This window comes from Carcharodon carcharias, chromosome 22 (assembly GCF_017639515.1).
Source record: "Carcharodon carcharias isolate sCarCar2 chromosome 22, sCarCar2.pri, whole genome shotgun sequence".
NCBI lineage: Eukaryota > Metazoa > Chordata > Chondrichthyes > Lamniformes > Lamnidae > Carcharodon > Carcharodon carcharias.
Genome location: NC_054488.1, coordinates 64,797,330 through 64,941,508, shown reverse-complemented (window position 1 = coordinate 64,941,508; position 144,179 = coordinate 64,797,330). Strand labels below are relative to the sequence as shown.

General features: G+C 45.9%; 1 protein-coding gene across 3 annotated transcripts; it reads left to right on the top strand.

The window, feature by feature from the left end:
- The first annotated feature begins 86,167 nt into the window (after positions 1–86,167).
- LOC121293552 (transmembrane protein 100-like) lies at positions 86,168–125,904 on the top strand. 3 transcript variants are annotated; one of them, XR_005946556.1, is made up of 3 exons: positions 86,168–86,782; positions 87,345–88,211; positions 125,053–125,904. XR_005946556.1 is itself a non-coding variant. In XM_041216578.1 (2 exons), the coding sequence occupies exons 1-2, from the start codon at positions 86,660–86,662 to the stop codon at positions 87,837–87,839; spliced, it is 618 nt and encodes a 205-aa protein (XP_041072512.1). In that variant the 5' UTR covers positions 86,168–86,659; the 3' UTR covers positions 87,840–89,163. The 3 variants fall into 3 exon arrangements, 1 of the variants encoding a protein (XP_041072512.1); XR_005946555.1 differs by lacking the exon at positions 125,053–125,904 and adding an exon at positions 90,850–90,882; XM_041216578.1 differs by lacking the exon at positions 125,053–125,904 and having other exon boundaries at positions 87,345–89,163.
- Positions 125,905–144,179: the final 18,275 nt, after the last annotated feature.

The window sequence follows — 144,179 nt, the reverse complement described above, 5'->3', positions numbered from 1 at the left end:
TACAGTTGGTGTGTGATGGGTTTACAGTGGGTGCGTGATGGGTTTACATTGGGGGTGGTGGGTATACAGTGGGTGTGATGGGTTTATAGTGGGTGTGTGATGGGTTTACAGTGGGTGTGATGGGTTTACAGTAGGTGTGATGGGTTTACAGTGGGCTTGTGATGGGTTTACAGTGGGTGTGATGGGTTTACAGTGTGTGTGATGGGTTTACAGTGGGCGTGTGATGGTTTACAGTGGGCATGTGATGGGTTTACAGTGGGTGTGATGGGTTTACAGTGGGTGTGTGATGGGTTTACAGTTGTTGTGTGATGGGTTTACAGTGGGTGTGATTGGTTTAAAGGGGGTGTGTAATGGGTTTACAGAGGGTGTGTGATGGGTTTACAGTGTGTGTGTGATGGGTTTACTGGGAGTGTGATGGGTATACAGTGAGTGTGATAGGTATACAGTGGGTGTGATGGGTTTATAGTGGGTGCGTGATGGGTTTACATGGGTGTGATGGGTTTACAGTGGGTGTGATGGGTTTACAGTGGGTGTCTGATTGGTTTACAGGGGGTGTGATGGGTTTACAGTGGGTGTGATGGGTTTACTGTGGGTGTGTGATGGGTTAACTGTGGGTGTGTGATGGGTTTATACTGGGTGTGTGATGGGTTTACAGTGAGTGTGATGGGTTAACAGTAGGTGTGATGGGTTTACAGTGGGCGTGTGATGGGTTTACAGTGTGTGTGATGCGTTTACAGTGGGTGTGTGATGGTTTTACAGTGGGTGTGTGATGGGTTTACAGTGGGTGTGATGGGTATACTGTCGGTGTGATGGGCTTACACTGTGTGTGATGGGTTTACAGTGGGTGTGATGGGTTTACACTGGGTGTGATGGTGTTACAGTGGGTGTGTGATGGGCTTACAATGGGTGTGTGATGGGTTTCCAGTGGGTATGATGGGCATACAGTGGGTGTGTGATGGGTTTACAGTGGGTGCGTGATGGGTTTACATTGGGGGTGGTGGGTATACAGTGGGTGTGTTGGGTTTATACTGGGTGTGTGATGGGTTTACAGTGGCTGTGTGATGGGTTTACAGTGGGTGTGTGATGGGTTTATATTGGGTGTGTGATGGGTTTACAGTGGGTGTGATGGGTTTACAGTGGGTGTGATGGGTTTATAGTGGGTGTGTGATGGGTTTACAGTGGGTGTGATGGGTTTACAGTAGGTGTGATGGGTTTACAGTGGGCGTGTGATGGGTTTACAGTGGGTGTGATGGGTTTACAGTGTGTGTGATGGGTTTACAGTGGGCGTGTGATGGTTTACAGTGGGCGTGTGATGGGTTTACAGTGGGTGTGATGGGTTTACAGTGGGTGTGTGATGGGTTTACAGTTGTTGTGTGATGGGTTTACAGTGGGTGTGATTGGTTTAAAGGGGGTGTGTAATGGGTTTACAGTGGGTGTGTGATGGGTTTACAGTGTGTGTGTGATGGGTTTACTGGGAGTGTGATGGGTATACAGTGAGTGTGATAGGTATACAGTGGGTGTGATGGGTTTATAGTGGGTGCGTGATGGGTTTACATGGGTGTGATGGGTTTACAGTGGGTGTGATGGGTTTACAGTGGATGTGTGATTGGTTTACAGGGGGTGTGATGGGTTTACAGTGGGTGTGATGGGTTTACAGTGGGTGTGTGATGGGTTTACAGTGGGTGTGTGATGTGTTTATACTGGGTGTGTGATGTGTTTACAGTGAGTGTGATGGGTTTACAGTGGGCGAGCTATGGGTTTGAAGTGGGTGTGATGGGTTTACAGTGTGTGTGATGGGTTTACAGTGGGTGTGATGTGTTTACAGTGGGCGTGTGATGGGTTTAGACTGTGTGTTATGGGTTTACAGTGTGTGTGATGGGTTCACAGTGGGCGTGTGATGGGTTTACAGTGGGGGTGTGATGGGTTTACAGTGGATTTGTGATGGGTTTACAGTGGGTGTGTGAGGCGTTTACATTGGGTGTCATGGGTTTACAGTGGGTGTGTGATGGGTTTACTGTGGGTGTGTGATGGGTTTACAGTTTGTGTGTGATGGGTTTACAGTGGGTGTGTGATGGGTTTACAGTGGGTGTGTGATGTTTTTAAAAGAGGTGTGCCATAGGTTTACAGGGGGTGTGATTGGTTTAAAGGGTGTGTGTGATGGGTTTACAGTGGGTGTGTGATGTGTTTACTGGGAGTGTGATGGGTATACAGTGAGTGTGATAGGTATACAGTGGGTGTGATGGCTTTACAGTGGGTGTGATGGTTTTACAGTGGGTGTGATGAGCTTACAGGGGATGTGATGGGTATTCAATGGGGGTGATGGTTTACAATGTGTGTGATGGGTATACAGTGGGTGTGATGGGTTTACAGTGGGTGTGATGGGTTTACAGTGGGTGTGTGATGGGTTTACAGTGGGTGTGTGATGGGTTACAGGGGGTGTGATGGGTTTACAGTGGATGTGATGGGTTTGCAGATGGGGTGTGATGGGTTTACAGTGGATGTGATGGGTTTAAAGAGGGTGTGATGGGTTTACAGTGGGGATGTGATGGGCTTACACTGGTTGTGTGATGGGTTTACAGTGGGTGTGTGATGGGTTTACAGTGGGTGTGATGGATTTACAGTGGGTATGTGATGGGTATGCAGTGGGTTTGATGGGTTTACAGTGGGTGTGATGGATTTACAGTGGGTATGTGATGGGTATACAGTGCGTGTGATGTGTTTACACTGGGTGTGTTAAAGGTTTACACTGGGTGTCATGTGTTTACAGTGGGTGTGTGATGGGTTTACAGTGGGTTTGATGGGTTTACAGTGGGTGTGATGGGTTTACAGTGTGTGTGTGATGGGCTTACAGTGGGTGTGATGGGTTTACAGTGGGTGTGTGATGGTTTTACCGTGGGTGTGTGATGGGTTGACAGTGGGTGTGATGGGTTTACACTGTGTGTTATGGGTTTACAGTGGGTGTGATGGGTTTACAGTGGGTGTGTGATGGGTTTACAATGGGTGTGTGATGGGTTTACAGTGGGTGTGATGGGTATACAGTGGGTGTGTGATGGGTTTACAGTGGGTGCGTGATGGGTTTAGATTGGGTGTGGTAGGTATACAGTGGGTGTGAAGGGTTTATACTGGGTGTGTGATGGGTTTACAGTGGGTGTGATGGGTTTACAGTGCCTGTGTGATGGGTTTACATTGGGTGTGTGATGAGTTTATACTGGGTGTATGATGGGTTTACAGTGGGTGTGATGGGTTTACAGTTGGTGTGATGGGTTTACAGTGAGTGTGTGATGGGTTTATTGTGGGTGTGTGATGGGTTTACAGTGGGTGTGATGGGTTTACAGTGCCTGTGTGATGGGTTTGCATTGGGTGTGTGATGAGTTTATAGTGGGTGTGTGATGGGTTTACAGTGGGTGTGATGGGTATACAGTGGGTGTGTGATGGGTTTACAGTGGGTGCGTGATGGGTTTAGATTGGGTGTGGTAGGTATACAGTGGGTGTGAAGGGTTTATACTGGGTGTGTGATGGGTTTACAGTGGGTGTGATGGGTTTACAGTGCCTGTGTGATGGGTTTACATTGGGTGTGTGATGAGTTTATAGTGGGTGTATGATGGGTTTACAGTGGGTGTGATGGGTTTACAGTTGGTGTGATGGGTTTACAGTGAGTGTGTGATGGGTTTATTGTGGGTGTGTGATGGGTTTACAGTGGGTGTGATGGGTTTACAGTGCCTGTGTGATGGGTTTGCATTGGGTGTGTGATGAGTTTATAGTGGGTGTGTGATGGGTTTACAGTGGGTGTGATGGGTTTACAGTTGGTGTGATGGCTTTACAGTGAGTGTGTGATGGGTTTATAGTGGGTGTGTGATGGGTTTACAGTGGGTATGATGGGTTTACAGTAGGTGTGATGAGTTTACCGTGGGTGTGATGGGTTTACAATCTGTGTGATGCGTTTACAATGGGCATCTGATGGGTTTACAGTGGGTGTGATGGGTTTACAGTGGGTGTTTGATGGGTTTACAGTGGGTGTGATTGGTTCAAAGGGGGTGTGTGATGGGTTTACAGTGGGTGTGTGATGAGTTTATAGTGGGTGTGTGATGGGTTTACAGTGGGTGTGATGGGTTTACAGTTGGTGTGATGGCTTTACAGTGAGTGTGTGATGGGTTTATAGTGGGTGTGTGATGGGTTTACAGTGGGTATGATGGGTTTACAGTAGGTGTGATGAGTTTACCGTGGGTGTGATGGGTTGACAATCTGTGTGATGCGTTTACAATGGGCATCTGATGGGTTTACAGTGGGTGTGATGGGTTTACAGTGGGTGTTTGATGGGTTTACAGTGGGTGTGATTGGTTCAAAGGGGGTGTGTGATGGGTTTACAGTGGGTGTGTGATGGGTTTACTGGGAGTGTGATGGGTATACAGTGAGTGTGATAGGTATACAGTGGGTGTGATGGGTTTATAATGGGCGAGTGATGGGTTTAAACTGGTTGTGATGGGTTTACAGTGTGTGTGATGGGTTTACAGTGGGTGTGATGGGTTTACAGTGGATGTGTGATGGGTTTACAGTGGGTGTGTGATGGGTTTAGAGTTTGTGTGTGATGGGTTTACAGTGGGTATGTGATAGGTTTACAGTGGGTGTGTGATGGGTTTAAAAGGGGTGTGCCATGGGTTTACAGGGGGTGTGCCTCGTTTAAAGGGGGTGTGTGATGGATTTACAGTGGGTGTATGATGGGTTTACTGGGATTGTGATGGGTATACAGTGAGTGTGATAGGTATACAGTGGGTGTGATGGCTTTACAGTGGGTGTGATGGTTTTACAGTGGCTGTGATGGGCTTACAGGGGATGTGATGTGTATTGAGTGGGGGTGATGGTTTACAATGGGTGTGATGGGTATACAGTGGGTGTGATGGGTTTACAGTGGGTGAGTGATGGTTGTATAGTGGGTGTGATGGGTTTACAATAGGTGTGTGATGGGTTTACAGTGGGTGTGTGCTGGGTTTCCAGTGGGTGTGTGATGGTTTTACAGTGGGTGTGATGGGCTCACAGTGGGTGTGTGAGGAGTTTACAGTGGGTGTGTGATGAGTTTATAGTGGGTGTGTGATGGGTTTACAGTGGGTGTGATGGGTTTACAGTGTGTGTGTGATGGGTTTACAGTGGGTGTGATGGGTTTACCGTGGGTGTGATGTGTTTACAGTGGGCGTGTGATGGGTTTACAGTGGTTGTGATGGGTTTACTGTGTGTGTGATGGTTTCACAGTGGGCGTGTGGTGGGTTTACAGTGGGTGTGTGATGGGTTTACTGGGAGTGTGATGGGTATACAGTGAGTGTGATAGGTATACAGTGGGTGTGATGGCTTTACAGTGGGTGTGATGGTTTTACAGTGGGTGTGATGGGCTTACAGGGGATGTGATGGGTATTCAGTGGGGGTGATGGTTTACAATGGGTGTGATGGGTATACAGTGGGTGTGATGGGTTTATACCGGGTGTGTGATGGGTTTACAGTGGGTGTGATGGGTTTACAGTGGGTGTGATGGGTATACAGTGTGTGTGATGGGTTTACAGTGGGTGTGATGTGTTTACAGTGGGCGTGTGATGGGTTTACAGTGGTTGTGATGGGTTTACTGTGTGTGTGATGGGTTCACAGTGGGCGTGTGGTGGGTTTACAGTGGGTGTGATGGGTTTACATTGGGTGTGATGGGTTTACAGTGGGGGTGTGATGGGTTTACAGTGGGTGTGTGAGGGGTTTACAGTGGGTGTCATGGCTTTACAGTGGGTGTGTGATGGGTTTACTGTGGGTGTGTGATGGGTTTACAGTGGGTGTGTGATGGGTTTACAGTGGGTGTGTGATGGGTTTAAAAGGGGTGTGCCATAGGTTTACAGGGGGTGTGATTGGTTTAAAGGGTGTGAATGATGGGTTTACAGTGGGTGTGTGATGGGTTTACCTGGAGTGTGATGGGTATACAGTGAGTGTGATAGGTATACAGTGGGTGCGATGGCTTTACAGTGGGTGTGATGGTTTTACAGTGGGTGTGATGGGCTTACAGGGGATGTGATGGATATTCAGTGGGGGTGATGGTTTACAATGGGTGTGATGGGTATACAGTGGGTGTGATGGGTTTATAGTGGGTGTGTGATGGGTTTACAGTGGGTGTGATGGGTTTACAGTGGGTGTGATGGTTTACAGTGGGTGTGATTGATTTACAGTAGGTGTGATGTGTTTACAGTTGGTGTGTGATAGGTTTACAGTGGGTGTGTGATGGGTTTAAAGTGGGTGTGTGATGGGTTTACAGTGGGTGTGTGATGGGTTTACAGTGGGTGTGATGGGTATACAGTGGGTGTGATGGGTTTATAGTGGGCGTGTGATGGGTTTACAGTGGGTGTGATGGGTTTACAGTGGGTGTGTAATGGGTTTACAGCGGGTGTGTGATGTGTTCACAGGGGGTGTGATGGGTTTACAGTGGGTGTGTGTTGGGTTTACAGTGGGTGCGTGATGGATTTACATTGGGTGTGATGGGTATACAGTGGGTGTGATGGGTTTACAGTGGGTGTGTGATGGGTTTACAGTGGGTGTGAGATGGGTTTATTGTGGGTGCGTGATGGGTTTACAGTGGGTGTGATGGGATTAGATTGGGTGTGATGGGTTTACAGTGGGTGTGTGATGGGTTTATAGTGGGTGTGTGATGTGTTTACAGTGGGTGTGATGGGTTTACAGTGGATGTGTGATGGGTTTATAGTGGGTGTGTGATGGGTTTACAGTGGGTGTGATGGGTTTACAGTTGGTGTGATGGCTTTACAGTGAGTGTGTGATGGGTTTATAGTGGGTGTGTGATGGGTTTACAGTGGGTATGATGGGTTTACAGTAGGTGTGATGAGTTTACCGTGGGTGTGATGGGTTTACAATCTGTGTGATGCGTTTACAATGGGCATCTGATGGGTTTACAGTGGGTGTGATGGGTTTACAGTGGGTGTTTGATGGGTTTACAGTGGGTGTGATTGGTTCAAAGGGGGTGTGTGATGGGTTTACAGTGGGTGTGTGATGGGTTTACTGGGAGTGTGATGGGTATACAGTGAGTGTGATAGGTATACAGTGGGTGTGATGGGTTTATAATGGGCGAGTGATGGGTTTAAACTGGTTGTGATGGGTTTACAGTGTGTGTGATGGGTTTACAGTGGGTGTGATGGGTTTACAGTGGATGTGTGATGGGTTTACAGTGGGTGTGTGATGGGTTTAGAGTTTGTGTGTGATGGGTTTACAGTGGGTATGTGATAGGTTTACAGTGGGTGTGTGATGGGTTTAAAAGGGGTGTGCCATGGGTTTACAGGGGGTGTGCCTCGTTTAAAGGGGGTGTGTGATGGATTTACAGTGGGTGTATGATGGGTTTACTGGGATTGTGATGGGTATACAGTGAGTGTGATAGGTATACAGTGGGTGTGATGGCTTTACAGTGGGTGTGATGGTTTTACAGTGGCTGTGATGGGCTTACAGGGGATGCGATGTGTATTGAGTGGGGGTGATGGTTTACAATGGGTGTGATGGGTATACAGTGGGTGTGATGGGTTTACAGTGGGTGTGTGATGGTTGTATAGTGGGTGTGATGGGTTTACAATAGGTGTGTGATGGGTTTACAGTGGGTGTGTGCTGGGTTTCCAGTGGGTGTGTGATGGTTTTACAGTGGGTGTGATGGGCTCACAGTGGGTGTGTGAGGAGTTTACGGTGGGTGTGTGATGAGTTTATAGTGGGTTTGTGATGGGTTTACAGTGGGTGTGATGGGTTTACAGTGTGTGTGTGATGGGTTTACAGTGGGTGTGATGGGTTTACAGTGGGTGTGCTGTGTTTACAGTGGGCGTGTGATGGGTTTACAGTGGTTGTGATGGGTTTACTGTGTGTGTGATGGTTTCACAGTGGGCGTGTGGTGGGTTTACAGTGGGTGTGTGATGGGTTTACTGGGAGTGTGATGGGTATACAGTGAGTGTGATAGGTATACAGTGGGTGTGATGGGTTTACAGTGGGTGTGATGGGTATACAGTGTGTGTGATGGGTTTACAGTGGGTGTGATGTGTTTACAGTGGGCGTGTGATGGGTTTACAGTGGTTGTGATGGGTTTACTGTGTGTGTGATGGGTTCACAGTGGGCGTGTGGTGGGTTTACAGTGGGTGTGATGGGTTTACATTGGGTGTGATGGGTTTACAGTGGGGGTGTGATGGGTTTAAAGTGGGTGTGTGAGGGGTTTACAGTGGGTGTCATGGCTTTACAGTGGGTGTGTGATGGGTTTACTGTGGGTGTGTGATGGGTTTACAGTGGGTGTGTGATGGGTTTACAGTGGGTGTGTGATGGGTTTAAAAGGGGTGTGCCATAGGTTTACAGGGGGTGTGATTGGTTTAAAGGGTGTGTATGATGGGTTTACAGTGGGTGTGTGATGGGTTTACCTGGAGTGTGATGGGTATACAGTGAGTGTGATAGGTATACTGTGGGTGCGATGGCTTTACAGTGGGTGTGATGGTTTTACAGTGGGTGTGATGGGCTTACAGGGGATGTGATGGATATTCAGTTGGGGTGATGGTTTACAATGGGTGTGATGGGTATACAGTGGGTGTGATGGGTTTATAGTGGGTGTGTGATGGGTTTACAGTGGGTGTGATGGGTTTACAGTGGGTGTGATGGTTTACAGTGGGTGTGATTGATTTACAGTAGGTGTGATGTGTTTACAGTTGGTGTGTGATGGGTTTACAGTGGGTGTGTGATGGGTTTAAAGTGGGTGTGTGATGGGTTTACAGTGGGTGTGTGATGGGTTTACAGTGGGTGTGATGGGTATACAGTGGGTGTGATGGGTTTATAGTGGGCGTGTGATGGGTTTACAGTGGGTGTGATGGGTTTACAGTGGGTGTGTGATGGGTTTACAGCGGGTGTGTGATGTGTTCACAGGGGGTGTGATGGGTTTACAGTGGGTGTGTGTTGGGTTTACAGTGGGTGCGTGATGGGTTTACATTGGGTGTGATGGGTATACAGTGGGTGTGATGGGTTTACAGTGGGTGTGTGATGGGTTTACAGTGGGTGTGAGATGGGTTTATTGTGGGTGCGTGATGGGTTTACAGTGGGTGTGATGGGATTAGATTGGGTGTGATGGGTTTACAGTGGGTGTGTGATGGGTTTATAGTGGGTGTGTGATGTGTTTACAGTGGGTGTGATGGGTTTACAGTGGATGTGTGATGGGTTTATAGTGGTTGTGTGATGGGTTTACAGTGGGTGTGATGGGTTTACAGTAGGTGTGATGGGTTTACAGTGGGCGTGTGATGGGTTTACAGTGGGTGTGATGGATTTACAGTGGGCATGTGATGGGTTTACAGTGGGCATGTGATGGGATTACAGTGGGTGTGATGGATTTACAGTGTGTGTGATGCGTTTACAGTGGGCGTGTGATGGGTTTACAGTGGGTGTGATCGGTTTACAGTGGCTGTGATGGGTTTACAGTGGGTGTGTGATGTGTTTACAGTGGGTGTGTGATGGGTTTACATTTGGTGCGATGGGTTTACAGTGGGTGTGATGGGTTTACAGTGGGTGTGTGATGGTTTTACAGTGGGTGTGTGATGGGTTTACAGTCGGTGTGATGGGTATACAGTCGATGTGATGGGCTTACACTGTGTGTGATGGGTTTACAGTGGGTGTGATGGGTTTACAGTAGGTGTGATGGTGTTACAGTGGGTGTGTGATGGGCTTACAACGGGTGTGTGATGGGTTTCCAGTGGGTATGATGGGTATACAGTGGGTGTGTGATGGGTTTACAGTGGGTGCGTGATGGGTTTACATTGGGGGTGGTGGGTATACAGTGGGTGTGATGGGTTTATCTGGGTGTGTGATGGGTTTACAGTGGCTGTGTGATGGGTTTTCAGTGGGTGTGTGATGGGTTTATATTGGGTGTGTGATGGGTTTACAGTGGGTGTGATGGGTTTACAGTGGGTGTGATGGGTTTATAGTGGGTGTGTGATGGGTTTACAGTGGGTGTGATGGGTTTACAGTAGGTGTGATGGGTTTACAGTGGGCGTGTGATGGGTTTACAGTGGGTGTGATGGGTTTACAGTGTGTGTGATGGGACTACAGTGGGCGAGTGATGGGTTTACAGTGGGCGTGTGATGGGTTTACAGTGGGTGTGATGGGTTTACAGTCTGTGTGATGGGTTTACAGTGGGTGTGTGATGGGTTTACAGTGGGTGTGATGGGTTTACAGTGGGTGTGTGATGGGTTTACAGTGGGTGTGTGATGGGTTTACAGTGGGTGTGATTGGTTTAAAGGGGGTGTGTGATGGGTTTACAGTGGGTGTGATGGGTTTACATTGGGTGTGATGGGTTTACAGTGGGGGTGTGATGGGTTTAAAGTGGGTGTGTGAGGGGTTTACAGTGGGTGTCATGGCTTTACAGTGGGTGTGTGATGGGTTTACTGTGGGTGTGTGATGGGTTTACAGTGGGTGTGTGATGGGTTTACAGTGGGTGTGTGATGGGTTTAAAAGGGGTGTGCCATAGGTTTACAGGGGGTGTGAGTGGTTTAAAGGGTGTGTATGATGGGTTTACAGTGGGTGTGTGATGGGTTTACCTGGAGTGTGATGGGTATACAGTGAGTGTGATAGGTATACAGTGGGTGCGATGGCTTTACAGTGGGTGTGATGGTTTTACAGTGGGTGTGATGGGCTTACAGGGGATGTGATGGATATTCAGTTGGGGTGATGGTTTACAATGGGTGTGATGGGTATACAGTGGGTGTGATGGGTTTATAGTGGGTGTGTGATGGGTTTACAGTGGGTGTGATGGGTTTACAGTGGGTGTGATGGTTTACAGTGGGTGTGATTGATTTACAGTAGGTGTGATGTGTTTACAGTTGGTGTGTGATGGGTTTACAGTGGGTGTGTGATGGGTTTAAAGTGGGTGTGTGATGGGTTTACAGTGGGTGTGTGATGGGTTTACAGTGGGTGTGATGGGTATACAGTGGGTGTGATGGGTTTATAGTGGGCGTGTGATGGGTTTACAGTGGGTGTGATGGGTTTACAGTGGGTGTGTGATGGGTTTACAGCGGGTGTGTGATGTGTTCACAGGGGGTGTGATGGGTTTACAGTGGGTGTGTGTTGGGTTTACAGTGGGTGCGTGATGGGTTTACATTGGGTGTGATGGGTATACAGTGGGTGTGATGGGTTTACAGTGGGTGTGTGATGGGTTTACAGTGGGTGTGAGATGGGTTTATTGTGGGTGCGTGATGGGTTTACAGTGGGTGTGATGGGATTAGATTGGGTGTGATGGGTTTACAGTGGGTGTGTGATGGGTTTATAGTGGGTGTGTGATGTGTTTACAGTGGGTGTGATGGGTTTACAGTGGATGTGTGATGGGTTTATAGTGGTTGTGTGATGGGTTTACAGTGGGTGTGATGGGTTTACAGTAGGTGTGATGGGTTTACAGTGGGCGTGTGATGGGTTTACAGTGGGTGTGATGGATTTACAGTGGGCATGTGATGGGTTTACAGTGGGCATGTGATGGGATTGCAGTGGGTGTGATGGATTTACAGTGTGTGTGATGCGTTTACAGTGGGCGTGTGATGGGTTTACAGTGGGTGTGATCGGTTTACAGTGGCTGTGATGGGTTTACAGTGGGTGTGTGATGTGTTTACAGTGGGTGTGTGATGGGTTTACATTTGGTGCGATGGGTTTACAGTGGGTGTGATGGGTTTACAGTGGGTGTGTGATGGTTTTACAGTGGGTGTGTGATGGGTTTACAGTCGGTGTGATGGGTATACAGTCGATGTGATGGGCTTACACTGTGTGTGATGGGTTTACAGTGGGTGTGATGGGTTTACAGTGGGTGTGATGGTGTTACAGTGGGTGTGTGATGGGCTTACAACGGGTGTGTGATGGGTTTCCAGTGGGTATGATGGGTATACAGTGGGTGTGTGATGGGTTTACAGTGGGTGCGTGATGGGTTTACATTGGGGGTGGTGGGTATACAGTGGGTGTGATGGGTTTATCTGGGTGTGTGATGGGTTTACAGTGGCTGTGTGATGGGTTTTCAGTGGGTGTGTGATGGGTTTATATTGGGTGTGTGATGGGTTTACAGTGGGTGTGATGGGTTTACAGTGGGTGTGATGGGTTTATAGTGGGTGTGTGATGGGTTTACAGTGGGTGTGATGGGTTTACAGTAGGTGTGATGGGTTTACAGTGGGCGTGTGATGGGTTTACAGTGGGTGTGATGGGTTTACAGTGTGTGTGATGGGACTACAGTGGGCGAGTGATGGGTTTACAGTGGGCGTGTGATGGGTTTACAGTGGGTGTGATGGGTTTACAGTCTGTGTGATGGGTTTACAGTGGGTGTGTGATGGGTTTACAGTGGGTGTGATGGGTTTACAGTGGGTGTGTGATGGGTTTACAGTGGGTGTGTGATGGGTTTACAGTGGGTGTGATTGGTTTAAAGGGGGTGTGTGATGGGTTTACAGTGGGTGTGTGATGGGTTTACTGGGTGTGTGATGGGTATACAGTGAGTGTGATAGTTATACAGTGGGTGTGATGGGTTTATAGTGGGTGTGTGATGGGTTTACCGTCGGTGTGATGGGTTTACAATCTGTGTGATGCATTTACAGTGGGCGTCTGATGGGTTTACAGTGGGTGTGATGGGTTTACAATGGGTGTGTGATGGGTTTACAGTGGGTGTGTGATGGGTTTACAGTGGGTGTGATTGGTTTAAAGGGGGTGTGTGATGGGCTTACAGTGGGTGTGTGATGGGTTTACTGGGAGTGTGATGGGTATACAGTGAGTGTGATAGGTATACAGTGGGTGTGATGGGTTTATAGTGGGCGAGTGATGGGTTTAAACTGGTTGTGATGCGTTTACAGTGTGTGTGATGGGTTTACAGTGGGTGTGATGGGTTTACAGTGGGCGTGTGATGGGTTTACTGTGGGTGTGATGGGTTTACAGTGTGTGTGATGGTTTCACAGTGAGCGTGTGATGGGTTTACAGTGGGTGTGATGGGTTTACATTGGTTGTGATGGGTTTACAGTGGGGGTGTGAGGGGTTTACAGTGGGTGTCATGGGTTTACAGTGGATGTGTGATGGGTTTACAGTGGGTGTGTGATGGGTTTAGAGTTTGTGTGTGATGGGTTTACAGTGGGTGTGTGATGGGTTTACAGTGGGTGTGTGATGGGTTTAAAAGGGGTGTGCCATGGGTTTACAGGGGGTGTAATTCGTTTAAAGGGGGTGTGTGATGGGTTTACAGTGGGTGTGTGATGGGTTTACAGGGGCTGTGATGGGTTTACAGTGGGTGTGTGATGGGTTTACAATGGGTGCGTGATGGGTTTACATTGGGTGTGATGGGTATACAGTGGGTGTGATGGGTTTATACTGAGTGTGTGATGGGCTTACAGTGGGTGTGATGAGTTTATAGTGGGTGTGTGATGGGTTTACAGTGGGTGTGATGGGTTTATAGTGGGTGTGATGGTTTTACAGTGGGTGGTGATGGGTTAATACTGGGTGTGTGATGGGTTTAAAGTGGGTGTGTGATGGGTTTACAGTGGGTGTGTGATGGGTTTACAGTGGGTGTGATGGGTATACAGTGTGTGTGATGGGTTTACAGTGGGTGTGATGTATTTACAGTGGGCGTGTGATGGGTTTACAGTGGTTGTGATGGGTTTACTGTGTGTGTGATGGGTTCACAGTGGGCGTGTGGTGGGTTTACAGTGGGTGTGATGGGTTTACATTGTGTGTAATGGGTTTACAGTGGGGTTGTGATGGGTTTACAGTGGGTGTGTGATGGGTTTACAGTGGGTGTGTGAGGGGTTTACAGTGGGTGTCATGGGTTTACAGTGGGTGTGTGATGGGTTTACTGTGGGTGTGTGATGGGTTTACAGTTTGTGTGTGATGGGTTTACAGTGGGTGTGTGATGGGTTTACAGTGGGTGTGTGATGGGTTTAAAAGGGGTGTGCCATAGGTTTATAGGGGGTGTGATTGGTTTAAATGGTGTGTGTGATGGGTTTACAGTGGGTGTGTGATGGGTTTACCTGGAGTGTGATGGGTATACAGTGAGTGTGATAGGTAAACAGTGGGTGGGTTTGCTTTACAGTGGGTGTGATGGTTTTACAGTGGGTGTGATGGGCTTACAGGGGATGTGATGGATATTCAGTGGGGGTGATGGTTTACAATGGGTGTGATGGGTATACAGTGGGTGTGATGTGTTTATAGTGGGTGTGTGATGGGTTTACAGTGGGTGTGATGGGTTTACAGTGGGTGTGATGGGTTTACAGTGGGTGTGATTGATTTATAGTAGGTGTGATGTGTTTACAGTTGGTGTGTGATGGGTTTACAGTGGGTGTGTGATGGGTTTAAAGTGGGTGTGTGATGGGTTTACAGTGGGTGTGTGATGGGCTTATAGTGGGTGTGATGGGTATACAGTGGGTGTGATGGGTTTATAGTGGGTGTGTGATGGGTTTGCAGTGGGTGTGATGGGTTTACAGTGGGTGTGTGATGGCTTTACAGTGGGTGTGTGATGGGTTTACAGGGGGTGTGATGGGCTTACAGTGGGTGTGTGTTGGGTTTACAGTGGGTGCGTGATGGGTTTACATTGGGTGTGATGGGTATACAGTGGGTGTGATGGGTTTATACTGAGTGTGTGATGGGTTTACAGTGGGTGTGATGGGTTTACAGTGGGTATGTGATGGGTTTACAGTGGGGTCTGATGGGTTTACAGTGGTTGTGTGAGGGATTTACAGTGGGTGTCATGGGTTTACTGTGGATGTGTGATGGGTTTACAGTGGGTGTGTGATGGGTTTAAAAGGGGAGTGCCATGGGTTTACAGGGGGTGTATTTCGTTTAAAGGGGGTGTGTGATGGGTATACAGTGAGTGTGATAGGTATACAGTGGGTGTGATGGCTTTACAGTGGCTGTGACGGTTTTACAGTGGCTGTGATGGGTTTACACGGGATGTGATGGGTATTGAATGGGGGTGATGGTTTACAATGGGTGTGATGGGTATACAGTGGGTGTGATGGGTTTACAGTGGGTGTGTGATGGTTGTATAGTGGGTGTGATGGGTTTACAATAGGTGTGTGATGGGTTTACAGTGGGTGTGTGATGGGTTTACAGTGGGTGTGTGATGGTTTTACAGTGGGTGTGATGGGCTTACAGTGGGTGTGTGATGAGTTTATAGTGGGTGTGTGATGGGTTTACAGTGGGTGTGATGGATTTACAGTGTGTGTGTGATGGGTTTACAGTGGGTGTGATGGGTTTACAGTGGGTGTGTGATGGGTTTACTGGGAGTGTGATGGGTATACAGTGAGTGTGATATGTATACAGTGGGTGTGATGGGTTTACAGTGGGTGTGATGGGTATACAGTGTGTGTGATGGGTTTACAGTGGGTGTGATGTGTTTACAGTGGGCGTGTGATGGGTTTACAGTGGTTGTGATGGGTTTACTGTGTGTGTCATGGTTTCACAGTGGGCGTGTGGTGGGTTTACAGTGGGTGTGTGATGGGTTTACTGGGAGTGTGATGGGTATACAGTGAGTATGATAGGTATACAGTGGGTGTGATGGGTTTACAGTGGGTGTGATGGGTATACATTGTGTGTGATGTGTTAACAGTGGGTGTGATGTGTTTACAGTGGGTTTGTGATGGGTTTACAGTGGTTGTGATGGGTTTGCAGTGTGTGTGATGGGTTCACAGTGGGCGTGTGGTGGGTTTACAGTGGGTGTGATGGGTTTACATTGGGTGTGATGGGTTTACAGTGGGGATGTGATGAGTTTACAGTGGGTGTGTGATGGGTTTACAATGGGTGTGTGAGGGGTTTACAGTGGGTGTCATGGGTTTACAGTGGGTGTGTGATGGGTTTACTGTGGGTGTGTGATGGGTTTTCCTGGAGTGTGATGGGTATACAGTGAGTGTGATAGGTATACAGGGGGTGGGATGGCTTTACAGTGGGTGTGATGGTTTTACAGTGGGTGTGATGGGCTTACAGGGGATGTGATAGATATTCAGTGGGGGTGATGGTTTACAATGGGTGTGATGGGTATACAGTGGGTGTGATGGGTTTATAGTGGGTGTGTGATGGGTTTACAGTGGGTGTGTGATGGGTTTACAGTGGATGTGATGGGTTTACAGTGGGTGTGTGATGGGTTTACAGTGGGTGTGTGATGGGTTTACAGTGGGTGTGATGGGTATACAGTCGGTGTGATGGGCTTACACTGTGTGTGATAGGTGTACAGTGGGTGTGATGGTGTTACAGTGGCTGTGTGATGGTCTTACAATGGGTGTGTGATGGGTTTCCAGTGGGTATGATGGGTATATAGTGGGTGTGTGATGGGTTTACAGTGGGTGCGTGATGGGTTTACATTGGGGGTGGTGGGTATACAGTGGGTGTGATGGGTTTATACTGGGTGTGTGATGGGTTTACAGTGGCTGTGTGATGGGTTTACAGTGGGTGTTTGATGGGTTTATATTGGGTGTGTGATGGGTTTACAGTGGGTGTGATGGGTTTACAGTGGGGGTGTGATGGGTTTATAGTGGGTGTGTGATGGGTTTACATTGGGTGTGATGGTTTTACAGTCTGTGTGATGGGTTTACAGTGGGTGTGTGATGGGTTTACAGTGGGTGTGATGTGTTTACAGTGGGTGTGTGATGGGTTTACAGTGGGTGTGTGATGGGTTTACAGTGGGTGTGATTGGTTTAAAGGGGGTGTGTGATGGGTTTACAGTGGGTGTGTGATGGGTTTACTGGGTGTGTGATGGGTATACAGTGAGTGTGATAGGTATACAGTGGGTGTGATGGCTTTATAGTGGGTGTGTGATGGGTTTACAGGGGGTGTGATTGGTTTAAAGGGTGTGTATGATGGGTTTACAGTGGGTGTGTGATGGGTTTTCCTGGGGTGTGATGGGTATACACTGAGTGTGATAGGTATACAGTGGGTGGAATGGCTTTACAGTGGGTGTGATGGTTTTACAGTGGGTGTGATGGGCTTACAGGGGATGTGATGGATATTCAGTTGGGGTGATGGTTTACAATGGGTGTGATGGGTATACAGTGGGTGTGATGGGTTTATAGTGGGTGTGTGATGGGTTTACAGTGGGTGTGATGGGTTTACAGTGGGTGTAATGGGTTTACGGTGGGTGTGATTGATTTACAGTAGGTGTGATGTGTTTACAGTTGGTGTGTGATGGGTTTACAGTGGGTGTGTGATGGGTTTAAAGTGGGTGTGTGATGGGTTTACAGTGGGTGTGATGGGTATGCAGTGGGTGTGATGGGTTTATAGTGGGTGTGTGATGGGTTTACAGTGGGTGTGATGGGTTTACAGTGGGTGTGTGATGGGTTTACAGTGGGTGTGTGATGGGTTTACAGGGCGTGTGATGGGTTTACAGTGGGTGTGTGTTGGGTTTACAGTGGGTGCGTGATGGGTTTACATTGGGTGTGATGGGTATACAGTGGGTGTGATGGGTTTATACTGAGTGTGTGATGGGTTTACAGTGGGTGTGATGGGTTTACAGTGGGTGTGTGATGGGTTTACAGTGGGTGTGTGATGGGTCTATTGTGGGTGTGTGATGGGTTTACAGTGAGTGTGATGGGATTACAGTGGGTGTGATGGGTTTACAGTGGGTGTGTGATGGGTTTATAGTGGGTGTGTGATGGGTTTACAGTGGGTGTGATGTGTTTACAGTGGGTGTGTGATGGGTTTATATTGGGTGTGTGATGGGTTTACAGTGGGTGTGATGGGTTTACAGTAGGTGCGATGGGTGTACAGTGGGCGTGTAATGGGTTTACAGTGAGTGTGATGGATTTACAGTGGGCATGTGATGGGTTTACAGTGGACGTGTGATGGGTTTACAGTGGGTGTGATGGATTTACCGTGTGTGTGATGCGTTTACAGTGGGCGTGTGATGGGTTTACAGTGGGTGTGATCGTTTTACAGTGGCTGTGATGGGTTTACAGTTGGTGTGTGATGTGTTTACAGTGGGTGTGTGATGGGTTTACAGTGGGTGTGATGGGTTTACAGTGGGTGTGATGGGTTTACAGTGGGTGTGTGATGGTTTTACAGTGGGTGTGTGATGGGTTTACAGTGGGTGTGATGGGTATACAGTCGGTGTGATGGGCTTACACTGTGTGTGATGGGTTTACAGTGGGTGTGATGGTGTTACAGTGGCTGTGTGATGGGCTTACAATGGGTGTGTGATGGGTTTCCAGTGGGTATGATGGGTATACAGTGGGTGTGTGATGGGTTTACAGTGGGTGCGTGATGGGTTTACATTGGGGGTGGTGGGTATACAGTGGGTGTGATGGGTTTATACTGGGTGTGTGATGGGTTTACAGTGGCTGTGTGATGCGTTTACAGTGGGTGTGTGATGGGTTTATATTGGGTGTGTGATGGGTTTACAGTGGGTGTGATGGGTTTACAGTGGGGGTGTGATGGGTTTATAGTGGGTGTGTGATGGGTTTACATTGGGTGTGATGGTTTTACAGTAGGTGTGATGGGTTTACAGTGGGCGTGTGATGGGTTTACAGTGGGTGTGATGGGTTTACAGTGTGTGTGGTGGGTTTACATTGGGCGTGTGATGGGTTTACAGTGGGCGTGTGATGGGTTTACAGTGGGTGTGTGATGGGTTTACAGTGGGTGTGATGTGTTTACAGTGGGTGTGTGATGGGTTTACAGTGGGTGTGTGATGGGTTTACAGTGGGTGTGATTGGTTTAAAGGGGGTGTGTGATGGGTTTGCAGTGGGTGTGTGATAGGTTTACTGGGAGTGTGATGGGTATACAGTGAGTGTGATAGGTATACAGTGGGTGTGATGGGTTTATAGTGGGTGTGTGATGGGTTTACAGTGGTTGTGATGGGTTTACAGTGGGTGTGATGGGTTTACAGTGGGTGTGTGATGGGTTTACAGTGGGTGTGATGGGTTTACAGTGGGTGTGTGATGGGTTTACAGTGGGTGTGTGATGGGTTTACAGTGGGTGTGTGATGGGTTTACAGTGGGTGTGATGGGTTTACAGTGGGTGTGATGGGTTTACAGTGGGTGTGTGATGGGTTTATACTGGGTGTGTGATGGGTTTACATGAGTGTGATGGGTTTACAGTGGGCGAGCTATGGGTTTGAAGTGGGTGTGATGGGTTTACAGTGTGTGTGATGGGTTTACAGTGGGTGTGATGTGTTTACAGTGGGCGTGCGATGGGTTACAGTGGTTGCGATGGGTTTACAGTGTGTGTGATGGGTTCACAGTGGGCGTGTGGTGGGTTTACAGTGGGCGTGTGATGGGTTTACAGTGGGTGTGTGAGGGGTTTACAGTGGTTGTCATGGGTTTACAGTGGGTGTGTGATGGGTTTACTGTGGGTGTGTGATGGGTTTATAGTGGGTGTGTGATGGTTTTACAGTGGGTGTGTGATGTTTTTAAAAGGGGTGTGCCATAGGTTTACAGGGGCTGTGATTGGTTTAAACGGTGTGTGTGATGTGTTTACAGTGGGTGTGTGATCTGTTTACTGGGAGTGTGATGGGTACACAGTGTGTGTGATAGGTATACAGTGTGTGTGATGGCTTTACAGTGGGTGTGATGGTTTTACAGTGGGTGTGATGGGCTTACAGGGGATGTGATGGGTATTCAGTGGGCGTGATGTTTTACAATGGGTGTGATGGGTATACAGTGGGTGTGATGGGTTTATAGTGGGTGTGTGATGGGTTTACGGTCCGTGTGATGGTTTTACAGTGGGTGTGATGGGTTTACAGTGAGTGTGTGATGGGTTTACAGTGGGTGTGTGATGGGTTACAGGGAGTGTGATGGGTTTACAGTGGATGTGATGCGTTTACAGATGGGGTGTGATCGGTTTACAGTGGATGTGATGGGTTTAAAGAGGGTGTGATGGGTTTACAGTGGGGGTTTGATGGGTTTACACTGGGTGTGTGATGGGTTTACAGTGGGTGTGTGATGGGTTTACAGTGGGTGTGATGGATTTACAGTGGGTATGTGATGGGTATACAGTGCGTGTGATGGGTTTACAGTGGGTGTGATGGGCTTACAGTGGGTGTGTGAGGAGTTTACAGTCGGTGTGTGACTAGTACTCAGTCGGTCTGTGACGGGTATACAGTGGGTGTGCGGGTATACAGTGGTTGCGATGGGTATACAGTGGGTGTGATGGGTTTACAGTCGGAGTAATGGGTTTACAGTGGGTCTGATAGGTTGACAGTCTGTGTGATGGGTTTACAGTTGGTGTGATGGGTTTACAGTGGGTGTGATGGGTTTACAGTGTGTGTGGTGGGTTTACATTGGGCGTGTGATGGGTTTACACTGGGCGTGTGATGGGTTTACAGTGGGTGTGTGATGGGTTTACAGTGGGTGTGATGTGTTTACAGTGGGTGTGTGATGGGTTTACAGTGGGTGTGTGATGGGTTTACAGTGGGTGTGATTGGTTTAAAGGGTGTGTGTGATGGGTTTACAGTGGGTGTGTGATGGGTTTACTGGGTGTGTGATGGGTATACAGTGAGTGTGATAGGTATACAGTGGGTGTGATGGGTTTATAGTGGGTGTGTGATGGGTTTACAGTGGGTGTGATGGGTTTACAGTGGGTGTGATGGGTTGACAGTGGGTGTGTGATGGGTTTACAGTGGGTGTGATGGGTTTACAGTGGGTGTGTGATGGGTTTACAGTCGGTGTGTGATGGGTTTATAGTGGGTGTGTGATGGGTTTACAGTGGGTGTGATGGGTTTACAGTGGGTGTGATGGGTTTACAGTGGGTGTGTGATGGGTTTATACTGGGTGTGTGATGGGTTTACATGAGTGTGATGGGTTTACAGTGGGCGAGCTATGGGTTTGAAGTGGGTGTGATGGGTTTACAGTGTGTGTGATGGGTTTACAGTGGGTGTGATGTGTTTACAGTGGGCGTGCGATGGGTTACAGTGGTTGCGATGGGTTTACAGTGTGTGTGATGGGTTCACAGTGGGCGTGTGGTGGGTTTACAGTGGGCGTGTGATGGGTTTACAGTGGGTGTGTGAGGGGTTTACAGTGGTTGTCATGGGTTTACAGTGGGTGTGTGATGGGTTTACTGTGGGTGTGTGATGGGTTTACAGTGGGTGTGTGATGGTTTTACAGTGGGTGTGTGATGTTTTTAAAAGGGGTGTGCCATAGGTTTACAGGGGCTGTGATTGGTTTAAACGGTGTGTGTGATGTGTTTACAGTGGGTGTGTGATCTGTTTACTGGGAGTGTGATGGGTACACAGTGAGTGTGATAGGTATACAGTGTGTGTGATGGCTTTACAGTGGGTGTGATGGTTTTACAGTGGGTGTGATGGGCTTACAGGGGATGTGATGGGTATTCAGTGGGCGTGATGGTTTACAATGGGTGTGATGGGTATACAGTGGGTGTGATGGGTTTATAGTGGGTGTGTGATGGGTTTACGGTCCGTGTGATGGGTTTACAGTGGGTGTGATGGGTTTACAGTGAGTGTGTGATGGGTTTACAGTGGGTGTGTGATGGGTTACAGGGAGTGTGATGGGTTTACAGTGGATGTGATGCGTTTACAGATGGGGTGTGATCGGTTTACAGTGGATGTGATGGGTTTAAAGAGCGTGTGATGGGTTTACAGTGGGGGTTTGATGGGTTTACACTGGGTGTGTGATGGGTTTACAGTGGGTGTGTGATGGGTTTACAGTGGGTGTGATGGATTTACAGTGGGTATGTGATGGGTATACAGTGCGTGTGATGGGTTTACAGTGGGTGTGATGGGCTTACAGTGGGTGTGTGAGGAGTTTACAGTCGGTGTGTGACTAGTACTCAGTCGGTCTGTGACGGTTATACAGTGGGTGTGCGGGTATACAGTGGTTGCGATGGGTATACAGTGGGTGTGATGGGTTTACAGTCGGAGTAATGGGTTTACAGTGGGTCTGATAGGTTGACAGTCTGTGTGATGGGTTTACAGTTGGTGTGATGGGTTTACAGTGGTTGTGATGGGTTTACAGCGGGTGTGTGAAGGGTTTACAGTGGGTGTCATTTGTTTACAGTGGGGGTGTGATGGGTTTACTGTGGTGTTGTGATGGGTTTACAGGGCGTGTAATGGATTTACAGTGGGTGTGTGATGGGTTTACAGAGGGTGTGATGGATTTACAGTGGGTGTGATGGGTATACAATGGGGATGTGATGGGCTTACAGTGGGTGTGATGGTTTCACAGTGGGTGTGATGGGTTTACATTGGGTCTGATGTGTTTACAGTGGGTCTGATGTGTTTGCAGTGGGTGTGATGGGTTTACATTGGGTGTGTGATGTGTATACAGTGGGTGTGATGGATATACAGTTGGTGTGATGGCTTTACACTGGGTCTGATGGCTTTACAGTAGGTGTGATGGGTTTGCAGTGGTTGTGATGGGTTTACAGTGGGTGTGATTTGTTTGCAGTGGGTGTAATGGATTTACGGTGGGTATGTGATGGGTTTACTGTGGGTGTGATGGATTTACAGAGGGTATGTGATGGGTATACAGTGGGTGCGATGGGTTTACAGTGGGTGTGTGATGGGTGTACAGTGGGTGTGATGGGTTTACATTGAGTGTGTGATGGGTTTACAAGGGGTGTGAGATGGGTTTACAGAGGGTGTGATGGATTTACAATGGGTGTGATGGGTATACAGTGCGGGTGTGATGGGTTTACAGTGGGTGTGATGGTTTTACGGTGGGTGTGATGGATATGCAGTGTGTGTGTTGGGTTTACACTGGGTCTGATGGCTTTACAGTGGGTGTGCTGGGTTTGCAGTGGGTGTGATGGGTTTACATTGGGTGTAAGATGGGTATACAGTGGGTGTATGTTTTTGCAGTGGGTGTGATGGGGTTATACTGGGTGTGTGATGGGTATACAGTGAGTGTGATGGGTTTACAGTGGGTGTGATGGGTTTGCAGTGGGTGTGATGGATTTACAGTGGGTGTGTGATGGGTGTACAGTGGGTGTGATGGGTTTACATTGAGTGTGTGATGGGTTTACAAGGGGTGTGTGATGGGTTTACAGTGGGTGTGATGGGTAAACAGTGGGTGTGATGGGTTTATAGTGGGTGTAATGGGTTTACAGTGGATCCGATGGGTTCACAGTGTCTTTGTGATGGGTTTACAGTGGGTGTGTGATGGGTTTACAGGAGGTGTGATTGGTTTAAAGGGGGTGTGAGATGGGTTTACAGTGGGTGTGTGATGGGTTTACGGGGGTGTGATTGGTTTAAAGTGGGTGTTTGAAGTGTTTACAGTGGGTGTGTGATGGGTTTACTGGGAGTGTGATGGGTATACAGTGGGTGTGTTGGGTATACAGTGGGTGTGATGGCATTACAGTAGGTGTGATGGGTTTACAGGGGGTGTGATGGGTTTACCGTGAGTGTGATGGGTTTAAAAGGGGTGTGTGATGGGTTTACAGGGGTTGTGTGATGGGTTTACTGGGAGTGTGATGGGTATACAGTGAGTGTGATAGGTATACAGTGGGTGTGATGGCTTTGCAGTGGGTGTGATGGTTTTACAGTGGGTGTGATGGGCTTACAGGTGATGTGATGGGTTTACAGTGGGTGTGTTGTGTTTACAGTGGGTGTGATGGGTAATCAGTCGTTGTGATGGTTTACAGTGGGTGTGATGGGTATACAGTGGGTGTGCAATGGCTGTATAGTGGGTGTGATGGGTTTACAAGGGATGTCTGATGGGTTCACAGTGGATGTGATGGGTTTACACTGGGTCTGATGAGTTTACAGTGGGTCTGATGTGTTTGCAGTGGGTGTGATGGGTTTACATTGGGTGTGTGATGTGTATACAGTGGGTGTGATGGATATACAGTGGGTGTGATGGCTTTACACTGGGTCTGATGGCTTTACAGTAGGTGTGATGGGTTTGCAGTGGTTGTGATGGGTTTACAGTGGGTGTGATGGGTTTGCAGTGGGTGTGATGGATTTACAGTGGGTATGTGATGGGTATACAGTGGGTGCGATGGGTTTACAGTGGGTGTGTAATGGGTGTACAGTGGGTGTGATGGGTTTACATTGAGTGTGTGATGGGTTTACAGTGGGTGTGTTGGATTTATAGTGGGTGTAATGGTTTTACAGTGGATGTGATGGGTTTGCAATATCTTTGTGATGGGTTTACAGTGGGTGTGTGATGGGTTTACAGGGTGTGTGATGGGTTTACTGGGGATGTGATGGATTTACTGTGAGTGTGATGGGTTTACAGGGGGTGTGTTTGGTTTTAAGGGGGTGTGTGATGGGTTTACACTGGGTCTGATGAGTTTACAGTGGGTCTGATATGTTTGCAGTGGCTGTGATGGGTTTACATTGGGTGTGTGATGTGTATACAGTGGGTGTGATGGATATACAGTGGGTGTGATGGCGTTACACTGGGTCTGATGGCTTTACAGTTGGTGTGAAGGGTTTGCCGTGGTTGTGATGGGTTTACAGTGGGTGTGATGGGTTTGCAGTGGGTGTGATGGATTTACAGTGGGTATGTGATGGGTTTACATTGAGTGTGTGATGGGTTTACAAGGGGTGTGTGATGGGTTTACAGAGGGTGTGATGGGTATACAGTGCGGGTGTGATGGGTTTACAGTGGGTGTGATAGTTTTACAGTGGGTGTGATGGATATACAGTGCGTGTGTTGGGTTTACACTGGGTCTGATGGCTTTACAGTGGGTGTGCTGGGTTTGCAGTGGGTGTGATGGGTTTACATTGGGTGTAAGATGGGTATGCAGTGGTTGTATGGTTTTGCAGTGAGTGTGATGGGTTTACAGTGGGTATTTGATGGTTTTACAGTGGGTGTGATGGGTTTACAGTGGGTGTGTGATGGGTTTACAGTGGGTGTGATGGGCTTACAGTGGGTGTGTGACTAGTACACAGTCGGTGTGTGACGGGTATACAGTGGGTGTGTGGGTATGCAGTGGTTGAGATGGGTATACAATGGGTGTGCTGGGTTTACAGTGGGTGTCATGGGTTTATAGTGGGTGTGTGAACAGTTTACAGTGGGTGTCATGTCTTTGCAGTGGGGGTCTGATGGGTTTACTGGGGATAAGATGGGTTTACTGTGAGTGATGGGTTTACAAGGGGTGTGTGATGGGTTTACAGGGGGTGTGATTGGTTTTAAGGGGGTGTGTGATGGGTTTACACTGGGTCTGATGAGTTTACAGTGGGTCTGATGTGTTTGCAGTGGCTGTGATGGGTTTACATTGGGTGTGTGATGTGTATACAGTGGGTGTGATGGATATACAGTGGGTGTGATGGCTTTACACTGGGTCTGATGGCTTTACAGTAGGTGTGAAGGGTTTGCAGTGGTTGTGATGGGTTTACAGTGGGTGTGATGGGTTTGCAGTGGGTGTGATGGATTTACAGTGGGTATGTGATGGGTTTACATTGAGTGTGTGATGGGTTTACAAGGGGTGTGTGATGGGTTTACAGAGGGTGTGATGGGTATACAGTGCGGGTGTGATGGGTTTAGAGTGGGTGTGATGGTTTTACAGTAGGTGTGATGGATATACAGTGCGTGTGTTGGGTTTACACTGGGTCTGATGGCTTTACAGTGGGTGTGCTGGGTTTGCAGTGGGTGTGATGGGTTTACATTGGGTGTAAGATGGGTATACAGTGGTTGTATGGTTTTGCAGTGAGTGTGATGGGTTTACAGTGGGTATTTGATGGTTTTACAGTGGGTGTGATGGGTTTACAGTGGGTGTGTGATGGGTTTACAGTGGGTGTGATGGGCTTACAGTGGGTGTGTGACTAGTACACAGTCGGTGTGTGACGGGTATACAGTGGGTGTGCGGGTATGCAGTGGTTGAGATGGGTATACAGTGGGTGTGCTGGGTTTACAGTGGGTGTCATGGGTTTATAGTGGGTGTGTGAACAGTTTACAGTGGGTGTCATGTCTTTGCAGTGGGGGTCTGATGGGTTTACTGGGAATAAGATGGGTTTACTGTGAGTGATGGGTTTACCAGGGGTGTGTGATGGGTTTACAGGGGGTGTGATTGGTTTAAAGAGGGGGTGTGATGGGTTTACAATGGGTGTGTGATCGCTTTACGGTGGGTGTGATGGTTTTACAATGGGTGTGATGGGCTTAGAGGGGATGTGATGTTTTTACAGTGGGTGTGATGGGTATACAGTGTGTATGATGGGTTTACAGTGGGTGTGTGATGGATGTATAGTGGGTGTGATGGATTTACAAGGGATGTGTGATGGGTTTACAGTGGGTGTGATGGGTTTACATTGGCAGTGATGGGTTTACAGTGGTTGTGTGATGGGCCTACAGTGGGTGTGTGATGGGTTTACAGTGGGTGTGTGATGGGTTTACAGTGGGTGTGTGATGGTTTTACAGTGGGTGTGATGGGTTTACAGTGGGTGTGTGATGGGTTTACATTGGGTGTGATGGGCTTACAGTGGATGTGTGAGGAGTTTACAGTGAGTGTGTGACTAGTACACAGTCGTTTTGTGACATGTATACAGTGGGTGTGCGGGTATGCAGTGGTTGTGATGGGTATACAGTAGGTGTGATGGGTTTACAGTCGGAGTAATGGGTTTACATTGGGTCTGATAGGTTTACAGTCGGTGTGATGGGTTTATAGTGGGTGTGATGGGTTTAAACTGGGTCTGATGGCTTTACAGTGGATGTGATGGATTTGCAGTGGGTGTGATGGGTTTACATTGGGTGTGTGATGGGTATACAGTGGGTGTATGGTTTTGCAGTGGCTGTGATGGGTTTACACTGGGTGTGTGATGGGTATACAGTGGGTCTGATGTGTTTCCAGTGGGTGTGATGGTTTTACAGTGGGTGTGATGGGCTTACAGGGGATGTGATGGGTTCACAAGGGGTGTGTGATGGGTTTACAGTGGGTGTGATGGGTTTACAGTGGGTGTGATGGGCCTACAGTGGGTGTGTGATGGATTTACAGTGGGCATGTGATGGTTTTACAGTGGGTGTGATGGTTTTACAGTGGGTGTGTGATGGGTTTACAGTGGGTGTGATGGGCCTACAGTGGGTGTGTGATGGGTTTACAGTGGGCGTGTGATGGTTTTACAGTGGGTGTGATGGTTTTACAGTGGGTGTGTGATGGGTTTACCTTGGGTGTGATGGGCTTACAGTGGGTCTGTGAGGAGTTTACAGTGGGGGTGTGACTAGTACTCAGTCGGTCTGTGACGGGTATACAGTGGGTGTGCGGGTATACAGTGGTTGCGATGGGTATACAGTGGGTGTGATGGGTTTACAGTCGGAGTAATGGGTTTACAGTGGGTCTGATAGGTTTACAGTCGGTGTGATGGGTTTACAGTTGGTGTGATGGGTTTGCAGTGGGTATGATGAGTTTACAGTTGGTGTGATGGGTTTACAGTGGGTGTGACGGGTTTACAGCGGGTGTGTGAAGGGTTTACAGTGGGTGTCATTTGTTTACAGTGGGTGTGTGATGGGTTTACTGTGGGGTTGTGATGGGTTTACAGGGCGTGTAATGGGTTTACAGTGAGTGTGTGATGGGTTTACAGATGGTGTGATGGATTTACAGTGGGTGTGATGGGTTTACACTGGGTCTGATGGGTTTACAGTGGGTCTGATGTTTTTGCAGTGGGTGTGATGGATTTACATTGGTTGTGTGATGTGTATACAGTGGGTGTGATGGATATACAGTGGGTGTGATGGCTTTACACTGGGTCTGATGGCTTTACAGTAGGTGTGATGGGTTTACAGGGGGTGTGATAGGTTTGCAGTGGGTGTGATGGATTTACAGTGGGTATGTGATGGGTTTACTGTGGGTGTGATGGATTTACAGAGGGTATGTGATTGGTATACAGTGGGTGCGATGGGTTTACAGTGGGTGTGTGATGGGTGTACAGTGGGTGTGATGGGTTTACATTGAGTGTGTGATGGGTTTACAAAGGGTGTGTGATGGGTTTACAGAGGGTGTGATGGATTTACAGTGGGTGTGATGGGTATACAGTGTGGGTGTGATGTGTTTACAGTGGGTGTGATGGTTTTACAGTGGGTGTGATGGATATACAGTGCGTGTGTTGGGTTTACACTGGGTCTGATGGCTTTACAGTGGGTGGGATGGGTTTGCAGTGGGTGCAATGGGTTTACATTGGGTGTAAGATGGGTATACAGTGGGTGTATGGTTTTGCAGTGGGTGTGATGGGTTTACACTGGGTGTGTGATGGGTATACAATGAGTGTGATGGATTTACAGTGGGTGTGATGGGTTTGCAGTGGGTGTGATGGATTTACAGTGGGTCTGATGGCTTTACAGTAGGTGTGATGGGTTTGCAGTGGTTGTGATGGGTTTACAGTGGGTGTGATGGGTTTGCAGTGGGTGTGATAGATTTACAGTGGGTATGTGATGGGTTTACTGTGGGTGTGATGGATTTACAGTGGGTATGTGATGGGTATACAGTGGGTGCGATGGGTTTACAGTAGGTGTGTGATGGGTGTACAGTGGGTGTGTGACGGGTTTACAGTCGGTGTGATGGGCTTAGAGTGGGTGTGTGAGGAGTTTACAGTGGGTGTGTGACTAGTACTCAGTCGGTCTGTGACAGGTATACAGTGGGTGTGCGGGTATACAGACGTTGCGATGGGTATACAGTGGGTGTGATGGGTTTACAGTCGGAGTAATGCGTTTACAGTGGGTCTCATAGGTTTGCAGTCGGTGTGATGGGTTTACAGTTGGTGTGATGGGTTTGCAGTGGGTATGATGAGTTTACAGTTGGTGTGATGGGTTTACAGTGGGTGTGATGGGTTTACAGCGGGTGTGTGAAGGGTTTACAGTGGGTGTGTGAGGAGTTTACAGTCGGTGTGTGACTAGTACTCAGTCGGTCTGTGACGGGTATACAGTGGGTGTGCGGGTATACAATGGTTGCGATGGGTATACAGTGGGTGTGATGGGTTTACAGTCGGATTAATGGGTTTACAGTGGGTCTGATAGGTTTACAGTCTGTGTGATGGGTTTACAGTTGGTGTGATGGGGTTACAGTGGGTGTGATGGGTTTACAGCGGGTGTGTGAAGGGTTTACAGTGGGTGTCATTTGTTTACAGTGGGGGTGTGATGGGTTTACTGTGGGGTTGTGATGGGTTTACAGGGCGTGTAATGAGTTTACAGTGGGTGTGTGATGGGTTTACAGAGGGTGTGATGGATTTACAGTGGGTGTGATGGGTATACAATGGGGATGTGATGGGCTTACAGTGGGTATGATGGTTTCACAGTGGGTGTGATGGGTTTACATTGGGTCTGATGAGTTTACAGTGGGTCTGATGTGTTTGCAGTGGGTGTGATGGCTTTACATTGGGTGTGTGATGTGTATACAGTGGGTGTGATAGATATACAGTTGGTGTGATGGCTTTACACTGGGTCTGATGGCTTTACAGTAGGTGTGATGGGTTTGCAGTGGTTGTGATGGGTTTACAGTGGGTGTGATTTGTTTGCAGTGGGTGTGATGGATTTACGGTGGGTATGTGATGGGTTTACTGTGGGTGTGATGGATTTACAGAGGGTATGTGATGGGTATACAGTGGGTGCGATGTGTTTACAGTGGGTGTGTGATGGGTGTACAGTGGGTGTGATGGGTTTACATTGAGTGTGTGATGGGTTTACAAGGGGTGTGAGATGGGTTTACAGAGGGTGTGATGGATTTACAGTGGGTGTGATGGGTATACAGTGCGGGTGTGATGGGTTTACAGTGGGTGTGATGGCTTTACAGTAGGTGTGATGGGTTTACAGGGGGTGTGATGGGTTTGCAGTGGGTGTGATGGATTTACAGTGGGTATGTGATGGGTTTACTGTGGGTGTGATGGATTTACAGAGGGTATGTGATTGGTATACAGTGGGTGCGATGGGTTTACAGTGGGTGTGTGATGGGTGTACAGTGGGTGTGATGGGTTTACATTGAGTGTGTGATGGGTTTACAAGGGGTGTGTGATGGGTTTACAGAGGGTGTGATGGATTTACAGTGGGTGTGATGGCTATACAGTGTGGGTGTGATGTGTTTACAGTGGGTGTGATGGTTTTACAGGGGGTGTGATGGATATACAGTGCGTGTGTTGGGTTTACACTGGGTCTGATGGCTTTACAGTGGGTGTATGGTTTTGCAGTGGGTGTGATGGGTTTACACTGGGTGTGTGATGGGTATACAATGAGTGTGATGGGTTTACAGTGGGTGTGATGGGTTTGCAGTGGGTATGTGATGGGTTTACAGTGGGTGTGTGATGGGTGTACAGTGGGTGTGATGGGTTTACATTGAGTGTGTGATGGGTTTACAAGGGGTGTGTGATGGGTTTACAGTGGGTGTGATGGGTATACAGTGGGTGTGATGGGTTTATAGTGGGTGTAATGGCTTTACAGTGGATGTGATGGGTTTACAGTGTCTTTGTGATGGGTTTACAGTGGGTGTGTGATGGGTTTACAGGGGTGTGATTGGTTTAAAGGGGGTGTGAGATTGGTTTACAGTGGGTGTGTGATGGGATTACGGGGGTGTGATTGGTTTAAAGTGGGTGTTTGATGGGTTTACTGGGAGTGTGATGGGTATACAGTGGGTGTGATGGGTATACAGTGGGTGTGATGGCTTTACAGTAGGTGTGATGGGTTTACAGGGGGTGTGATGGGTTTACCGTGAGTGTGATGTGTTTAAAAGGGGTGTGTGATGGCTTTACAGGGGGTGTGATTGGTTTAAAAGGGGTGTGAGTTGGGTTTACAGTGGGTGTGTGATGGGTTTACGGGGGTGTGATTGGTTTAAAGTGGGCGTTTGTTGCGTTTACAGTGGGTGTGTGATGGGTTTACTGGGAGTGTGATGGGTATACAGTGAGTGTGATAGATATACAGTGGGTGTGATGGCTTTGCAGTGGGTGTGATTGTTTTACAGTGGGTGTGATGGGCTTACAGGGGATGTGATGGGTTTAGAGTGGGTGTGATGTGTTTACAGTGGGTCTGATGGGTAATCGGTCGTTGTGATGGTTTACAGTGGGTGTGATGGGTATACAGTGGGTGTGCGATGGGTGTATAGTGGGTGTGATGGGTTTACAAGGGATGTCTGATGGGTTTACAGTGGATGTGATGGGTTTATAGTGGGTGTGATGGGCCTACAGTGGGTGTGTGATGGGTTTACAGTGGGTGTGTGATGGTTTTACAGTGGGCGTGATGGTTTACAGTGGGTGTGTGATGGGTTTACAGTAGGTGTGATGGGCTTACAGTGGGTGTGTGAGGAGTTTACAGTGGGTGTGTGACAACTACACAGTCGGTTTGTGATGGGTATACAGTGGGTGTGATGGGTTTACAGTCGGAGTAATGGGTTTACAGCGGGTGTGATGGGTTTACAATGGGTGTGTGAACGGTTTACAGTGGGTGTCATGTCTTTGCAGTGGAGGTCTGATGTGTTTACTGGGGATAAAATGGGTTTACTGTGAGTGATGGGTTTACAAGGGGTGTGTGATGGGTTTGCAGGGGGTGTGATTGGCTTCAAGGGGGGGTGTGATCGGTTTACAGTGGGTGTGATGGCTTTACAGTGGGTGTGATGGTTTTACAGTGGGTGTGATGGGCTTAGAGGGGATGTGATGTTTTTACAGTGGGTGTGATGGGTATACAGTGGGTGTGATGGGTTTACAGTGGGTGTGTGATGGGTGTATAGTGGGTGTGATCGATTTACAAGGGGGTGTGTGATGGGTTTACAGTGGGTGTGATGGTTTTACAGTGGCAGTGATGGGTTTACAGTGGGTCTGATAGGTTTACAGTTGGTGTGATGGGTTTATAGCGGGTGTGATGGGTTTGCAGTGGGTATGATGAGTTTACAGTTGATGTGATGGGTTTACAGTGGGTGTGATGGGTTTGCAGTGGGTGTGATGGGTATAAAGTGGGTGTGTGAAGGATTTACAGTAGGTGTGATGGGTTTACAGTGGGTGTGTGAAGGGTTTACAGTGGGTGTCATGTGTTTGCAGTGGGTGTGTGATGGGTTTACAGGGCGTATAATGGGTTTACAGTGGGCGTGTGATGGTCTTACAGAGGGTGTGATGGGTTTACAGTGCGGGTGTGATGGGTTTACAGTGCGGGTGTGATGGGTTTTCAGTGGGTGTGATGGGTTTACAGTGGGTGTGATGGATATACAGTGGGTGTGATGGGTTTACACTGGGTCTGAGGGCTTTACAGTGGATGTGATGGGTTGCAGTGGGTGTGATGGGTTTACATTGGGTGTGTTATGGGTATACAGTGGGTGTATGGTTTTGCAGTGGGTGTGATGGGTTTACACTGGGTGTGTGATGGGTATACAGTGGGTGTGATGGGTTTACAGTGGGTGTGATGGGTTTACAGTGGGTGTGATGGATTTACAGTGGGTATGTGATGGGTATACAGTGCGTGTGATGGGTTTACAGTGGGTGTGTAATGGGTTTACAGTGGGAGTGATGGGTTTACATTGAGTGTGTGATGGGTTTACAAGGGGTGTGTGATTGGTGTACAGTGGGAGTGATGGGTATACAGTGGGTGTGATGGGTTTATAGTGGGTGTAATGGCTTTACAGTGGATGTGATGGGTTTACAGTGGGTGTGTGATGGGTTTACAGGGTGTGTGATGGGTTTACTGGGGGTGTGATTGGTTTTAAGGGGGTGTGTGATGGGTTTACAATGGGTGTGTGATGCGTTTACTGGGAGTGTGATGGGTATACAGTGAGTGTGATAGGTATACAGTGGGTGTGTTTGCTTTGCAGTGGGTATGATGGTTTTACAGTGGGTGTGATGGGCTTACAGGGGATGTGATGGGTATACAGTGGGTGTGCGATGGGTGTATAGTGGGTGTGATGGGTTTACAATGGGAGTGTGATGGGTTTACAAGGGGTGTGTGATGGGTTTACAGTAGGTGTGATGGTCTTACAGTGGGTGTGATGGATATACAGTGCGTGTGATGGATTTACACTGGGTCTGATGGCTGTACAGTGTGTGTGATGGGATGCAGTGGGTGTGATGGGTTTACACTGGGTGTGTGGTGGGTATACAGTGAGTGTGATGGGTTTACAGTGGGTGTGATGGGTTTGTAGTGGGTGTGATGGATTTACAGTGGGTATGTGATGGGTTTACAGTGGGTGTGTGATGGGTTTACATTGAGTGTGTGATGGGTTTACAAGGGGTGTGTGATGGGTTTACAGTGGGTGTGATGGGTTTGCAGTGGGTGTGATGGGTATAAAGTGGGTGTGTGAAGGATTTACAGTAGGTGTGATGGGTTTACAGTGGGTGTGTGAAGGGTTTACAGTGGGTGTCATGTGTTTGCAGTGGGTGTGTGATGGGTTTACAGGGCGTATAATGGGTTTACAGTGGGCGTGTGATGGTCTTACAGAGGGTGTGATGGGTTTACAGTGCGGGTGTGATGGGTTTACAGTGCGGGTGTGATGGGTTTTCAGTGGGTGTGATGGGTTTACAGTGGGTGTGATGGATATACAGTGGGTGTGATGGGTTTACACTGGGTCTGAGGGCTTTACAGTGGATGTGATGGGTTGCAGTGGGTGTGATGGGTTTACATTGGGTGTGTTATGGGTATACAGTGGGTGTATGGTTTTGCAGTGGGTGTGATGGGTTTACACTGGGTGTGTGATGGGTATACAGTGGGTGTGATGGGTTTACAGTGGGTGTGATGGGTTTACAGTGGGTGTGATGGATTTACAGTGGGTATGTGATGGGTATACAGTGCGTGTGATGGGTTTACAGTGGGTGTGTAATGGGTTTACAGTGGGAGTGATGGGTTTACATTGAGTGTGTGATGGGTTTACAAGGGGTGTGTGATTGGTGTACAGTGGGAGTGATGGGTATACAGTGGGTGTGATGGGTTTATAGTGGGTGTAATGGCTTTACAGTGGATGTGATGGGTTTACAGTGGGTGTGTGATGGGTTTACAGGGTGTGTGATGGGTTTACTGGGGGTGTGATTGGTTTTAAGGGGGTGTGTGATGGGTTTACAATGGGTGTGTGATGCGTTTACTGGGAATGTGATGGGTATACAGTGAGTGTGATAGGTATACAGTGGGTGTGATTGCTTTGCAGTGGGTATGATGGTTTTACAGTGGGTGTGATGGGCTTACAGGGGATGTGATGGGTATACAGTGGGTGTGCGATGGGTGTATAGTGGGTGTGATGGGTTTACAATGGGAGTGTGATGGGTTTACAAGGGGTGTGTGATGGGTTTACAGTAGGTGTGATGGTCTTACAGTGGGTGTGATGGATATACAGTGCGTGTGATGGATTTACACTGGGTCTGATGGCTGTACAGTGTGTGTGATGGGATGCAGTGGGTGTGATGGGTTTACACTGGGTGTGTGATGGGTATACAGTGAGTGTGATGGGTTTACAGTGGGTGTGATGGGTTTGTAGTGGGTGTGATGGATTTACAGTGGGTATGTGATGGGTTTACAGTGGGTGTGTGATGGGTTTACATTGAGTGTGTGATGGGTTTACAAGGGGTGTGTGATGGGTTTACAGTAGGTGTGATGGGTATACATTGGGTGTGATGGGTTTATAGTGGGTGTAATGGCTTTACAGTGGATGTGATGGGTTTACAGTGTCTTTGTGATGGGTTTACAGTGGGTGTGTGATGGGTTTACAGTGGGTGTCATGGGTTTGCAGTGGGTGTGTGATGGGTGTACAGTGGGCGTGATGGGTTTACATTGAGTGTCTGATGGGTTTACAAGGGGTGTGTGATGGGTTTACAGTGGGTGTGATAGGTTTACAGTGGGTGTGATGGGTATACATTGGGTGTGATGGGCTTATAGTGGGTGTAATGGCTTTACAGTGGATGTGATGGGTTTACAGTGTCTTTGTGATGGGTTTACAGTGGGTGTGTGATGGGTTTACAGTGGGTGTGATGGGTTTGCAGTGGGTGTGTGATGGGTGTACAGTGGGCGTGATGGGTTTACATTGAGTGTCTGATGGGTTTACAAGGGGTGTGTGATGGATTTACAGTGGGTGTGTGATGGGTTTACAGTGGGTGTGTGATGGTTTTACAGTGGGTGTGATGGCTTTACAGTGGGTGTGTGATGGTTTTACAGTGAGTGTGATGGGCTTAGAGTGGGTGTGTGAGGAGTTTACAGTGGGTGTGTGACTAGTACTCAGTCGGTCTGTGACGGGTATACAGTGGGTGTGCAGGTATACAGTGGTTGCGATGGGTATACAGTGGGTGTGATGGGTTTACAGTCGGAGTAATGGGTTTACAGTGGGTCTGATAGGTTTACAGTCTGTGTGATGGGTTTACAGTTGGTGTGATGGATTTACAGTGGGTGTCATTTGTTTACAGTGGGGGTGTGATGGGTTTACTGTGGGGTTGTGATGGTTTTACAGGGCGTGTAATGGGTTTACAGTGGGTGTGTGATGGGTTTACAGAGGGTGTGATGGATTTACAGTGGGTGTGATGGGTATACAATGGGGATGTGATGGGCTTACAGTGGGTGTGATGGTTTCACAGTGGGTGTGATGGGTTTACACTGGCTCTGATGAGTTTACAGTGGGTCTGATGTGTTTGCAGTGGGTGTGATGGGTTTACATTGGGTGTGTGATGTGTTTACAATGGGTGTGATGGATATACAGTTGGTGTGATGGCTTTACAATGGGTCTGATGGCTTTACAGTAGGTGTGATGGGTTTGCAGTGGTTGTGATGGGTTTACAGTGGGTGTGATGGGTTTGCAGTGGGTGTGATGGATTTACGGTGGGTATGTGATGGGTTTACTGTGGGTGTGATGGATTTACAGAGGGTATGTGATGGGTATACAGTGGGTGCGATGGGTTTACAGTGGATGTGTGATGGGTGTACAGTGGGTGTGATGGGTTTACATTGAGTGTGTGATGGGTTTACAAGGGGTGTGAGATGGGTTTACAGAGGGTGTGATGGATTTACAGTGGGTGTGATGGGTATACAGTGCGGGTGTGATGGGTTTACAGTGGGTGTGATGGTTTTACAGTGGGTGTGATGGATATACAGTGCGTGTGTTGGGTTTACAATGGGTCTGATGGCTTTACAGTGGGTGTGCTGGGTTTGCAGTGGGTGTGCTGGGTTTACATTGGTTGTAAGATGGGTATACAGTGGGTGTATGTTTTTGCAGTGGGTGTGATGGGGTTATACTGGGTGTGTGATGGGTATACAGTGAGTGTGATGGGTTTACAGTGGGTGTGATGGGTTTGCAGTGGGTGTGATGGATTTACACTGGGTATGTGATGGGTTTGCAGTGGGTGTGTGATGGGTGTACAGTGGGTGTGATGGGTTTACATTGAGTGTGTGATGGGTTTACAAGGGGTGTGTGATGGGTTTACAGTGGGTGTGATGGGTAAACAGTGGGTGTGATGGGTTTATAGTGGGTGTAATGGCTTTACAGTGGATCTGATGGGTTCACAGTGTCTTTGTGATGGGTTTACAGTGGGTGTGTGATGGGTTTACAGGGGGTGTGATTGGTTTAAAGGGGGTGTGAGATGGGTTTACAGTGGGTGTGTGATGGGTTTACGGGGGTGTGATTGGTTTAAAGTGGGTGTTTGAAGTGTTTACAGTGGGTGTGTGATGGGTTTACTGGGAGTGTGATGGGTATACAGTGGGTGTGATGGGTATACAGTGGGTGTGATGGCTTTACAGTAGGTGTGATGGGTTTACAGGGGGTGTGATGGGTTTACCGTGAGTGTGATGGGTTTAAAAGGGGTGTGTGATGGGGTTACAGGGGGTGTGTGATGGGTTTACTGGGAGTGTGATGGGTATACAGTGAGTGTGATAGGTACACAGTGGGTGTGATGGCTTTGCAGTGGGTATGATGGTTTTACAGTGGGTGTGATGGGCTTACAGGTGATGTGATGGGTTTACAGTGGGTGTGTTGTGTTTACAGTGGGTGTGATGGGTAATCAGTCGTTGTGATGGTTTACAGTGGGTGTGATGGGTATACAGTGGATGTGCAATGGCTGTATAGTGGGTGTGATGGGTTTACAAGGGATGTCTGATGGGTTCACAGTGGATGTGATGGGTTTACACTGGGTCTGATAAGTTTACAGTGGGTCTGATGTGTTTGCAGTGGGTGTGATGGGTTTACACTGGGTGTGTGATGTGTATACAGTGGGTGTGATGGATATACAGTGGGTGTGATGGCTTTACACTGGGTCTGATGGCTTTAAAGTAGGTGTGATGGGTTTGCAGTGGTTGCGATGGGTTTACAGTGGGTGTGATGGGTTTGCAGTGGGTGTGATGGATTTACAGTGGGTATGTGATGGGTTTACTGTGGGTGTGATGGATTTACAGAGGGTATGTGATGGGTATACAGTGGGTGCGATGGGTTTACAGTGGGTGTGTAATGGGTGTACAGTGGGTGTGATGGGTTTACATTGAGTGTGTGATGGGTTTACAAGGGGTGTGTGATGGGTGTACAGTGGGAGTGATGGGTATACAGTGGGTGTGTTGGGTTTATAGTGGGTGTAATGGCTTTACAGTGGATGTGATGGGTTTGCAATATCTTTGTGATGGGTTTACAGTGGGTGTGTGATGGGTTTACAGGGTGTGTGATGGGTTTACTGGGGATGTGATGGATTTACCATGAGTGTGATAGGTTTACAGGGGGTGTGATTGGTTTTAAGGGGGTGTGTGATGGGTTTACACTGGCTCTGATGAGTTTACAGTGGGTCTGATGTGTTTGCAGTGGGTGTGATGGGTTTACATTGGGTGTGTGATGTGTTTACAATGGGTGTGATGGATATACAGTTGGTGTGATGGCTTTACACTGGGTCTGATGGCTTTACAGTAGGTGTGATGGGTTTGCAGTGGTTGTGATGGGTTTACAGTGGGTGTGATGGGTTTGCAGTGGGTGTGATGGATTTACAGAGGGTATGTGATGGGTATACAGTGGGTGCGATGGGTTTACAGTGGATGTGTGATGGGTGTACAGTGGGTGTGATGGGTTTACATTGAGTGTGTGATGGGTTTACAAGGGGTGTGAGATGGGTTTACAGAGGGTGTGATGGATTTACAGTGGGTGTGATGGGTATACAGTGCGGGTGTGATGGGTTTACAGTGGGTGTGATGGTTTTACAGTGGGTGTGATGGATATACAGTGCGTGTGTTGGGTTTACAATGGGTCTGATGGCTTTACAGTGGGTGTGCTGGGTTTGCAGTGGGTGTGCTGGGTTTACATTGGTTGTAAGATGGGTATACAGTGGGTGTATGTTTTTGCAGTGGGTGTGATGGGGTTATACTGGGTGTGTGATGGGTATACAGTGAGTGTGTGATGGGTGTACAGTGGGTGTGATGGGTTTACATTGAGTGTGTGATGGGTTTACAAGGGGTGTGTGATGGGTTTACAGTGGGTGTGATGGGTAAACAGTGGGTGTGATGGGTTTATAGTGGGTGTAATGGCTTTACAGTGGATCTGATGGGTTCACAGTGTCTTTGTGATGGGTTTACAGTGGGTGTGTGATGGGTTTACAGGGGGTGTGATTGGTTTAAAGGGGGTGTGAGATGGGTTTACAGTGGGTGTGTGATGGGTTTACGGGGGTGTGATTGGTTTAAAGTGGGTGTTTGAAGTGTTTACAGTGGGTGTGTGATGGGTTTACTGGGAGTGTGATGGGTATACAGTGGGTGTGATGGGTATACAGTGGGTGTGATGGCTTTACAGTAGGTGTGATGGGTTTACAGGGGGTGTGATGGGTTTACCGTGAGTGTGATGGGTTTAAAAGGGGTGTGTGATGGGGTTACAGGGGGTGTGTGATGGGTTTACTGGGAGTGTGATGGGTATACAGTGAGTGTGATAGGTACACAGTGGGTGTGATGGCTTTGCAGTGGGTATGATGGTTTTACAGTGGGTGTGATGGGCTTACAGGTGATGTGATGGGTTTACAGTGGGTGTGTTGTGTTTACAGTGGGTGTGATGGGTAATCAGTCGTTGTGATGGTTTACAGTGGGTGTGATGGGTATACAGTGGATGTGCAATGGCTGTATAGTGGGTGTGATGGGTTTACAAGGGATGTCTGATGGGTTCACAGTGGATGTGATGGGTTTACACTGGGTCTGATAAGTTTACAGTGGGTCTGATGTGTTTGCAGTGGGTGTGATGGGTTTACACTGGGTGTGTGATGTGTATACAGTGGGTGTGATGGATATACAGTGGGTGTGATGGCTTTACACTGGGTCTGATGGCTTTAAAGTAGGTGTGATGGGTTTGCAGTGGTTGCGATGGGTTTACAGTGGGTGTGATGGGTTTGCAGTGGGTGTGATGGATTTACAGTGGGTATGTGATGGGTTTACTGTGGGTGTGATGGATTTACAGAGGGTATGTGATGGGTATACAGTGGGTGCGATGGGTTTACAGTGGGTGTGTAATGGGTGTACAGTGGGTGTGATGGGTTTACATTGAGTGTGTGATGGGTTTACAAGGGGTGTGTGATGGGTGTACAGTGGGAGTGATGGGTATACAGTCGGTGTGTTGGGTTTATAGTGGGTGTAATGGCTTTACAGTGGATGTGATGGGTTTGCAATATCTTTGTGATGGGTTTACAGTGGGTGTGTGATGGGTTTACAAGGGTTGTGAGATGGGTTTACAGAGGGTGTGATGGATTTACAGTGGGTGTGATGGGTATACAGTGCGGGTGTGATGGGTTTACAGTGGGTGTGATGGCTTTACAGTAGGTATGTGATGGGTTTACTGTGGGTGTGATGGATTTACAGAGGGTATGTGATTGGTATACAGTGGGTGCGATGGGTTTACAGTGGGTGTGTGATGGGTGTACAGTGGGTGTGATGGGTTTACATTGAGTGTGTGATGGGTTTACAAGGGGTGTGTGATGGGTTTACAGAGGGTGTGATGGATTCACAGTGGGTGTGATGGCTATACAGTGTGGGTGTGATGTGTTTACAGTGGGTGTGATGGTTTTACAGTGGGTGTGATGGATATACAGTGCGTGTGTTGGGTTTACACTGGGTCTGATGGCTTTACAGTGGGTGTATGGTTTTGCAGTGGGTGTGATGGGTTTACACTGGGTGTGTGATGGGTATACAAGGGGTGTGTGATGGGTTTACAGTGGGTGTGATGGGTATACAGTGGGTGTGATGGGTTTATAGTGGGTGTAATGGCTTTACAGTGGATGTGATGGGTTTACAGTGTCTTTGTGATGGGTTTACAGTGGGTGTGTGATGGGTTTACAGGGGTGTGATTGGTTTAAAGGGGGTGTGAGATTGGTTTACAGTGGGTGTGTGATGGGATTACGGGGGTGTGATTGGTTTAAAGTGGGTGTTTGATGGGTTTACTGGGAGTGTGATGGGTATACAGTGGGTGTGATGGGTCTACAGTGGGTGTGATGGCTTTACAGTAGGTGTGATGGGTTTACAGGGGGTGTGATGGGTTTACCGTGAGTGTGATGTGTTTAAAAGGGGTGTGTGATGGCTTTACAGGGGGTGTGATTGGTTTAAAGTGGGCGTTTGTTGCGTTTACAGTGGGTGTGTGATGGGTTTACTGGGAGTGTGATGGGTATACAGTGCATGTGATAGATATACAGTGGGTGTGATGGCTTTGCAGTGGGTGTGATTGTTTTACAGTGGGTGTGATGGGCTTACAGGGGATGTGATGGGTTTAGAGTGGGTGTGATGTGTTTACAGTGGGTCTGATGGGTAATCAGTCGTTGTGATGGTTTACAGTGGGTGTGATGGGTATACAGTGGGTGTGCGATGGGTGTATAGTGGGTGTGATGGGTTTACAAGGGATGTCTGATGGGTTTACAGTGGATGTGATGGGTTTATAGTGGGTGTGATGGGCCTACAGTGGGTGTGTGATGGGTTTACAGTGGGTGTGTGATGGTTTTACAGTGGGCGTGATGGTTTACAGTGGGTGTGTGATGGGTTTACAGTGGGTGTGATGGGCTTACAGTGGGTGTGTGAGGAGTTTACAGTGGGTGTGTGACAACTACACAGTCGGTTTGTGATGGGTATACAGTGGGTGTGATGGGTTTACAGTCGGAGTAATGGGTTTACAGCGGGTGTGATGGGTTTACAATGGGTGTGTGAACGGTTTACAGTGGGTGTCATGTCTTTGCAGTGGAGGTCTGATGTGTTTACTGGGGATAAAATGGGTTTACTGTGAGTGATGGGTTTACAAGGGGTGTGTGATGGGTTTGCAGGGGGTGTGATTGGCTTCAAGGGGGGGTGTGATCGGTTTACAGTGGGTGTGATGGCTTTACAGTGGGTGTGATGGTTTTACAGTGGGTGTGATGGGCTTAGAGGGGATGTGATGTTTTTACAGTGGGTGTGATGGGTATACAGTGGGTGTGATGGGTTTACAGTGGGTGTGTGATGGGTGTATAGTGGGTGTGATCGATTTACAAGGGGGTGTGTGATGGGTTTACAGTGGGTGTGATGGTTTTACAGTGGCAGTGATGGGTTTACAGTGGGTCTGATAGGTTTACAGTCGGTGTGATGGGTTTATAGCGGGTGTGATGGGTTTGCAGTGGGTATGATGAGTTTACAGTTGATGTGATGGGTTTACAGTGGGTGTGATGGGTTTGCAGTGGGTGTGATGGGTATAAAGTGGGTGTGTGAAGGATTTACAGTAGGTGTGATGGGTTTACAGTGGGTGTGTGAAGGGTTTACAGTGGGTGTCATGTGTTTGCAGTGGGTGTGTGATGGGTTTACAGGGCGTATAATGGGTTTACAGTGGGCGTGTGATGGTCTTACAGAGGGTGTGATGGGTTTACAGTGCGGGTGTGATGGGTTTACAGTGCGGGTGTGATGGGTTTTCAGTGGGTGTGATGGGTTTACAGTGGGTGTGATGGATATACAGTGGGTGTGATGGGTTTACACTGGGTCTGAGGGCTTTACAGTGGATGTGATGGGTTGCAGTGGGTGTGATGGGTTTACATTGGGTGTGTTATGGGTATACAGTGGGTGTATGGTTTTGCAGTGGGTGTGATGGGTTTACACTGGGTGTGTGATGGGTATACAGTGGGTGTGATGGGTTTACAGTGGGTGTGATGGGTTTACAGTGGGTGTGATGGATTTACAGTGGGTATGTGATGGGTATACAGTGCGTGTGATGGGTTTACAGTGGGTGTGTAATGGGTTTACAGTGGGAGTGATGGGTTTACATTGAGTGTGTGATGGGTTTACAAGGGGTGTGTGATTGGTGTACAGTGGGAGTGATGGGTATACAGTGGGTGTGATGGGTTTATAGTGGGTGTAATGGCTTTACAGTGGATGTGATGGGTTTACAGTGGGTGTGTGATGGGTTTACAGGGTGTGTGATGGGTTTACTGGGGGTGTGATTGGTTTTAAGGGGGTGTGTGATGGGTTTACAATGGGTGTGTGATGCGTTTACTGGGAGTGTGATGGGTATACAGTGAGTGTGATAGGTATACAGTGGGTGTGATTGCTTTGCAGTGGGTATGATGGTTTTACAGTGGGTGTGATGGGCTTACAGGGGATGTGATGGGTATACAGTGGGTGTGCGATGGGTGTATAGTGGGTGTGATGGGTTTACAATGGGAGTGTGATGGGTTTACAAGGGGTGTGTGATGGGTTTACAGTAGGTGTGATGGTCTTACAGTGGGTGTGATGGATATACAGTGCGTGTGATGGATTTACACTGGGTCTGATGGCTGTACAGTGTGTGTGATGGGATGCAGTGGGTGTGATGGGTTTACACTGGGTGTGTGGTGGGTATACAGTGAGTGTGATGGGTTTACAGTGGGTGTGATGGGTTTGTAGTGGGTGTGATGGATTTACAGTGGGTATGTGATGGGTTTACAGTGGGTGTGTGATGGGTTTACATTGAGTGTGTGATGGGTTTACAAGGGGTGTGTGATGGGTTTACAGTGGGTGTGATGGGTTTGCAGTGGGTGTGATGGGTATAAAGTGGGTGTGTGAAGGATTTACAGTAGGTGTGATGGGTTTACAGTGGGTGTGTGAAGGGTTTACAGTGGGTGTCATGTGTTTGCAGTGGGTGTGTGATGGGTTTACAGGGCGTATAATGGGTTTACAGTGGGCGTGTGATGGTCTTACAGAGGGTGTGATGGGTTTACAGTGCGGGTGTGATGGGTTTACAGTGCGGGTGTGATGGGTTTTCAGTGGGTGTGATGGGTTTACAGTGGGTGTGATGGATATACAGTGGGTGTGATGGGTTTACACTGGGTCTGAGGGCTTTACAGTGGATGTGATGGGTTGCAGTGGGTGTGATGGGTTTACATTGGGTGTGTTATGGGTATACAGTGGGTGTATGGTTTTGCAGTGGGTGTGATGGGTTTACACTGGGTGTGTGATGGGTATACAGTGGGTGTGATGGGTTTACAGTGGGTGTGATGGGTTTACAGTGGGTGTGATGGATTTACAGTGGGTATGTGATGGGTATACAGTGCGTGTGATGGGTTTACAGTGGGTGTGTAATGGGTTTACAGTGGGAGTGATGGGTTTACATTGAGTGTGTGATGGGTTTACAAGGGGTGTGTGATTGGTGTACAGTGGGAGTGATGGGTATACAGTGGGTGTGATGGGTTTATAGTGGGTGTAATGGCTTTACAGTGGATGTGATGGGTTTACAGTGGGTGTGTGATGGGTTTACAGGGTGTGTGATGGGTTTACTGGGGGTGTGATTGGTTTTAAGGGGGTGTGTGATGGGTTTACCATGGGTGTGTGATGCGTTTACTGGGAGTGTGATGGGTATACAGTGAGTGTGATAGGTATACAGTGGGTGTGATTGCTTTGCAGTGGGTATGATGGTTTTACAGTGGGTGTGATGGGCTTACAGGGGATGTGATGGGTATACAGTGGGTGTGCGATGGGTGTATAGTGGGTGTGATGGGTTTACAATGGGAGTGTGATGGGTTTACAAGGGGTGTGTGATGGGTTTACAGTAGGTGTGATGGTCTTACAGTGGGTGTGATGGATATACAGTGCGTGTGATGGATTTACACTGGGTCTGATGGCTGTACAGTGTGTGTGATGGGATGCAGTGGGTGTGATGGGTTTACACTGGGTGTGTGATGGGTATACAGTGAGTGTGATGGGTTTACAGTGGGTGTGATGGGTTTGTAGTGGGTGTGATGGATTTACAGTGGGTATGTGATGGGTTTACAGTGTCTTTGTGATGGGTTTACAGTGGGTGTGTGATGGGTTTACAGTGGGTGTGATGGGTTTGCAGTGGGTGTGTGATGGGTGTACAGTGGGCGTGATGAGTTTACATTGAGTGTCTGATGGGTTTACAAGGGGTGTGTGATGGATTTACAGTGGGTGTGTGATGGGTTTACAGTGGGTGTGTGATGGTTTTACAGTGGGTGTGATGGCTTTACAGTGGGTGTGTGATGGTTTTACAGTGAGTGTGATGGGCTTAGAGTGGGTGTGTGAGGTGTTTACAGTGGGTGTGTGACTAGTACTCAGTCGGTCTGTGACGGGTATACAGTGGGTGTGCGGGTATACAGTGGTTGCGATGGGTATACAGTGGGTGTGATGGGTTTACAGTCGGAGTAATGGGTTTACAGTGGGTCTGATAGGTTGACAGTCTGTGTGATGGGTTTACAGTTGGTGTGATGGGTTTACAGTGGGTGTCATTTCTTTACAGTGGGGGTGTGATGGGTTTACTGTGGGGTTGTGATGGGTTTACAGGGCGTGTAATGGGTTTACATTGGGTGTGTGATGGGTTTACAGAGGGTGTGATGGATTTACAGTGGGTGTGATGGGTATACAATGGGGATGTGATGGGCTTACAGTGGGTGTGATGGTTTCACAGTGGGTATGATGGGTTTACACTGGCTCTGATGAGTTTACAGTGGGTCTGATGTGTTTGCAGTGGGTGTGATGGGTTTACATTGGGTGTGTGATGTGTATACAGTGGGTGTGATGGAAATACAGTTGGTGTGATGGCTTTACACTGGGTCTGATGGCTTTACAGTAGGTGTGATGGGTTTGCAGTGGTTGTGATGGGTTTACAGTGGGTGTGATGGGTTTGCAGTGGGTGTGATGGATTTACGGTGGGTATGTGATGGGTTTACTGTGGGTGTGATGGATTTACAGAGGGTATGTGATGGGTATACAGTGGGTGCGATGGGTTTACAGTGGGTGTGTGATGGGTGTACAGTGGGTGTGATGGGTTTACATTGAGTGTGTGATGGGTTTACAAGGGGTGTGAGATGGGTTTACAGAGGGTGTGATGGATTTACAGTGGGTGTGATGGGTATACAGTGCGGGTGTGATGGGTTTACAGTGGGTGTGATGGTTTTACAGTGGGTGTGATGGATATACAGTGCGTGTGTTGGGTTTACAATGGGTCTGATGGCTTTATAGTGGGTGTGCTGGGTTTGCAGTGGGTGTGATGGGTTTACATTGGTTGTAAGATGGGTATACAGTGGGTGTATGTTTTTGCAGTGGGTGTGATGGGGTTATACTGGGTGTGTGATGGGTATACAGTGAGTGTGATGGGTTTACAGTGGGTGTGATGGGTTTGCAGTGGGTGTGATGGATTTACACTGGGTATGTGATGGGTTTGCAGTGGGTGTGTGATGGGTGTACAGTGGGTGTGATGGGTTTACATTGAGTGTGTGATGGGTTTACAAGGGGTGTGTGATGGTTTTACAGTGGGTGTGATGGGTAAACAGTGGGTGTGATGGGTTTATAGTGGGTGTAATGGCTTTACAGTGGATCTGATGGGTTCACAGTGTCTTTGTGATGGGTTTACAGTGGGTGTGTGATGGGTTTACAGGGGGTATGATTGGTTTAAAGGGGGTGTGAGATGGGTTTACAGTGGGTGTGTGATGGGTTTACGGGGGTGTGATTGGTTTAAAGTGGGTGTTTGAAGTGTTTACAGTGGGTGTGTGATGGGTTTACTGGGAGTGTGATGGGTATACAGTGGGTGTGATGGGTATACAGTGGGTGTGATGGTTTTACAGTAGGTGTGATGGGTTTACAGGGGGTGTGATGGGTTTACCGTGAGTGTGATGGGTTTAAAAGGGGTGTGTGATGGGGTTACAGGGGGTGTGTGATGGGTTTACTGGGTGTGTGATGGGTATACAGTGAGTGTGATAGGTATACAGTGGGTGTGATGGCTTTACAGTGGGTGTGATGGTTTTACAGTGGGTGTGATGGGCTTACAGGTGATGTGATGGGTTTACAATGGGTGTGTTGTGTTTACAGTGGGTGTGATGGGTAATCAGTCGTTGTGATAGTTTACAGTGGGTGTGATGGGTATACAGTGGGTGTGCAATGGCTGTATAGTGGGTGTGATGGGTTTACAAGGGATGTCTGATGGGTTCACAGTGGATGTGATGGGTTTACACTGGGTCTGATGAGTTTACAGTGGGTCTGATGTGTTTGCAGTGGGTGTGATGGATTTACATTGGGTGTGTGATGTGTATACAGTGGGTGTGATGGATATACAGTGGGTGTGATGGCTTTACACTGGTTCTGATGGCTTTAAAGTAGGTGTGATGGGTTTGCAGTGGTTGTGATGGGTTTACAGTGGGTGTGATGGGTTTGCAGTGGGTGTGATGGATTTACAGTGGGTATGTGATGGGTTTACTGTGGGTGTGATGGATTTACAGAGGGTATGTGATGGGTATACAGTGGGTGCGATGGGTTTACAGTGGGTGTGTAATGGGTGTACAGTGGGTGTGATGGGTTTACATTGAGTGTGTGATGGGTTTACAAGGGGTGTGTGATGGGTGTACAGTGGGAGTGATGGGTATACAGTGGGTGTGTTGGGTTTATAGTGGGTGTAATGGCTTTACAGTGGATGTGATGGGTTTGCAATATCTTTGTGATGGGTTTACAGTGGGTGTGTGATGGGTTTACAGGGTGTGTGATGGGTTTACTGGGGATGTGATGGATTTACCATGAGTGTGATAGGTTTACAGGGGGTGTGATTGGTTTTAAGGGGGTGTGTGATGGGTTTACACTGGGTCTGATGAGTTTACAGTGGGTCTGATGTGTTTGCAGTGGGTGTGATGGGTTTACATTGGGTGTGTGATGTGTATACAGTGGGTGTGATGGATATACAGTGGGTGTGATGGCTTTACACTGGGTCTGATGGCTTTACAGTAGGTGTGATGGGTTTGCAGTGGTTGTGATGGGTTTACAGTGAGTGTGATGGGTTTGCAGTGGGTGTGATTGGTTTACAGTGGGTATGTGATGGGTTTACATTGAGTGTGTGATGGGTTTACAAGGGGTGTGTGATGGGTTTACAGTGGGTGTGATGGTTTTACAGTGGGTGTGATGGATATACAGTGCGTGTGTTGGGTTTACACTGGGTCTGATGACTTTACAGTGGGTGTGCTGGGTTTGCAGTGGGTGTGATGGGTTTACATTGGGTGTAAGATGGGTATACAGTGGGTGTATGGTTTTGCAGTGGGTGTGATGGGTTTACAGTGGGTGTGTGATGGTTTTACAGTGGGTGTGATGGGTTTACAGTGGGTGTGTGATGGGTTTACAGTGGGTGTGATGGGCTTACAGTGGGTGTGTGACTAGTACACAGTCGGTGTGTGACGGGTATACAGTGGGTGTGCGGGTATGCAGTGGTTGAGATGGGTATACAGTGGGTGTGCTGGGTTTACAGTGGGTGTGTGATGGTTTCACAGTGGGTGTGTGAACATTTTACAGTGGGTGGCATGTCTTTGCAGTGGGGGTCTGATGGGTTTACTGGGGATAAGATGGGGTTACTGTGAGTGATGGGTTTACCAGGGGTGTGTGATGGGTTTACAGGGGGTGTGATTGGTTTAAAGAGGGGGTGTGATGGGTTTACAATGGGTGTGTGATCGCTTTACAGTGGGTGTGATGGTTTTACAATGGGTGTGATGGGCTTAGAGGGGTTGTGATGTTTTTACAGTGGGTGTGATGGGTATATAGTGTGTGTCATGGGTTTACAGTGGGTGTGTGATGGATGTATAGTGGGTGTGATGGATTTACAAGGGATGTGTGATGGGTTTACAGTGGGTGTGATGGGTTTACATTGGCAGTGATGGGTTTACAGTGGTTGTGTGATGGGCCTACAGTGGGTGTGTGATGGGTTTACAGTGGGTGTGTGATGGGTTTACAGTGGGTGTGTGATGGTTTTACAGTGGGTGTGATGGGTTTACAGTGGGTGTATGATGGGTTTACATTGGGTGTGATGGGCTTACAGTGGGTGTGTGAGGAGTTTACAGTGAGTGTGTGACTAGTACACAGTCGTTTTGTGACACGTATATAGTGGGTGTGCGGGTATGCAGTGGTTGTGATGGGTATACAGTAGGTGTGATGGGTTTACAGTTGGAGTAATGGGTTTACATTGGAGCTGATAGGTTTACAGTTGGTGTGATGGGTTTATAGTGGGTGTGATGGGTTTGCAGTGGGTATGATGAATTTACAGTTGGTGTGATGGGTTTTGAGTGGGTGTGATGGGTTTACAGTGGGTGTGATGGACATACAGTGGGTGTGATGGGTTTAAACTGGGTCTGATGGCTTTACAGTGGATGTGATGGGTTTGCAGTGGGTGTGATGGGTTTACATTGGGTGTGTGATGGGTATACAGTGGGTGTATGGTTTTGCAGTGGCTGTGATGGGTTTACACTGGGTGTGTGATGGGTATACAGTGGGTGTGATGGATATACAGTGGGTGTGATGGCTTTACACTGGGTCTGATGGCTTTACAGTAGGTGTGATGGGTTTGCAGTGGTTGTGATGGGTTTACAGTGGGTGTGATGGGTTTGCAGTGGGTGTGATGGATTTACAGTGGGTATGTGATGAGTTTACATTGAGTGTGTGATGGGTTTACAAGGGGTGTGTGATGGGTTTACAGAGGGTGTGATGGGTATACAGTGCGGGTGTGATGGGTTTACAGTGGGTGTGATGGTTTTACAGTGGGTGTAAGATGGGTATACAGTGGGTGTATGGTTTTGCAGTGAGTGTGATGTGTTTACAGTGGGTGTGTGATGGTTTTACAGTGGGTGTGATGGGTTTACAGTGGGTGTGTGATGGGTTTACAGTGGGTGTGATGGTTTTACAGTGGGTGTGATGGATATACAGTGCGTGTGTTGGGTTTACACTGGGTCTGATGGCTTTACAGTGGGTGTGCTGGGTTTGCAGTGGGTGTGATGGGTTTACATTGGGTGTAAGATGGGTATACAGTGGGTGTATGGTTTTGCAGTGAGTGTGATGGGTTTACAATGGTTGTGTGATGGTTTTACAGTGGGTGTGATGGGTTTACATTGGGTGTGTGATGGGTTTACAGTGGGTGTGATGGGCTTACAGTAGGTGTGTGACTAGTACACAGTCGGTTTGTGATGGGTATACAGTGGGTGTGCGGGTATGCAGTGGTTGTGATGGGTATACAGTGGGTGTGCTGGGTTTACAGTTGGTGTGATGGGTTTACAGTGGGTGTGTGAACGGTTTACAGTGGGTGTCATGTCTTTGCAGTGGGGATCTGATGTGTTTACTGGGGATAAGATGGGTTTACTGTGAGTGTGATGGGTTTACAAGGTGCGTGTGATGGGTTTACAGGGGGTGTGATTGGTTTAAAGGGGGGGTGTGATGGGTTTACAGGGGGTGTGATTGGTTTAAAGGGAGGGGTGTGATGGGTTTACAATGGGTGTGTGATGGGTTTACTGGGAGTGTGATGGGTATACAGTGGGTGTGTGATGGTTTTACAGTGGGTGTGATGGTTTTACAGTGGGTGTGATGGGCTTATAGGGGATGTGATGGTTTAACAGTGGGTGTGATGGGTATACAGTGGGTGTGATGTGGTAACAGTGGGTGTGTAATGGGTGTATAGTGGGTGTGACGGGTTTACAAGGAATGTGTGATGGGTTTACAGTGGGTGTGATGGGTTTACAGTGGATGTGTGATGGGCCTACAGGGGGTGTGTGATGGGTTTACAATGGGTGTGATGGGTTTACAGTGGGTTTGTGATGGGTTTACAGTGGGTGTGATGGGCTTACAGCGAGTGTGTGAGGAGTTTACAGTGGGTGTGTGACTAGTACACAGTCGGTTTGTGACAGGTATACAGTGGGTGTGCGGGTATGCAGTGGATGTGATGGGTATACATTAGGTGTAATGGGTTTACAGTCGGAGTAATGGGTTTACAGTGGGTCTGATAGGTTTGCAGTCGGTGTGATGGGTTTATAGTGGGTGTGATGGGTTTGCAGTGGGTATGATGAGTTTACAGTTGGTGTGATGGGTTTACAGTGGGCATGATGGGTTTACAGTGGGTGTGATGGGTATAAAGTGGGTGTGTGAAGGATTTACAGTGGGTGTGATGGGTTTAAAGTGGGTGTGTGAAGTGTTTACGGTGGGTGTCATGTGTTTGCAGTGGGTGTGTGATGGGTTTACAGGGCGCGTAATGGGTTTACAGTGGGCGTGTGATGGGTTTACAGAGGGTGTGATGGATTTACAGTGGGTGTGATGGGTATACAGTGCGGGTGTGATGGGTTTACAGTGGGTGTGATTGGTTTACAGTGGGTGTGATGGATATACAGTGGGTGTGATGGTTTTACACTGGGTCTGATGGCTTTACATTGGGTGTGACGGGTTTGCAGTGGGTGTGATGGGTTTACATTGGGTGTGTGATGGCTATACAGTGGTTGTATCGTTTTGCAGTGGGTGTGATGGGTTTACACTGGGTGTGTGAGGGGCATACAGTGGGTGTGATGGGTTTACAGTGGGTGTGATGGGTTTGCAGTGGGTGTGATGGATTTACAGTGGGTATTTGATGGGTATACAGTGCGTGCAATGGGTTTACAGTGGGTGTGTGATGGGCGTACAGTGGGTGTGATGGGTTTACATTGAGTGTGTGATGGGTTTACAAGGGGTGTGTGATGGGATAACAGTTGGAATGATGGGTATACAGTGGGTGTGATGGGTATACAGTGCGGGTGTGATGGGTTTACAGCGGGTGTGTGAAGGGTTTTCAGTGGGTGTCATGTGTTTGCAGTGGGTGTGTGATGGGTTTACAGGGCCTGTAATGGGTTTACAGTGGGTGTGTGATGGGTTTACAGAGGGTATGATGGATTTACAGTGGGTGTGATGGGTATACAGTGCGGGTGTGATGGGTTTAGAGTGGGTGTGATGGGTTTACAGTGGGTGTGACGTATATACTGTGGGGGTGACGGGTTTACACTGGGTCTGATGGCTTTACAGTGGGTGTGATGGGTTTGCAGTGGGTGTGATGGGTTTACATTGGGTGTGTGATGGGTATACAGTGGGTGTATGGTTTTGCAGTGGGTGTGATGGGTTTACATTGGGTGTGTGATGGGTATACAGTGGGTGTATGGTTTTGCAGTGGGTGTGATGAGTTTACAGTGGGTGTGATTGGTTTACAGTGGGTGTGATGGGTTTATAGTGGGTGTGATGGGTTTAGAGTGGGTGTGTGATGGCTTTACATTGGGTGTGATGGGTTTACATGGGCAGTGATGGGTTTACAGTGGGTGTGATGGGTTTACAGTGGGTGGGATGGGTTTACAGTTGGTGTGGTGGGTTTACAGTGGGTGTTTGATGGTTTTACAGTGGGTGTGATGGGTTTACAATGGGTCTGTTGGGTTTACAGTGTGTGTGTGATGGGTTTACACCGGGTGTGATGGGTATACAGTGGGTGTGATAGATTTACAGTGGGTGGGATGGGTTTACAGTTGGTGTGGTGGGTTTACAGTGGGTGTGTGATGGTTTTACAGTGGATGTGATGCGCTAACAGTGGGTGTGTGATTGGTTTACAGTGGGTGTGTGATTGGTTTAAAGGGGGTGTGGTTGGTATACAGGGGGTGTGATGGGTTTACAGTGGGTGTGTGATGGGTTTACAGAGGGAGTGTGATGTGTTTACTGTGCGGGTGCTGGGTTTACAGTGTGTGTGATGGGTTTATAGTGTCTGTGTGAAGGGTTTACGGTGGGTGTGTGATGGGCTTACAGTAGATGTGATGGGTTTACAGTGGATGTGTGATGGGTGTACGGTGGGTGCGATGGGTTTACAATGGGTGTGATGGGTTTACAGTGTCTTTGTGATGGCTTTACAGCAAGTGTGTGATGGGTTTACAGGGGGTGTGATGGGTTTAAAGTGGGTGTGTAATGGGTTTTCAGTGGTTGGGTGATGGATTTACAGGGGGTGTGATGGGTTTACAGTGGGTGTGATGGTTTTACAGTGGGTTTGTGATGGGTGTACAGTGGGTGTGATGGGTTTACAATGGGTGTGTAATGGGTTTACAAGGCGTGGGTGATGGGTTTACAGTGGGTGCGATGGGTTTACAGTGGGCGTGATGGGTTTATAGTGGGTGTGATGGGTTTACAGGGGGTGTGATGGGTTTAAAGTGTGTGTGTGATGGGTTTTCAGTGGGTGTGTGATGTGTTTACAGAGGGTGTGATGGGTGTACAGTGGGTGTGTGATGGGTTTACAGTTTGTGTGATTGGTGTACAGTGGGTGTGATGGGTTTATAGTGGGTGTGATGGGTTTACAGTCTGTGTGATGAGTTTACAGTGTCTGTGTGATGGGTTTACAGTAGGTGTGTGATGGGTTTACAGGGGGTGTGTGATGGGTTTACAGTGGATGTGATGGGTTTACAGTGGGTGTGTGATGTGTTTACAGTGTGTGTGATGCGTTTACAGTGGGTGTGATGGGGTTACGGTGGGTGTGTGATGGGGTTACAGTGGGTGTGGTGGGTTTATAGTGGGTGTGTGATGGGTTTACAGTGGGTGTGATGGGTATACTGTGGATGTGTGATGGGTTTACTGTGGGTGTGATGAGTTTACAGTGGGAGTGATGGGTTTACATTGGGTGTGTGATGGGTTTACAGTGGATGTGATGGGTTTACAGTGGGTGTGTGATGTGTTTACAGTGTGTGTGATGCGTTTACAGTGGGTGTGATGGGTTTACGGTGGGTGTGTGATGGGTTTACAGTGGGTGTGTTGGGTTTATAGTGGGTGTGTGATGGGTTTACAGTGGGTGTGATGGGTTTACAGTGGGTGTGTGATGGGTTTACAGTGGGTGTGGTTGGTTTATAGTGGGTGTGTGATGGGTGTAAAGTGTGTGTGATGGGTTTACAGTGGGTGTGATGGGTTTACAGTGGGTGTGTGATGGGTTTACAGTGGGTGTGATGGGTTTACAGTGCGTGTGTGATGGGTTTACAGTGGGTGTGATGGGTTTACAGTGGGTGTGTGATGGGTTTACAGTGGGTGTGGTTGGTTTATAGTGGGTGTGTGACGGGTGTAAAGTGTGTGTGATGGGTATACAGTGTGTGTGTGACAGGCATACAGTGGGTGTGATGGGTATCCATTCGGTATGTGATGGGTATAAAGTAGGTGTGTGAAGGGTATACAGTGAGTGTGTGACGGGTGTACAATGGGTGTGATGGGTATACAGTGGGTGTGTGACAGGCATACTGTGGGTGTGATGGGTATGCATTCGGTATGTGACAGGTATAAAGTAGGTGCGTGAAGGGTATACAGTGAGTGTGTGACGGGTGTACAATGGGTGTGATGGGTATACAGTGGTTGTGATGTGTTTACAATGCGTGCGTGATGAGTATACAGAGGGTGGGTGATGCGTAGACACTGGGTGTGTGAAGGGTATACAGTGAGTGTGTGACGGGTGTACAATGGGTGTGATGGGTATACAGTGGGTGTGTGACAGGCATACTGTGGGTGTGATGGGTATGCATTCGGTATGTGACAGGTATAAAGTAGGTGCGTGAAGGGTATACAGTGAGTGTGTGACGGGTGTACAATGGGTGTGATGGGTATACAGTGGTTGTGATGGGTTTACAATGCGTGCGTGATGAGTATACAGAGGGTGGGTGATGCGTAGACACTGGGTGTGTGAAGGGTATACAATGGGTGTGTGATGGGTTTGCAGTGGGTGTGTGATGGGTTTACAGTGTGTGTGTGATGGGTTTACAGTGGGTGGGTGTAATGGGTTTAAAGGGGGTGTGATGGGTATACAGTGGGTCTGTGATCGGTTTACAGTGGGTGTGATGGGTTTATAGTGGGTGTGTGATGGGTTTACAGTGGGTGTGATGGGTTAACAGTGTGTGTGTGATGGGTTTACAGTGGGTGTGATGGGTTTACAATGGGTGTGTGATTGGTTTACAGTGTGTGTGATGGGTTTACCGCGTGTTTGATGGTTTTACAGTGGTTGTGCTGGGTTTACAGTGGTTGTGATGGGTTTACAGTGGGTGTGTGATGGGTTTACAGTGGGTGTGTGATGGGTTTACAGTGGGTGTGTGATGGGTTTACAGTCGGTGTGATGGGTTTACAGTTTGTGTGATTGGTTTACAGTGGGTGTGATGGGTTTATAGTGGGTGTGATGGATTTACAGTGGGTATGATGAGTTTACAGTGGGTGTGATTTGTTTACAGTGGGTGTGATGGGTTTATAGTGCGTGTGATGGGTTTACAGTGGGTATGATGAGTTTACAGTGTCTGTGTGATGTGTTTACAGTAGGTGTGTGATGGGTTTACAGGGGGTGTGATGGGTTTAGAGTGGGTGTGTGATGGCTTTACAGTGGGTGTGATGGGTCTGCAGGGGCAGTGATGGGTTTACAGTGGGTGTGATGGGTTTACAGTGGGTGGGATGGGTTTACAGTGGGTGTTTGATGGTTTTACAGTGGGTGTGATGGGTTTACAGTGTGTGTGTGATGGGTTTACACCGGGCGTGATGGGTATACAGTGGGTGTGATAGATTTACAGTGGGTGGGATGGGTTTACAGTTGGTGTGGTGGGTTTACAGTGGGTGTGTGATGGTTTTACAGTGGGTGTGATGGGCTAACAGTGCGTGTGTGATGGGTTTACAGTGGGTGTGTGATTGGTTTAAAGGGGGTGTGATTGTTATACAGGGTGTGTGATAGGATAAACCGTGAATGTGATCGGTTTACAGTGGGTGCATGATGGATTTAAAGGGGGTGTGATTGGTATACAGGGGGTGTGATGGGATCACAGTGGGTGTGTGATGGGTTTACAGAGGGAGTGTAATGTGTTTACAGTGCGTGTGCTGGGTTTACAGTGTGTGTGATGGGTTTATAGTGGGTGTGATGGGTTTACAGTGTCTGTGTGAAGGGTTTACAGTGGGTGTGTGATGGGTTTACAGGGAATCTGATGGGTTTACAGTGTGTGTGTGATGGGTGTACAGTGGGTGTGTGATGGGTGTACAGTGGGTGTGATGGGTTTACAATGGGTGTGATGGGTTTGCAGTGTCTTTGTGATGGCTTTACAGCAAGTGTGTGATGGGTTTACAGGGGGTGTGATGGGTTTAGAGTGGGTGTGTGATGGCTTTACAGTGGGTGTGATGGGTTTACAGGGGCAGTGATGGGATTACAGTGGGTGTGATGGGTTTACAGTGGGTGTTTGATGGTTTTACAGTGGGTGTGATGGTTTTACAGTGTGTGTGTGGTGGGTTTACAGTGCGTGTGTGATGGTTTTACAGTGGGTGTGATGGGCTAACAGTGGGTGTGTGATGGGTTTACAGTGGGTGCGATGGGTATACTGTGGATGTGTGATGGGATTACTGTGGGTGTGATGAGTTTACAGTGGGAGTGATGGGTTTACATTGGGTGTGTGATGGGTTTACAGTGGATGTGATGGGTTTACAGTGGGTGTGTGATGTGTTTACAGTGTGTGTGATGCGTTTACAGTGGGTGTGATGGGTTTACGGTGGGTGTGTGATGGGTTTACAGTGGGTGTGTTGGGTTTATAGTGGGTGTGTGATGGGTTTACAGTGGGTGTGATGGGTTTACAGTGGGTGTGTGATGGGTTTACAGTGGGTGTGGTTGGTTTATAGTGGGTGTGTGATGGGTGTAAAGTGTGTGTGATGGGTATAAAGTAGGTGTGTGAAGGGTATACAGTGAGTGTGTGACGGGTTACAATGGGTGTGATGGGTATACCGTGGGTGTGTGACAGGCATACAGTGGGTGTGATGGGTATGCATTCGGTATGTGACGGGTATAAAGTAGGTGTGTGAAGGGTATACAGTGAGTGTGTGACGGGTGTACAATGGGTGTGATGGGTATACAGTGGTTGTGATGGGTTTACAATGGGTGCGTGATGAGTATACAGAGGGTGCGTGATGCATATACACTGGTGTGTGAAGGGTATACAATGGGTGTGTGATGGGTTTGCAGTTGGTGTGTGAAGGGTATACAGTGGGTGTGATGGGTTTACAGTGGGTGTGTGATGGGCTTACAGTGGGTATGATGTGTTTACAGTGGGTGTGATGGGTTTACAGTGGGTGTGTGATGGGTTTACAGTGGGTGTGATGGGTTTACAGTGGGTGTGTGATGGGTTCACAGTGGGTGTGATGGGTATACAGTGGTTGTGATGGGTTTACAGTGAGTGTGTGATGGGTTTACAGTGGGTGTGATGGCTATACAATGGGTGTGATGGGTATACTGTGGTTTTGTCGGATATGCAGCGGGTGTGTGATGGGTATATAGTGTGTTGTCAGGTATACAGCGGGTGTGTGACGGATATACAGTGGGTGTGTGATGGGTATACAGTCGGTGTTTGATGGGTATACAGTGGGTCTGTCGGATAAACAGTGGGTGTGTGATATGTTTACATTGGGTGTGATGGGTTTACAGTGGGTGTGATGGGTTTACAGTGGGTATGATGGGTTTACAGTGGGTGTGTGATGTGTTTACAGTGGATGTGATGGGTTTACAGTGGGTGTGTGATGTGTTTACAGTGGGTGTGATGGGTTTACATTGGGTGTGTGATGGGTTTACAGTGGATGTGATGGGTTTATAGTGGGTGTGTGATGGGTTTACAGTGGGTGTGATGGGTATACTGTGGATGTGTGATGGGTTTACTGTGGGTGTGATGAGTTTACAGTGGGAGTGATGGGTTTACATTGGGTGTGTGATGGGTTTACAGTGGATGTGATGGGTTTACAGTGGGTGTGTGATGTGTTTACAGTGTGTGTGATGCGTTTACAGTGGGTGTGATGGGTTTACGGTGGGTGTGTGATGGGTTTACAGTGGGTGTGTTGGGTTTATAGTGGGTGTGTGATGGGTTTACAGTGGGTGTGATGGGTTTACAGTGGGTGTGTGATGGGTTTACAGTGGGTGTGGTTGGTTTATAGTGGGTGTGTGATGGGTGTAAAGTGTGTGTGATGGGTTTACAGTGGGTGTGATGGGTTTACAGTGGGTGTGTGATGGGTTTACAGTGGGTGTGATGGGTTTACAGTGCGTGTGTGATGGGTTTACAGTGGGTGTGATGGGTTTACAGTGGGTGTGTGATGGGTTTACAGTGGGTGTGGTTGGTTTATAGTGGGTGTGTGACGGGTGTAAAGTGTGTGTGATGGGTATACAGTGTGTGTGTGACAGGCATACAGTGGGTGTGATGGGTATCCATTCGGTATGTGATGGGTATAAAGTAGGTGTGTGAAGGGTATACAGTGAGTGTGTGACGGGTGTACAATGGGTGTGATGGGTATACAGTGGGTGTGTGACAGGCATACTGTGGGTGTGATGGGTATGCATTCGGTATGTGACAGGTATAAAGTAGGTGCGTGAAGGGTATACAGTGAGTGTGTGACGGGTGTACAATGGGTGTGATGGGTATACAGTGGTTGTGATGGGTTTACAATGCGTGCGTGATGAGTATACAGAGGGTGGGTGATGCGTAGACACTGGGTGTGTGAAGGGTATACAGTGAGTGTGTGACGGGTGTACAATGGGTGTGATGGGTATACAGTGGGTGTGTGACAGGCATACTGTGGGTGTGATGGGTATGCATTCGGTATGTGACAGGTATAAAGTAGGTGCGTGAAGGGTATACAGTGAGTGTGTGACGGGTGTACAATGGGTGTGATGGGTATACAGTGGTTGTGATGGGTTTACAATGCGTGCGTGATGAGTATACAGAGGGTGGGTGATGCGTAGACACTGGGTGTGTGAAGGGTATACAATGGGTGTGTGATGGGTTTGCAGTGGGTGTGTGATGGGTTTACAGTGTGTGTGTGATGGGTTTACAGTGGGTGGGTGTAATGGGTTTAAAGGGGGTGTGATGGGTATGCAGTGGGTCTGTGATCGGTTTACAGTGGGTGTGATGGGTTTATAGTGGGTGTGTGATGGGTTTACAGTGGGTGTGATGGGTTAACAGTGTGTGTGTGATGGGTTTACAGTGGGTGTGATGGGTTTACAATGGGTGTGTGATTGGTTTACAGTGTGTGTGATGGGTTTACCGCGTGTTTGATGGTTTTACAGTGGTTGTGCTGGGTTTACAGTGGTTGTGATGGGTTTACAGTGGGTGTGTGATGGGTTTACAGTGGGTGTGTGATGGGTTTACAGTCGGTGTGATGGGTTTACAGTTTGTGTGATTGGTTTACAGTGGGTGTGATGGGTTTATAGTGGGTGTGATGGATTTACAGCGGGTGTGATGAGTTTACAGTGGGTGTGATTTGTTTACAGTGGGTGTGATGGGTTTATAGTGCGTGTGATGGGTTTACAGTGGGTATGATGAGTTTACAGTGTCTGTGTGATGTGTTTACAGTAGGTGTGTGATGGGTTTACAGGGGGTGTGATGGGTTTAGAGTGGGTGTGTGATGGCTTTACAGTGGGTGTGATGGGTTTGCAGGGGCAGTGATGGGTTTACAGTGGGTGTGATGGGTTTACAGTGGGTGGGATGGGTTTACAGTTGGTGTGGTGGGTTTACAGTGAGTGTTTGATGGTTTTACAGTGGGTGTGATGGGTTTACAGTGTGTGTGTGATGGGTTTACACCGGGCGTGATGGGTATACAGTGGGTGTGATAGATTTACAGTGGGTGGGATGGGTTTACAGTTGGTGTGGTGGGTTTACAGTGGGTGTGTGATGGTTTTACAGTGGGTGTGATGGGCTAACAGTGCGTGTGTGATGGGTTTACAGTGGGTGTGTGATTGGTTTAAAGGGGGTGTGATTGTTATACAGGGTGTGTGATAGGATAAACCGTGAATGTGATCGGTTTACAGTGGGTGCATGATGGATTTAAAGGGGGTGTGATTGGTATACAGGGGGTGTGATGGGATCACAGTGGGTGTGTGATGGGTTTACAGAGGGAGTGTGATGTGTTTACAGTGCGTGTGCTGGGTTTACAGTGTGTGTGATGGGTTTATAGTGGGTGTGATGGGTTTACAGTGTCTGTGTGAAGGGTTTACAGTGGGTGTGTGATGGGTTTACAGGGAATCTGATGGGTTTACAGTGTGTGTGTGATGGGTGTACAGTGGGTGTGTGATGGGTGTACAGTGGGTGTGATGGGTTTACAATGGGTGTGATGGGTTTGCAGTGTCTTTGTGATGGCTTTACAGCAAGTGTGTGATGGGTTTACATGGGATGTGATGGGTTTAGAGTGGGTGTGTGATGGCTTTACAGTGGGTGTGATGGGTTTACAGGGGCAGTGATGGGATTACAGTGGGTGTGATGGGTTTACAGTGGGTGTTTGATGGTTTTACAGTGGGTGTGATGGTTTTACAGTGTGTGTGTGGTAGGTTTACAGTGCGTGTGTGATGGTTTTACAGTGGGTGTGATGGGCTAACAGTGGGTGTGTGATGGGTTTACAGTGGGTGCGATGGGTATACTGTGGATGTGTGATGGGATTACTGTGGGTGTGATGAGTTTACAGTGGGAGTGATGGGTTTACATTGGGTGTGTGATGGGTTTACAGTGGATGTGATGGGTTTACAGTGGGTGTGTGATGTGTTTACAGTGTGTGTGATGCGTTTACAGTGGGTGTGATGGGTTTACGGTGGGTGTGTGATGGGTTTACAGTGGGTGTGTTGGGTTTATAGTGGGTGTGTGATGGGTTTACAGTGGGTGTGATGGGTTTACAGTGGGTGTGTGATGGGTTTACAGTGGGTGTGGTTGGTTTATAGTGGGTGTGTGATGGGTGTAAAGTGTGTGTGATGGGTATAAAGTAGGTGTGTGAAGGGTATACAGTGAGTGTGTGACGGGTGTACAATGGGTGTGATGGGTATACCGTGGGTGTGTGACAGGCATACAGTGGGTGTGATGGGTATGCATTCGGTATGTGACGGGTATAAAGTAGGTGTGTGAAGGGTATACAGTGAGTGTGTGACGGGTGTACAATGGGTGTGATGGGTATACAGTGGTTGTGATGGGTTTACAATGGGTGCGTGATGAGTATACAGAGGGTGCGTGATGCATATACACTGGTGTGTGAAGGGTATACAATGGGTGTGTGATGGGTTTGCAGTTGGTGTGTGAAGGGTATACAGTGGGTGTGATGGGTTTACAGTGGGTGTGTGATGGGCTTACAGTGGGTATGATGTGTTTACAGTGGGTGTGATGGGTTTACAGTGGGTGTGTGATGGGTTTACAGTGGGTGTGATGGGTTTACAGTGGGTGTGTGATGGGTTCACAGTGGGTGTGATGGGTATACAGTGGTTGTGATGGGTTTACAGTGAGTGTGTGATGGGTTTACAGTGGGTGTGATGGCTATACAATGGGTGTGATGGGTATACTGTGGTTTTGTCGGATATGCAGCGGGTGTGTGATGGGTATATAGTGTGTTGTCAGGTATACAGCGGGTGTGTGACGGATATACAGTGGGTGTGTGATGGGTATACAGTCGGTGTTTGATGGGTATACAGTGGGTCTGTCGGATAAACAGTGGGTGCGTGATATGTTTACATTGGGTGTGATGGGTTTACAGTGGGTGTGATGGGTTTACAGTGGGTATGATGGGTTTACAGTGGGTGTGTGATGTGTTTACAGTGGATGTGATGGGTTTACAGTGGGTGTGTGATGTGTTTACAGTGGGTGTGATGGGTTTACATTGGGTGTGTGATGGGTTTACAGTGGATGTGATGGGTTTACAGTGGGTGTGTGATGTGTTTACAGTGGGTGTGATGGGTTTACATTGGGTGTGTGATGGGTTTACAGTGGATATGATGGGTTTACAGTGGGTGTGTGATGTTTTTACAGTGGGTGTGATGCGTTTACAGTGGGTGTGATGGGTTTACAGTGGGTGTGTGATGGGTTTACAGTGGGTGTGATGGGTTTACAGTGGGTGTGTGATGAGATAACAGTGGGTGTGGTGGGTTTATAGTGGGTGTGAGATGCATTTACAGTGGGTGTGATGGGTATACATTGGGTGTGTGACGGATATACAGTGGGTGTGTGATGGGTATACAGTCGGTGTTTGATGGGTATACAGTGGGTCTGTCGGATAAACAGTGGGTGTGTGATATGTTTACAGTGGGTGTGATGGGTTTACAGTGGGTATGATGGGTTTACAGTGGGTGTGTGATGTGTTTACAGTGGATGTGATGGGTTTACAGTGGGTGTGTGATGTGTTTACAGTGGGTGTGATGGGTTTACATTGGGTGTGTGATGGGTTTACAGTGGATGTGATGGGTTTACAGTGGGTGTGTGATGTGTTTACAGTGGGTGTGATGGGTTTACATTGGGTGTGTGATGGGTTTACAGTGGATGTGATGGGTTTACAGTGGGTGTGTGATGTGTTTACAGTGGGTGTGATGCGTTTACAGTGGGTGTGATGGGTTTACAGTGGGTGTGTGATGGGTTTACAGTGGGTGTGATGGGTTTACAGTGGGTGTGTGATGAGATAACAGTGGGTGTGGTGGGTTTATAGTGGGTGTGAGATGCATTTACAGTGGGTGTGATGGGTATACATTGGGTGTGTGATGGATTTGCAGTGGGTGTGAGGGGAAGAAATGGGTCTCTGATGGTATACACTGCGTGTGTGACGGGTATACAGTGGGTGTGCTGAGTATACTGTTGCTGTGTGATGGGTTTACTGTGGGTGTGTGACGTGTATACATCGATGTGATTGGGTATACTGTCGGTGTGTGATGGGTATACAGTGGGTGTGTGATGGGTTTACAGTGGGTGTGTGATGGGTATACAGTGGGTGTGATGGGTTTACAGTGGTTATGACAGGTATACAGTGGGTATGATGGGTATACATGTGGTATGTGAAGGGTATATACTGGGTGTGGCGAGTATACATTGGGTGTGTGGCGGGTAAGTGAAAGGTACACAATGTGTGTGATGGGTACATGTGGGTTTGTGATGGGTACATAGTGGGCATGAAGGTTATACAGCAGCTGTGTGATGGGTATACAGTGGATGTGATGGATATACAGTGTTTGTGATGGGTATACAGTGGGTGTGATGTGTATACAGTGGGTGCGTGACGAGTATACAGTGGGTGCGTGATGGGTATACAGTGGGTGTGTGAAGGGTATACAATGGGTGTGTGATGGGTTTGCAGTGGGTGTGTGATGGGTTTACAGTGGGTGTGATGGTTTTACAGTGGGTGTGTGATGGGTATACAGTGGGTGTGATGGGTTTACAGTGAGTGTGTGATGGGTTTACAAGGGGTGTGTGATGGGTTTATAGTGGGTGTGATGGGTTTACAGTGGGTGTGTGATGGGTTTAAAGGGGGTGTGATTGGTATACAGGGGGTGTGATGGGCTTACTGTGAATGTGATGGGTTTACAGTGGGTGTGATGGGTTTACAGTGGGTGTGTGATGAGTTTACAGTGGGTGTCATGGGTTTACATTGGGAGTGTGATGGGTTTCCAGTGTGTGTGATGGGCCTACAGTGGGAGTATGATGGGTTTACTGTGGGTGAGTGATGGGTTTACAGTGGGTGTCATGGGTTTCCAATGGGTGTGATGGGTTTACAGTGGGTGTGATGGGTTTACAGTGGATGTGTGATGGGTTTACAGTGGGTGTGATGGTTTTACAGTGGGTGTGATGGATTTATAGTGGGTGTGAAGGGTTTACAGTGGGTGTGATGGTTTACAGTGTCTGTGTGATGGGTTTACTGTGGGTGTGTGATGGGTTTACAGTGGGTGTGCTGGGTGTATAGTGGGTGTGATGGGTTTACAGTGGGTGTGTGATGGCTATACTATGGGTGTGACGGGTATACTGTAGGTGTGACGGATATGCAGCGGGTGTGTGATGTGTATACAATGGGTGTGACGAGTATACACTGGGTGTTTGACGGGTGTACAGTGGGTGTGTGACCGGTATAGTGTGGGTGTGTGAAGGGTATACAGTGGGTGTGTGAAGGGTGTACAGTGGGTGTGTGAAGGGTATACAGTGGGTGTGTTGGGTATACAGTGTGTGTGTGAAGGGTATACATGCGATGTAATGGTTATACAGTGGGTGTGATGGGTTTACAGTGGGTGTGATGGCTTAATAGTGGGTGTGATGGGTTTACAGTGGGTGTGATGGGTTTACAGTGTCTGTGTGATGGGTTTACAGTAAGTGTGTGATGGGTTTACAGGGGGTGTGATGGGTTTAGAGTGGGTGTGTGATGGCTTTACAGTGGGTGTGATGGGTTTACAGGGGCAGTGATGGGTTTACAGGGGATGTAATGGGTTTACAGTGAGTGTCATGGGTTTGCAAGGGGTGTGATGGGTTTGCAGGTGGTGCGATGGGTTTACAGTGGGTGTGATGGGTTCACAGTGGGTTTGTGATGAGTGTACAGTGGGTGTGATGGGTTTACAGTGGGTGTGTGATGGGTTTACACCGGGTGTGATGCGTATATAGTGTGTGTGATAGATTTACAAGGGGTGGGATGGGTTTACAGTGGGTGTATGATGGTTTTACAGTGAGTGTGTGATGGGTTTACAGTGGGTGTGTCATGGGTTTAATGGGGGTGTGATTGGTATACAGGGGGTGTGATGGGTTTACTGTGAATGTGATGGGTTTACAGTGGGTGTGATGGGTTTACAGTGGATGTGTGGTGGGTTTACAGTGGATGTCAAGGGTTTCCAATGGGTGTGATGGGTTTACAGTGGGTGTGATGGGTTTACAGTGGATGTGTGATGGGTTTACAGTGGGTGTGATGGTTTTACTGTGGGTGTGATGGATTTATAGTGGGTGTGAAGGGTTTACAGTGGGTGTGATGGTTTACAGTGTCTGTGTGATGGGTTTACAGTGGGTGTGATGGGTTTATAGTGGGTGTGATGGGTTTACAGTGGGTGTGATGGATTTACAGTGGGTGTGATGGGTTTATAGTGGGTGTGACGGGTTTACAGTGGGTGTGATGGTTTTACAGTGGGTGTGATGGATTTATAGTGGGTGTGATGGATTTACAGTGGGTGTGATGGTTTACAGTGTCTGTGTGATGGGTTTACTGTGGGTGTGTGATTGGTTTAAAGGGGGTGTGGTTGGTATACAGGGGGTGTGATGGGTTTACAGTGGGTGTGTGATGGGTTTACAGAGGGAGTGTGATGTGTTTACTGTGCGGGTGCTGGGTTTACAGTGTGTGTGATGGGTTTATAGTGTCTGTGTGAAGGGTTTACGGTGGGTGTGTGATGGGCTTACAGTAGATGTGATGGGTTTACAGTGGATGTGTGATGGGTGTACGGTGGGTGCGATGGGTTTACAATGGGTGTGATGGGTTTACAGTGTCTTTGTGATGGCTTTACAGCAAGTGTGTGATGGGTTTACAGAGGGTGTGATGGGTTTAAAGTGGGTGTGTAATGGGTTTTCAGTGGTTGGGTGATGGATTTACAGGGGGTGTGATGGGTTTACAGTGGGTGTGATGGTTTTACAGTGGGTTTGTGATGGGTGTACAGTGGGTGTGATGGGTTTACAATGGGTGTGTAATGGGTTTACAAGGCGTGGGTGATGGGTTTACAGTGGGTGCGATGGGTTTACAGTGGGCGTGATGGGTTTATAGTGGGTGTGATGGGTTTACAGGGGGTGTGATGGGTTTAAAGTGTGTGTGTGATGGGTTTTCAGTGGGTGTGTGATGTGTTTACAGAGGGTGTGATGGGTGTACAGTGGGTGTGTGATGGGTTTACAGTTTGTGTGATTGGTGTACAGTGGGTGTGATGGGTTTATAGTGGGTGTGATGGGTTTACAGTGGGTGTGATGAGTTTACAGTGTCTGTGTGATGGGTTTACAGTAGGTGTGTGATGGGTTTACAGGGGGTGTGTGATGGGTTTACAGTGGATGTGATGGGTTTACAGTGGGTGTGTGATGTGTTTACAGTGTGTGTGATGCGTTTACAGTGGGTGTGATGGGGTTACAGTGGGTGTGTGATGGGGTTACAGTGGGTGTGGTGGGTTTATAGTGGGTGTGTGATGGGTTTACAGTGGGTGTGATGGGTATACTGTGGATGTGTGATGGGTTTACTGTGGGTGTGATGAGTTTACAGTGGGAGTGATGGGTTTACATTGGGTGTGTGATCGGTTTACAATGGATGTGATGGGTTTACAGTGGGTGTGTGATGTGTTTACAGTGTGTGTGATGCGTTTACAGTGGGTGTGATGGGGTTACGGTGGGTGTGTGATGGGTTTACAGTGGGTGTGATGGGTTTACAGTGGGTGTGTGATGGGTTTACAGTGGGTGTGGTTGGTTTATAGTGGGTGTGTGATGGGTGTAAAGTGTGTGTGAAGGGTATACAGTGAGTGTGTGACGGGTGTACAATGGGTGTGATGGGTATATAGTGGGTGTGTGACAGGCATACAGTGGGTGTGATGGGTACGCATTCGGTATGTGACGGGTATAAAGTAGGTGTGTGAAGGGTATACAGTGAGTGTGTGACGGGTGTACAATGGGTGTGATGGGTATACAGTGGTTGTGATGGGTCTACAATGGGTGCGTGATGAGTATACAGAGGATGCGTGATGCATATACACTGGTGTGTGAAGGGTATACAATGGGTGTGTGATGGGTTTGCAGTGGGTGTGTGAAGGGTATACAGTGGGTGTGATGGGTTTACAGTGGGTGTGTGATGGGCTTACAGTGGGTATGATGTGTTTACAGTGGGTGTGATGGGTTTACAGTGGGTGTGTGATGGGTTTACAGTGGGTGTGATGGGTTTACAGTGGGTGTGTGATGGGTTCACAGTGGGTGTGATGGGTATACAGTGGTTGTGATGGGTTTACAGTGAGTGTGTGATGGGTTTACAGTGGGTGTGATGGCTATACAATGGGTGTGATGGGTATACTGTGGTTTTGTCGGATATGCAGCGGGTGTGTGATGGGTATATAGTGTGTTGTCAGGTATACAGCGGGTGTGTGACGGATATACAGTGGGTGTGTGATGGGTATACAGTCGGTGTTTGATGGGTATACAGTGGGTCTGTCGGATAAACAGTGGGTGTGTGATATGTTTACATTGGGTGTGATGGGTTTACAGTGGGTGTGATGGGTTTACAGTGGGTATGATGGGTTTACAGTGGGTGTGTGATGTGTTTACAGTGGATGTGATGGGTTTACAGTGGGTGTGTGATGTGTTTACAGTGGGTGTGATGGGTTTACATTGGGTGTGTGATGGGTTTACAGTGGATGTGATGGGTTTACAGTGGGTGTGTGATGTGTTTACAGTGGGTGTGATGGGTTTACATTGGGTGTGTGATGGGTTTACAGTGGATGTGATGGGTTTACAGTGGGTGTGTGATGTGTTTACAGTGGGTGTGATGCGTTTACAGTGGGTGTGATGGGTTTACAGTGGGTGTGTGATGGGTTTACAGTGGGTGTGATGGGTTTACAGTGGGTGTGTGATGAGATAACAGTGGGTGTGGTGGGTTTATAGTGGGTGTGAGATGCATTTACAGTGGGTGTGATGGGTATACATTGGGTGTGTGACGGATATACAGTGGGTGTGTGATGGGTATACAGTCGGTGTTTGATGGGTATACAGTGGGTCTGTCGGATAAACAGTGGGTGTGTGATATGTTTACAGTGGGTGTGATGGGTTTACAGTGGGTGTGATGGGTTTACAGTGGGTATGATGGGTTTACAGTGGGTGTGTGATGTGTTTACAGTGGATGTGATGGGTTTACAGTGGGTGTGTGATGTGTTTACAGTGGGTGTGATGGGTTTACATTGGGTGTGTGATGGGTTTACAGTGGATGTGATGGGTTTACAGTGGGTGTGTGATGTGTTTACAGTGGGTGTGATGGGTTTACATTGGGTGTGTGATGGGTTTACAGTGGATGTGATGGGTTTACAGTGGGTGTGTGATGTGTTTACAGTGGGTGTGGTGCGTTTACAGTGGGTGTGATGGGTTTACAGTGGGTGTGTGATGGGTTTACAGTGGGTGTGATGGGTTTACAGTGGGTGTGTGATGAGTTAACAGTGGGTGTGGTGGGTTTATAGTGGGTGTGAGATGCATTTACAGTGGGTGTGATGGGTATACATTGGGTGTGTGATGGATTTACAGTGGGTGTGAGGGGAAGAAATGGGTCTCTGATGGTATACACTGCGTGTGTGACGGGTATACAGTGGGTGTGCTGAGTATACTGTTGCTGTGTGATGGGTTTACTGTGGGTGTGTGACGTGTATACATCGATGTGATTGGGTATACTGTCGGTGTGTGATGGGTATACAGTGGGTGTGTGATGGGTTTACAGTGGGTGTGTGATGGGTATACAGTGGGTGTGATGGGTTTACAGTGGTTATGACAGGTATACAGTGGGTATGATGGGTATACATGTGGTATGTGAAGGGTATATACTGGGTGTGGCGAGTATACATTGGGTGTGTGGCGGGTAAGTGAAAGGTACACAATGTGTGTGATGGGTACATGTGGGTTTGTGATGGGTACATAGTGGGCATGAAGGTTATACAGCAGGTGTGTGATGGGTATACAGTGGATGTGATGGATATACAGTGTTTGTGATGGGTATACAGTGGGTGTGATGTGTATACAGTGGGTGTGTGACGAGTATACAGTGGGTGCGTGATGGGTATACAGTGGGTGTGTGAAGGGTATACAATGGGTGTGTGATGGGTTTGCAGTGGGTGTGTGATGGGTTTACAGTGGGTGTGATGGTTTTACAGTGGGTGTGTGATGGGTATACAGTGGGTGTGATGGGTTTACAGTGAGTGTGTGATGGGTTTACAAGGGGTGTGTGATGGGTTTATAGTGGGTGTGATGGGTTTACAGTGGGTGTGTGATGGGTTTAAAGGGGGTGTGATTGGTATACAGGGGGTGTGATGGGCTTACTGTGAATGTGATGGGTTTACAGTGGGTGTGATGGGTTTACAGTGGGTGTGTGATGAGTTTACAGTGGGTGTCATGGGTTTACATTGGGAGTGTGATGGGTTTCCAGTGTGTGTGATGGGCCTACAGTGGGAGTATGATGGGTTTACTGTGGGTGAGTGATGGGTTTACAGTGGGTGTCATGGGTTTCCAATGGGTGTGATGGGTTTACAGTGGGTGTGATGGGTTTACAGTGGATGTGTGATGGGTTTACAGTGGGTGTGATGGTTTTACAGTGGGTGTGATGGATTTATAGTGGGTGTGAAGGGTTTACAGTGGGTGTGATGGTTTACAGTGTCTGTGTGATGGGTTTACTGTGGGTGTGTGATGGGTTTACAGTGGGTGTGCTGGGTGTATAGTGGGTGTGATGGGTTTACAGTGGGTGTGTGATGGCTATACTATGGGTGTGACGGGTATACTGTAGGTGTGACGGATATGCAGCGGGTGTGTGATGTGTATACAATGGGTGTGACGAGTATACACTGGGTGTTTGACGGGTGTACAGTGGGTGTGTGACCGGTATAGTGTGGGTGTGTGAAGGGTATACAGTGGGTGTGTGAAGGGTGTACAGTGGGTGTGTGAAGGGTATACAGTGGGTGTGTTGGGTATACAGTGTGTGTGTGAAGGGTATACATGCGATGTAATGGTTATACAGTGGGTGTGATGGGTTTACAGTGGGTGTGATGGCTTAATAGTGGGTGTGATGGGTTTACAGTGGGTGTGATGGGTTTACAGTGTCTGTGTGATGGGTTTACAGTAAGTGTGTGATGGGTTTACAGGGGGTGTGATGGGTTTAGAGTGGGTGTGTGATGGCTTTACAGTGGGTGTGATGGGTTTACAGGGGCAGTGATGGGTTTACAGGGGATGTAATGGGTTTACAGTGAGTGTCATGGGTTTGCAAGGGGTGTGATGGGTTTGCAGGTGGTGCGATGGGTTTACAGTGGGTGTGATGGGTTCACAGTGGGTTTGTGATGAGTGTACAGTGGGTGTGATGGGTTTACAGTGGGTGTGTGATGGGTTTACACCGGGTGTGATGCGTATATAGTGTGTGTGATAGATTTACAAGGGGTGGGATGGGTTTACAGTGGGTATATGATGGTTTTACAGTGAGTGTGTGATGGGTTTACAGTGGGTGTGTCATGGGTTTAATGGGGGTGTGATTGGTATACAGGGGGTGTGATGGGTTTACTGTGAATGTGATGGGTTTACAGTGGGTGTGATGGGTTTACAGTGGATGTGTGGTGGGTTTACAGTGGATGTCAAGGGTTTCCAATGGGTGTGATGGGTTTACAGTGGGTGTGATGGGTTTACAGTGGATGTGTGATGGGTTTACAGTGGGTGTGATGGTTTTACTGTGGGTGTGATGGATTTATAGTGGGTGTGAAGGGTTTACAGTGGGTGTGATGGTTTACAGTGTCTGTGTGATGGGTTTACAGTGGGTGTGATGGGTTTATAGTGGGTGTGATAGGTTTACAGTGGGTGTGATGGATTTACAGTGGGTGTGATGGGTTTATAGTGGGTGTGACGGGTTTACAGTGGGTGTGATGGTTTTACAGTGGGTGTGATGGATTTATAGTGGGTGTGATGGATTTACAGTGGGTGTGATGGTTTACAGTGTCTGTGTGATGGGTTTACTGTGGGTGTGTGATGGGTTTACAGTGGGTGTGATGGCTTTACAGTGGGTGTGTGATGGGTATACAGGGCGTGTGATGGGTATACAGTGGGCGTGTGATGGGTTTACAGTGGGTGTGATGGGTTTACAGTGGGTGTGTAATGGTTTTTCAGTGGGTGTGATGGGATTATATTGGGTGTGTGATGGGTTTACAGTGGGTGTGATGGATTTACAGTGGGTGTGATGGGTTTACAGTGGGAGTGTGATGGGTTTCCCGTGTGTGTGATGGGCCTACAGTGGGAGTGTGATGGGTTTACAAGGGGTGTGTGATGGGTTTATAGTGGGTGTGTTCAGTTTACAGTGGGTGTGTGATGGGTTTAAAGGGGGTGTGATTGGTATACAGGGGGTGTGATGGGTTTACTGTGAATGTGATGGGTTTACAGTGGGTGTGATGGGTTTACAGTGGGTGTGTGATGAGTTTACAGTGGGTGTCATGGGTTTCCAATGGGTGTGATGGGTTTACAGTGGGTGTGATGGGTTTACAGTAGATGTGTGATGGGTGGGTTTACAGTGGGTGTGATGGTTTTACAGTGGGTGTGATGGGTTTATAGTGGGTGTGATGGGTTGATAGTGGGTGTGATGGGTTTACAGCGTCTGTGTGATGGGTTTACAGTAAGTGTGTGATGGGTTTACAGGGGGTGTGATGGGTTTAGAGTGGGTGTGTGATGGCTTTACAGTGGGTGTGATGGGTTTACAGGGGCAGTAATGGGTTTACAGGGGATGTAATGGGTTTACAGCGAGTGTCATGGGTTTGCAAGGGGTGTGATGGGTTTGCAGGTGGTGAGATGGGTTTACAGTGGGTGTGATGGGTTTACAGTGGGTTTGTGATGAGCTTACAGTGGGTGTGATGGGTTTACACTGGGTGTGTGATGGGTTTACACCGGGTGTGATGCGTATATAGTGGGTGTGATAGATTTACAGGGGGTGGGATGGGTTTACAGTGGGTGTGTCATGGGTTTAAAGGGGGTGTGATTGGTATACATGGGGTGTGATGGGTTTTCCATGAATGTGATCGGTTTACAGTGGGTGTGTGATGTGTTTACAGAGGGTGTGATGGGTATACAGTGGTTGTGATGGGTTTACAGTGGGTGTGATGGGTTTACAGTAGGTGTGATGGCAATACTATGGGTGTGACGGGTATACTGTGGGTGTGACGGATATGCAGCGGGTGTGTGATGTGTATACAATGGGTGTGACGAGTATACAGTGGGTGTTTGACGGGTGTACAGTGGGTGTGTGACCGGTATAGTGTGGGTGTGTGAAGGGTATACAGTGGGTGTGTGAAGGGTGTACAGTGGGTGTGATGGGCATGTGGTGGGTGTGACAGATATACAGTGGGTGTGGCGGGTATACAGTGGGTGTGTGAAGGGTATACAGTTGTTGTGGTGGGTATACAGTGTGTGTGTGAAGGGTATACATGTGATGTGATGGTTATACAGTGGGTGTGATGAGTTTACAGTGGGTTTGATGGATTTACAGTGGGTGTGAGGGGAAAAAATGGGTGTGTGATGGCATACAGTGCATGTGTGACAGGTATACAGTGGGTGTGATGGGTATACTGTGGATGTGTGATGGGATTACTGTGGGTGTGATGAGTTTACAGTGGGAGTGATGGGTTTACATTGGGTGTGTGATGGGTTTACAGTGGATGTGATGGGTTTACAGTGGGTGTGTGATGTGTTTATAGTGGGTTTGATGCGTTAACAGTGGGTGTGATGGGTTTACAGTGGGTGTGTGATGGGTTTACAGTGGGTGTGATGGGTTTATAGTGGGTGTGTGATGGGTTTACAGTGGGTGTGGTTGGTTTATAGTGGGTGTGTGACGGGTGTAAAGTGTGTGTGATGGGTATACAGTGGGTGTGTGACAGGCATACTGTGGGTGTGATGGGTATGCATTCGGTATGTGACAGGTATAAAGTAGGTGCGTGAAGGGTATACAGTGAGTGTGTGACGGGTGTACAATGGGTGTGATGGGTATACAGTGGGTGTGTGACAGGCATACTGTGGGTGTGATGGGTATGCATTCGGTATGTGACAGGTATAAAGTAGGTGCGTGAAGGGTATACAGTGTGTGTGAAGGGTGTACAATGGGTGTGATGGGTATACAGTGGGTGTGTGAAGGGTGTACAGTGGGTGTGATGGGCATATGGTGGGTGTGACAGATATACAGTGGGTGTGGCGGGTATACAGTGGGTGTGTGAAGGGTATACAGTTGTTGTGGTGGGTATACAGTGTGTGTGTGAAGGGTATACATGTGATGTGATGGTTATACAGTGGGTGTGATGAGTTTACAGTGGGTTTGATGGATTTACAGTGGGTGTGAGGGGAAAAAATGGGTGTGTGATGGCATACAGTGCATGTGTGACAGGTATACAGTGAGTGTGATGGGTATACTGTGGATGTGTGATGGGATTACTATGGGTGTGATGAGTTTACAGTGGGAGTGATGGGTTTACATTGGGTGTGTGATGGGTTTACAGTGGGTTTGATGCGTTTACAGTGGGTGTGATGGGTTTACAGTGGGTGTGTGATGGGTTTACAGTGGGTGTGATGGGTTATAGTGGGTGTGTGATGGGTTTACAGTGGGTGTGGTTGGTTTATAGTGGGTGTGTGACGGGTGTAAAGTGTGTGTGATGGGTATACAGTGAGTGTGTGACGGGTGTACAATGGGTGTGATGGGTATACAGTGGGTGTGTGACAGGCATACAGTGGGTGTGATGGGTATGCATTCGGTATGTGACGGGTTTAGATTAGGTGTGTGAAAGGTATACAGTGAGTGTGTGACGGGTGTACAATGGGTGTGATGGGTATACAGTGGTTGTGATGGGTTTACAGTGGGTGTGTGATGAGTGTACAGAGGGTGCGTGATGCGTATACACTGGGTGTGTGAAGGGTATACAATGGGTGTGTGATGGGTTTGCACTGGGTGTGTGAAGGGTATACAGTGGGTGTGATGGGTTTACAGTGGGTGTGTGATGGCTTTGCAGTGGGTATGATGGGTTTACAGTGGGTGTGTGATGTGTTTACAGTGGGTGTGATGGGTTTACAGTGGGTGTGTGATGTGTTTACAGTGGGTGCGATGGGTTTACAGTGGGTGTGTGATGGGTTTACAGTGGGTGTGATGGGTTTACAGTGGGTGTGTGATGGGTTTACAGTGGTTGTGATGGATATACAGTGGTTGTGATGGGTTTACAGTGAGTGTGTGGTGGGTTTACAGTGGGTGTGTGATGGGTTTACAGTGCGTGTGTGACGGGTTTACAGTGGGTGTGTGATGTGTTTACAGTGGGTGTGATGGGTTTACAGTGGGTGTGATGGGTTTACATTGGGTGTGTGATGGGTTTACAGTGGATGTGATGGGTTTACAGTGGGTGTGTGATGTGTTTACAGTGGGTGTGATGCGTTTACAGTGGGTGTGATCGGTTTACAGTGGGTGTGTGATGGGTTTACAGTGGGTGTGATGGGTTTATAGTGGGTGTGAGATGCATTTACAGTGGGTGTGATGGGTATACATTGGGTGTGTGATGGATTTACAGTGGGTGTGAGGGGAAAAAAATGGGTCTCTGATGGTATACACTGCGTGTGTGACGGGTATACAGTGGCTGTTCTGAGTATACTGTTGCTGTGTGATGGGTTTACTGTGGGTGTGTGACATGTATACATCGATGTGATGGGTATACTGTCGGTGTGTGATGGGTATACAGTGGGTGTGATGGGTTTACAGTGGTTATGATGGGTATACAGTGGGTATGATGGGTATACATGTGGTATGTGATGGGTATATACTGGGTGTGGCGAGTATACATTGGGTGTGTGGCAGGTATGTGAAGGATACACAATGTGTGTGATGGGTACACGTGGGTTTGTGATGGGTACATAGTGGGCATGAAGGGTATACAGCAGGTGTGTGGTGGGTATACGGCGGGTGTGTGATGGGTATACAGTGGATGTGATGGATATACAGTGTTTGTGATGGGTATACAGTGGGTGTGATGCGTATACAGTGGTGCGTGACGAGTATACAGTGGGTGCATGATGGGTATACAGTGGGTGTATGATGGGTTTGCAGTGGGTGTGTGATGGATATACAGTGGGTGCATTATGGTATACAGTGGGTGTGTGGCAGTTATACTGTGTGTGTGTGTGAAGTGTATACAGTGGGTGTGGTGGGTAAATAGTGGATGTGTGATGGGTATTCAGTGGGTGTGATGGGTATTCAGTGGGTGTGTGATGGGTGTATAGTGGTTGTGTGATGGGTATACAGTGGGTGTGATAGGTATACAGTAGTTGTGATGGGTATACAGTGGGTGTGACTGGTATACAGTGGGTTGGCGGGTATACAGTGGGTGTGTGATGGGTATACAGTGGGTTTGGTAGGTATATAGTGTGTGTGTGATGGGTATACACTGGGTGTGTGTAGGGTGTACAGTGGGTTTAATGGGTATACAGTAGGTGTGCACCTGGTATACAGTAGGTGTGTGATGGGTATAGTCTGTGATGGGTATACAGTGGGTATGTGTAGGGTATATAGTGGGTGTAATTGGTATACTGTAAGTGTGCAATGGGTATACAGTAGATGTGTGACGGGTATAGTCTGTGATGGGTATACAGTGGGTTTGTGATGAGTATACTGTAGGTGTGCAAAGTGTATACTGTGTGACAGGTATAGTGTGTGACTGGTATACATTGGGTCTGTGACGGATATACAGTGGATGTGATGGGTATACAGTGGGTGTGTGATGGGTATACAATGGGTGCGACGGTTATACAGTGGGTGTGTGACGGGTATAGTGTATGATGGATATACAGTGGGTATGTGAAGGTTATACAATGGGTGTGATGGGTATACAGTGTGTGTGTGATGGGTATACAGTAGTTGTGCTACGGGTATACAGTAGGTGTGTGACAGGTATACAGTGGGTGTGTGACAGGTATTCAGTGGGTGTGATGGGTATACAGTGGGTGTGTGACAGGTGTAAAGTGGGTGTGATGAGTATACAGTGGGTGTGTGACAGTCATACAGTGGGTGTGATGGGTATGCATTGGGTATATGACAGGTATAAAGTAGGTGTGTGAAGGGTATACAGTGAGTGTGTGACGGGTGTACAATGGGTGTGATGGGTATACATTGGGTGTGTGAAGGGTATACAGTGGGTGTGATGGGTATACAGACGGTCTGTGACTGATATACAATGATTGTGTGATGGGTATACTGTGGGTGTGCGATGGGTACACAGTGGGTGTGATGGGTATACAGTGGGTGTGTGATGGGTATACAGTGTGTGTGTGATGGGTATACAGTGGGTGTGTAACAGGTATAAACTAGGTGTGTGATGGGTATACAGTGGGCGTGTGATGGGTACACGGTGGGTGTGATGGGTAAACAGTGGCTGTGTGACGGTAGACAATTGGCATGTGACAGGCACGGCCCCCACCACCAGCTCTAGCAGACTCCTGTGAATAGCTGCACTCGATGGGTCACATGGTGCACACACACATGCACACACACACATGTCCCTGGTAGAGCTGGAGGTGGAGGCAGTGCCTGTCATGTCTCAACTGTATACCCATCGCACATCCATTGTATACCCATCACATGTCCACTGTATATCTGTCACACACCCACTGTATACCCAGCACACACATCAAATATCCATTGCATACCCATCACACACCTATTATATAAGAACAAAAGACGTAGAGTAGAAGTCGGCCATTTGGCCTATCCAGTCTGCTCCGCCATTCAATGAGATCAAGTCTGATCTGATAATCCTCAACACCACTTTCCTGCCTTTTCCCTATAACCCTTGATCTGTCTATCTCAGCCTTGAATATACTTAACAACCCAGCTTCTACAGTCCTCTGCGGTAAAGAATTCCACAGATTCACTACCCCCTGAGAGGAGAAATTCGTCTTCATCTCTGTGTTAAATGGGTGACCCCTTACTCTGAGATTATGCCCTCTGTCCTAGACTCTCCCACAAGAGGAAACAACTTCTCAGCATCTACCCTGTCAAGCCCCATAAGGATCTTATATGTTTCAATAAGGTCGCCTCTCATTCTTCTAAACTCCAATGAGTACAGGCTCAACCTACTCAACCTCTCCTCATAAGAAAATCCCTCCATCCCCGGGATCAACCTAGTGAACCTTCTCTGGACTGTCTCCAATGCCAGTATATCTTTCCTTAGATAAAGGGACCAAAACTGTTCACAGTATTCTAGGTGTGGTCTAACCAGTGCCTTGTATAATTTTAATAAGACTTCCCTATTTTTATACTCCATTCCCTTCAAAGCAAAGGCCAACATTCCATTTACCATCCCTATTACCTGCTGAACTTGTATGTTAGCTTTTTGTGATTCATACACGCGATTCCCAAATCCCTCTGTGCTGCAGCTTTCTGCAGTCTTTCTCCATTTAAATTGTATCCAGCTCTTCTATTCTTCCTGCCAAGGTGCTAACCTCATATTTTCCAACATTATATTCCATCTGCCAAGTTCTTGCCCACTCACTTAACCTCTGTATCCCACTGTAGACTCTGCGTCATCCTCACTGCTTGCCTTCTCACCTATTCTTGTGCCATCTGCAAACTTGGTGATAGTACATTCACTTCCCTCTACCAAGTCATTAATATATACTGTAAATAATTGTGGCCCCAGCAGTGATCACTGTGGCTCTCCACTAGTTACAGGTTGCCATCCTGAAAATGCCCCCCTTATCCCAACTCTCTGGGCAGAATTTTGCTGTGGGCAAGCAGGGGGCGGGGCCTGCGCGCCGACATGTAAAATGACGCGGGATGACGTTGGCGGAACCCCCGACGTCATCCCACCCCATTTAAATTTTCAGGAAGGCAGGGGTGCAGCAAAATCAGCTGCAGGCCCGCCAATCTGTCAATGGCCAATTGAGGCCATTGACAGGATCATTTAAACAATTAAAGGACCTGCCTGTCCAACCTTAAGGTTGGCGGGCAGGCCAGGAGCCCACCCGCCAGAGACTGGGTCGGGCCCACCCGCCTGACAAGCAGAAAATTCTGCCCTCTGTCTTCTATTAGTTAGCCAATCCTCTATCTATGTTAATATACTACCCCCAACACCATGGGCTCTTAACTTATTGAGTAGCCTGATGTGCGTCCTCAAAGAATTCTAAGAAATTTGTCAGGCATAATTTCCCCTTTGTGAAGCCATGCTGACTCTGCTTGATTAGATTATGCATTTCCAAATGCTCTATTACATCCTTTATAAGATTCTAACATTTTCCAAATGATGGATGTTAAGCTAACTGGTCTATAGTTACCTGTTTTTGTCTCCCTGGCTTTTTAATAAGAATGTTACATTGGCAGTTTTCCAATCCTCTGGGACTTTTCCAGAATCTAAGGATTCTTAGAAGATTACTACCAGTGCGTCCACTATCTCTATAGCTACTTCCTTTAATATCCTAGAATGCAACCCATCAGGTCCAGGGGACTTCTCGGCCTTTAGCCCCATTAGTGTCCCTAGTACTTCTTCTCTCGTGATAGTTATTGTACTTATCTCCCCCTCTCTTTTGCCCATTGACTATTTAGCATTGGAATGCTATTATTGCTTTCTACCATGAAGACAGATGCAAAGTATTTATTCAATCCTCTACCATTTCATGGTTCTTCATTATTATTTCCCCAGCCTCATTCTCTAAGGGGCCTATATTCACTTTGGCCTCTCTCTTCCTTTTTATATATTTAAAGAAGCTCTTACTGTCTGTTTTTACATTACTTGCTAGTTTACCCTTAAAGTTTACTTTCTCCCTCTTTTTTTTGGTCATCTTCTGTTGGTTTTTACAACCTTCCCAATCCTCTGACTTACCACTAATCTTTGCCACATAGTATGTGTTTTTTCTTTCAATTTGATACTATCCTTAACTTCCTTGGTTAACCTTGGTTGGTTTATCTCCTTCCTAGAATCCTTCTTCCTCATTGGGATATATCTTTGTTGTGAGTCATGAACTATTTTCTTAAACATCTACCATTGTTCATCAACTGTCTTTTCTGCTAAACTCCTTTCCCAGTCCACTTCAGCCAACTCTGCCCTCATTCTTTTGTAATTACCCTTATTTAAGTTTAACACAATTGTTTCCGACCCAAAGTTCTCAATCTCAAACTGAATGCCAAATTCTACCATGTTATGGTAACTGTTTCCTAGGGGATCTTTTACTCTGAGATCATTTATTAAACCTGCCTCATTACACATTACTAGTTCCAAAATAGCCTGATCCCTGGTTGGATCCAACATATTGTTCTAAGAAACTGTCCCAAATGTATTCTTGCTTGTGTCTACCTCTGCCAATTTGATTTTCCCAATCTACGTGAAGATTAATGTCACCCATGATTAATGTTCTGACTTTTTTACATGCCCTCATTATCTCCTGATTTATTCTCTGTCCTACAGTATAGCTACTGTTAGGGGGCCTGATGCCACCAGTTTCTTCTTCCCCTTGTTATTTCTTACCTCCACCCATATGGATTCTACATATCTGGTCCAAGATCATTTGCTATCGTACTTATTCCATCTCGTACTAACAAAGCTATCCCACCACCCTTTCCTTCCTGCCTGTCCTTTCAAAAAGTCACATACCCCTGAATATTTAGTTCCCAGCTTTGATATCTTTGTAACCATATCTCCATAATGGCCATAAGATCATATCCATTAACGTCTATTTGTGTCGTTAATTTGTTTATTTTGTTCCGAATACTATGTGCATTTAAGTAAAGAGCCATTAATTTAGCCTTAATTTTTCCCCCTTTGACCCTACTTGGTGCTTTTTATTTATGTTTGTACACTCTGTCCCTTCCTGTCACACTCTGGGTATCATTACCTAAATAGCTGCCCTTCAATGCTGCCATATCCTTTTGCTTTGTAAGCTTATGTATCCCCTCTCCAGAACCTTCTACCCATCACACACCCACTGTATTCCCATTACACATTCATTGTATACCCTTCACACACCCATTGTATACCCATCACACCCACTTTATAAATGTCACATGCCCATTGTATACCAGTCACACGCCCATTGTATACCATCACACATATATTAATACAAACTGGTCCAATTACATATACATATATATAAAATAAATAGTTCTGATTGCATACACAGAAATGCAAACTGCTCTAATCATCAAGATGTGAACACACAGGTTTAATAACACACAAACACAAATACAAACAGCTCCAATTATACACATACAGTTGTCCTGATTACAAACATATAAACACAAATTGACCGAGCACAAATGGATCTAATCAAACGCACATAAATATAGGTGAGCCTAAATGCACACAAACAGATCTGATCACAGATGCACAAACACAGGACAGGTTCGATTTTACAGATCTAAACACATATTGGATGTAATTTCATAGGCAGAAAATAAACTTGATCACACAAATCACACATTATTAATTCAAAACAGCCTTCACACAAAATGGGTCCATGATTTTATTTCAACAACTTTTCGGAGCTTGACGGTGAATTGCAGCGAGTAATAAGAGCATGGATTGCCATGAATCATGGTGAATTAGCTGGGAATGGCCTCACTATAACTATATATACTGTCACATCTCTGACTGGTGTTAGGCAGCCTATGTTCCCTGATTAATTGAAGCTTCAAGGCAATGGAGGGTCGGTCCCATTTCCTTTCCCCATATATCTCATGTGCTGGGAATTTACAGGGAATATGATTAATTTAGCAATCTGAGTTCAGAGGAAAGGTTAAGGAAGTTGGGTTTGTTTAGTTTGGATAAAAGGAGTCTTTGAGGTGAGTAATTGAGGTTTTTAAGATCATGTGCAGGATTAACAAAACTGATCCAGGCAAACTGTTCCCTTGGGTGAACATAATAAAAGGGGCAGGAGTAGACAATTCAGCCCTTTGAGCTCACTCCACCATTCAATATTATCATCATTTGTCTTCTACCTCAACTCCGTTTTCCTGCCCACTCCCCAATATCCCTTACTCGCTGAGAGATAGACAGGCATCTATCCTGTCTATCTCAGCCTTGAATATATTCAGTGATGGACCATCTACAACGCTCTGGCATAGACAATTCCAAATTTACAACCCTCTTAGTGAAGACATTTCTCCTGTCTCAGTCCTAAATGATCGTCCCCTTATCCTGAGACTATTTACAGAATAAAACAGAGGAAGTTGGTTATAGAAAAGGAAGCTGGGGTGGGGGGATATTCCCCCCAGAGGGTTATCAAGTTGTGGAATTAGTTTCTGGGATAGCCATTGCAGCAGAGAATATAAATGGGAGAATATAAAATCAAGAAACAATCAGACACGTTTCTGAAGAAAGAACAGATGACAAGTTAAGGGGAGAAAATGGGGAGGTAAGGTTAATCTATCAAAAGGAAGTGATTTATTGGGCCTCATGGTCATTTCCAGTTCCTAGAAATATTGTGTTTTTCCAAATGTGATTGATTGAAACTCTGCTGTGGCTGAGCATCTTTATGAATTAAGCAGGAGAGCACCCACAAAGTGAAGCTGTATGTTACAACTAGTGTCCCAGGAGAGAAGTGATCTGATAATTCACAGTCCTGAGTGAGTAATGCTCAGTGCTACAAGTGAAATTTGACTGGTATTTGGAACTCCTCATATACACTATTTATACCATGTATAGATAAGCAATTAGTTTAAATGTAAAAAGTAATTTGATACATTTTCATATATATATTCATGGGTTGTGCAGTGACTCAAATACATTTCTGTGAATTATTTTACTTACTCCATTTGTGTGACAGAGTGAATATGTGTGAATGTCTGACAATATCTGTGTGTGGGGGTGAGACAAGTTGTATGTTGTGGGTGTGAGTGCCCACAGAAGTGTCTATATGAGTCTGTATGTGTTAGTGTGCACCTTGATTAATTAGTATTTTTGGATTTGGATAAGTGCATTAGTGTGGTAGTGTCCACATGTACCTCAGAAGGTGTATGAGTGTGGCTGTGTATATCTGTATTTGTAAGCGTGTATATGTGTATAAGTAGATGTGTAAGAGCACATGTATGTGAGAACTTGTGACTGGGTGAGTATAAATATTGCTATAAATGCCTGGATTATAATAATATTTTGGAGGTAATTTTAGTTCTGTGAAGATTAAAGTTTAGCTATGGAAAATGGGATAAATGCAACTAAAGCAGCTTGAAGACTATTACACTTAAAAGGTTGGGGCCTTGTTGCCTAAGGGGTTAACAGCTAGAAAGGTAAGATCATGAAACAGCAGATGGACTTACTTAGCTGGAGAATCGGAGACAAGGCATTTCTGCTTACAAAGAAATGCAACCCAGTGAGTTGTTTTGTTTTGGGAGTTAAAGCTACAATTAATTTAAAAGCATTCTTTGAGTCCTAGAAGGCTGGAGGTGGAGCTTAAGAAAGTTCTAGGGTTTCAAATGTATCTGAGTATTTGATGGGAGAGTGAGTATTCTGCAGGACAAGAAAAGGCCATACCAGAAAGATGCTGCTTTAAGCAGGCTCCCAACAGCAAGAATGTTACTGTTAGCTGGCTCTGTGCAGTTGGGGCTCAGGAGAAGTCCTGGAGAGCTGTGAAAGTGGCAGAAAGGCACTAGCTCCATGGAAACAAATACAGTAACTATCACTAGAGAAAAAGTACTATGGAAGCTAATGGGGCTAAAGGCTGATAAGCAGCCGATAAGTCCCACAGACCTGATGGATTTCATCCTTGCTATTACTTGTTAGTTTACCTTCCAACTTTATTTTCTCCCCTTTCTTTTTGGTCATCTTTTGTTGGCTTTTAAAACTTTCCCAATCCTCTGGTTTACCACTAATCTTTGCCACATTGTGGCATTAAATAGCAAATGCAACCAAGACAGATCCCACACATTTCTGAACAACCCACCCAGATGTCAGTAAACACTGTGGGTGGGATTTAAATGAAGTAGCTACAGTGATCGTGGATGCACTGGTAGTAATCTTCCAATAATCCTTCGATTCTGGAAAAGTCCTAGAAGATTGGAAAACTGCCAATGTAATGCCCTTATTCAAAAAGGGAGACAAAAAACAGGAAACTATAGGCCAGTTAGCTTAACATCCATCATTAGGAAAATGTTAGAGTCTATTATAAAGGATGTAAGAGCAGAGCATTTAGAAATGCATAATATAATCAAGCAGAGTCAGCATGGCTTCATGAAAGGGAAATCATGCCTGACAAATTTATTAGAATTCTTTGAGGAGGTAACAAGCAGGATAGATAAAAGGGAACCAGTTGATGTGGTGTATTTGGATTTCCAAAAGGTGTTTCATAAGGTACCACACATAAGGCTACTTAAGAAGAAAAGAGCCCAGGGTATTAGGGGTAGTATATTAGCATGGACAGAGGATTAGCTAACTAATGGAAGACAGAAAGTTGAGAAAAGGGGGCATTTTCAAGATGGCAAGCTGTAACTAATGGAGTGCCACAGCGATCACTGCTGGTGCCACTATTATTTACAATATATATTAATGACTTGGATGAGGGAAGTGAATGTACTATTACCAAGTTTGCGGATGACACAAAAAATAGGTGGGAACGCAAATGATGACGATGACACAAAGAGTGTACAGAGGGATATAGACAGGTTAAGTGAGTGGGCAAAAAACTTGGCAGATGGAATATAATGTGGGAAAATGTGAAGTTATGCACTTTGGCAGGAAGAATAGAAGAGCTGAATATTATTTAAATGGAGAAAGAATTCAGAAAGCTACATCACAGAGGGAGTACTTGTGCATGAATCCCAAAAAGCTAACATACAAGTTCAACAGGTAATAGGGAAGGCAAATGGAATGTTGGCCTTTATTTCAAAGGGAATGGAGTATAAAAATAGGGAAGTCTTACTAAAACTATACAAGGCATTAGACCACACCTAGAATACTGTGAACAGTTTTGGTCCCTTTTTCTAAGGAAAAGTATACTGGCATTGGAGGCAGTCCATAGACGGTCCACTGGGTTGATCCCGGGTATGGTGGGATTTTCTTATGAGCAGAGATTGAGTTGGTTGGGCCTGTACTCATTGAAGTTTAGAAGAATGAAAGGCAACCTTATTGAAACATATAAGATCCTTAGGGGGCTTGACGGGGTAGATGCTGAGAGGTTGTTTCCCCTTGTGGAAGATTCTAGGACCAGATGGCATAATCTCAGAGTAAGGGGGCACCCACTTAACACAGAGATGAGGAGGAATTTCTTCTCTCAGAGGGTAATGAATCTGTGGAATTCTTTACCGCAGGGGACTGTAGAGGCTGGATCATTAAGTACATTTAAGGCTGAGATAAACATATTTTTAATCAGTAAGGGAATCAAGGGTTAAGGGGAAAAGGCAAGAAAATGGAGTTGAGGATTATCAGATCAGCCATGATCTCATTGATGGCGGAGCAGATTTGATGGGCCAAACAGCCTACTTCTGCTCCTACGTCTTATGGTGTTACTGTACAGTGCGGTATGTTCAACCATGTTTTGCCTGTTAATTCACTTGTTCCTCATATTAACCCTGAATGTTAGAGTATAATAGAGATATTGTAAATTGTTTTATCTTTTTGACCTTGTACAGTAAAGTTTCATCTTTGTTTGTTCAAAACCCATGGAATCTTGTGGCTTTATTCTCTTAGGAAGTGTCTTAAATCTCAAACTTTGCCTACTTTAAAGAAAATATTGTTGGTCCCTATCTGGTTCTTACCAAAAATGTGGGGCTCTGGTCTTGGATCAGACAGTGTGTGTGTCTGTACACCTGTGAGTGTGAGTATCTGTAGGTAAATCTGTAAATGGGTGTTATTGTGATTCTGCTTCTGCACGTGAATGTGTATGTAAATGTTTGTGTGACTGTAGGTACATCAGTGTGTGTGAATAAATGTGTATGAATGAGTGAGACTGTAGTCAAATCTATTTGTCAGTGTGAGTGTGAATTGTTCCCTTTATTTTATACTGCCTCTCCTCATTCCTCCCATCAAAATGTATCACTTCACACTTCGCTGCATTAAATGTGATCTGCCATGTGTCCATCCATTCTACCAGCCTGTCTATGTCCTCTTGAAGTCTACCACCATGCTCCTCACAATTCACAATACTTCCTAGTTTTGTGTCATCTACAAGTATTGAAATTGTACCCTCCATACCCTCATTTGGGTCATTTATAAAAATAAAGAAAAAGGTGATCCTGCAGAACCCCACCATATATATTCTGCCAGTCCAGAAAACAACCACTCACTACCACTCTCAGTTTCCTGTCATTCAGCCAATTTCATATCCATTTTAACCTTTTTATTCCATGGGCCTCAGCTTTACTGGCAAGTCTACTGTTATATATTATATGTCTCGGAGCAATGCAGAGATGACACACCAGCTTCTATGTGTGTAGGAACTTTACTTACAGGAGTGTTTTTTTTAAGTCTGCTCTATGCTTATAGCTTTTTGCTTCCAGCAACTTTTACCGTTTGTTTTCCTTTCCCTGAGTCCAAACCCAAACTTAACTGATCAAGCAAAGTGAGCATCAATAGTAAACAGATCAGCATAATCAAACGCAGAACAATTGAACACCGGCCCCATCAGGGGCATGACCCACCATGGATGAGGCGGCGTCCCAGCCAGAAGTTGATTGATTGCTGCAGGACCAGAAGATCCCGGCAGAGGCAAAAAATCCCACCCAGAGTGTGCGACTAAGACTGAGTCTTAATTGAGTGTGAGGCTGAGTGAGACTGTGAGTCTCAGTGTGTGACTGAGCGAGACTGTGAGACTGAGTGTGTGGCTGAGTGAGACTGTGTGTGACTGTGTGACATTGTGAGTGTGTGACTGACTGATACTGTGAGACTGACTGTATGACTGAGTGAGACTGTGAGACTGTGACTGAGTATGTGGCTGAGTGAGACTGAGTGTGTGACTGTGAGACTGAGTGTGAGATTGTGAGACAGAGTGAGACTCAGTGAGACGGTGTGTGACAGATTGAGACTGAGTGTATGACTGTGAGACTGAGTGAGACTGTGTGACTAAGTGAGACTGTGTGACTGAGTGAGATTGAGTGTGTGACTGTGTGAGACTGAGTGTGTGACTATGTGAGGCTGAGTGTGAGACCGAGTGAGACTGTGTGTGACTGAGTGACACTGTGAGACTGAGTGACACTGTGAGACTGAGTGAGACTGTGAGACTCAGTGTGCGTCTGAGTGAGACTGTGAGACTGAGTGTGTACCTGAGTGAGACTGATTGTGTGTCTGAGTCAGACTGTGAAACTCAGTGTGTGTCTGAGTGAGACTGTGAGACTGAGACTGTGAGACTCAGTATGTGACTGAGTGAGACGGAGTGTGACTGTGTGAGACTGAGTGTAAGACTGAGTGAGACTGTGAGGCTGAGTGTGTGGCTGAGTGAGACTGAATGTGTGACTTGATGAGACTGTGTGTGTGAATGAGTGAGACTGAGTCTTGACTGAGTGTGTGACTGAGCGAGACTGTGAGACTGAGTGTGTGGCTGAATGAGACTGTAAGACTGTGTGTGTGAGCCAGAGTGAGGCTGAGTGTGTGACTCTGTGAGACTGAGTGTGAGACAGGGTGAGACTGTGAGACTGAGTGTGTGACTGGGTGAGACTGTGTGTGACAGAGTGAGACTGAGTGTGAGGCTCTGTGAGACTCTATGACTGAGTGAGACTGCATGGCTGAGTGAGATTGAGTGTGTGACTCTGTGAGACTGAGTGTGAGACTGTGACTGAATGAGACTGTGTAACTGAGTGCGCCTGAGTGTGTGACTGTGTGAGGCTGAGTGTGAGACCGAGTGAGACTGTGAGACTCAGTGTGTGTCTGAGTGAGACTGAGACTGAGTGAGACTGTGACTCAGTGTGTGCCTGAGTGAGACTGTGAGACTGAGTGTGACTGAGTGAGATGGCGTGTGACTGTGTGAGACTTCGTGAGGCTGAGTGAGACTGAGTCTGTGACTGTGTGAGACTGAGACTGAGTGTGTGACTGTGTGAGACTGAGTGAGACTGTGTGAGAGACTGAGTCAGACTGAGACCGAGTGTGAGACTGTGAGACTGAGTGTGTGACTGAGTGAGACTGTGAGACTGAGTGAGACAGAGTGTGTGACTGTGAGACTGAGTGAGACTCAGTGTGAGACTGAGTGAGAGACTGAGTCAGACTGTGCGACCGTGTGAGATTGAGTGAGATGTAGTATGTGTGAGAACAAACTTAAAACAGAATATGGTACAAATACTCAAGCTGGTCATACAGCATTTGTGGAGAGGCAGAATTCATGTTTCAGACTGATATAATTTTGTCAGAAATGGAAAACCTCAAGATGTAACAGGTTTTAAGCAAGTACAGAGGCAGGGAAAGGGCAGAGGGGAGGAAAGAAACAAAAGGGAGGGTCTTTGATTGGGCTGATGATGGAAAGATTAAATGACAAAAGGGACTATGGTGCAGGGCAAAAGGAGATGGTAATGGGTCAAGTAAAGAAACAAGTGATAGGTATAGAGAGGTGTAAATGAGAAATTTAATGAAAAATGTTGATGAGACTATGTGTGTGTGTATGTGAAGCTCTACTGTCAGTAGAGTGCAGTCTGGCAATGACTTTATTCAGCAGGAGGTGAAAGGATGATACACCCCCTCCTAATATCACTCCCTCTCTCACACACAGATTCCCTCTTCCCATCTCAAGTATGTTTAAACACTGATTTCATGGAAAGAAAAATAGAAGAAAGGAATGTTTGAAGGCCACCCTTTAACAGGCAGTACCACACCGAATTCACCTTAGATCCATGATACTTTCCCTTACAACTGGAGATGGGGAATGTGCGTTTGCAAAGACAGCAATAATTTCTGTCATTAATAGTCTGAAATATTACAATATATTAAATAGTCACATTTACTTGCTGAGATGTTTCTCTTTGATGTTGCTGGGATGTTGTTGTTTATATAAAATATTTTAATTAAGTAACAATAACATCGAGATAAGGACAGGCTGGTGTGTGCCAAGACTGAACGCCAGGATTGAGATCAGTGCATGCAGAGAGAGAGGGAGAACCCGATCTGCAGGCAACCTCCTCCGGGAAGGATCGCTTCACTGTCACTGTCACAGGAGGGGCTGAGACTCAGGACACCGGGGCCACAGGGCAGAGACGGGGGACCAGTACAGCCTCTGTTCTGCTTTCCCCCTTCCTCGTACTGAGATGGGTCTCCCTCCTGCTAAATGTACCTGAGCAGCGAGTCCGAATCCGGCTCCCAACTCCTCTGTCAGCCTCACAGTGCGGATCGTTTGGCGACGCTAAGGAGGCTGGAGAATTCGGAGCAGCGCCTGGGAACAGCATTGAAGGTGGGTGATTGAGTGGAGTGATCCTGGGCGCAGTTGGGTGCAGCATTCAGTGCAGTAACCCCGAGCACAGCCTCGGACACCTCTCACCGCAGCCAGGTGATCTGGAATGGATAAAAGGGCGATACAAGCAGATGCAATAGTGACTTTCAAAAGGAATTGGATATTTGCTTGAACGGGAACATTTTGTAGGGCTTTGAGGAAAGAGCAGGGAAATAGAACTAATTGGATAGCTCTTTCAAAGAGCCGGCCGGCACGGACACAATGGGCCGAATAACCTCCTGCTTTGAAAGATTTTCAAAACAGATTGGATTAATTGTGAATAACCCTCATGTTAAAATTGCAGCTGTTGTGCTACGGATTTTTAATGTTAATATAATTGTGTATATTGGTATTGTTCGTGGTTATTAATATTTCACAGTTCTCGTTGATCTTTCTATACTATGTAATAACCCAGGTGTTATTGTGCTTTGCTTCCCTATTTTTGAGTTCAGAATTTGGTATTTGTTTGTCTCTCTGACCATACATTCACTGTCTCTCTCTCTCTCTCTCTCCATGTACTCAGATCCTAGGATGTGCTGACTGGATGTTATGGAGGAGTGAAAGCAGAGAAACTTGTCTGGGAAATAAAAGGGGAAGAGAGAACAGTCCTGAAAAGTGCAGGATGATAGAGGAACCAGGGAAGGAGATCCCAGCACTCCCGGTTCTTCCCAATATCCCAGAGAAGGGCTCCGACTGCCCGACTCCAGTAGCTACTCAGCACCTGACCAGCCAGGGCCAGCTGACGGCAGCTACAGGTGGAGCTGAGCTCTCCTGCTCCCGTTGTACTGTGCCCTTTGGCCTGGTCATCCTGATAGCTGGCACGGTGGTCACCGCTGTTGCCTACAGCTTCAACTCGCACGGCTCAACTATCTCAGTCTTCGGGCTGCTCCTGCTGACTTCGGGTCTTCTCCTGCTGATCTCCAGTGCCGTGTGCTGGAAAGTGAAACAGTGTCGAAAACGAGCCAAGCGGAGAGAGAGCCAGACTGCACTGATGGCTAACAGGGGGCTGGTGGTCTAAGAAACACTTTATAGCCAGACCAAATCACTTTATCTGGGACCTAAAGCCAGTGCATCCAACTCATGGAGATTTGCAAGGACAATACTGGGTGGATTGTTCTACAGCTTTAATGGCCTGGTTTACAATATCAGTTCAAACAATAAATAATTCATCGACTCATGACCTTAAGTAACAAAAGACAAAATTTCCATTATCTCTTTATCTGGAGCCATTCATTTCATCTGCTGAAGCCAGCTTGTTAAAGGAGTGATATGAAGATGTTCTCTGAACTGATGATTGAAAGGACACAACCAACTCTTTGGATCTAACTGTGTGAGTCCCAGCATGCCCAAGATAGCAGCTAGTTCCAAATTGAAGACTGCACTAACTGTGGTATTAAAAATCATTTTCGTACTAATTTATTGAAACCCCTATTGTCGTCTGTAAGCTAGACTGTAATACAGTTATCTGGATTGCTCCTTGTCAAGAAATGTTTAAACAGGGAAATGTTCTTCTACCTCTTAGGTTGCACGTAGTCTGCTATCTCTCCAGCTACCCTTCCCGTCTGTGCCCATCCCTTCTTCCCAGAATGTTTCTTCCTACTCTCTCTTTTTACTCTTACTGCTGTCCCACATGCTCCAGCACAGCCCTTCCAATTCTGAAAACCGTGTTCTACCCGTTCATAGTTGGGTCTGTCAATGTCCTGCGTTCACTAACTGAACCTGTGTTGGTCATATCTTTATAACAATTTAATTCAATAAAATATAATCTATACTTGGAATGAGGAAAATGTAATGGATTGATAATATCACACAAAGCCTCTCTCTCTGAGGCATATGGAGTTTGATGAATTCACACTCCCTGGACCTTATTTCAATATTCAGTGTGACGATGGCAATGAGAATCATCTTTATGATCACACAAGAAAAACAGAAAAAATCAATAAAAGAATTAATTTTAAAGTAACCAAAGAATCACCAGGAATGAAGGCATTTGACTTGTCAATTTAATTGGTTTCCTAACCTCCTCTCCTTCCTTGCTCATCCTTACCCCTCCCCACCTCCTCTACCCTTCCTCTTCTTCAACCCTTCTGTCCATCACCTCTTCCTCCCCACTCATTTTCCCTTCTTCCTTTCCTCTTCTCCAAAGTTCTCATTGTCCAACTATTTGAGTTGATTTTGATGATACTAGGGTCAGCTTCAGGTGACATGCACGAATTTGATGTGACTGTCAATCAATGTCTTTCTGGCTTTCACAGTGTGTCTAGCCTGGCACTTAGATATTTCTCTATGGCTTCCATTTGAACGGTACATGATATCATCAAATAAAACTCCCATTTCACTGCCATCAGTCCTGGCCTCTGACTTAATTTCCTGGATAAATAATTCTGATTTGTTTTGGATAAAAGTAAAGGGATTCAGCTCGGCAAAATGTGAATAATGCAGGACAGGTGAGAGTAGTTAACAGCTGAAGGAGAGTAAAGGGCAGATACAAGATACAATAGAAGCTTGGCCTAAATAGCCAAGTGGTTATGGTACTGGGTTTGTAACCCCAAGATCAAGAGTTCAAATCTCACAATAGCAAACTATGAAACCAATGTAACTTCATCTAAAACAGATGGAAACGGGTTTGTACTTGAAAGAGTTACAAGATACAATAGGAAAATTAGAGGAGAGCTTAGGACAGAAATAAGGAAGAAACAGAGCTGGTCCAGAAACGTACAGGGCAGTTAAGGACAGATATAGGGGAGGTACAGGAGAGTTCAAGACAGATACAGGATCATTCAGGGAAGATGTAGGAGAGTACCTGCACATACATCAGATACAGAATTCTAGAGGAATTACATAGGGGTATTTGCTAAAGCATGATGGATTAAAAGCTGATACAGGCTACATATCTATTTCTTCCCATCTGAAAATCTGTTCTACAGCCTTTCTCCTCACCTCCAAGCCCCCTCCTCTACCAATCTCCCCACCTCCAAACCCATTCCTCTACCCCTCTCCCCTCCTTCAAACCCACTCCTCTTCTCTTCTCCCCACCTCCAAACCCCCTCCACTACTCGTCTCCCCAAACCCAGTCCTCTACGCCTCTCCCCATCTTCAAACCCCTTCCTCTACCCCTCTCCCCACCTTCAAACCCCTCCTCTATTTCTCTCCCCACCTCCAAACTCCCTCCTCTACCCTTCTCCCCACCTCCAAACCCATTCAATTACATCTCTCTGTATCTCAAAAGCCAGGCCTCTAACTTTCTCCCTACTTTGCCGAGCTCTTTAAAATATTATTTTCAAGTGGAATCATCCCAGATTTGCACAAAGTGCAGTAGCAGGCAGGAAAAAGGACATTTTACCCACCAGCCACAGTGGCAGCTTTTGACGCCATATTGTTCCCATTCCTGGTGCGTCATTAATTATGCATTCACAGGGAACACGCCAGATCACTGGCGGGTGGGCTTGGATTTGCCTTACACGCCGTGATCTCAGTGCTTCCTCGCTCAAAGCACCTTATTTAAAGTGCAGCAGAGCATAGCCTCCTTAATGTCTTCAGACCAGGACTGTTCCAAGTGACAGATGGCCCCAAAAACAAAGAAGATGGCAAATTTAGTGACGCCTCTCTGGGGTGCCTGCTGGTGCAGTGGAAGGCCGCCATGATGTCCACTGCCCCTGCTCTGGCTGCAGGAGGTTCAGTACAGTCATCAATCCTGCCTGGGAGGCAGTGGCAACAGTGGTCAGTGCCAATGGAGCACAGAGGAGATCAGCCATCCAATGCAGGAAGAGGATAAATGCTTTCCACCAGGGTAAGTTAACCACCTCATCACTCTCAACTCACACACTCACAAACCCATCACACATCCACAGGGATCTCACAGCTCATGGGACAACACCACTAACACTCACACACACCCTCACATCTCCATCAGGCTCATATCCTCTGGAGTTCGTATCCTCATCCTGTCCATTGCTCCACTCACCACACAAACATTCCATGTAGTGCCATGCGTCCTACTCACACTCTCTCCATCTGTTTTCATGCAGGAGAAGCTGGCTCACAACAGCAGGGAGAGGTCCCAGGCCAGGGTGGAGTGGCCCACATTAGGCCCCTCATTCACTTTGAGGAGCGTGCCATCGCGCTGACTGGTGAGGACATGGACTGTTCCTGCGTTGACAGTGAGGTCGGTGGTGAACACCCATGTGAGGATCCTGCACCCCATCATCCCTCTCTCACCGCAACTGTGAGTGCTCTCTCTCCTGTTTCTGACTTTGCTGCCTTGCACTACTTATCTCTATTTTCGTTCACATGGAGCTCTGCCAAGTGTCCGACACCCTCAGCCAGCCAGTTCCTCAGCTCCATCCAGATTCTCACCTTCGGCCAAGAGGACACCTCCTCCATTGAAGAGCTGGAAATAAGCAGCCTGGAAGACAGGTCAGAGCACTGACCCACACCCTCCACCAGCACAGAGAGACACACCTTGGTGAGACCTAGATCTAAAGCAGGCTCAGGTTCATAATCTGGTGATCACTGCACGGACATTTGTTTGCAGCAGGAGGAGGCAGGTTCAGCCGGGTTCCCCGGCACTCGGAGGACTGCTGGGGAAAAGAAATCTGTGAGGTCTGAGTCAGATGATGAGCCTTTGGATTTGGCCTACAAACTCATCAAGGAGAGTCAGATGAAGGTGGGGGAACATCAGGCAGAGCCGTTGGAAGCCCTCAACAAAGTGGCATGCAAGTCAGAGGAGTGTGGCTGACTATTCTCTGATGAAGTGGTACCCACATGTGCGCATATAGAGGCCATCATGGAAAGGATGGTGGATGCCACGGACACCCTGGTCCAGCAGAATGTGGAGATACACACAGACCTGCATTCCATCACGGTGGGTGAGTTCCTGGAGTGCAATGTGAGAGGGAAACGGGGCACCTCAACCCTCCAGGTGTTCCTTCACCTCAAGGAATCAGGTCAGGGTCCTCGGGCGCCCAAAGTGAGGAGTACCAGCTGGACATCCCTGGTCATCAACTCTGGAATTTCAGAGGCTGTCCTCTCCCTCTGAGTCTCTCTGCCTGTGACCCCCCCCCCCCTCCCCCAGCCCACTTCCTCCTCTCTGTCAGCTGGCCCACAGGAAGACAGCCAAAGCAAGCCGGGCTCTCAAGTCTTGGCTCTCCAGAGGACGCACGCCGAAGTCATCAGAGGCAACAGGGCCAACCATAGCACAGGCTGTTCCCGCGCCTCCTGCGGATATCAGGGCAGCACCTAGAAGAAGTGATAGGTCTAGAAAAGTTAAGAAATTCTGATCGCAAATGGTTGTATGGGTGAACACATTTTGTCACTTTCTAACATGGAAACATATTCATTTTCACTGAATAATGTGTAATGTTGTCTTTCAGCTTCATTTACAGCTTCACAAGTCCTCCCCCTGCATGCACCCCCACCCCCACCCCACCCCAACTAGCAGCTCAGCTGTATGCAGCTGTGACACAAGTGATTCTGGGGGTGGAATGTGTGTGTGTGGCAGGAGCTGTCGGAGCCTCGCGCAAGCACTCTCCCATGCACGCTAAGCCTTACTGCCCAAGCATTTTGAATGCTGCCTGTTGGGGTTCTCTTTCAGTTGTCCATCTGAACTGACCTGCATCTCCGCCCACCCACTCATCACACTCCCATGCAGCACCTGTGCCCGTCCAACACAAGGCTCTGCTCACTTTCCATTTGAAAACCATGGTCGTAGTCAAGTTTCTCGTAAGCTTCCCTGGTCTTCCCCATCCCCCAAGCACCCATGTCCTTTCAGCCATCACTGTTGACACGCCGGGGATCATCTTCCACTTCCCCACTATCACCTAGCAACCCAAACCTTTGTCTTTCAGGGATATCCAGGTGGACGTGCACTTTCCCTACCTTCCTGAGAATCCCACCCCCATCCACATTCACCTCCCCGACCTCCTCCTTCTCACCTCCAGATTCATATGTCGGCCTCCGAGTCACCGTCAACCACCTCACCATCCCTTCTACCACTACCGTCACACCCTCACACTCCCACCTTTCCCCCTGCCCCCTCTCGTACTCACCATTTGCTCCTACCATGCCCATCCTCAGTTTGCTCCCCAGGAGGCAGTCATTGACTCCACAGACCCCTCCTGTACATGTTCACCTGGACATCCCCAACTTACTCTCTCCTCTACCCTTACTCTTTCCCCCCTCCGAACTCCTTCCTCTCCCCCAGACTCCTTCCTGCCTTTGAACTCCTTCCTTCTCCGCGGATCCTTCCTCTCTCTGGACTCCTTTGCCCCTCTGAACTCCTTCCTGCCCTCAAACTCCTAACCCCAAATACTTTCCTTCCCTGAACTCCTTGCCCTCACTAAACTCTTTCCTCCTCCGAATTCCTTCCTCCTCCGAACTCCTTCCCTCCTTCTGAACTCCTTCCCTTACACCTTCCTCCACCTTGAACCTACTCCCTACTTGCCTCCCTGTAACACCCTACTCCTCCTCCCCCCAAACTCCCTCCTCCATCCTTACTCCTCCCCCTCTCCAAACTCCTTCCTTACCCCAAACTCCTTCCCCCTCTGAACCCCTTCCCCTTCTGAACTCCTTCCCCCTCTGAACTCCTTTCTCCCCAAACTCCTTCCCTCCTGAAATCCTTCCCTCCTGAAATCATTCCCTCCTCCAAACTCCTTCTCTCCTGCGAACTCCTTCCTTCCTGCGAACTTCTTCCTTCCTCCAAACTCCTTCCCCCCTCTGAACACTTCCACCCTCCGAATTCCTTCCCCCCTCCAAATTCCTTCCCTTACACCTACCTCCCCACTTGCTGCATTCTCCCATCACACCCTCTCCCCGGTACTCTCTCGTCCCCGCTCCCTACCTCAGCCCCCTTTGAGGCCTTCATCCCCTCTCGCAACCTCACCCCCCCCAACATCTTCGACCCTCCCTCCCAAACCCACCCCCTTGACACCTTTGTTTCACTCCGCAATCTCACCCCCACCAACACTTCATTGCCCCCTCCCAACCTCACTCACTCATAACACCTCCATTTCCTCCCTCATCTCACCTCACCCCTCCCAGTCAAATCTAGACCTTCCTTTCCCACTCACAGCTAGACCTTCCTCTCCCCACACTCGCTGATCATCCGTAGCAGCCCATGGCCAAGACCTTGATGTTCCAAAGCAGACCCAAGACATCAACAGAGACCTCCCACCTTCCATGAGCTGCTTCGTGGCAGAGCCATGTCCATGTGAATCCACCCAGCAAGCGATGCACATGTTCCTCCAGGGTCCAGTAGCTGTCAGGCTGCTGCATCCTCTGCTCCTCGAATGTCCGCGATTTGAGCCAGGCCCTAATGGTAAGTCCCAATTTCTGTACGTCACACTTGTCCAAAATGTGTTCTGGGTCGGCATATTTTCCCACCGATGTGACGGTAAATCTGGCATGGGGGGATGATTCCGGTCAGGCCTTACTTTGCATCCTATTATTGGGGTGTAAAGTGGGTTCATGCCAGCCTCCAGTGTGATTGGCGTTCCACCATGGCGGACACCATCGAATGATCCCACTGTGCTTTCATGCTGACGTGAAACTGATTTTTAGCCTTCTTGCCATATTGACGTACCCCACCGCCACCACCACCCCCCCCCCACCCCAACCCCACCAGCCGGCCGGCCGCCATGACGCCCAATGCCAACGGGGTCAGAAAATTCCGGCCTTTGATTATGCCTTCATAAGCAAAGATTTATTCAGTTTTTGCCTTGAAAGCAACATCAATCAGTGGCATGTTGGTTCATTCTTGTGAGCTTTCTAAAAGGTTTATTTTCAGACAGGTTATTTGCCTTGATGGAGACAGAATGATATTTAGCAGATGCCAGTCACTCATGTGTCACTGGTGCACTCGGATACAGGGACCCAAACAGCCATGGATCAGAGAGTTGCAGTTTCTAGATGAGATAGAGAGACCTTTATTCCAATTGAAAATGGAGAGGTGAAGCTTTGCTGACATGGTAACCTACATCAGAAACCCAACATCATCATCACCCATCTTTTTAACTTTCCAAAACTCCCTAGATTTAGGGAAGGTCCCATTAGATTGGAAGATAGCAAATATAACTCCATTATTCAAAAAGAGAGGGAGACAGAAGGTGGGAATCTACAGGCCAGTTAGCTTAACATCTGTCACAGGGAAAATATTAGAAGCTATTAATAAAGAAGTCATAGCAGGGCGCTTGGATGAGCTCAAGGTCATAAGGCAGAGTCAACTTGGTTTTGTGAAAGGGAAATCATGTTTAACCAACTTATTGGAGTTCTTTGAGGAAATAACATGTGCTGTGGATAAAGGGGAACCGATGGATGTACAATACTTAGATTCCCCGAAGGCACTTGATAAAGTGCCACATCAAAGGTTATTGCGGAAAATAAAAGCTCATGGTATTGGGGATAACATATTGGCATGGATAGAAGATTGACTGGCTAACAGGAAGCAGAGAGTAAGCATAAATGGGTCTTTTCAGGTTGGCAAGATGTAACAAGTGGTGTGCCACAGGGGTCAGTGCTGGGACTTTTAGAATTTATATAAATGACTTAGATGAAGGGATGGATGGGATGGTTGCCAAATTTGCTGATGACACAAAGATAGGTAGGAACATAAGTTGTGAAGAGGACATAAGGAGGCTGCAAAAAGATAGTGATAGGTTAAGTGAGTGGACAAAGATCTGGCAAATGGAGTAAAATGGAGGAAAATGTAAAATTGTCCATTTTGGCAGGAAGAATAAAAGAGAAGCATATTATCTAAATGTTGAGAAATTGCAGAGCTCTGAGGTGCAGAGGGATCTGGGTGTCCAAATGCATGAATCACAAAAGGCTAGTATGCAAGTACAGCAAGTCATGAGGAAAGCTAATAGAATGTTATCATTTATTGCAAGGGGAATTGAAAAGTAGGGAGCTTATGCTTCAGTTGTGCAGAGCACTAGTGAGACCACATTTGGTGTACTGTGTACAGTATTGGTCACTTTATTTAAGGAAGGATGTAAATGCGTGGAAGCAGTTCAGGGAAGGTTTACCTGACTAATACCTGGAATGGGTGGGTTGTCTTATGAGGAAAGGTTGGACAGACAAGGCTTGTATCCGCTGGAGTTTAGAAGAGTAAGAGGCCACTTGAATCAAACATATCAAATCCTGAGAGGTCTTAACAAGGTGGATGTGGAGAGGATGTTTCCTCTTGCAGAAAAATCTAGAACAAGAAGTCACTGTTTAAAAATAAGGGATCATCCATTTAAAACAGAGATGAGGCGAATTTTTTTCACTTAGAGGGTCGTGAGCCTTTGGAACTCTCTTCCTGAAAAGGTAGTGGAAGCAGAGTCTTTGAATATTTTTAAGGCAGAGATGGATAGATTCTCAGTAAGCAAGGGGGCGACGGGTTATTGGGGGTAGGCGGGTTGCAGATTTCAAATTACTATCAGATCAGCCATGATCTTATTAAATGGGGGAGCAGGCTCGAGGGGCTGAATGGCCCACTCCTGCTCCTTGTTCGTGTTCGTATCTTCGTCATACATCAAGTGCAAACTAAATTTTTCATTCCTTGAACATCCAAGTCCTATAATGGTTTGTGCTATAATGATCTGGGATATTATTGCATGACTCTAAACAGCCTGTTACTGTTGAAAGACCATGGTATCTGTAAGCTTCTCACCTTTATTCAGATTCCGTCCAATCTGTAACCAGTTGTGATTTGCTCTGTGTATTTGTCAGGAATGAAAGGATACAACAAACAAGGCAGATTTTGTCTGCTAGCCTCTGCCTGTGATGGAGAGTAACTGCCTATCACTGATCGATCAATACTGCAATGCCAGAAGATCATACTTGATCATAGAGAACACCGATTTCAGAACAGGTTAAAATTAAACTTATTGTGTTCAATCCATCCATAGAATTTTTTTTTGTGTTACAGTTGAATGTGTTTCAGAAGGACACAATCAAATTAGCAACATGAACCAATCACAATGGAATGTTTCTGTTGAACAGCTCAGAATTGCTCACTGGAGCTTGAAGGTTTATTTAAAACAAATCAGCATCTTTGTTACAACAGCAGGGAGAGGAATTTAATAACCATGCCTTAAATCATTGTAAACTAACATCCATAAGAGTCATTTCTATCCTCATAATTTTATAGACAGTCAGCATGTAAGTTTGGTAAAACATGAAGAACTATCTATAAGTTACAAGGGAATTCCATTGAAATAGTTAGTATAAACAGTCAAGAAATAATTTTTCAACGAGGAGGGATTTGAGGGATACAGTGAGAAAGTGGGATTGAGGAATTTGGAGAAGGTATTGTATGTAGGGTTAAAGGTTATGGTGGGAAGATAGTGTTGAGGGTCAATGGGAGAAAGTGACTGGGTGAGGTTGAGGGAAATGGTGAGTAGTAAGGGTCATGGGATATAGTGAAAAGGTGGGTTGATGGGGTTGGGGGATATGATGGGATGGTGGGTAGTTGCGAATCAGGGATATAGTGAAAAGGTGGGAACGTTAAGCTAAAATACTTTTTATTGCTTCCAAAATTTTCTGAGGATGATTGTGCGCCTGTTTTACCAGGTTGGTTGTAAAACAATAGTGTCCAGAAGTAAACTGTCTCATCAACACAGATTGCACTGGGCAAGTCAAAGGTTTCCAGAACTCAATGCAAACTCCAGCTAGCCAAATAGTAATTAATTAATGACGTGCAAAGTTGCACACACACTGCCCTGGAGAGGGTGTGTGTACAAGACATAATGCTCCAGGAAGTCACAGCAGTAGGCACAATGTCTCAAATCCAGCTTTAAGAAAGGCAGACATTTTTATAAACTGCCAGGTATGAATTTTAATTTTTATTAAATGAGTAAAATAACTCACCAGCTTGTTCAGCTAGGTGCTGCAATGGCCTGGCGACGCACTAGACTGGTAGCAACAAAGTTCAAATAAGCACTTCTCTCCTAAATTCTGAATAGAGTTAAGGAGACAGACCTAGAATAATTTAAGAAAAAGCTGAATTCTGCAATGGTGAGGGGGCAGGGTACTTTGAGCTGAGATGGACTGAATAAAAAGAAAGACTTGCATTTCTATAACACCTTTTTAAATTTACTCTTGCATGAGATGTGGGCATCGCTGGCAAGGCCTGCATTTGTTGCCCATCCGTAATTGCCCTTGAGAAGGTGGTGGTGAGTTGCCTTCTGGAACGGCTGCAGTCCCTGTGGTGTATGTACACCCACGGCGCTGTTAGGGAGGGAGTTCCAGGATTCTGACCCAGCAACAGTGAAGGAATGGCAATATACAGAAGGGGGTCGTATTGCTTGTCCCCCCCAATGCAAGTCTGCCAGCAACTGATGCACCTGAAAGTAGCCTGCCCCGCAGTCATAACACGCTGCTGGTGAGCTAAACAAGCAGAGAATGGAGCCTCTGCCCCTCAGTGCGAGGAAGACTCGCCCTCAAGAGCTGCCAGCTAATCTGATTGGCTGAAACTCTAGCAGTCCCAGCAGCGCCAGAACTCAGTAGTGGTCACGGTTGGGACTGCAAGGAGGCCCACAGAATCACAGCATTTCAATGGCATAGGAGGCCATTTGGCCCATCGTGTCTGCACAGCTCTCCAAATGAGCATTATGACCTAGTGCCATTGCCCTGCCTTTTCCCCATAACCTTGCACATTGTTTCTATTCAAATAATCATCTAATGCCCTCTTGAATGCCTTGATTAAACTGCCTCCACCACACTTCCAGACAGTGCATTCCAGACCCGAACCACTTGTTGTGTGAAAAAGTTTTTCTCACATCACATTTGCCTTGGGACGAAGAGGACATGGATCCCAGAGAGAAGTAAGTTGAGGTAATTTGACGGGGAGAGATTGAGGAGCCAGGGAGTGGGGTGGGGCCGTGGGTTTTGGGGGCCTGGCAGGAACTAAAAAGGTATCATCATGGGAGGGGTGCCCTCGATATGCACAGGACACCCCTCCCCCGGAGGATGTACTCACCTTCCTTCCCACGTTTTAAATAGTTTCTTTAAAAAAACAGCCTGCACACTCCTATTCATCTGCCCTACTGTAACCATATATTGGCATGGGTAGTGTATTATTCCAATCAATTGGCTTGGTAACAAACTGAATTGACTGTTAATTATTTATTTTAAAATGGCGGTGTTATGGGTGACAGCTCAGGGGTGGGGCGGGGGGGGGGGGGTGCGGGGGAAGGTGGTGGGCTTGTCACCTCTTGTATTTTACATGTCCCCCCAGCCAAAAACATGCCAGGTGGGAGGGCCGTATAATCCAGCCCACTGTTCCAGTCAGGATGGTGTGCGACTTGGAGAGGAACTTGCAGGTGGTGGCGTTCTCATGCATCTGCTGCCCTTGGCCTTTTAGGTGGTAGAAGTCGTGGGTTTGGAAGGTGCTATTAAGGAGCCTTAGTGAGATGCTGCAGTGCATCTTGTACACATTGCTGTCACTGTGTAACAGTGGTGGAGAAAGTGAATGTTGAAGGTGGTGGATGGGGTGCCGATCAAGTAGGCTGCTTTGTCCTGGATGGTGTCGAGCTTCTTGAGTGTTGTTGGAGCTACATTCATCCAAGCAAGGGGAGGGTATTCCATCATACTCCTGACTTGTGCCTTGTAGATAGTGGCCCCTTCACAACCACAGGATGTTAGAGCTGTTTCCAGCAAATGAAGCACTTTTGAAGTGTAGTCATTATTGAAATCTAAGATATGGATAGGGTAGGATAGTAATTGCATCTGAAATCAGAGGAACAGAGACTGTTGGCTAAAATGCACAGCGAAGATAACCCAAACAAGGTGGGTCAGGGAGGCAGTGGTGGAGGATTGTAGGCAAGGCCATGGGGGAATTTCAAAAAATGTTCAAGATCTTGGGAAATGGTTTTCTGGGACACAGGAAGCCAGGAAAGCTAGGATTCTTTGGGTCTATTGATCTATATCCCTTAAATATCTTATGGAAAAAATAATATGTATCCTTGCTCTACATTGGAAAACAAATAACACTGCATTAGCTGTGAGACAGCACAGCTTTAAAATGCAGGAAGGTAACAGGAATACTCATTTCCCTGTCAAATTGCAAAGACAGAGCAGAGTGACAGCAATTTAAGTGGCAAGAGTCATTGATTAGAATAGAGAAATTGTGACCAGCAACTCTCTTGGTGATTAATCCCTTTAACTGAATCCTCAGGAATCCTATAGCAACAAGAGGTGCTCTGCCTGGCACATAACTATCACATTAATCAGCATGAATCAAACCTTAAGGCAGAAATGGAGCCTGAACCCTCAGAGCTCTCTCACAAGCCAACAAAAGATTTGCTGCAAAGCCAGAATCTGAGTACTGCAATTCCTGTGGTTCTGAAGATTACTCAGCTCGTTCATTTATGATTTGACATTCTGTAATACATTGGACAACATCTCTCTCTCAGGGATGTCTTTGCTTCTTGTGTACCTTTCTGACAGTGCTCAACAAAGCAATGCGATGATACAACCTGTCTCTGAGAATGTCATTACACATGACATAAATAACTTGCACCATAGCCTGTGTTGAGTTGGCTGATGGTCTTATGTCGCAATGAATGTCCATTGTAAAATTGAAAACACTGCATTTATCTACTGGTTTTCTTTAGCTCAGAAATATTTCATAGCTGATGAAGTAATTTTCTGAACTATTGTACACATGTAGGAAAAGCAGCTACCGTCTTTGGCCAACTCACAAAACATGCATAGATGAACATTACGACCAAGCTGATGGTTTCTAAGGCCTGTGTTCTCAGCACCTTGCTGTATGGCTGTGAAACATGGACAACTTACAACTACCAGGAAAAGAAGCTTAATAATTTCCATCTTCACTGTATGCGGTGCACTCTCGGTATATTCTAGAAGGACAAAAATCAAAAATGTGGCAGTTCTCTCAAAGACAGAGCTCTAAGAGAGTTGACACTAATTAAACAGAGGCAGCTTCAGTGGATCAGGCACATCCACAGGGTGGAAGGCAGTCACATGCCCAAGGGCCTTCTGTATGGTGAGGTGGCCATTGCTAGACGACCAGAGGACGCCCAAGGCTCCACGTCAAGGATTCTTGCAAGTGTGACATGAAGACCCTGAACATTGACCATCGCAACTGGGAGACACTACCTGGCAAAAGAGGGAAAGGCAGACCTCCTGTGGGCTTGCGTGCACCACCACAACAAACAGTGGCTACAGCTGCTTCACAACAGGCACCAATGCTGAAAACCACAACCCACAATGTCAGGTGGCAGCTTCACATGCAGCACTTGCGGCAGAGCCTGCCTCTCAAGGATTGATCTTCACAGCCATCAACAAAGCTGGGCCAAATAAATATCCCCCCACCCTAAATGGATTGTTTGCTGTGCTTCCATCATCTCTCATAGATGGAAGGATACCAAGAACAGGTGTAATGTAGAGAATCACAGCAACTAATTTATGCACAACAAAGTCCCACAAACAGCAAAGACAAATTACCACATAATCCAGTTGGTTGAGGGATAAATATTGGCTTGGACTCAGGAAGAACTCTCCTTTTATTCAAATAGTACTGTGGGATCTTTTTTGTCCACCTAAGAGGGAAGATTGGGCCTCAGTTTAACATTTCATTTGACAATATAACATTAATGTAATACTGCACTGAAATGTAAGCCTAAATTTTGTGTTCAAGTTTCCAGAGTGGGACTAGAACCCATGACCTTCTGACTCCTACATTTAAGTTTAATGAAATAATATGGGGTGAAGTTAAACAACACTTAGAGAGGCATGGGCTAATCCAATCAGCATGGATTTGTAAAGAACAAGTCATCTTTGACTAATTCTAATGAGCATATAGGTTAAGGGCGTATGGTTGGTGTTGCATATACGGATTTTCAGAAGACATTGGATAAGATGCCACATAAGAGATTTGGTGCAAGAACTATGAGAATGTAGCTGTATGCATAAATAAGGGGTAAAAAGCAAAGAATAAAGATAAATAGGTAGTTTCAGATTAGTGCTATTTTTTCCCTCCTCCATTTGCTCCCCTTTAAAAGGTCTCTCTCATTGCCTTTCACCATCTTTACTATTTGTTACAAGATTAGTGATGTCAAGTATTGAATCTGGGCAAAAATGGGAACCCCCTACACTGGACTGTCCAGGCCCCTAAAAAAAATTGTTAGCATTGGTGCCTTACAAATGAAGTGCACTCACCCGACCTTGCATAACAGCAAGGCCAGTTCTGAGTGTAACTGCTGTTCGAGAATTTTCTCAAACACACTGTAGTATCTCACCTGTTTCTGAGCTAAGGGAGTGCATTGTCTGTGATGCACCCCATGGATGAATGACCATGATTAGAAGTCAACCATGAAGGCTTTGCAGACAATCCCTCACCGAAAATCCAGGCACATACATTTTCCAGCACAAGTCACAAGACAGTGATTAGGAGGAGCACCACCAAAAACAGATTAACTGATCATTCATTTCATGTTATTTGTGAGACCTATGGGGGTTCAAAATGGCTGTTGTGGTTGTCTACATAAGTACAGTGACTGCAGTTCATGTATTTCATTGCATCAAGTGTTTGAGATTTTTCTGGGAGATGCAATAAAATCCTACATAAATGAAAGTATTTTTCATAATGACAATCCTGGTATTAATAAAGCTTCTATAAGCTGTTCAGCAATACCCTGGGAGCTCAGTGAGATTTATACAGTACAAGCTAGGATTAAGTATTAAGCCATGGGGACAGCATGGACCGTCGTGTGAAATTCCTCTAAGGAAGTTTGCACTCTGCTTTTATTTTTGCTATCTTTTAAACTTCCTACAGATTTGCCCTCAGTGGGAGTATATTTGGAATTATTTTAGTGATAATATTGAACAATCAGTTCAAATCTGGGGATTGCGTTCTCAAGTGATTCCAAACTGTCGGACAATATTGTATATGAATGTCTGACGGACAGAGACAAGGCACAAGGAGAGACACAGACTGACACAGCCAGATAAGGACAGGACAGAGAAAGAAAGTGGGGCAGAGAGAGAGAGAACAATGGAGACCGATGGACAGAGTGGCTGAAAGTCAGAGTACAGTAAAATAGAGAGAGAAAGATTTAAAAACTGACAGAGAGGACATAGCAAGTGAGAATATAAGGGATAGAGACAGCAAGGCACAGGAAGTGAGACAACAGAGACATCAGAGGGCAATAACTCAACCAAGTGCCAAAGGCAGGAGTTGGTAATTTTGCTGGAGATGCAGGTCATGTTTTAGGCCCCCAGAAACTGTGGGTGATCACAAACTTCATTTATTCCATCTGATACAAAATATAAGAATAAACTGATGAAAACGTCAAGTGTAAACAGTCTAAAAAATGAGGGTGGTCAGAAATGAAATAGCCTTAAAACGAGGGGAGTTGGATAGAGAATGTGAATAGCTACTAATAGAAATCAAGGACTGAGAGCGAAACAGGAGGAGGTCATTCAGCCCCTCAAGCCTGTTCCGCCATTCAGTGAGAACATGGTTGATCTGTAGCCTAACCCAATTCATCTATTCTGGTTCCACTTGCTAGCAAAAATGTATCAATATCAGATTTGAAATTATTAATTGAGTCAGCATCTACTATTTTTATGAGAGAGTTCCACACTTCTAACATCCTTTCAATTAAGAAATAACTCCTAACTTCTCCCCTGAAGGGCTTAGCTCTAATTTTATGCCCCATTCTCCCAGACTCTCTTACCAGTGTAAAAAGTTTTTAAGAACATAGGAGCAGGAGTAGGCCATTCAATCAGATCATGGCTGATTTAATTGTGGCCTTAATGCCACTTCCCTGTCTGTTCCCCATAACCTTTGATTCCCTTGTAGTTAAAACTAACTAATTTTTTCTATCTACCATATCAATTCCTTTCAAGATGTTAAAATCCTCAATCAAATCACCCCTTACCTCTCAAAATTCCAAGGAATACAAGCCCGCTTATGTAATTTCTCTCATATTGTCATCCTTGGAACCCCAGTAACATTCTGGTTAATCTGCCCTGCCCTTCCTCCAAGTCCATTATCCTTTGAAGCGGTGCCCAGAACTGTACACGGTAGACTATTTATGGTCTAACCAGGGCTTTGTATAGCTGTAGCTAAACTTCCTCATCTTTATATTCTAGTCCTCTATTTATAAAGGCTAACATTCCATATGCCATTTTGATTATTTATTGGACCTGACTAAATATCTTTGGACTGCCACAGTTCCTAACTTTTTACCATTAACAAATATTCAAATCTATCTTCTTTTGATCCAACAGGGACATTACCAAGTTGGTAAATGTGCACAGGGATTTAGATAGGGTAGCTGTAAACTGATAGTTAATTTAGACAGTGGTCACAGATTAGTAAATATATTTCCTTCCAACAGAAGCAGTTGATTGTTTCCTGCAGAAAATTGCTGGAGCAATATTGGGTCGTGAATGAGATTATATGTAGAAAGGCACAAACAGAACCCAAACCTTGTAACAAGACAAATGTCTGTATTCTTTGTATTACTGACTGTTAACAAATTGTAGAAATTGCAGGTATTAAAACTGCATTTTCCTATAATTTTATCAGTGGTTATTAATTATAGACAAAAACAGATAGGCCCCAGAAGAGATACTGGGGCCAGGAGTAAAGAGTATCTGAGTCAGTTGACATTAATTATTAATATCAAAAAAAGGTTCAGTGTCTAACCCACTGTCCCAGGATGTGAAAGGACAATGAGTGACCCACTGTCCCAGAGTGTGAAAAGACTGTGTGTGACTCACTGTTCCAGAATGTGAAAGAACAGCTTGAAAGGACAGTGAGTGACCCACTGTTTCAGTATGCGAAAGGACAGTGTGTGACTCAGTGTCCCAGAGTGTGAAAGGACAGTGAGTGACCCACTGTCCCAGTATGCAAAAGGACAGTGTGTGACCCACTGTCCTAGTGTGTGAAAGGACAGTGAGTGACCCACTGTCCCAGAGTGTGGAAAGACAGTCTGTGACTCACTGTTCCAGTATGTGAAAGAACAGTGTGAAAGGACAGTGTGTGACTCACTGTAACAGTATGTGAAAAGACAGTGAGTAACCCATTGTCCCAGAGTGTGGAAAGACAGTGTGTGACCCACTGTCCCAGAGTGTGAAACGACAGTGTTTAATCATAGACCCATAGACATTTACAGCAGAGGAAGCCATTTGGCCCATCGTGTCCCTGCCGGTCAACAAAGATCTGACTAAACTAATCCCATTTTCCAGCGCTTGGCCCATAGACCTGGAGGCTATTGCAATGCAAGTGAATATCTAAATATTTCTTAAATGAGTTCCAGACTCCCACCACCCTCTGAATGAAAAAATTTATCCTCAACTCACCTCTTATTCTTCTACCTTTTACGTTAAATCTATGGCCCCTGGTTATTGACACCTCTACTAATGGAAAAAATGCTTTCTTATCCATCCTATCTATGCACTCCATAATCTTATACACCTCTATCAGGTCCCCTCTCAACCTTCGCTGCTCCAAAGAAAACAACCCCAGCCTATCCAATATTTCCTCACAGCTCAGACCCTCCAGCTCAGGCAGCATCCTAGTAAATTTCCTCTGCACACTCTCCAGTGTAATCACATGCTTCCTATAATGTGGTGAACAGAACTGCACACAGTACTCCAGTTGTGGCCTAACCAGCGTTTTATACAGTTCCAGCATAACCTCCCTGCTCTTGGCTAATAAAGGCAAGTATCCCATATGCCTTCTTAACCACCTTATTTACCTGCCCTGCTACCTTCAGGGATCTGTGGATATGCACACCAAGAACCCGGTGATCTTCAGTACTTTCCAGGGTCCTACCATTCATAGCGTAAATCCTTGCCTTGTTAGTGCTCCCCAAGTGCATTACCTCACAATTTTCCAGGTTGAATTCCATTTTCCACTGCTCTGCCCACCTGACCAGTCCATTGCTATCCTCCTGCAATTTATGGCGATCCTCCATTTATCACCCTACCAATTTCCGTGTCATCCGTAACCTTCATTATCGTACCCCCTGCATTTAAGTCCAAATCATTTATGTACACCACAAGCAGCAAGGGACCCAGCCCCAAGCCCTGCAGAACCCCACTGGAATCAGATTTCCAGTCACTGAAACATCCCTGTACCAACACCCTCTGCTTCCTGTCTCTCAGCCAATTTTGGATCCAACGTGCCACTTTGCCTTGGATCCCATGGGCTCTTATTTTCTTGACCAGCCTGCCATGAGGGACCTTATCAAAAACCTTGCTAAAGTCCATGTAGACCACATCAAATGCATTACCCTCATCAACACTCCTGGTTACCTCCTCAAAAAATTTGATTAAATTTGTCAAACATGACCTTCCCTTAACAAATCCATACTGACTATCCCTGATTAATCTGTGTCTCCAAGTGCAGATATATTCTGTCCCTCAGAATTCTTTCAAGTAACTTCCCCACCACTGAGGTTAGACTGACTGGCCTATAATTTCCTGGTCTGTCCCTTCCTCCCTTTTTTAATAATGGGACAATGTTAGCAATCCTCCAGTCCTCTCGCACCTCACCTGTGGCTAGAGAGGATTTGAAAATTACTGCCAGGGCCCCTGATATCTCTTCCCTTGCCTCCTTCAACAGCCTGGGATACATCTCATCCAGGCCTGAGGATTTATCCACTTTTAAGGCCGCTAAACCTCCAGCTGGGTGTGATATAAGAAGAACGGTAGCCAGCAAGAAAGCGCAACTCCGTCAAACATCAGATGAGAGGCACCCTCTACATGGTCATACACCTACACCCAGCCGCCTAAAGTCAAGGAAGAGCTTCATGAACAGTGTTGTTCCATTATAATCAACCCCATCTGAAGCCTGCATCGCCTTGTGGAAAGACCAGCTTGCCAGTCTCGAACAACCCCCAGCAATGGAAATTCTACCGGATGAAAGCCTTCCTCCAGGAGCTAATTGCAACTGGGCAACCTGGAAGTGCCTTAACAGACTTAGGACTGGTGTAGGTCATTCAAAGGTGTCACTAAGCAAATGGGGATATACAACCTGCCCGACAACTTGTGAATGTGGAACTGAGCCACAGACTGTGCAACATCTCCTGCAATATCTATCGCTAGAGGAACCCTGCACTGTTGCAGATCTTGCCAAATTCAACAACAAGGTGCAAAAACGTGTCCAGTTCTGGCTGGGCCATGTATAGACTGTCCATGGACACGATAAGAAGAAGACCTCCAGCTAATACCTCCTCTCTCTCTACGTTAATTTCCTATAATATTTCACAGTCCTCCATCCTGATGTCTATACCTGCATTGTCCTTTTCCATTGTGAAGATCAACGCGAAGTATTAATTGAGGACTGTACCCACATCTTCCGGGTCCATGCACAGATTACCCCTATGGTCCCTAATTACCCTACTCTTTCCCTAGTTATTCTCTTGCTCTTTATATATTTAAAAAATCCCTTTGGGTTTTACTTTATTCTACCCACCAATGCTTTCTCATGCACTCTCTTAGCTTTCCTAGTTACCTTTTTAAGATACCCCCTTCGCTTTTTATACTCCTCTAGGGACTCTGCCATATTGAGCCCTCAGTATCTGCCATAAGTTTCTCTTTTTTTCTTAATCCTAACATTTATGTCCCTTGACATCCAGGGTTTTCCGGACTTGGTCCTCTCCTTTGTCTTTATGGGAACATATTTGCCCCGTACACTCGCAATTACCTCTTTGAATGCCTCCCACTGCTCTGACAGTTTTATCTACAAGTAGCTGCTCCCAGTCCACTTGGGTCAAATCGTATCTCATCTTAGTAAAATTAGCCTTTCCCCAGTTTGGAACTTTTATTCCTGGCCCAACCTTATCCTTTTCCATAGCTATCCTAAATCTAACTGAGTTATGGTCACTATCTCCAAAATGCTCCCCTACTGATACGCCTTCCACCTGCCCGGGCTCATTTTGAATATTAGGTCCAGAACTGCCCCCTCCCTTGTTGGGCTTTCTACATACTGACTAAACAAGTTCTCCTGGATGCAACTTAAGAATTTTGCTCCCTCCCTACCTTGCACACTAAAACTATCCCAGTTAATATTTGGGTAGTTAAAATCTCCAACTATTATTACCTTATTATTCTTACACTTCTCTGAAATTTGATTACATATTTGATTCTCTATGTCTCCCTAACTGTTTGGGGGTCTATAGTACACACCCAACAGTGTTTTTCCCTTTTGTGTTTTTTTACTTCTACCCATGTGGCTTCATTTGATGATCATTCCAAGATGTCATTCCTCCTGACTCTTATAATTGATTCCTTGATCAATATTACGACCCCCCCCCTTCTCTTCTATCCCCCTCACTATCTCATCTGAATACTCTATAACTAGGAATGCTGAGCTTTAGCCAAGTCTTGGTCATAGCTATGAGATCATACTCCCATGTGCCTAGCCATGCCCTCAGCTCATCTGTCTTATTCCTCAGGCTCCTTGCATTAAAATATATTCCATTTAGCCTTGCTAAACTCACTGTTTTCTTATCTAGCCTATGTTTCCTCTGTCCTCCAGACTCACTTGCTAGTGGTTTAACTTCTAATTCCATCCCAGCTTCTCTCCCCTCTGAACTACTTTTCAGGGTCCCATCCTCCTGCTAATTTAGTTTAAATATGCTCCAACAGCATAAGCCCATTAGCCCAATCATTGTTCCACTCTGTCCAAGAATGTGAAAGGATAATGTCCGACTCACTGTGGCCAGTGAGGATTGAGGAATGAATGTTGACAAGTAATAGGAGAATTCCCAGCTCTTCTTCCAATAGTGCTGCAGATCCTTAAGCAGAACAAGAACAAGGGGCCTGGATTTAACATCTTCCCACAAAGCAACTTACCCTTATTGCTACACTGACTTTTCAGCCTGGATTATGGACTCAAATCCCATCTAGGATCTTGAACCTACAGCCTCCTGAGTCAGATGCAAGCATGCTATTACTAAACTGATCCAAGCAAGTGCTTTTCAGTATTATTTGTTAATAAATACCATATGACATAACATCAGAATGCATGTTGAAGATTGACTGGACTGTGAACGCAATGGGCCCCCACAGATTGTACTGCCTGAGGCCTTGTCAAGGCTTGGCAGCCCACAGTTCTCACAGATTTTGAATGTGTCACAGGGGAATAGGCACAGCCCCAAGTGATATTTACCTCCTCCATATGCTCTCGACCTGCTGTTTGACGTAATTTCTGAAATCAAATCCAATTACTATCACAAAAGAGAGAAGGAAATTAAAAGGTGTTGGACCTTTCTGAGACGTGACTGTGTATGAGAAAGTCGCTAATTAGATTCATTACTTTGATTCTGATCCATAGCTTGAGTCTCTCTGACTTGGTTACTTTTGGGCTTGGACCCTTCCAGGTATTCAAATGTTTGCAGTAGTTTCCCCTGCAGATCAGGCGAGAGGCCCACAGAACTCAAACTTTTGGATAATTCAATCCCTGAGGAGATTTACAGGAGGCTTAATGACCTTCTGACAGTCAGAGCTGGAGGTCCCGCCCCCTCATAACACTGCTTCGTTTAACTAATCCATTCAGCAGATGTATTCAATCCACGTCACATCTGCTGGATTTTCACATGTATTTCTCCTCCTTCTGCCAACATTTAAAATCGATCATCTCCCTACATTATATACAAATCCAAACCAAAAAATGAGCCTATATCTGACAACAGAGCTGTCTGGAGTCAGCCACCATATTGTGCATGAAAAGGTAACTTTTCCCTGTTAGATTTTCTTCTTGCTTCCTCTAAGCAGAGACAGGGAAGTATTTTGCTTCTACTTGGCTCCCCCAACCCACTTTCTCCGATAACATGGCAAAGATCGAACCAATTGCACATGGAATCTTGGATTTAAATCTTCATCTGAGCACATCAAGCGCTGGTTGATCGAAGTTAATACAGTCATCTGTCTTCAGCCTATATCTCCCACTGAATGCAATGCTGAGGTAACTTGTTTGAAGGCAAATAGGTCATATGTTGGCAACTATCTGTTTTTGCAATTCTGGGAAGCTGAGGTGACTGTGTAGAGGGAGCTTTACTCTGTATCTAACCCTGTGCTGTACTTGTCCTGGGAGTGTTTGGTGGGGACAGTGTAGAGGGAGCTTTACTCTAAACGCATGCTATACCTTCACACATTGGAGCAATACAATTGGTTGGGGGTTATGTTGTTGGGTGGGAGGTTCCCACTCAAGATCATCATGCAGCTGCTTGCACTGGGAAGTGTACTTGCGCAGACATTACATCAGGTGGGATGTCATTGAGCTCAGCTTCAATGTCCCTCATGGGTGAATGGTCTGTTAACACTTATTCACTAAACTCATGTATGAAGTTTGACCACTGATGTGAGATATAAGAGGTAGGCAGGCACCTGTTGAAGCCATAACCCATTTGAGAGTCAGCATCATCAGGAGAGGTGGGAGAGAACTGGAAGGCAAAGAAAAGTCTGATGGGATTAAATTGGATGCAGACAGTAATATTGCTGGTTTGAAGCAGCAGTCTGTATGAGAACTGTCACTGTGATAAATAGCAGCACAGGAAAAGGGTTGTTGTGTGCAGATCAAAATCTGCATCTTGCGTTTGCAAGACCTGTAAGGAAGGCAGCTGCTGTCTGTTAAAACTGGGATGGGCCTTCATGAAAGTTGCAGCAAATTTTATTGCTTCATTTTCTCTGTCTCACCCTTCCTGGAAAATCTGGCATTGTCTACTTTTCCAGCCCATTCTGGGAACGAGATGTCGTGGGAATGAAAGCTCAGCTGCTAGTGTGCATTTTGTAAATAAATTGAGTCAAAAGTCTGAACTATGCACAAGGGGAATCACCATTATTGCATCCCTCTGCTGTCTATTTTATTCATCAGTGTTCTTCTGAAATTTACTCCTTTGTCCTTGCCAAGCTGCAAATCTCCCATTTTGCTCACTCTTCATCACACTTTGCTCACTCTCGTTGCCAACCCTCCAGGATTATCCTGGATCGTCCAGGAATTGCAGATCAATGTCCAGGACACTGCTGCAAGCAAAAACTCAGAGGAGAGATTATAGGGGCTTAAAACAAAACCATTTTTAGATTTTTTTTAAAAACACTAATATGTATTAGCTATAAAAATATTAATACAGTGGGAAAATGACTATTTGACTGACAGTCAAGATTGATTCATTAGGTGGTAAAGGATCTGTTCACTTTCCAATTGGCTGTGGGAAGGCAGTTAGGCAGTTTATTAAGGAGATGGACCAATGGCAGTAGCATAGGGGTTTGAAGCAGAGGGTCATATGTTGAACCAAGCAACCAGAGGTGGTAACATTCCTCTTCTTCCCTGAGCTCTCCATGTTGAAATAAGTCATCATACCAGCTCCTATTTTAATTCATTCTGCAGATTTCTTCATCTCCCTCGGTTTTCTCTTCCTCCTAGCTACAGGCTTTTAAAATCCAAGCTTGGCCTCACCTAATTGCTACTTGCTGCTTAACCTCATTCTTAGTCTTCTCAACTTTGCCAGTGCACTGTACTCTGGGCCCCAGCCCTTCATCTTGGTTTTTGAATTTAAAAAGAACATCTTAAAAAGACAGTGTTCCATGCAGTAAATGTTGACAAACTTTTTAAAAAATTTGGCAGGGGACAGGAAAGAGTCAGCAAAGCTCTTATCCAGTAATGAGATGATGTGATCATTGAGATTTAATTCATTGACTGGTGATACCTTTTCCCTCTGCTGCAGAAATGCTAACTTATGTCTTTATCACCTCAAGCAACTATTTTATGACCACTCACCTCATGTCCCCTATCCTCCAATGTCCTTTTTCCTCCAAGTTCCAGACACATATCATCACTGCCCATTTCTAAGCTCTGCTTCCCCATCTCCTCATCTAGATCCTTGACCTGGTCCACAAATCCCCATCTCTAATTGTATGTGCCATCCTTTGCCCTCCACTCTGTTCATCCCTCAGCTCCATCATCAGAGGCCCATCAGTCAGCCTACATCTCAGTAATTCTTGTCAAATCACTCCACCATGACACCATTCCTCTGTTCCTTCAAAAGAGCTTTAAAATCCACTTCTTCAACCATGCTTTCGGTTAGTTCTCTTCCCCTTCCCACTTCCTGCTTGGCCATTGCGTTTACAAAAGATAAAAGGTGTGCTGAGCGTCTACAGAAGATGGTGCCCCTTTAAGGAAGTGGTGTCAGCTCAGGGAGGAGCTGGCCATTGGACTGAGAACCTCTTCCGCTGTACCACAAGGGCTGCTGCAGAGGAAGCTCCTGCACAGACTGTACAAATACAAATTTATTTAAACAAGCTCCCATTCTTTAAAAATTGTTTCCCACTGGCTCACATGGTGATGTAATTGCATTCCTAGTTGTGTTGTCTCATTTTCCGAGTGTTTGTTCACTGGGTTAAATGGTTTCACTGCTGCACTCCCTTTAAAAAGACTTTAGGTAATTATAAGCTGCCCGCATTTTGCATTCATAAACGTGTTGCCATCATCTGGTGCTTCCCAATACTGTGAGCACAAGCTTGGCTGGAAACAGCCCAACAGCAGCGAGTGAGCATGAAATCCATTCACCTGTTAGACTGCAGCTTGGGCAACTGCCAGACTCTGGAGCAAACAATAGGCCTGGAGCATACATACTGGTGTGAATCAAAGGTCCTAACCCTTCCACTACTAAGCACAAGCTGTTCTGAGCCCTGCTGCAGGCCATTGCCAATGTACGCAGTAGGTTATGGAATTTTACAAATCAAGATCTCAGATACTGACCACCAACAGAGGCTAAGGTGAACAGGAAACAAATTTAATTAATTACGTTTGAGCTCATCAGGCTCCTAGGAGTAAACACAGATCTAACCCAAATCCTCCCAGCCAATCACAGTACAATAAAGGTCTAATGGGGGTTTAATGTTATCACAAATTCTATGCTTATTGCACAGAAACAGGCCGTGCAGTTCAATAGATCCACGCCAGTGTTTATGCTCCACATGTGCCTCTGCCTATCCTTCTCCATCTAATCCCACCAACATACCTTTTGTTCCTTTCTCTCTCATGTGCTAATCTAGCTCCCCCTTAAATGTATAAATGCTACTCTCCTCAAACACTCCTTGTGGTAACAAGTGTTACATTCTCACCACTCTCTGGGTAAGGAAACTGCCCCTGAATTCACTATTGGATTTATTAGTGACTATCTTATGGGAGGGACATCTTGTGGCGCAGTGGCAGTATCCCTACCTCTGGGCCAGAAGCTCTGAGTTCAAGTCCCACTTCAGGAACTGATGGTCATGGAAAGTGCATCCATAAAATGGACAAACAGGCTGAATATCAGCCTGTAAATCCTCCCAACATGCCTGATGGCAGGCAGTAAGAGTGGGAGAGCTTCCTGGTCAGCCATTCTGCAGAAAGCAACAGCAAACTACTGAAGTACTTTGCCAAGCAACAATCATGGAACAATCCAACAGAAATCTATGGCCGCCAATGCCCTCTTAGGGTATTGTGCCTGAAGGTGAAGGAGGAGATCTTATTATAAGGAATAGGAGCAGCAGTAGGCCATTCAGCCCCTCAAGCCTGCCCTGCCATTTAATAAGATCATGGCTGATCTGCCCCAGGCCTCAACTCCTCTTTCGTGCCAGCTCCTCATAGCCCTCAACTCCCCAATATTTCAAAAATCTATCTACCTCCTAGTTGTGGAGGTATGGCTTTATTTAAGGCCCCTAGTTCTGGTCTCACCCCCAAATAGAAATATCTTCTCTATGCCTATCCTATTAAACTCTTACAGAATCTAAAGTACTTCCATCAGGGCACCAGGCCTTTTGGAGAGAAAAGAACACTAGTTTCGTAGGCATATCCTCTCAGTTCTGGTATCATTCTAGTAAATCTTCTTTGTATCTTATCCAGTGCATCCATATCCATTTTATAATATGTGGTGTGGTCTAACCAAGTAAAACATAACTTCTCTTTATTTCTATCCCACTAGAAATGAACCCCAGTGCTGCCAATGTTTTATGGCCTTATTAACCTGTTTTGCTTGGAATAATTTTTGTATCTCTACCCCAAGAACTCTCTGTTCCTCTATGCCATTCAGACATGTTTTCCCATCAAAAATCATCACTCTGATACAGTAACTCTCCAATCAAAACCCATTATTCTGGTAAAGTAACTCTCCAATCACAAAGCCCATCACTCTGGATACCAAATCCCCCACTAAAATCAGCTGGATTTTAAATGGCAGATTAATTGTTTTACTTTATTTTCAGTTGCCAAATTATTCCAAACATTTCTCATTTCCTGTATCTGTTACTTTCCATTCTTTTAAATATATACTCTGTTCTTTTCTGGATTAATGTCACTATATGTTCATCATTTAATGTTTTGCATCTTGATGATCACCTTGTAATTTTCTAGAACTTACATTTCTCTCCTTTACACCTGGGCTTAGTCTTGTTCCTCTTCTCTGCACCCTTTCATGCTCTTTTCATGCTGTGGTTAAACTGAACTGGAGGCAATATCCAAATGCTACCTGACCAGTGCTTTTTAAACTTCAGCACAGACTCTGTAGATATGCACTCTACTGTTCTATTTTAATTGCTTCTCCATATTGAAAATAATGAATCATCTAGAAATCTCAGGTCCCTCTCTGAATTTCTCTGTACTCATTCAACAATACAATTCTAATTCATACCTCTCAACTGCTTATTCTTTTGAATACGCCCATGATAACATGCTCTGTTTAGGCAGATATCAAAGGTCCATATCTCTGCAGCATAAATGTTCTCTGATTTCTTATAACCTTGTTGGGGGCTGGGAGTTATTTCCTCTTGTGGGGAATCAGAACAAAGGGGCACAACCTTAAAATTCAAGCCAGGCCATTCAGGAGTGTAATCAGGAAACATTTCTTCACACAAAAAGGTAGTGGAAATCTGGAACATATGAACATACGAATTAGGAGTAGGAGTAGGCCATTCGGCCCCTCAAGCCTGCTCTGCCATTCAATAATATCATAGCTGATCTGATTGTAATGTGAACCCCACAGTCCTGCCTATGTTTGATAACCTTTCACCTCTTGTTAATCAAGAATCTATCTAGCTCTGCCTTAAAAATATTGAAATACTCTTTCCTCTGCTTTTTGAGGAAGAGAGTTCCAAAGACTCACAACCCTTTAAAAAAAAAATTCTCCTCATCTCTGTCCTAAATGAGCGACCCCTTATTTTTAAGCAGTGACCCCTAGTTCTAGATTCGCCTGCAAGAGGAAACATCCTCTCCACATCCACCCTGTCAACACCCCTCAGGATCTTAAAGGTTTCGATCAAGTCGTCTCTTAGGGCGAAACATACCCCAGATTTGTACAAAGTGCAGTAGCAGGTGGGAAAAAAGTTGTTTTACCCGCCAGCCACAATGGTGGGTTTTCGCACCATATCGTCTCATTCCCGCCCCATTAATTATGCAGCCACAGGAAACACACTGTCTCGCTTGTGGATGGCCTCCAATTTGCCTGCCACGTCATTACCTCGCCGCTTCCTCATGCAGGACGCCATATTTAAACTGCAACTGCACGCACACTTCTCAACGTTTGAAGCCCAGGAGGGCACCAGTGAAGATATGGCCTCAAAAACCAAGAGCTGTGCACCCACTGATTCAATGACACGGTCCTGGGTCGCCTCCTGGATACCATGGAGACCTGCTGCAATGTTCTCTAATTCCACTCTGGCTGCAGGAGGCCCATCAGTCTCACCACTCCAGTTCAGAAGGTGGTGGCAAAGGTGGTCATGCCAATGCTGCACACAAGAGATTGGCTATCCAGTGCAGAAAACGGATAATGATATCATCCGTAACGCCAGGGTAAGGCAACCATCTCATCACTCGAAATTCACACTCACAAGCCACAATCACACTAGCATCTCACTCACTGCCAGCTCAAGGGACATCACCACTCAGTCTCTCACACACCTCCATCTGGCCTCATCTCCTCTGGAGGCTGCCTCCTCATCTCTCGCCATCTTGAGGTCACTCGCACAGATCAACATTTGCCCTCACACACACCCTGGGATACCCTCCTTCCCCAGTACAGCCCTCACCCTGCAGCCTCGTCCCTTACCTAAAGCCATTTCTCCCCCTTCCCCAAGTAAGCCCCAGCCCTGCAGCCATTGAAAAGTCACACCCGCCTTACGGTTGGTCTGGTAGTTAGAGACATGCGTGAGCCCCCTAAGAGTGATGTAGTGCTGCTTGTGAAGCCTGGCACTGAGACCACGAGTGCTGCCCGAAGCAAGGTGGGCAAACACACCTCGAACTCCTGAGCAAAGAACAAAGAACAAAGAAAAGTACAGCACTGGAACAGGCCCTTTGGCCCTCCAAGCCTGCGCCGATCATATTGCCCGTCAACTAAAACATTTTGCACTTCCGGGGTCCATATCCCTCTATTCCCATCCTATTCATGTATTTGTCAAGCTGCCTCTTAAACACCACTATCGTACCTGCTTCCACCACCTCCTCTGGCAGCGAATTCCAGCCACTCACTACCCTCTGCGTAAAAAACTTGCCCCGCACAATTCCTCTATAGTTTTCTCCTCTCACCTCAAATCTATGTCCCCTAGTAATTGACTCTTCCACCCTGGGAAATGGCTTCTGACTATCTACTCTGTAGATAGTGCAGCTCGCCAGGTGCACGTCTCTTATGTACAGTTGTACATAATGTACACATGGTGGGCCTCCCCTTGGAATTTTTCTTTCTCATTGGAATGTATCTATTCTGTGTAATCTGAAATATGCCTTCAAATGTCTGCCACTGAACCTCTATTGACCTTTTCCTTAACCTCATTTGCCAGTTCACTTTAGCGAGCTCTGCTTTCGTGCCCTCATAATTGCCCTTATTTAAGTTTAAAATACTAGTCTTGGATGCACTCGTCTCTCCCTCAAAGTGAATGTAAAATTCAATCATATTATCATCGCTGCTGCCTAGGGTGCCTTCACAATGGGGTTATCAATTAATCCTATCCTGTTACACAATACCAGGTCTAGTAATAGCCTACTGTCTCGTTGGCTCCAGAATATGCTGTTCTAAGAAACAACCTCAAAAACATTCTATGAACTCCTCATCTGTGCTACCTTTGCCCATCTGATTTTCCAATCTATACGTCGATTACAATCCTCCATGATTATCATTGTGCCTTTCTGACAAGCTCCCATTATCTCTTCTTTTATATTCTGGCCTACCGTGTAGTTACAATTAGAAGGCCTGTATACCACTCCCCCATGTGACTTCTTGCCTTTCTCATTTCTGACCTCAACCAAACCACTTCTACATCCTGGTTTTCTGAACTTAGGTCATCCCTCTCTAAGTGCTACTACCATCATTAATTAACAGAGCCACCCCTCCACCTTTTCCTAACTTCCTGTCCTTCCTAAATGTCATATACCTTTCAATATTCAGGTCCTAATCTATGTCACCCTGTAGCTATGTCTCTGTAATGGTTATTAGATCATTCTTATTTATTTCTATTTGCGCTTGCTGTTTTATTTCGAATGCTACATGTGTTTAGATACAAAGCCTTTAGTTTTGTCCTTTTATCATTTTTGTAATGTCTAGCCTTATCTGCTGATTTACTCTTAGATTTGTACTTTCTGTGCCTTCCTGTCATGGTTTGTTTATCATTTCCCATATTAGTATCTTTCTCTCTTGCCTTGTCTCTACTCTTTGGTTAACCACATCTTCCCAGGTTTGATTCTTGCTTCCACTATTCAGTTTAAAACCCTCTCTACTTCCCTAGGTATGCAGCTCACAAGGACACCAGCCCCAGCATAGTTCAGATGTAGATCGTCCCAACAGAACAGATCCCACTTTCCCCAATTCTAGTGCCAGTGCCCCACAAACCAGTATCCACTTCTCTCACACCAGTCTTTGAGCCACGCATTCATTTCTCCAATCCCCCTCTCATCCACACAAGCTGAAAGAATCTAAAACCTGTTGGACAATTGTAGAGGCTGCCACTCCAGCACTCCTGTCCACTGGGTCCCCTTATCTGCCTCAGCTGCGATCACAACCTGAGCACCTTCCAAATCAGAAGACCCTATCCTAAGGGGTGAGCTGGCTCCTGGAATTCTATCCCTCAGAAAGCTGTGGATGCTGAGGTCAACTGGAGCTTTCAATAACATTAGGTGAAGGTAACAAGGGATAAGCATCAAAGGTGGGTAAATGGAGTTGAGGGACACACCAGCCTTCCTCTAATTAACTCCTCAATCTAATGAATCAAGGAGCTGAAAGGCCTTCTTCCATTTCTTTGTTCATTTCTAAAAAGGAGGAAATTATGCTTCAGTCAGTATTTAGATTTAGAACAAAAATAAAAATACCTGGAAAAACTTAGCAGGTCTGACCGCATCTGCGGACAGGAACACAGTTAACATTTCAAGTCCGTATGACTCTTCAACAGAACTAAGGAAAAATAGAAGAGAGGTGAAATATAAGCTGGTATAAGGGGGGTGGGACAAGTAGAGCTGGATGGAGGGCCAGTGATAGGTGGAGATAGCCAAAAGATGTCATAGACAAAAGGATAAAGAGGTGTTGAAGGTGGTGATATTATCTAAGGAATGTGCTAATAGGTGACATTAAGGGTAGAAAGGGCCCCAGTTATGCCTGTCTCTTTATGGGGTATGTGGAACATTCCTTGTTCCAGTCCTTCACTGGCCCCCTCCCACAACTCTTTCTCCGGTACATCGATGATTGCTTCGGTGCTGCTTCATGCTCTCGTCTGGACCTGGAAAAATTTATTAATTTTGCTCCCAATTTCCACCCCTCCATCATTTTCACATGGTCCATCTCTGACACTTCCCTTCCCTTCCTTGACCTCTCTGTCTCTATTTCTGGTGATAGACAGTCCACCAATATTCATTACAAGCTTACCGACTCCCACAGCTATCTTGACTACAGCTCCTCACACCCCTCTTCCTGTAAGAACTCCATCCCATTCTCTCAGTTCCTTCGCCTCCATCGCATCTGTTCTGATGATGCCACTTTCAAAAACAGTTCCTCTGACATGTCTTCCTTCTTCCTTAACCGAGGTTTTCCACCCACGGTGGTTGACAAGGCCCTCAACCATGTCCGGCCCATTTCCCACGTATCTGCCCTCACACCTTCCTCTCCCTCCCAGAACCATGATAGGATCCCCCTTGTCCTCACTTATCACCCCACTAGCCTCTGTATTCAAAGGATCATCCTCCGCCATTTCCGCAAACTCCAGCATGATGCCACAACCAAACACATCTTCCCTTCACCCCCCTGGCGGCATTCCGCAGGGATCGTTCCCTCCGGGACACCCTGGTCCACTCCATCACCCCCTAGACCTCAACCCCATCCCACAGCATCTTCCCATGCAATTGCAGAAGGTGCAATACCTGCCCCTTTATTTCCCCTCTCCTCACCGTCCAAGGGCCAAAACACTCCTTACAAGTGAAGCAGCATTTCACTTGCACTTCCCTCAACTTAGTCTACTGCATTTGCTGCTCCCAATGCGGTTTCCTCTACATTGGACAGACCAAACGCAGACTGGGTGACCGCTTTGCGGAACACCTTCGGTCTGTCCGCAAGCATGACCCAGACCTCCCTGTTGCTTGCCATTTCAACACTCCACCCTGCTCTCATGTCCACATGTCCGTCCTTGGCCTGCTGCAATGTTCCAGTGAAGCTCAACGCAAACTGGAGGAACAGCACCTCATCTTCCGACTAGGCACTTTATAGCCTTCTGGACTGAATATTGAGTTCAACAATTTTAAATCGTGAACTCTCTCCTCCATCCCCACCCCCTTTCCGATCCCCCTTTTTTTCCCAATAATTTATATAGATTTTTCTTTTCCCACCTATTTCCATTATTTTTAAATGTATTTCCATCCATTGTTTTATCTCTACCTTTTAGCCTATTTCGATCCCTTCCCCCCGCCCCACCCCCACTAGGGCTATCTGTACCTTGCTCGTCCTGCTTTCTACCCTTAATGTCACCTATTAGCACATTCCTTAGATAATATCACCACCTTCAACACCTCTTTGTCCTTTTTGTCTCTGACATCTTTTGGCTACCTCCACCTATCACTGGCTCTCTATCCAGCTCTACTTGTCCCACCCCCCACTTAAACCAGCTTATATTTCACCTCTTTTCTATTTTTCCTTAGCTGTGTTGAAGAGTCATACGGACTCGAAACATTAAATGTTCCTCTCCGCAGATGCTGTCAGACCTGCTGAGTTTTTCCAGGTATTTTTATTTTTGTTTTGGATTTCCAGCATCCGCAGTTTTTTGCTTTTATCTTAGATTTAGAGGCTTCTGGCATCTAGTGATGCATGAGGCAAACAAAGCACATGCTTATGTCTGTTTCCATAGATGGGGTGGGATTTGAACCCAGAGCTTCTGGCTCAGAGGGAGGGACGGTACCCAGTATGCCAGAGGACATCCCCTTCAGTTAGTATCCCTGAAAGGAAAAGATCAGAGAGCTTCCTGTTCCTGACTTCTAGTGGCTCACTCTGGATGTGCTTGTGTTAAGACAAGATTGTGCTGAGCCATCAAGGTTGTACCTCCTTGTTCTGGATTCCCCACAAGAGGAAATTGCTTCCCTGTATCTAGCCTATCAAATCTATTTTTGTCTTTTTAAATGTCTTGATTAGATCATCCCTCAACCTTCCAAACTCAAGGTAACACAAGCCAAGTTTATGCAACCTATTATCGTAATTTAAGCTACACAGTCAAATATCCTGTCAGCTCTCACTATGCAGGTTCACACAAAATGACAGAAACCCTCAAGACCAACCATGTGAAAATTGTAAAAACTAAGAAGGGTCAGAAATAGCCACAAAATGCTCTTTTATTGCGTTAAAGCATATCGTCAGAGCCCTGAACACCCCTGTGCCCTAAATCCTATCCAGGGTCCTTTAGATGTCACCCTGGGTGACCCTTTAATCTGTAGGTAGGTAATAGAGAGCTTATACCTGATAAGCACACAGAAATTAGGGGGATGTCCAAATTATGTTCTCTAGACATAATTTTAATATAAATGAATTCAAACTGGGGGCATATCTGATTCAAGTGTAAAACCGACTGGGAAGTTCACTGGGATCGCTGTAACCAATTCTTGCCAATTTGCTGATCTGTTACACCCAATTTACTCAAGGGTGACCAATTGGAAAGGTTCCCTTAAGTTTTCAGGTGGGAAAGGGAAATGGAAATAGAAAGTGGGCTAGGGGAGAAATAATTTTTTTAAGCAACCTTGGCCCAACATTTTTTCAAAGAAAATGATCCAAGTTAGAAATGTGAAAGACATGGAGCTGAGGTTACTGCCTGAGAAAGGGCCAGATATTCATGGAATCCACTTCCTCGGATATCGAGCCAGCTTCTGTAAATTAGAGTGATGATGATATCTCATACATGGCTTACACATAACTTCCTCTTCCTAAGATGTGTTTAGGGATGGGGGCGGGGAAGGGATGTGATATAAAACAAGGCAGATCAAATGCACCCGGTGCTATCTTAAGGTGAGGCGCTCCAAACTCTTTGAATCAGACTGCAAAGTGTGTCCCGCACAGCTGCAAGAGGTCATAGACACTCCTCAGAGTCATGGGAAGAAGCTTCTTTTTAATATTGTCTTCGCTTTGATCTGACTGGTGGTGGTGTTAATTTAGGAAAAATGCCACAGGCGAGCTCTTTGCAAATTTTTCCATGTCATGTTATAAATTGTCCTGCTAACAGCCTGGAAAAATAAAGGTCACAGCAAAAAAAGGAAAGCTGTGTGTGTGTAACTGCTCTGATCTAATTGAACAGAAACCATCAAAACCCCAACTCCTTAAAGAGCCACCTTGTTCTTCAGGGAATGCAATTGTTTGTCAATTTTCTTTCATTTTACTGGGCACAGGTTCCACAATGTTAAGCTCTCCAATGCTTCACCCAAGAGCACAAGTACGGCAGGATATTTGAAAACAGTGGTGTAGCAGAACAGTAACCCTGGCTGATATTTCTTCTCTCTAGTTCAAGCACACTGAGGACAATCATGGTCATCCTTCTGCTACTAATGCAAGATCAATTAATTCGATGTGCAAAAGGATGGAATCTTGTCCGTGCAGCTTAGTATCACACTGGGTGGTACTCTCTTTATTCAACCATTAGAGGAGGTTCCATAACATATGCTGTTTAAGAAATGCAAATGAAACATGAAGCTCTTCCTAACAGCTGGGGAATAAATTAAAGCATGATACGGGCGATCAGGATGGTGTCAATATGATTGTGCATTACCCTGGACAGATCAGCAGTCCAGCAAATACATTGTGGGCTCTGATTTTTCTAAACGCCTTCTTCAAAGTATTTGATTCTCAGTTCAGTGGGGCAGGTACCATAATTACAGGGACACATTGCTCTGTTGATCACCCACTCAAGGAAAGGGCAGACTATTCATTTAAATTAACCTATCTGGGATCTTCCTCTTGGGGCTTGTTTGTAGAGTGTATTAGGATGTTTCACTACTTTAAAGATGATAACTGAAGACAAGTTGTTTGTTGTTTTATTGTTTAAGTTTTTTAGTAAATACATGGGCCATTCTGTCCTGTACTTATTTGTAAGGTGCAAATTAATGCATTGATGAGATATGGAGAGCCAGAGAACTTTAGGGACGGAATTCCAGATTGTAGGGTCCAAACGATTGAACAAACAGCCACAAAAACGGGGTTGCCATCATGCACAAACAACAAGACTTTGAGGAACGCAGAGTACTCAGAGGTAGGAGGTTACAGAGATAAGCAGCTGTGAACATGAGAATGAGACTTTTAAATTTGAGATGCTGAAGGACTGAATGCCAATGTAGATCAGTGAAAATATGAATGATGATTGAGCAGGAACTGTTGCAAGTTAGGATACTGGCAGCATATTTTTGGATAATTTGAAATATATTAAGAGTAGAGAATGGGAGGTAGACCAGGAAAGCATTGAATTAGTTACATCTGGGGTTGACAAAGGCAAGGATATTTTGGCAGCAGATGAGCGGAGGTAGAGGCAGAAATGTTATGGAATTGCATACGAGCAATCTTTGAGAGAGAGAACACAGAATCAGGGAGCTGCATTTTCATTACAGACATGGGAATCACAAGTCGGGCGATTTCCCAACATCGCGTTCCATATGTACATGTTATTTTCCCCCCAGGATGTCAGGATCAGGCTGGAGTCAGGGCTGCTGCTTTCTGAAAAAGGCCTAAGGTGGGAACAGAGGCGGGGAGATGTTGAGTCAGCAGGTTAGAAGGCTTGGCCTCCATTTAATGGGACATCAGCCCAGTTCTAATCATGACTATTAGCTTGCCAAGCCCTCACCACTCACCCCTCCTCCACTCACCCTCATGCCCCCTCCACATCCACCATGACCCCTCCACGTACTTGTGCCCCTTAAGATCCACTCGGACCTTTCCAGGATCTGGGGAATTTTGGAAGATTACAACTAATGCATTCACTATCTCTGCAGCTACTTCTTTTAAGACCCCAGGACGCAGGACCAGGGAACTGGTCAGCCTTACTTTTTCTTTAGTGATCGTGATTGTTTTATGTTCCTCCTTTCCTTATGCCTCTCGATTTTCTGCTATTCTTAGGATGACTTTTGTGCCTTGTACTGTGAAGATGGATTCAGAATACTTGTTCCAAGCCTTTGCCATTTCCTCATTTTGCATTATTAATTCTCCAGTTTCACCCTCTAGGGGACCAATACTCAATTTAGCTACTCTTTTCCTTTGTAGAAGCTTTTACTGTCTGTTTTTATATTTCTTGCTAGTTTTCTCTCATACTCCAATTTCTCTCTTTTTTCAGTTCTCCTTTCCTAGTTTCTAAAACTTAGTGGCCTACCACTAATCTTCGCCCTATTGTACACCTCTTCTTTCAATTTGATAGCATTCTTAATTTCCTTAGTTAGCCATGGATAATGCATCCTTCTCATCAAGTCTTTCTTTCTCAATAGAATATATCTTAGTTGAGAGCTATGAAATATCTCCTCAAATGTCTGCCACTGCTTCTCTAACATCTTCCCTTTTAACCTATTTCCCCAGTCCCCTTAAATCTACTCTATCTTCATACCCCTGTAATTGCCTTTATTTAAACTTAAGGCACTAGTTGTGAACCAACATTTCTCAGCCTCAAGCTGAGTGTGAAATTCTATCATGGTATGATCACTTTTGTCTAGAGAATCCTTTACAATGAGGTCTTTAATTATTCCTGTCTCATTACACATTACCATGGTCCAAAATAGCCTGTTCCCTGGTAGGTTCCAGAACACATTGTTCCAAGAAAATGTCCTGAATACACTCCATGAACTTATCCTCCAGGCTACCTTTGCCGATTTGATTTGTTCAATTGATGTGAAGATTAAAGTCACCCATGATTACTGCAGTACCCTTCTTGCAAACCACCATTATTTCTTGATTTATAGTCCTTCCTACTGTGTGGCTACTGTTAGGGGGGCCTATAAATCACTCTCAACAGTGACTTCTTTCCTTTGCTGTCTCTTAACTCAAAAATCCTGTAGTGCAGGAAAAGGATGAATTACCTCATCCTCGCTGCCAGGGTAAGCGAATCCTCTTCTGCCCATACTCACCTTACTGAATGGGAATTGACATGGGCCTCAGTGGCAAGGCAACCATCTGCGCTTCCCATGCATAAAAGCGAGTCTCAACGTGTTGCGGTGATGCCCCATCACCCCACTGCAGTCCATGTAGTCTTCAGGTAGGAAGGCAGCAGCGGGTCTCTCACCCTGCCACACCAAGCGCTCAGATTTTGAGGGGGGTGATGGTTGGCATAGAGGGCAACAGCATTCCCTGCTGATGTTGGCCTTATCCTTCTAGCTGCAGCAGCTCACTGCTCTGGAGGGTGCTGCTGAAAAACGCTTGTGGATTAGTAGCAGTGCATCTTTCACATGGCACACAATTGCTAGTGGGTTGGTGTTGAAGGCTGGCAGCAAGCGAATGCCACATGCATCCCAATTGCTCTCAAAGCACATTTTCCCCTTGTGCAGGACAAGTTAACACACAACAGGCACGAGAGAGAGAAGATAGTAGAGAGCATGCCAAATCTCCGCCCCCTCACACCATTTGAAAAGCAGACTTCCCAGCTGGCAGGCGAGGATCGAGACCATGAATTTGGAGGCGTCGAGGCCAGCCTCCCCCAGGCGTCCAGTGAGGAACCATGTTTAAAGGCTTCACATAGAAACCTAAAGGTCAGGCTCAGTGCAATGTTGGAGGCAGCCCCATGCAGTCACTCATTTTCTCCTCTTTCCATTACAGATGTCAACAAGAACAGGGTTAGGCCAGACGCTGAACCCCAGTCTAGCTCCCGCTCCAACCTGCAAAGGAGCGAGGAAGATGACGATAACGATGATATTTCACCTGTTGAGCCGTCACAGCAGTCACCTGCACCCTCCACCAGCCCAGAGACATATAACACGGTGTGAACTAGAACTAGTTCAGGCAGGGTTTCACATTCTGGTGGTCACCGCACGGCCACATGCCCACAGCAGGAGGAAGCAGAGACAATCAAGTTCACCGATACTCGGATGACTGTTGGGGGAGAGGACTGTGTAAAGTCCGAATCAAATGGCGAGCCTCAGGAAGTGGTCTTAGAAAAGATGCTGGAAATGCAGCGAAAGGCGGGAGAACAACAGCTAGAGGTGTCAGAGGCCCTCAACAGAGTGGAGCATGAGGCAAAGGAGTTCATCTGCTTGCTAGTTGATGAAATGGTACTGACTTGTGTGCATAACGAGATCCCCATGGGGAGGGTGGCAGACGCCATGGAGAACCAGATCCAGCAGAACATCCAGTTTCTGCTAGAGATGCATGTAGACCTGCACTCCACTGCTGTAGCCATGGATGAGCTTTTTGGTAGTGGCTACACGAGAGGGAGCCAGGCACCTTGACATCCCTCCAGGTGTCCCTTCTCCTCAAGGAGTCAGGGAGGGGCCCCCGGGGACCCAAAGGGAGGAGGACAATCAGGCGCACACCCCTGGGACCTCCACTCAGGACTCTCAGGGTGTCTGGCCCTTCCAAATCCCTTTGTCTGTAACCACATCAGCTCCGGCCTCTGGGACCCCAGAGCAGTAAACAGCAACTGCAGAGAGTTACACAGCGAGTGACCCTTAACCTAATGAAACAGTGACTCTGTACAGTCACAGAGTGAGTGACCCTTGCTCTGAATAAACAGTGACTCTGTACAGTTAAACAGTGAGTGACCCTAAATCCTAAATTAAGCCCCAAAGTAAGCCAGGCCTTGAGTGTGCAGAGGATACCAGCCAAAGTCATCAAAGACAACAAGACATTGGTTGGTCCGATGTGTTCTGGACCAGAGTGAAATGCCACTGGTGGGGCGGGTAATTGGACAGGGGTTTGGGGGGGAGCGGGGACATTTCCAGTTGGGTGCTCATTTGAAACCAGGCAATGAGATGCAAAACAGCTTTCTGACGACCGCTGGCAGGAATGGGACCCGCCATTATCCTTTCAAGACGGTTGCTTCCTGCCATCGGGAAACTGATTTTTCAGCTCCTTCCGTATTGTCCACCCCCCCTAGCCACAATCCCCACCGCTAGCAGAGGGATCGATTCTACCCACTGTTTCATCAGGTTAAGGGTTACTCACTGTGTATCTCTCTGCAGTTGCTGTTTATTCAGGGTTAGGGTCACTCACTGTGTAACTGTACAGAGTCACTGTTTATTTAGGGTAAGGATCATTCACTGTGTAGCTGTACATAGTCACTGTTTATTCAGGGTAACGGTCATTCACTATGTGACTGTTACAGAGTCATGTTTATTCAGGGTAAGGGTCACTCACTGTGTAACTGTACAGAGTCACTGTTTATTCAGGGTAAGGGTCACTCAATGTGTGACTGTTAAAGAGTCACTGTTTATTCAGGGTAAAGGTTACTCACTATAACTCTACAGTCACTGTTTCTTCAGAATAAGGGTCACTCGCTGTGTAACTCTCAGGTGTTGCTGTTTATACAGTGGGATAAAGGTTAATATTTACACAACCATTTGTAGAGCAGAAATCATTTTGTTTTATGAATAGCACAAAAATAAATAAAGGAGTTGAAATTGAAGATATTTGTCTTTTGGAATGTGGTCCACTAAAAAAAAAGTATTGTATTAAAATTTCACACCCTTCAGCTGAATATGAATAAAGCAGACACGATCTCAAGTTTGGCAGAAAAAGCAGAGATTGGAGCCAACATGCGTTGCGTGACACGGGACTGTCGTCAGCAGCCTGTTCAGGATGTGTAGGAAGGAGAGTCTCCCCAGCACGCTGACTAATGATATCACTGTTAAAATAAATAAACACAAGGCTGAGACTGGGGCATGGATACAGACTCGTGTTTCTCCGCCATTGCACAACGCAAACAGGGAGACTCTATCCAGCCACTGTCTGTCCAGCTACAAGTCGGGCTCCAGACTTGTTGCATTGTGTCACATTAGACAGGATTGAGAACTGCTTTACTAAGTGCATTGGATATCCTTTGGGGACAATTAGGACACTTCTTGATATTCAAATGTGCCTCCAACTTCTCAGAGTGCTGCTGCCAAGAAGAGTCAGTGATGGTGATTACTAGGGAAACCCCACCTAGAGTGGAGGCACTAGATCTGATTTAGACATTAGCCTCATTAGCTGGATGGTGGATGACCTTGCAATCAAGGGATTGGGACCATCATGAGTGCAAATTGATGGAAAAGCAGGTGACTTTGCAAATGTGGCAGTAGTGACATCTTCCTCCTCCTAGGCGGAAGGTGCGAGTCTGTATCCATGCCCCAAGTGACCAGACAATGAGTGTCAATAGATGATTGCATCATGGGGTTATCACAGTCCTGTCCTCACTTAACATGCACTTTCTGGCAATCAGGAGTAAGAATCTTGGCTGATCCTCCACCTCGCTAAACCAGCAATACTCAAGCCAAATGTAGCACCCTCAACACTGCATCAGCTGAGGTGAATTAACGCTGCAGGGACTAAAGATGCTGGTTCAGTATCCCAATACCTTCTAATGCATCAGGGATCTGACAAATTAATACAATCAAGGTCAATATGGTGCATGGTGACCCAAGACTGCAGCTACAACAGCACAAAGGCAAAATGCTACGAATGCTGAAATTCTGAAATAAAAACAGAAAATGATGGAAATACTCAGCACGGTCTGGCAGCATCTGTGGAACGAGAAATAGAGTTTACAGCTGGAGTTTTACCAGTCCAATGGACACCGGGCTGTGAAGGGAGAAGGGGTGGTAAAATGGCATCAAGAGAGAGGTCTGACACATTTCCACCAGTGATGGGAACAGCCGAAAGAAGGTGGGTGGACAATTATGGCAATTAATTAGCCTACTGATGGCCATTTTACCAGACCACAGAGATATTATAAGCTTGCAAACGGCTCCTTGCCACATGGTGGGTCTGCCAGCTACATCAAGATGACCTCACCAAAGGGTTGGGGGTGGCCTTCCTTTTACGAAGCTCCATGACCCACAGAGGGGGCCACCATCAACAACAGCCGTCCCAGCAGCCTAAAAGCCCCGACTACACAGGCTTGCCTGCCTGGCCCCAGCACAACCATAATTCTCTTACTGGCTCTTTGGAAGCACCTCAACATGGAGATAACCCCTCCTTTGCCTTGCAGCAGGCCAACATCATTAAATAGACGACAGACCCAACAGTGGTCTCTTAATTTGAGGTAGTGAGTAAAATTGCCACTGCGATTAAAATTAAGATTCGGGTGAAGGGAGATTTTGAAATCCTAAGTGAAACGTAGAGGCATCAGAACAGTTTAGCAATGTAGGTAAAGACAAACAGGGTGCAACAGGAAGGTACAGAAAGGTTAATAAAAATTGTATATCAGCGAATAAGATAATTGCATGGAATAGAAGTAAAAAAATTAAATTAAAGGTTCTTTTATCTGAATGCATGAAGCATCTGCAATAGGATAGTTGAACTAGTGGCACAAATAGAGGTAAATTATTTAGATCTAATCGTCATTACAGAGACAAAGTGATCAAGGTTAAGAAATAAATATTCTAGGATACACAATATTTCAGAAAGACAGAGAGAATGGCAAAGGGCAGGGGCTGGTCCAAATAATAAAGGATGACATAAGGACTTTAGAGAGAAAGGATCTGGCCTCAGAAGATCATGAAGTTGATTCAGTATGGATGGAAATTAGGAATAGCAAGAGCCAAAAAACACTGTAGGAGCAGTTTATGGGCCTTAACAGTGGTTATACTGTTGGACAGAGCTGTAAACAAGAAGTTCTTGGAGCTTGTAACAAAGGCAATGTAATAATTGTGGGGGACTTTAATCTTCATGTAGACTGAGACAATCAATCTGGCAAGAGTGGTCTAGAAAATGAGTTTGTAGAAGGTTTTTGTGACAGTTTCTTGGAGCAATACATTGTGGAACTGACTAGGGATAAAGCTATCTTAAATCTAATATTGTGTAACGGAGCAGGGTTCATTAGTAATGTCGTAGTAAAAGATCCAGTGGGAAATAGTGATCATAATACCATTGAATTCTGTGTTAAGTTTGAAAGTGACATACTCCAATCACAAACAAAAACATTAAACTTAAACAAAGCCAATTATATAGATATGAGGGGAGAACTGGCTAAGGTTAATTGGGTAAATAGACTAAAAGGTATGGAAGGAATCGAACTGTGGGAAACAATTAAAGAAAAGATTCAAAATATTCAACAAAAATACATTCCATTTAAGAACAAAAACTCAGCAAGAAAAATCCTTCTGTGGTTACTACAGAAATTAAGGATAGTATTAGGTTAAAAGAAGAGGATTATAATGTTGCAAAAAAACAGTAGCAAATCTGAGGATTGGGAGTATTTTAGAAACCAGCAAAGGGCCACCAAAAAGTTGATAAAAATAGAAAAAGTAAAATATTTGAGTAAACTGGCGAGAAATATAAAAACAGATTGTAAGAGCTTTTATACGCATAGAAAAAGGAAGAGGGTAGCTAAAGTAAATGTTGGTTCCTTAAAAGCAGAGACAGGAGAAATTATCAGGGGAATGAAGAAATGGCAGAGGCATTGAATAAATATTTTGTGTCAGTCTTCACAGTAGAAGATACAAGCTTCATACCAGAATTGGATGGTAACCTAGGGGGTAAAAAGAGTGAGGAAATTAATATCAGCAAAGGAAAAGTGTTGGAGAAAATAAGGGATTAAAATCTGACAAATCCCCAGGGACGTGATGGCCTACACCCTAGCATTCTAAAAGAGATAGCTACAGAGATAGTGGATGCGCTATGATTTTCCAAAATTCCTTAGATTCAGGAATGGCCCCATTGGGTTGAAAATTGACAAGTATTACAATACTTTTCAAGAAGGGATGGAGAAAACAAGGAACTGCAGACCAATTAATCTAACATCAGTATCCAGGAAAAAGCTGGAATCTATTATTAACAAAGTTTTAACAATGCACTTAAAAAAGCATAGTATCATTAGAACAAGTCAACATGGTCTTATCAAATGGAAATCCTGTTTGGAAAATTTATTAGTGTTTTTGAGGTAGATGGAGGGGAACCAGTAGATGTAGGATATACCTGGATTTCCAAAAGGTATTTGATAAAGTGCCACACAAAAGGTTACTAGGCAAGATAAGGGCTCATGGAGTTGGGGGTAATATATTAGAAAGAATAGAGGATTGGTTAATGGATGGAAAGCAGAGAGTGGGTGTAAATGGAGCTTTTTTAAATTGGCAGGCGGTGAATAGTAGAGTGCTGCAAGGATCAGTGATGGGGCTTCAGCTATTTGCAACCTATATTAACGACTTAGACAGAGACAGCGAGTAATGTATCTAAGTTTGCTGATGATACCAAGCTAGGTGGAAAGGTAAACTGTGGGGAGGACAGAGAGGCTGCAAACAGAAATAGACAGGTTAGGTGAGTAGGCAATAAGATGGCAGATGGAATATACTATAGGGAAGTGTGCAGTAATTCACTTTGGTCATAAGAACAGAAAAGCAGAATATTTTTTAAAAGATGTGAAACTTGTAAATATTAATGTTCAAAGAGATTTGGGTGGGCTCATACATGGAATCCAGAAAGTTAGCATCCAGGTGCAGCAAGCAATAAGGAAGGCAAATTGTTGGCTTTTATTGCAAGGGGATTGGAGTACAGGAGTAAAGAAACCTTGCTACAGTTGTACAGGGTTTTGGTGAGACCACATCTGGAATACTGAGTGGAATTTTCCATTTATGAGACTAAATGTGGTAGCAATGGCGTCCACCCCACTGGCCGGAATGGTGGGAAATCACATCTGATTCCACGCTTGGAGGGTCATTAATTATGCACAGGCGAGTATTGGCCCAAATTACCTGGCAGGTCATACAGCTTTAGACTCCTGATAATAATCTTCAACACCATGCAGTAAGTCATTAATAGTACATGTAACTAACATATCTGTCACTTTCTTTATTCATTCATGGGATGTGGGCATCGCAGGCTTTTATTTGGCCAGCAATTATTGCCCAATTCTAATTGCCCTTGTTCAGAGGGCATTTAAGAGTCAACCACATTGCTGTGGGTCTGGAGTCACATGTAGGCCAGACCAGGTAAGGGCAGCAGATTTCCTTCCCTAGAGATCATTAGTGAACCAGGTGGGTTTTTACAACAATCAGCAATGGTTTTATTGTCACCATCAGACTTTTAACTCCAGATTTTTTTTTCAATTGAATTCAGATTTCACCATCTGCCATGGTGGGATTCAAACCCAGGTCCCCAGTGAATTACCCTGGGTCTTCTGAAATACTAGCCCAATGACAATATCACTATGCCACCACTTTCAAAATATTAAATTTGAAAGTGTCACACATCAAATGATTGGCTCAAATATCATATTCATAAAACAGTAACAAATCTTAAGTCAACAGATAAGGAATTCTCAATAATAAGTAGTTAAAAATCTATGGAGAGAAATAGTAATTTCCTGCTGGTTCTCCTGACCTTGATGTTTTGCTCTCTCCCCAGAGAACTTAGGGATTTACTATCAGTTACCTATCTAGAGGAGAACATTCCAAACAGCCTTATCAGCCTTCACTCAAGATTAGGCCATTCAGCCCAAAAGGTCTACGCCAGTGTTTCCTACCCGACTTCATCCAACCCTATCAGCATAACTTTCTATTCCTTTCTCCCTCATGTACTTGTCTAGCTTTCCCTTAAATGCATCTATGCTACTCGTCTCTCCCCAAGGCAGCGAGTTCCACATTCTAACCATTTTCTTGGTGAAGAATTTTTTCCTCAATTTCTTATTGGATTTATTAGTGATTATCTTATAAATATGACCCCCTAGTTCCAGACTCCCCAAAAGTGTCTTCTCCATATCTATCCTGTCAAACCCCTTCTTAATTTAAAGGTTTCTTTTAGGCTATCCCTCTGCCTTCACTTTAGTGTTCTGGCCTGTTCCGTATTCCCTGACAGTTATAATCTCTCAGTTCTAGCTCTTTCTCCAGTGTCCCTATATCACTTTTTGTAATATGGAGACCAGAATTGCACACAAGTGCCATCTAACCAAGGTTCTATACACGTTTAGCATGACCTGGCTGCTTTTCTGTTCTGTTCCCCTAAACAAATGCTTTGTTTACACTTTTTATGGTACTGTTATGTTAATTTGTTTGATGCCTTATGACATTTTACTGCATTCAGTACTATATAAATGCACATTACTGATCTTCTTGATACTTTGAATGATTTGTGAACCTTTATCCCTAGACCCCTTTGCTCCATTACTCCATTCAGACTCTTATTTTTCAAGGTGTAGAAGGCTCTGCTTATTGCTTAATAAAATGCACCATTTCACACTAATCCAAAACAATAAGCCATATTCCTATAGCACTTTTAATACAATAAAACGTTCCAAGGTGCTTCAAAAGTGTTATAAAGCAAATTTAGACACTAAGCCAAAAGTGATATTAGGACAGATAGCCAAAAGCTTGATCAAAGAGGTAGATTTTAAGGAGCGTCTTAGAGGAAGAAAGCAACGTAGAGAGTCAGGAAGGTTTAAGGAGGAATTTCAGAGCTTAGAGCCTAGGCAGCTGAGGACGTGGCCACCAATAGTGGAGTGATTAAAACTGGGAATGCTCAAGAGGGTAGAATTGGAGGAACATAAATATTTTGGAGGATTGAGAAGATTACAGAGATAGAGAATGGTAAGGCCATTGGGAAATTTGAAAACAAGGATCAGACTTTTAAAATCAAGATGTTGCTTTATCAGGAGTTGATGTCGGTCCAGTGAGCACAGGAGTGATTGGTAAATGGGAATTGGTAGGGATTAAGACATGGGCAGCAGGGTTTTGGATGACTTCAAGTTTACGGAAGGTAGAATGTGGGAAGCCAGCCAGGAGTGCGTTGGAATAGTGAAGTTTAAAACTAACAAGGGCAAGAATAAGGGTTTCATGACAGCAGTTGAACAATGTTACAGAGGTGTAAATAGATTGTCTTAGTGGTGGTATGGTTACGTGGTCGGAAAATCATCTTGGGTTGATTCCCACGAAAAGGAAAGTCAGGACAAACAAAGCTAGAGCCCCCTCTCTGCAGCACAGAGGGATTTGGGAGTCCTTGTGCATGAATCCTAAAAAGCTAACATGTGAGTTCAACAGGTAATATTTCAAAGGGAATGGAGTATAAAAATAGGGAAGTCTTGCTAAAACTATACAAGGCACTAGTTAGACCACACCTAGAATACTGTGAACAGTTTTGGTCCCGTTAACTAAGGAAAGATATACTGGCATTGGAGACAGTCCAGAGAAGGTTCACTAAATTGATCCAGGGTATGGAGGGATTTTCTCATGAGGAGAGGTTGAGTAGGCTGGGCCTGTACTCACTGGAGTTTAGAAGAATGAGAGGCAACCTTATTGAAACATAAGATTCTTAGGGGGTTTGACAGGGTAGATGCTGAGGGGTTGTTTCCCCATGTGGGAGAGTCTAGGACCAGAGGGTAGAATCTCAGAGTAAGGGGGCGCCCATTTAAAACAGAGATGAAGAGGAATTTCCTCTCTCAGAGGGTAGTGAATCTGTGGAATTCTTTACGCAGAGGGCTGTAGAGGCTGGGTCGTTAAGTATATTCAAGGCTGAGACAGACAGATTTTTAAAAGGGAATCAAGGGTTATGGGGAAAAGGCAGGAAAGTAGTGCTGAGGATTATCAGATCATCCATGATCTCATTGAATGGCGGAGCAGACTCGATGGGCCGAATGGCCTACTTCTGCTCCTACGTCTTATGGTCTTATAAATGATAAAAAGAGATCAAGAGTAAGAGGAATCAGAAAAAGGGTGCATATGACAGATGCCAGCTTGATAATATAAATGAGAACCAGGCTAAATGTAGAAAGTTCAGACAGCAAGTGAAAAAAGAAGCAAGAGCAGCAAACAGAGAGTATGACAAGAGACTAGCAATCAACTTAAAAGGAAATCCAAATGTCTTCTATAGGCATATAAATAATAAAAGGATAAAAGGATGAGTATGGCCGATTAGGAACTATTAAGGGTATTTGCTGATGGAGGCAGAGGGCATGGCTGAGGTGCTAAATGAGTACTTTGCATCTTTCTTTACTAAGTGTTAAGAAACGCAAATACTTACTTTGTTCTGTCGTTGGAGGCTGGGAACTTCAGTTCCCAACGTGCCTTAGGCCTTCTGCGCAGGAGCTGGCCAGGAAATGGCCATAAATGTGTAGTTTGTCCATTTTCATGTCATAAGGCCGAGAACTGACCCTGTGCACACATGAAACAGAAAAGGAAGCAAAGAAGTGAAATGGTGTAAAACTGCAGATCAGGTGACCTGAACCACAGTGCCATTAGAGAAAAGGTGTCCCAAGCAGCAGGACATGGGGAGGAGGACAGGGAAAAGGCCCCAAACCAAGAAGAAGTTCCCAAAGCTTGGAGTGGAACAAAAAAAGGTCCCAGAAGAAAGTCCTAGGCAGCAGTAAAGACAGGGGTCAGAGATAGATCCCGTTGAGTCAAGATATATGACAGTAGCAGGGAAAAAGGCTCCAAGTTTTAAAAAAAAGAGCTGCGGGAGCAGGCTTGAAACAAAGTGGGCTTGAGAGAAGCCCTGAAGATCTGAGGAGGCAGCCGAAGATTGGTGCTGGGAAAACTATTAGACCTAAAGGCTGACAAGTCCCCAGGAGCAGATGGCCTGCATCCTAGGATCTTAAAAGAAATGGCTCAGAGATAGTAGATACATTGGTTATAATCTTCCAAACTTTCTTAGATTCTGGAAGGGTTCTAGTGGACTGGAAAATAGCCAATGCAACACCTTTATTCAAGGAAGGAGGGAGCCAGAAAGCAGGAGACTACAGGCCAGCTAGCCTAACATCTGTCATTTGGAAATTGCTATAATCCATTATGAAGGAGGTTGTAGCAGGATACTTAGAAAATATGACCAGGCAGAGTCAACATGACTTTGTGAAAGGGAAATTGTGTTGTTTCACTAATTTATTAGAGCTTTTTGAGAAAGTAACAAGCAAGGTGGATAAAGGAGAACCTGTAGATGTGGCATACTTGAATTTTCAAAAGGCATTTGATAAGGTGCCACATCAGAGATTATTACATAAGATAAAGAACATGACATTGGGGGTAACATATTAGCATGAATAAAGGGTTGGTTGGCTAACAGGAAGTGGAAAATAAGGATAAATGGGTCTTTTTCCAGTTGGCAAGCTGTAACTGGTAGAGTGCCACAGGGATCAGTGCTGGTGACTCAACTATTTACAATCGACACCAATGATTTGGATGAAAGGACCAAATATATGGTAGCTAAATTTGCCAAGATAGGTAGGAAAGTAAGTTGTCAAGAGGAGGTAGAGAATCTGCAAAGGGAGATAGGCACGTTAAGTGAGTGGGCAAAAATTTGGCAGAGGAAGCATAATATGGGAAAATGCTTTGGCAGGAATAACGAAAAATGGAAAGAAATTGCAGAACTCAATGGTCCAGAGGGATCTGGGTGACCTGGTACATGAATCACAAAAGGTTAGTATGCAGGTATAGCAAGTGATTAGGAAGGCATATGGAATGTGGTGTTTATTGCTAGGGGAATGGAATTTTTTTTTATTCGTCCATGGGATGTGGGTCATAGTCATACAGTCATAGAGTTTTACAGCACAGAAACAGGTCCTTCAGCCCATAATGTCCATGCCGACCATCAAGCACCTATCTATTCTAATCCCATTTTCCAGCACTTGGCCCATAGCCCAGTATGCTATGGCATTTCAAGTGCTCATCCAAATACTTCTTAAATGTTGTGAAGGTTCCTGCCTCTACCGCCCCCTCATGCAGTGTGTTCCAGATTCCAACCACCCTCTGGGTGAAAAACGCATTTCCTCAAATCCCCTCTAAACCTCCTGCCTCTTACCTTAAATCTACACCCTCTGGTTATTGACACCTCCACTAAGGAGAAAAGTTTCTTCCTATCTACCGTATCTATGCCTCTCATAATTATGTATATCTCTATCAGGTCCCCCCCTCAGCCTTCTCTGCTCTGAGGAAAACAACCCTAGCCTCTCCAGTCTCTTTTCATAGCTAAAACGCTTCAGCCCAGGCAACATCCTGGTGAATCTCCTCTGCACCTTCTCCAGTGCAATCACATCCTTCCTATATTGTGGCAACCAGAACTGCACACAGTACTCCAGCTGTGGCCTAACTAGCATTTTATAGAGCTCCAACATAACCTCCCTGCTCTTATATTCTATACCTCAACTAATAGAGGCAAGTATCCCATATGCCTTCATTAACCACCTTATCTGTGCTGCTGCCTTCAGGACATGTACGCCCTGATCGTCTGTACTTCCTAGGGTCCTACCATTCATTGTGTATTCCCTTACTGTGTCATGGGTGTCGCTAGGCCAGCATTTATTGTGTCATGCTTTTTATGTTCACATTTAGCATTAGAAATTATAATGTAATTAGTCATAATGAGAATTCCCCACGTTAAAACTTCTGGTGATACTGTAGGCTGTAGCTACTCAGAGGTCCAGTGAAGGAAATCTCTGAAAACTCTCTCATAACTAACTCTGACAGTAGACAATGCCATGGAGCAATTTACTGGCATTAATTAACAATATGTGGCATGTTATTGGGTATAATATGTATGTGTCAACATATAAATCACTGCAAATGTGCCATTTAGTTTAATTTATCTTCACGAGGCTGCGGTTTAATAGCTGACCAGTAGGTGGAACTTCCAAATAACAAATCTGAATTCTGTGTATGCTGTTCAAATAGCACAGCAGTTTAATTTCAAAAACACACATTTTCCTATAAATTTGATTAAGTTTCCTTTCTCATAAGAGTAGCTTTAAAAACAATTGTTGTTTCCAATTTAGCAAGTGAGTCGCCTCTGCTGTTCTGACCATTTTCCTGTCTTCATGCATTGTGTGTGGATCAATGGTCATAATATAAAGCCAGTTATGAGTCACTGTGCTGTATACTGGCGGGTAAAATGGTAGCAGGGATGGTACGATGAGTTTTCATCTCTAACTGTCAGACGCTGTGCTGTAGTAGCCAATGGTGACTCAAAAGCTGGTGGATTCAAGTTCCATTCCAGAGGCTTAAGTACAAAAGTACAAAATATAGGTTAAGATTTTAGTGCAATTTTGAGAAAGCACATCACTGTCACAGTCTTTCAGGTAAGACGTTAAATCAAATTCCCATTTGCACCCTCAAGTGCATGAAAGTTCCAGTGGTGCTATGCAAAGAAAAGCAGGGGAACTCTCCAAGATGAAAGGTCACAGGCCCAAAATGTGAGCTCTGGTTCTCTGTTTCCAGACCTGCTGAATTTTTCCAAAACTTTCTGTTATTAGTTGACCAACACCTAAAAAACAGATATCCGGTCATTCATACTGTTTGTGGGAGCTTGCTTTGTGCTAAGTGGCTGCCACATTATAACAGTGACTACACTTCAAAGTACTTCATTGGCCTGATTTTTCCCATTGGTGATTTGGGGGCGGGACCCGCTCGCCGATGGGAAAATGACGCGGGATAATGTCGGGAGGAACCCCCAACGTCATCCCGGTCCCTTTAAGTTTTTAGGAAGGCGGGCGGACAGCGAAATCAGCTGTGCGCCTGCCAACCTGTCAATGGCCAAATGAGGCCATTGACAGAGTAATTAACATAATTAAAGACCTGCCCGTCCAACCTTAAGGCTGGCGGGCAGGCCAGGAGCCCCAGCAGGCTTCTGATAATACATGAAACCTCATCCACTGGCGGGATGAGGTTTCATGTCCATTTTAAAAAACTTTAATACATTTTATGTGATATTTATTAACATGTCCCATTTCATGTGACATTGTCACATGAGGGGGAAACGTTAATTTTTTTTAAATTTTTCTATTATTAAAGTTTTCTGGACTGTCAGTAATCTCCCTGAGACAGGACTTTGCCTCAAGGAGAAGTGCACTCTTTCGCACACATGCACAAAAGAGCGCACTTTAACAGATGGGGAATCCCTCCATCCCCCCACACAGGAAATGCATAGCGCTTCCTGTCGGGCAGGCCGCTGGGTGGGCCTTAATTGGCCCACCCACTCAAAATGGCGGCTGGCCCCGCTTCGGTGGCGGAGGTTGGCTGTCCGCCCGCCGCCAATCCGGTGGGGCCTGCTTGCCCACCAAGGGCAAAATTCTGCCCATTGTCTGTAAAGTGCTTGGAATGTCCTGGGGTTGTGAAAGGTGCTATAACATACAAGTCATTCTTTTGAAATGGCTCTTCAGTGCCAGGAGTGGCTGAGCAATAAGAGGTTAAGAAATTCATCACCAGCACCTTTCCCTCTCTTTTCCTTCTAAATCTCACAAACATGAGGGAGGTTACAAATGCCATAGTTTCCTGATTGTGATCAAACCAAATGCCTCAATCTCACAGTGATTTTTTTTCAACTTGTTAGCAGGATTTAGGTGATACTGGCAAGGCTGCCATTTATTGGCCATCCCTTGTTGCCCTGAGAAGGTGGTGTTGGGCCTTCTAGAACCTGGCTAGTCCTTGTGAAGATGCTCTCATTATCTTATTCAGGACAGTGCTTGATTTTAGCCAGCCCATGCTGCGAGAAGGCCAGGACAGATCTTCAAATGAGAACAACCCTGAGGCTGGGTAGAGGGGCTGACTTGCTGACCAAAATCAAATGGCATATAGGCAGTATTTTTGAATAAGTCATCCACTAGTCATTTCACCAAGGCAGCAGGGTGTGGCACCGGAGCCAACTTAAACATAAAATATGTGTGAGGTGCAGAAATAAAAAGTTAGAAATAACCCAGAAGGAAAAAACAGTAAAAACTGGGAAGTAAGTATACTGGTCTGAACTGGTTTTGTATACTTTCAAATGGAACGCCAGTAAAAACTGGGAGATAAGAGTACTGATCCAAACTGTTTTTTCCTTCTTGGAAAGTTGCTGGGCACAGCTCCACTGATGTCGCAGCTACTGGGAGATTATGTGTGTGACTGTGCATGTGTGTCACATGTTGAAGGATCCACTCCTTTATCCTAGACTTAACCATCACAGGACGGAAGTAGTTTCCACCCAGTACGTCACTGAGAGCTTCAATCTGGCTCTGCATTTCCTGCACTCTCCCATATCCTGCCTTACATGCTAATCGTTCCCGTGAACTTCCTCCCTGGCCCACTGCCCATTGTATCAAACCTGCCAGGGTCATTTTTGGTAATCAGGCATGTCCTTTGCAGTTCTTCCCTCATGATTCGGTGGGAAAATGTCCTGCACGTATGATACTAAACCCCGCCATGATCCCCATTGTCTATCTCGATCTATTCTCAGTGTGGTTGCTGATTGGAGAATTGTATATGGTCTCAGAGCCAAATGGTGTGGGAATGTACAAATAAGCCAGGATTTCTGTTTCTGAACTTCTGTTCTTAAATGAATACACGTGAATGTCAGAATAGATACAGGATCAGGTTCAGCTGTAATACCCAAGAGTCTAGCTGACCAGAATGCTTTATCTGCTAAAACATAAAGATAATCACTTGATTGAGATAGTAGACAGCAGGCAACAGCTGTGAACCATTAGTCAAGCAAGGGTCAATCACTTTAGGAGATGAGGAGAGATTATTGAGGGGTAAATATTCTCTTTGTCCAATAGAAGGCACAATTAACTTTGATGCATGCATTTAAAGGATTGATAGCAACAGATTAAAGGTTATAATCCAGTTCCACATAGCATTCTTGCCTTTTTCCTCACTGCTATTAAATTTCATCTTATCTCTACGTCATGCTATTCACCAGTGTGCCACTAATATCCATACTGATAACAGCATGAGTCACAAGCAAGTATGTACTCTCTATCATACTGATACTGAAGTAGAAGCAGATAAATGCAACATCAGGCTGTTGAAATGCAGTGGCCACTATTGCTTTTTGATTCATTCCACAACTCAGAATTCCCCTTATTCAAGTCAGTAATGTCATGTGCTACTGAATATCTCCAGAGGTTAATTCAGATCCCTCTCACTACCATTCAGTGATCCCTTTCCCCCCAGTGCCCTGTGTTATTGACAGTATATCTACTAAGGTTAATCCAGCTCCCTCACACAGTCACTCAGTAAACATCTCTCGCTCCACGCTAGTACCCTGTGTTGCTGACTGTATCTCTACTGATGTTAATCCAGCTCCCCTCTCTCCAGCGCTGTGTTCCAGACTGAATTTCTGTTCATGTTAATCCAGTTTCTCTATTGTGCTCATTTGGTTTAAGGCATGCAGTTGAGACAGTTTACAGGGAGCTGAATTTTGCTCCTAACATGTACAGTACCTGCGCTGGGAGTGTTTGGTGGAGACAGTGCAGAGGGAGCTTTACTCTGTACCTAACCCATGCTGTATCTGCCCTGGGAGTGTTTAACGACGATATTGTGGAAGGAGCTTTACTCTATATCAAATAGTAATCAGTATTACTGTAAAGCAACCAGTATTACTATTAAACAACTGGTATTACCGTTAAACAACTTTATCACAATCAGCTTTACTGTGTCACTACTGGAAATAATCCTATCTTCAAAAGGAAACTGGATTAATATTTGAAGAAGAAAAAAATCCAGGAAAATAAGGGAAGAGCATAGGTATGGGACTAAGTGGATTACTCTTCAAATGAGGCGGTGCAGACTCAGAGTCAAATGGCCTCCTTCTGTGCTGTACTATTCTATGATTCTATTGCTGTGCCAAAATGAATAACAAATAGTAGTAAGAAGCTATGGCATTTTAAATTGAAACAAGCTATAAAATGTGAAATAAACGAACACTTCAAATCATTCCTGGAAATAGAGTGCAGTGAATCTATGATCTACTGCTGGAAGCAGCAGCTGAGAGGGTGAGGAGAAATGCTATTCCGTAAATACTATTATGTCATACAAGGAAAACATTACCAAAAGTAGCAACTGTACTGAATCCATGTTACTGTAAAACAATGGAATACTTGTTTTGTAGTCCAGAGACTTCAATTGATTTCCTGGCTAATTATCTCTCTGGTGTACTTTAACATACTGCTCCTTGAGTTATATTACTCACTTTTAACATATGCTGTGCCTGAACCCTCTCTGGATAGACAAACACAGATGAGCTATTCCATGTTTCCAGTAATTCTTGGATGAAATTGAGGAATATTTTCTGCTCATCCCTTATATGCTCTCCCCATGATTGAACAGAACCAGAACACAGCATTGCTCAGGTCCTGTATAGTGTGACAGGATACTCCTGTGGGAGGAGGCTTTTCTTTCTAATTCACACAGATTGACTTGAGAATCATGTGCCATTTCCCAGTTCTCTTTCCCATGGGAGTCATTAACATGTTGGACTGAGTTCTGAATATGGGTACATCAGAAAGATAAAATTGATTTACAGTCTTGCCCAGTAACCGAGTGAGCTTTCCCAATGTTTATCTGAATCATTCTGTTCAGTAAGCACTCAGTGCTCACTATTTAGGCGAGAATCATGGTTGTCAAGGTCAAACAAAAAATGCTGAGCAAGACTATAAACTCCACTTTAAGTGTCTGGCTCCTCCTTTTCCTTCAACTTTTTCTGTTCCAATCACTCCTACTCCTCATACGAGTCATGAAAATGTTCCCACAGTAAACTGCCAGCAGTTAGAAGATCAGAGGACTTGCACCTCTCATTTGTTCAGCAGTAATATATTCCCCAAGACACTATCAAACAAATGGCCACAATTTCCTTAATGATGCTGATGCACTCTCACTGGATTACACTATGATTATGAATGTTTGAAATCCATCTATCCTGATGTTTGCTGACTTTTCAGCCCACATCAGATTTCTGTTCATTGATGGTATCCTAGATTGAAGGGATTTAAGTTATTAAACTGAGCAGTTTTAAACCCTTCTGCTCAAGCTCTGAGTCAGAGATTAATGGTATTTTTATCACAAAGCCAGCCTGCTCGCTTCAGTTCTTAAACACGCAATGACTTCAAACTTGTGGTTACCATGTCCTAGTACGGAGCACTAAAACACAGGGGGAATAAATGGAGTTTTATCTGGAGATAGACCCCGTAACTTTGAATCTGATAATACTCGTGGCAAGTTATGTGATTCTACTATTGCTTTTCCTTATTTCATGCATTTTGTATGATTGCAGAGGTAAGGACCCCAGTGAGGAATATGGCCCCGAGATGGACCAGCCCATTCAGTCTCCAATTCAGCTGGTAGTGATGCAAAACACAGTGGATGCTCGCTGCATTAACAACAAACCCACCAACACGGAGCATAAGAAAGAGCTACCAGGGTCACGAAGCACTTTGGTCTAGAAGAGATCTATAGGGAGACTCAGAAGGCAGTCGCCATGCTGCATCATACTTTGATGATGATCAACTTCTATTTTAACACCCTATGGCTGAAGAGGTGAGTATGATGCCGTCCGAACTTCTGAAAGAAACAAGTCTTACATTTATATACTAAATTTTTGCACATCAAAGCCTTTCACATAAAGTGAATTACTTAGAAATGCAAATTTGGCTGCCATTTGTACATAGCAAGATCTCACAAGCAGCAATGAAATTTATAGTCAGTTAATCGATGATTTGTTGTGTTGATTTGGGGTGGAACAGTGGGCAGGAGTCTAGGCAAACTCTGTACTCCTCTTTGAATACTGTCATAGATTTTCATTGATTCACATTAACGGGCAAATCAGGTTATGGTTTAACTTTCCCTTCAAAAGACAGAATGTCTGACATTGCAACATTGTCCCAGTATTATATTGAAGTATCATCCAGTCCTGGAGTGGAGCTCGAAAGCACAATCATCTCAGAGATGAGAGTGCTGCCAATTAAATCAAACTGACAAAAGGTTCTTATAGTGCATACCTTAAAGTCATATAGTTCTTGTAATTTGTTTCCATCAACCCTTTTAACAAAAAGATCAGCCTAAAGAACTGCATGGAGCTTTAAGGAAAACAAATGCAAAGCCAATGAATGAAAGACCGGAAGGGGGCAACCAAAAACATAGTAAAAAGATTGATTTTGAGGGAAATCATAAAGGAGGAAAGGGAGGTGGAATAGTTGAAAGGTTTAAGGAGGGAATTCCCAAGCTTGTACCTAGGTGGTTGAAGACATAGATGTCAATGGTGGAGGCAAAGAAGGGGCAGATGAAGAAGATGCCAAAAGAACAGAGGGGTCATCTGAGGGTTTTTTTTACTTTATTCTTTCATGGGATGTGGGTGCCGCTGGCAAGATCAACATTTGTTGCTCATCCCTAAATGCCCTTGAACTGAATGGGTTGCTAGTCCACTTCAGAGAGCAGTTAAGAGTTAACCACATTGCTGTGGGTCTGGAGTCACATATAGACCAGACTAGGTAACAACGGCCAAGTTCCTTCCCTAAAGGACATTAGTGAACCAGATGGGTTTTTATAACAATCGATGATAGTTGTCATGGTCACTATTACTGAGACTAGCTTTATATTCAGATTTATTAATTGAATTTAAATTCCACCAGCTGCCATGGTGGGATTTAAACCCCTGTTCCCAGACTGAGGGTTTTTATTCATTTGTGGGATGTGGGTGTCCCTGGCTAGGCCAGCATTTATTGCCCATCCCTAATTGCCCAGCATTTATTGCCCATCCCTAATTGCCCTCGTTCAGAGAGCATTTTAGAGTCAACCACACTGCTGTGGATCTGGAGTCACTTGTAGACCAGGCCAAGTAAAGATGGCAGATTTCCTTCCCTAAAGAGAATTAGTGAACCAGGTAGGTTTTTATGACAGTCGGCAAATGTTTTGCGGTCATCATCAGACTTTTCATTTCAGATTTTTATTGAATTCAAATTTCACATCTGCTGTGGTGGGATTTGAATCCGGGTGCCCAGAGCATTACCCTAGGTCTCTGAAAACTAGTCCAGTCCAGTGACAATACCAATATGCTACCACCTCTCCGCATATCAGCAATGTAAT

Coding starts and splice junctions, on each gene's coding strand:
- LOC121293552 (XM_041216578.1), top strand. CDS start 86,660: ATGTACCTGAGCAGCGAGTCCGAATCCGGCTCCCAACTCCTCTGTCAG. Junction 86,783..87,344: donor GCCTGGGAACAGCATTGAAG/GTGGGTGATTGA, acceptor CCATGTACTCAG/ATCCTAGGATGTGCTGACTG.